At 44.6% G+C, this 128,294-nt stretch overlaps 2 protein-coding genes across 5 annotated transcripts; one reads left to right on the top strand and one right to left on the bottom strand.

Annotated features, from left to right (window-relative positions):
• Nucleotides 1–21,407: 21,407 nt before the first annotated feature.
• Nucleotides 21,408–27,070, bottom strand: LOC146074786 (uncharacterized). The gene is made up of 7 exons (XM_083183278.1): nt 26,430–27,070; nt 26,082–26,246; nt 25,338–26,001; nt 24,701–24,955; nt 24,464–24,586; nt 23,687–24,370; nt 21,408–22,177 (listed from the first exon to the last, which is right to left on the bottom strand). Exons 1-6 carry the CDS (start codon nt 26,583–26,585, stop codon nt 23,688–23,690), a joined length of 2,046 nt encoding a protein of 681 aa, XP_083039404.1. The 5' UTR covers nt 26,586–27,070; the 3' UTR covers nt 21,408–22,177; nt 23,687.
• Nucleotides 27,071–38,624: 11,554 nt separating this feature from the next.
• Nucleotides 38,625–104,162, top strand: CCDC136 (coiled-coil domain containing 136). Of its 4 annotated transcripts, none has more exons than XM_083183274.1 (10): nt 38,625–39,026; nt 45,786–45,875; nt 69,483–69,674; nt 70,195–70,269; nt 72,975–73,289; nt 78,448–78,559; nt 83,571–83,820; nt 84,167–84,301; nt 89,906–90,014; nt 98,078–104,162. In XM_083183274.1, the coding sequence occupies exons 1-9, from the start codon at nt 38,978–38,980 to the stop codon at nt 90,002–90,004; spliced, it is 1,317 nt and encodes a 438-aa protein (XP_083039400.1). In that variant the 5' UTR covers nt 38,625–38,977; the 3' UTR covers nt 90,005–90,014; nt 98,078–104,162. The 4 variants fall into 4 exon arrangements, with proteins under 4 accessions (XP_083039400.1, XP_083039399.1, XP_083039402.1 ...); XM_083183273.1 differs by having other exon boundaries at nt 45,786–45,881; XM_083183276.1 differs by having other exon boundaries at nt 38,626–39,026; nt 45,786–45,881; nt 89,952–90,014.
• Nucleotides 104,163–128,294: the final 24,132 nt, after the last annotated feature.

Below are 128,294 nucleotides of genomic sequence, written 5' to 3'. Positions count from 1 at the left end.
ACTGTATATATGTGGGACAGGAACTATGAACACATACTGTACTTTACTTCTTGCTTTGACTCCTCTGCTGCACTAGCCTGCTGTGCATGGGATCCGGACAACGGGTCCATAGCAAAAAGGTCGACATTCAAAAGGGTCGACACATACATTAGGTCGACAGTGTCTAGGTCAACAGTGAAATGGTCAACATGGGGTTTTTCACTGTTTTTTGAGCCGACATGTGCCAACAGGCGGTATTTCATGCCCTACCATCCACTAGGATGTGGTGGGAATAGTGTGCCAAGCGTCGCAAGGCACCGTGCCCGAAGCATTGCGAGCGATGCAACGGGATGCGGTGCACTTCAAACTGTGTCCATGTTGACTGTGTCGACATTCGGGTAAAAAAAAGAGTGAAAAGCGTCATGTCAACCTTTTGACTGTCGACCTAGATACCGTCGACATAATGCCTGTGTCAGCCGTTTTGAATGTTGGGCTTTTTGCAAGTCAACCTTTTTGCATGTCGACTTTTTGCATGTCGACCTAATGTTTGTCGACCTTTTTGCTGTAGACCCCTTGTCCCAGTTCCCTGTGCATGCCCCGACTTCTGTCCATGCATTTGCAGGCAGGTAGTGCCAATAGGGATCCACTTGCCCAAAAAATCTACCGATGATATTCCATAGGATGCAGGGGCCATTTATTAAGCTATTGTTTTCAGGTATTCCCCATATGTTTTGTGCTCAGATCCAAGGGCGTAACTACCATAGGTGCAGGGGGTGCAGCTGCTATGGGGTCCAGAGCTGAGAGGAGTCCACTTTACCTGTCAAAGTATCATGTGCTGTATACAGCATTAGGTGATAAATAGGTGCCCTTACAAACTTTTGCTATGGGGCCCACATGTATTTAGTTACGCCACTGCCCATATCGCTTTGCAAAGGCAATCTTTGATAAATGGGCCCCACAATCTGAAGATGGCATTAGCTACCAGTGCCAAACTCAGCATTATAGATTATAGGGCCGTATTCAATCCCTTGCGAAATCCATTTTTTCTCTAAAAAATTTCGTTTTTTCGCGACGAAAAGACTTCGTGTATTCAATGTTGTGATTTTTCACGCATGCGAAAGTTTTAAGTTTCGCTTGCGTTTCGCTTATTTCGCTTGGTCAAACCCTTACATTTCGTGGTTTTTTTTATAGATTTTTTCGCTTTTTCGCACAAATGTATTCAATCGTGAGATGACGAAATTGTTATCTGCACATGTTTGATCCGTTTCTCCATTTTCATTTCGACGCCCAATGGGTCACGAATACAAATTTTTATTGAGTGATGCCTCCTTTTAACCTCCGGAACCTAAACATTCTTGTTGGAGAAATGTTTGCCTCTTTAGTTGCTGTTTTCCTAAGAAGGGGCATATATAAATTGTTATTAATACACTTGATTTCCCATCATGCATTGGTAAAGCACATGTTATTTTTTCCCAAGATGCTGTTCACCCCTCACAGTGCCTCACTCCTACGTTTGGGACTTCAGGGAGTAGCAGCTTATTGCAGTCAGCTGTATTTGGAAGCGTTTTTTTAGGGCAATTTGCGTTTTTGGAGAAGAAATAATTATTTTTCAATCACTGCCTACAATAATGGAGTATTTTGCTGACTTGATTGTGATGTTCATGGTCCTATCGACATACATGCTGCGATGCAAACGTCGTCGCCTGGCACGTGGATATCAGCATCATGGTCAGGGGCGTGGATATCAGCATCGTGGTCAGCATCTGTCTACATTTGGTGAGTCAGTGCGTGTTTCAATTCCACGTCCACGCCAGTATCGTACTAGGCGTGTACTGGACGGTCTCTCTGAGGCGGAAGTGATAGGTACCTTTCGCTTATCGTCTCAGGATATCTATTCGCTGTATGATCTGTTGGAAGCTGACCTGGAACCTCGGGTACGGTCAAATCATGCAGTCAGTGGTTTCCAGAAACTACTGGCTGCATTGCAATTTTTTGCGTCAGGCACCTTCCAGCCTACTTTGTCCCAGACATGCGGTTTTTCTCAGCCAACAATGTCACGCTGTTTGTCCCAGGTCATAAAAGCTTTCCGTAAATTAACGACCCAGGTTATAAAATTCCCAGACACTGACAGCGAATGGAATGAGATCAAATTTGGTTTCTTTCAAAAATGGAAATTCCCCAATGTGTTGGGCGCGATAGACTGCACCCATGTGCGACTCACACCTCCGAGGGAATCGGAAGAATGTTATCGGAATCGAAAACACTTCCATTCCCTCAATGTACAGATGGTGTGTGATTCCACAATGAGATTATTGGACATTTGTGTGGGTTTCCCTGGGTCGACCCACGACTCCTTCGTTTTAAGCCAGTCATCTCTATTCCTGGACTTTGAGGAAGGTCGAATGCCAGATGGCTGGCTGTTGGGTATGTAAGTTTTCATTATTTTTTTTAAGTTGCTACTGTAATTAAAAAAGTCTAATACCTTTTCAATTATCCCTTTTAGGTGATGCGGGTTATCCGAATAAACCTTGGCTGTTGACCCCATTACCTGATCCTGTAGGTGATGCCGAAAGAAGATACCAGGAGGTTCACATTGCATCGAGGGGTGTAATTGAAAGGACCTTCGGTGTACTTAAGAGCCGGTTCAGGTGTTTAGATATCTCCGGCGGGACCCTCTTATATTCACCGGGAAAAGTTTGCGGCATTATTAATGCCTGTTGCATTCTGCATAATATCTGTGTCGCAAGACGTTTGCCGGTGAATATTCATGCTGGTGTTAGCCAGGATGGGGATCTTTCTTCGGTATTATCTGTGGGTATGGACGAAGGAGCAGAGACCAGAAGGCATCTTATTGACACCTTCTTCTCATGTGAGTATATACAAATCATCTGTACACAAACACACACACATATATATCTATATATCTATATATATATATAGAATTTTCGATTGGTCCGGCACTCCCTTAGCTGCAGAATATACCTTGCTGATGGTGCCTTCAGTAAGCCTGTAACACAGGCTGGATACATAGAGATTTACACAGCGGCACTCAAAAGTCTTGTAAAGGTGTAATAAAAATCCTTTATTTGCGCCCAACGGCGTTTCGGGGATCTCTCCCCCGTCTTCAGGGGCTTAGTGGCTTAAAAACAGTGTTCACATACACAATATATATAGCAGGAACAATGAACATACATTTAAAAACGATTGATCTCACCTGTCCGGCGCCGCCGCCCTCTCCGGAAGTCTCCCACGTGGGTATCTCCGTCAATGGTATTGGACGGCGGCGCCGGGCTGTGACATCATCACACAACAAGGACTGGTTGCCAAGCAACTCACTGCAGCCGGCTGTTGATAAGGAAAACAATATAACGGACTCAGCGCATAGATTATCAAATTAATATGAGCCTTGCTGTGATAAGCATTAAAAATACATGTAATAAAAACATAGGTTAAAAACTTTGTAATGCTGTCATATAGTGAATCCCCATATTGCAGTATAACACACAATAAAGTACCACCATTTAACTCTGTAAGTCTGCGTGGTCTGAAGAATGAAATTATGTATATCTAACTGCACATGGAGCACTACTGGACAGCATAAGAACATGACAAGAAATGCATAACAATAGATTCCTACAAGAAGCATTGTAAGCCCAGGGCTTCATTTAACCCTCTGGGTGCCAGGGTGTTTAATGTAAAAATCCATCTGCTTTCCCTCTGTAACAGGATTTTATCCCTGTTACCCCCTCTCACAGTCAAAGGGACATGGTCAATAATTATGGCTCTAACACTGGGCACTGAATGTTTGTTCTGTGCCCAGTGTCTGGCCACAGGTTGATCACTATGCCCGCTGGCTAGTGCCTGTTTGATCGCACTACGGTGTTGTGCCATGCGTTCACGAAATTGCCTCTGTGTCTTGCCCACATAGGACAAGCCACACGGACATGTCAAAATATAAATAATGTAGGTGGTAGTACAGGTCACCGAATGTAAGATTTTGATCTTTTTGCCAGTTTGGGGGTGATTAAATGTTTTACTGGGAATTAAAGTATTGCAGGTAGTACACCCTAAGCATCTATGGCAACCTATTTTCTGGGTTAAAAAATGAGTATGCTGTTTCTTTAATAGTGGGGTTATGTCCAATTTCACCACTTGATCCCTTATATTTCTACCCCTGGTATAACTGGGTAAGAGTCTATTGTTTTGCAATAAGGGTAGGTCTTGATCCTGACTAATCATCGGCCACCATCGTTTAGCTTTCTTGATGGTAGATACCGTGTCAGTGGTGAACTTATTGACCCATGGAATTACTTTACCCATATTTTTGCTGGGTCTGGTTTCCATGGTTTTATGTCGAGGTATGTCCAGTACCTTCCTTTTTAAGTGACCCAATTCTATCCTGTCATACCCTCTCTCTACAAATTTATCCACCATCTGCTCTAACGCTATCTCAGTCTGAGCTGGATCAGATGTTATGCGTCGGACTCTAAGCAGCTGAGAATATGGGAGTCCTTTTTTGAGAGAGGGGGGATGGAAACTATTAGATTTTAAAATAGTATTCCTATCTGTGGGTTTCACAAAAATGGACGTGGATATAATACCGTTAGTTTTGTCGATATTTATATCCAAAAAGTGAATGTTGTTATCACTAACATCATAGGTCAATTTAATTACACTATCTGTGCGATTATGGGCATCCAATAAAGAACATAACTCCTCTTTAGCACCTTCCCAGAAAATAATGAGGTCATCGATAAATCGGAGGTATAAGCAAACCTCTGGTATTAGGGTACCTCCGATATAGAACATTTCTTGCTCCACTGCATACATGAATGCGTTGGCGTACGATGGGGCCACCGAGGACCCCATCGCACACCCCGCTATCTGCAAGTAATACTTGCCATTGTAGGTAAAGTAGTTATGCATCAAAACCATCATTAGCAGCTCTAAAAACAAATGTATCGAGGGTCCCACATAATGAGCATTGTTGGTAATAAGTCGTCGGACTGCCTCCACACCTGCCCCATGGGGGATGCAGGTGTAGAGGCTAGTCACGTCGGCTGTGCACATGAGAGTCTGTGTCGACACTTGGCCCAACTCATCAAGTGCATGTAGGACTGCTGTTGTGTCCTTAATATAAGAAGGGATTTTCTGTATGCATGGATTAAGGATAGCGTCCAAGTAGACAGCTACTGGTTGATATAGGGAGCCTACTGCCGACACTATAGGTCTACCCGGAGGTCTAGTAAGTGTCTTATGGACCTTGGGGACCGTATAAAACAATGGGACACGTGGATGTTCCACCTTCAAAGCTGAGCATAACTCACTTGTAATGTGTCCTGCTTGTCTGGCAGTGTCCAATGTCGCTTCCAATTCCTTCCTATAGATGTTGGTGGGATCCTTAGAGAGTAGACGGTAGGTAGTTGGGTCAGCAAGCTGTCTAGTGCATTCCTGGTGATAGTCCGCAATGTCCTGCACTACTACTGACCCTCCTTTGTCTGCCCCTCGAATTACTATATCAGTCCTTTCAGACAGAGCTTTAAGCGCCAGTTGTTCGCTTTTATCCAAATTGGAATGTACCATACTGTGGTGAGATGTTGACGGTGATGTAGAAGAATCATCAAGGATCTTGATATATGACTTAATCGTGTGGTTGAAGCTTTGGGGATCAAATCTCGATCTTGGCAGTATTTTCTTTAGTTGTGGAGGTATGTCCGTTTCTGTCTGTGTCGACATCTGTGTCGACTTGCCGAAGTGTTCCTTTAATTTCAGCGTTCTATTCAGCTTGAACACTTCAACCTTATGTTGAAACGGATCTGCCCTGGTGGTAGGAACAAACGACAAGCCGTGTGACAACACTTTCGTTTCCAATGATGACAGTTGTTTTGTTGAAAGGTTAAATACCAGGTCAGATTTATCTAATTTTGATATCTTCTGCCTTTCCTGCCTCCGCCATTGTTGCGCCCGCCGCGTCCTCTTGTTATTGTGGGGACTTGCGTTGTGCGGGCGCCAACCCCTAAAGGGGGAATACCTTGTCTTGACGTGGTGGTTTGGCTATCAGACTCGCTGTAGGAGGTACTTGAGTCCTCTCTTGGCTGTCTACGAAATCTCTGACGCTGGTTTCTTGCAGGATAACGGCGTTCCTGGCGTGGTTGACTATTATTCAGCCAGGCATATACTTTCCTTTGCTCGTAATCCTGCTGTACCTTCCTTAATTTTTCTTTTTTGTAATCAATCAATTCACGTTTATATTGGGTCATTTGAGACTCCAATTTCTGTATCCATTGGTTGCTAGTGTCGTCAAACAGTGTCTGTTTGTGTGCCACTTCAAAGGTAGTCAATTGTTCCTTGATGTTATTGAGTTCGCGTGTTGATTCTTCAATAACCAATAGTAGTAGATCCATCGAGCACTTATTAAGTATCGCTACCCACCGTCGGCAGAAGTTGACATTATATCTGCCGATGGTGGGCATATTGTGGACCCGGAATCCACGCGGTATCTGATTGTTGCGGTAATAATCGGATAAGCTGATACCATGATATTGGAAATCACATTCCTTCTGTTTTAATTTTAACCACTGTTTATATAGTTGGTCACTTGTGGGTGGAACAGCATCATCCTCCAATCTTTGTTGTACCAATATGGTGCGTGCATCAACATCAGAGAAATTTAAGCGTTCACTGGCATCTGATTGGATAAGTTCCAATATATGGTCTGCATCAAGGTTAGAAGTCATGTCCCCACTGATCGCAGTAGTGCGCCGGTTGCGCTGTCTCTTTAAATGCGCACAATAGTAGCGCTGGGGTTGCAGATTATAGCAGTAAAACAAAGGTAAATGAACTGTTTAATACCCCAATGTTGAGGGTTCAAATGTCCATTGCCACTTATGCTGGAAACAATTGCAGAGTGGGTGCCTTGACTGTCCTCTCCTTGGTGCCTCCAATGCACCTGGGCAGGAAATACAATTTTCGATTGGTCCGGCACTCCCTTAGCTGCAGAATATACCTTGCTGATGGTGCCTTCAGTAAGCCTGTAACACAGGCTGGATACATAGAGATTTACACAGCGGCACTCAAAAGTCTTGTAAAGGTGTAATAAAAATCCTTTATTTGCGCCCAACGGCGTTTCGGGGATCTCTCCCCCGTCTTCAGGGGCTTAGTGGCTTAAAAACAGTGTTCACATACACAATATATATAGCAGGAACAATGAACATACATTTAAAAACGATTGATCTCACCTGTCCGGCGCCGCCGCCCTCTCCGGAAGTCTCCCACGTGGGTATCTCCGTCAATGGTATTGGACGGCGGCGCCGGGCTGTGACATCATCACACAACAAGGACTGGTTGCCAAGCAACTCACTGCAGCCGGCTGTTGATAAGGAAAACAATATAACGGACTCAGCGCATATATTATCAAATTAATATGAGCCTTGCTGTGATAAGCATTAAAAATACATGTAATAAAAACATAGGTTAAAAACTTTGTAATGCTGTCATATAGTGAATCCCCATATTGCAGTATAACACACAATAAAGTACCACCATTTAACTCTGTAAGTCTGCGTGGTCTGAAGAATGAAATTATGTATATCTAACTGCACATGGAGCACTACTGGACAGCATAAGAACATGACAAGAAATGCATAACAATAGATTCCTACAAGAAGCATTGTAAGCCCAGGGCTTCATTTAACCCTCTGGGTGCCAGGGTGTTTAATGTAAAAATCCATCTGCTTTCCCTCTGTAACAGGATTTTATCCCTGTTACCCCCTCTCACAGTCAAAGGGACATGGTCAATAATTATGGCTCTAACACTGGGCACTGAATGTTTGTTCTGTGCCCAGTGTCTGGCCACAGGTTGATCACTATGCCCGCTGGCTAGTGCCTGTTTGATCGCACTACGGTGTTGCAAAACAATAGACTCTTACCCAGTTATACCAGGGGTAGAAATATAAGGGATCAAGTGGTGAAATTGGACATAACCCCACTATTAAAGAAACAGCATACTCATTTTTTAACCCAGAAAATAGGTTGCCATAGATGCTTAGGGTGTACTACCTGCAATACTTTAATTCCCAGTAAAACATTTAATCACCCCCAAACTGGCAAAAAGATCAAAATCTTACATTCGGTGACCTGTACTACCACCTACATTATTTATATTTTGACATGTCCGTGTGGCTTGTCCTATGTGGGCAAGACACAGAGGCAATTTCGTGAACGCATGGCACAACACCGTAGTGCGATCAAACAGGCACTAGCCAGCGGGCATAGTGATCAACCTGTGGCCAGACACTGGGCACAGAACAAACATTCAGTGCCCAGTGTTAGAGCCATAATTATTGACCATGTCCCTTTGACTGTGAGAGGGGGTAACAGGGATAAAATCCTGTTACAGAGGGAAAGCAGATGGATTTTTACATTAAACACCCTGGCACCCAGAGGGTTAAATGAAGCCCTGGGCTTACAATGCTTCTTGTAGGAATCTATTGTTATGCATTTCTTGTCATGTTCTTATGCTGTCCAGTAGTGCTCCATGTGCAGTTAGATATACATAATTTCATTCTTCAGACCACGCAGACTTACAGAGTTAAATGGTGGTACTTTATTGTGTGTTATACTGCAATATGGGGATTCACTATATGACAGCATTACAAAGTTTTTAACCTATGTTTTTATTACATGTATTTTTAATGCTTATCACAGCAAGGCTCATATTAATTTGATAATATATGCGCTGAGTCCGTTATATTGTTTTCCTTATCAACAGCCGGCTGCAGTGAGTTGCTTGGCAACCAGTCCTTGTTGTGTGATGATGTCACAGCCCGGCGCCGCCGTCCAATACCATTGACGGAGATACCCACGTGGGAGACTTCCGGAGAGGGCGGCGGCGCCGGACAGGTGAGATCAATCGTTTTTAAATGTATGTTCATTGTTCCTGCTATATATATTGTGTATGTGAACACTGTTTTTAAGCCACTAAGCCCCTGAAGACGGGGGAGAGATCCCCGAAACGCCGTTGGGCGCAAATAAAGGATTTTTATTACACCTTTACAAGACTTTTGAGTGCCGCTGTGTAAATCTCTATGTATCCAGCCTGTGTTACAGGCTTACTGAAGGCACCATCAGCAAGGTATATTCTGCAGCTAAGGGAGTGCCGGACCAATCGAAAATTGTATTTCCTGCCCAGGTGCATTGGAGGCACCAAGGAGAGGACAGTCAAGGCACCCACTCTGCAATTGTTTCCAGCATAAGTGGCAATGGACATTTGAACCCTCAACATTGGGGTATTAAACAGTTCATTTACCTTTGTTTTACTGCTATAATCTGCAACCCCAGCGCTACTATTGTGCGCATTTAAAGAGACAGCGCAACCGGCGCACTACTGCGATCAGTGGGGACATGACTTCTAACCTTGATGCAGACCATATATTGGAACTTATCCAATCAGATGCCAGTGAACGCTTAAATTTCTCTGATGTTGATGCACGCACCATATTGGTACAACAAAGATTGGAGGATGATGCTGTTCCACCCACAAGTGACCAACTATATAAACAGTGGTTAAAATTAAAACAGAAGGAATGTGATTTCCAATATCATGGTATCAGCTTATCCGATTATTACCGCAACAATCAGATACCGCGTGGATTCCGGGTCCACAATATGCCCACCATCGGCAGATATAATGTCAACTTCTGCCGACGGTGGGTAGCGATACTTAATAAGTGCTCGATGGATCTACTACTATTGGTTATTGAAGAATCAACACGCAAACTCAATAACATCAAGGAACAATTGACTACCTTTGAAGTGGCACACAAACAGACACTGTTTGACGACACTAGCAACCAATGGATACAGAAATTGGAGTCTCAAATGACCCAATATAAACGTGAATTGATTGATTACAAAAAAGAAAAATTAAGGAAGGTACAGCAGGATTACGAGCAAAGGAAAGTATATGCCTGGCTGAATAATAGTCAACCACGCCAGGAACGCCGTTATCCTGCAAGAAACCAGCGTCAGAGATTTCGTAGACAGCCAAGAGAGGACTCAAGTACCTCCTACAGCGAGTCTGATAGCCAAACCACCACGTCAAGACAAGGTATTCCCCCTTTAGGGGTTGGCGCCCGCACAACGCAAGTCCCCACAATAACAAGAGGACGCGGCGGGCGCAACAATGGCGGAGGCAGGAAAGGCAGAAGATATCAAAATTAGATAAATCTGACCTGGTATTTAACCTTTCAACAAAACAACTGTCATCATTGGAAACGAAAGTGTTGTCACACGGCTTGTCGTTTGTTCCTACCACCAGGGCAGATCCGTTTCAACATAAGGTTGAAGTGTTCAAGCTGAATAGAACGCTGAAATTAAAGGAACACTTCGGCAAGTCGACACAGATGTCGACACAGACAGAAACGGACATACCTCCACAACTAAAGAAAATACTGCCAAGATCGAGATTTGATCCCCAAAGCTTCAACCACACGATTAAGTCATATATCAAGATCCTTGATGATTCTTCTACATCACCGTCAACATCTCACCACAGTATGGTACATTCCAATTTGGATAAAAGCGAACAACTGGCGCTTAAAGCTCTGTCTGAAAGGACTGATATAGTAATTCGAGGGGCAGACAAAGGAGGGTCAGTAGTAGTGCAGGACATTGCGGACTATCACCAGGAATGCACTAGACAGCTTGCTGACCCAACTACCTACCGTCTACTCTCTAAGGATCCCACCAACATCTATAGGAAGGAATTGGAAGCGACATTGGACACTGCCAGACAAGCAGGACACATTACAAGTGAGTTATGCTCAGCTTTGAAGGTGGAACATCCACGTGTCCCATTGTTTTATACGGTCCCCAAGGTCCATAAGACACTTACTAGACCTCCGGGTAGACCTATAGTGTCGGCAGTAGGCTCCCTATATCAACCAGTAGCTGTCTACTTGGACGCTATCCTTAATCCATGCATACAGAAAATCCCTTCTTATATTAAGGACACAACAGCAGTCCTACATGCACTTGATGAGTTGGGCCAAGTGTCGACACAGACTCTCATGTGCACAGCCGACGTGACTAGCCTCTACACCTGCATCCCCCATGGGGCAGGTGTGGAGGCAGTCCGACGACTTATTACCAACAATGCTCATTATGTGGGACCCTCGATACATTTGTTTTTAGAGCTGCTAATGATGGTTTTGATGCATAACTACTTTACCTACAATGGCAAGTATTACTTGCAGATAGCGGGGTGTGCGATGGGGTCCTCGGTGGCCCCATCGTACGCCAACGCATTCATGTATGCAGTGGAGCAAGAAATGTTCTATATCGGAGGTACCCTAATACCAGAGGTTCGCTTATACCTCCGATTTATCGATGACCTCATTATTTTCTGGGAAGGTGCTAAAGAGGAGTTATGTTCTTTATTGGATGCCCATAATCGCACAGATAGTGTAATTAAATTGACCTATGATGTTAGTGATAACAACATTCACTTTTTGGATATAAATATCGACAAAACTAACGGTATTATATCCACGTCCATTTTTGTGAAACCCACAGATAGGAATACTATTTTAAAATCTAATAGTTTCCATCCCCCCTCTCTCAAAAAAGGACTCCCATATTCTCAGCTGCTTAGAGTCCGACGCATAACATCTGATCCAGCTCAGACTGAGATAGCGTTAGAGCAGATGGTGGATAAATTTGTAGAGAGAGGGTATGACAGGATAGAATTGGGTCACTTAAAAAGGAAGGTACTGGACATACCTCGACATAAAACCATGGAAACCAGACCCAGCAAAAATATGGGTAAAGTAATTCCATGGGTCAATAAGTTCACCACTGACACGGTATCTACCATCAAGAAAGCTAAACGATGGTGGCCGATGATTAGTCAGGATCAAGACCTACCCTTATTGCAAAACAATAGACTCTTACCCAGTTATACCAGGGGTAGAAATATAAGGGATCAAGTGGTGAAATTGGACATAACCCCACTATTAAAGAAACAGCATACTCATTTTTTAACCCAGAAAATAGGTTGCCATAGATGCTTAGGGTGTACTACCTGCAATACTTTAATTCCCAGTAAAACATTTAATCACCCCCAAACTGGCAAAAAGATCAAAATCTTACATTCGGTGACCTGTACTACCACCTACATTATTTATATTTTGACATGTCCGTGTGGCTTGTCCTATGTGGGCAAGACACAGAGGCAATTTCGTGAACGCATGGCACAACACCGTAGTGCGATCAAACAGGCACTAGCCAGCGGGCATAGTGATCAACCTGTGGCCAGACACTGGGCACAGAACAAACATTCAGTGCCCAGTGTTAGAGCCATAATTATTGACCATGTCCCTTTGACTGTGAGAGGGGGTAACAGGGATAAAATCCTGTTACAGAGGGAAAGCAGATGGATTTTTACATTAAACACCCTGGCACCCAGAGGGTTAAATGAAGCCCTGGGCTTACAATGCTTCTTGTAGGAATCTATTGTTATGCATTTCTTGTCATGTTCTTATGCTGTCCAGTAGTGCTCCATGTGCAGTTAGATATACATAATTTCATTCTTCAGACCACGCAGACTTACAGAGTTAAATGGTGGTACTTTATTGTGTGTTATACTGCAATATGGGGATTCACTATATGACAGCATTACAAAGTTTTTAACCTATGTTTTTATTACATGTATTTTTAATGCTTATCACAGCAAGGCTCATATTAATTTGATAATATATGCGCTGAGTCCGTTATATTGTTTTCCTTATCAACAGCCGGCTGCAGTGAGTTGCTTGGCAACCAGTCCTTGTTGTGTGATGATGTCACAGCCCGGCGCCGCCGTCCAATACCATTGACGGAGATACCCACGTGGGAGACTTCCGGAGAGGGCGGCGGCGCCGGACAGGTGAGATCAATCGTTTTTAAATGTATGTTCATTGTTCCTGCTATATATATTGTGTATGTGAACACTGTTTTTAAGCCACTAAGCCCCTGAAGACGGGGGAGAGATCCCCGAAACGCCGTTGGGCGCAAATAAAGGATTTTTATTACACCTTTACAAGACTTTTGAGTGCCGCTGTGTAAATCTCTATATATATATATAGATATATATATATATAAATATATCATTTATCTACATAAATGTTATTTACCTTTTATTTTACAGAGTTTGTTCTTGATGGAGTTCATTACAGTTCATTGAGTTTGTTTGCCCAGTTGCTGTTATTACTGTTTCGTGTTTGGAAGTTTTATTTAAAAGTCCTCTAAAGTGATAATAAATTTCAAAAGATTGTTCATTATGCAGGTGAGATGTGATCTATTTACATTTTTGTTGATTGAAAATTCATATGTCCTGTTTTACATTTTCACATACTTTCCATACAGGTTGTTGGTGGTTATCCCTTTCTATTGTCTGCTTTTAAGGATGTTTCTGTGGAAGCCTGGTTACCTTGGATGAGTGATCTCATCTCCGTCTAATCTGGTGAGTTAGCCATATTCCAAAACTGTGTAGGGGATTCCGGTGTCAAGACTCCTACCCATCCAAACAGTCAATAACCTGTGCCCCCCGTCTGTTTTCCCTTGCAGGATGTGCTGTGTGGCTGCCGGACCTGCTCAGTTATGACCCTTCTGCCTGCTCACCTTTACGGATGGATCTGTTGACGGTGGGATTATCTGCTCCTCTGCTGATGAAATTGGTGAGTATGCTAATCTGAACCACTGCCCCCCTGTAAAGTGTGTGCGCTCTGTGCGCATGGGAATCCGGTGTCAAGACTCCTACCCATCCAAACAGTCAATAACCTGTGCCCCCCGTCTGTTTTCCCTTGCAGGATGTGCTGTGTGGCTGCCGGACCTGCTCAGTTATGACCCTTCTGCCTGCTCACCTTTACGGATGGATCTGTTGACGGTGGGATTATCTGCTCCTCTGCTGATGAAATTGGTGAGTATGCTAATCTGAACCACTGCCCCCCTGTAAAGTGTGTGCGCTCTGTGCGCATGGGAATCCGGTGTCAAGACTCCTACCCATCCAAACAGTCAATAACCTGTGCCCCCCGTCTGTTTTCCCTTGCAGGATGTGCTGTGTGGCTGCCGGACCTGCTCAGTTATGACCCTTCTGCCTGCTCACCTTTACGGATGGATCTGTTGACGGTGGGATTATCTGCTCCTCTGCTGATGAAATTGGTGAGTATGCTAATCTGAACCACTGCCCCCCTGTAAAGTGTGTGCGCTCTGTGCGCATGGGAATCCGGTGTCAAGACTCCTACCCATCCAAACAGTCAATAACCTGTGCCCCCCGTCTGTTTTCCCTTGCAGGATGTGCTGTGTGGCTGCCGGACCTGCTCAGTTATGACCCTTCTGCCTGCTCACCTTTACGGATGGATCTGTTGACGGTGGGATTATCTGCTCCTCTGCTGATGAAATTGGTGAGTATGCTAATCTGAACCACTGCCCCCCTGTAAAGTGTGTGCGCTCTGTGCGCATGGGAATCCGGTGTCAAGACTCCTACCCATCCAAACAGTCAATAACCTGTGCCCCCCGTCTGTTTTCCCTTGCAGGATGTGCTGTGTGGCTGCCGGACCTGCTCAGTTATGACCCTTCTGCCTGCTCACCTTTACGGATGGATCTGTTGACGGTGGGATTATCTGCTCCTCTGCTGATGAAATTGGTGAGTATGATAATCTGAACCACTGCCCCCCTGTAAAGTGTGTGCGCTCTGTGCGCATGGGAATCCGGTGTCAAGACTCCTACCCATCCAAACAGTCAATAACCTGTGCCCCCCGTCTGTTTTCCCTTGCAGGATGTGCTGTGTGGCTGCCGGACCTGCTCAGTTATGACCCTTCTGCCTGCTCACCTTTACGGATGGATCTGTTGACGGTGGGATTATCTGCTCCTCTGCTGATGAAATTGGTGAGTATGCTAATCTGAACCACTGCCCCCCTGTAAAGTGTGTGCGCTCTGTGCGCATGGGAATCCGGTGTCAAGACTCCTACCCATCCAAACAGTCAATAACCTGTGCCCCCCGTCTGTTTTCCCTTGCAGGATGTGCTGTGTGGCTGCCGGACCTGCTCAGTTATGACCCTTCTGCCTGCTCACCTTTACGGATGGATCTGTTGACGGTGGGATTATCTGCTCCTCTGCTGATGAAATTGGTGAGTATGATAATCTGAACCACTGCCCCCCTGTAAAGTGTGTGCGCTCTGTGCGCATGGGAATCCGGTGTCAAGACTCCTACCCATCCAAACAGTCAATAACCTGTGCCCCCCGTCTGTTTTCCCTTGCAGGATGTGCTGTGTGGCTGCCGGACCTGCTCAGTTATGACCCTTCTGCCTGCTCACCTTTACGGATGGATCTGTTGACGGTGGGATTATCTGCTCCTCTGCTGATGAAATTGGTGAGTATGCTAATCTGAACCACTGCCCCCCTGTAAAGTGTGTGCGCTCTGTGCGCATGGGAATCCGGTGTCAAGACTCCTACCCATCCAAACAGTCAATAACCTGTGCCCCCCGTCTGTTTTCCCTTGCAGGATGTGCTGTGTGGCTGCCGGACCTGCTCAGTTATGACCCTTCTGCCTGCTCACCTTTACGGATGGATCTGTTGACGGTGGGATTATCTGCTCCTCTGCTGATGAAATTGGTGAGTATGATAATCTGAACCACTGCCCCCCTGTAAAGTGTGTGCGCTTCCGTTCTTAAAAAATGTCAGGAAACAGAGGTTAATATTCTTCCTTACCATATAACTTGATTTACGGATGACATTTTGGCAAAACGTGATTCATTTATCTATATTTTATTCTTGAAATTAAACTTTGTCCAAAGGGGTGGCCTGGAAAATCTTCTGAAAATGTAGGCTGCTGTTATTTAAATTAGATTTGTAACCTCTAGTTCCAGGCAAGGTAATCTGGAAATGTCCACAAACCCACACTCCCATAGATATTACCTTTCTCTGTTGTTAGCACATGCCCAATTAAAGTATGGGTCTCTGATATGTAGCTATGTAGGTAGCAGGGGCTGGCTGGCAACTTTTAGCCTAGGGGGCAAGTCCAGAGCACTGGCCCATAATCTGCCAATTTTACGGCAGCCGGAATGCTTTTGCGCGCAGAAGGCGCGCAGGAAAATTAGGGGCGTGGCCTATCACAAGGGGACGTGGCCTGTACCATGATTGTATTGTCTACCTGCAGATTGCACATTTTAGCGAACCTTGTAATACCCATTACACATAAAGCCACATGCCGTAATGCCAATTACACATTATGCTGAACACCATGATGCCAGTTACACATTACACCCAAAACTGCGATGCTAATTACTCAATACACCGCACACTGTGATGCTAATTACACATTATGCCGCACACCTTGATGCCCATTACACCCCATACTGTGATGGCAATTACCCAATGCTCTCCACACCGTAATGCCCATTACGCCCCATACCATGATGCCCATTACACCGCACAATGTGACAGATATGCCCCCACAGTGCCAGATATTCCGCCACAGTGCCAAATACACATATGCCCCCACAGTGCCAGATATGCCCCCACAGTGCCAGATATGCCCCCACAGTGCCAGATATGCCCCCACAGTGCCAGATATGCCGCCACAGAGTGCCTGCCAGATATGCCGCCACAGAGTGCCTGCCAGATATGCCGCCACAGAGTGCCTGCCAGATATGCCCCCACAGAGTGCCTGCCAGATATGCCGCCACAGAGTGCCTGCCAGATATGCCGCCACAGAGTGCCTGCCAGATATGCCCCCACAGAGTGCCTGCCAGATATGCCGCCACAGAGTGCCTGCCAGATATGCCCCCACAGAGTGCCAGAGAGATATGCCCCCACAGAGTGCCAGACAGATATGCCCCCACAGAGTGCCAGACAGATATGCCCCCACAGAGTGCCAGACAGATATAGAATCAGAATAGAATAGAATCAACTTTATTGGCCATGTGTGCTTGCGCACACTAGGAATTTTTTGTGGATTACAGTGCAGCATCAAGCAGGGATGAAAAGGGGGGGAGGGAGACATTACATATATTACATAAAGACATTACAAGCATTTAATTTCTAGCTACGACTATGGTGGTCAGGTCACCAAGTAGGGACACGTTGTTTGGCTGTTGATATTGGGATTGCATTCGCTTTGGTTGGATTGTTCAGGTGATGGACGGCTAACGGAAAGAAGCTTCTTGCTGATCTGGACGTTTTGACGGGGATGGACCTGAACCGTCTTCTGGATGGTAGGATGTCGAACAGCTTGTGACCGGGATGCAGCTTGTCGTTTGCAATCTTCTCAGCACGTTTCCTTACCCTGGATGAGAACAGATCCCTTATCGGGGGGAGGTCGGTCCCTATGATCCTTTCCGCAGTCTTCACTACCCTCTGCAGTTTTTGTTTGTCGTTCTCGCTTGCGCCACCGTACCAGATTGTGATCGAGGAACATAAGACAGACTCCACGATGGCGGTGTAAAATACGCACAGCAGCTCCTTTGGGATGTTGAATTTCCTGAGTTGCCTCAGGAAGAACAGGCGCTGTTGGGCCTTTTTGATGTTTGTGGTTATGTTTAATCCCCATCTTAGGTCGCTGGACATGGTTGTCCCTAGGAATTTGAAGGAATCAACCCGCGACACCACTGCGTTGGCTATTGTTAGCGGGGCTAGTGCATTTGTTTTTTTCCTGTAGTCGACCACCATCTCAACTGTTTTGGTGGGGTTTAGATTGAGGTTGTTGCTGCTGCACCACTGTGTCAGCTTCTCCACTGCATGCCTGTACGCGGTCTCGTCACTATCCTTGATTAGGCCGATGATAGTGGTGTCATCTGCGAATTTGATGATTTTCACTGACTGCTCAGCTGAGGTGCAGTCATTCGTGTAGAGAGAGAAGAGCAGAGGGGAGAGGACGCATCCTTGGGGGGCTCCAGTACTGATTGTTCGTGTGCTGGACGAGAAGGCGCCGGCTTTGACCACCTGTTCCCTTGCTGTTAGAAAGTCCACTATCCATGAGCATGTTGATCCTGGGACTCCTAAGGAGAGGAGTTTTGGCTGCAGGATGCTGGGAACGATAGTATTAAATGCTGAGCTGAAGTCCACGAATAGGACTCTTGCATAGGTGCCTTGGTGGTCGAGGTGTTGTAAAATATGGTGCAGCCCGAGGTTGACCGCATCCTCTACACTTCTGTTCGCCCGGTAGGCAAACTGCATGGGGTCAAGGTGAGAGTTTGTCACTTCTTTCAGGTGCTTCAGTACTAGTCTTTCAAATGCTTTCATGGCCACTGAGGTTAGTGCAATTGGCCTGAAGTCATTTAGGTCCTTCGTGGGTGTTTTCTTAGGGACCGGGATGATGATAGAGCGTTTGAAGCAGGCAGGAACCTTGCACAAGTCCAGGGAGGAGTTGAATATCGTTGTGAAGATGGGGGCGAGCTGAGCTGCACAGGTCCTAAGGCTGGATGGCGACACACCATCCGGTCCTGCAGCCTTCTTAGGTTTTATTCTTTTGAGTACTGCTTCTACCTCGCCTTGGTCCAAGTGGAGGGCCTGGGTGTGGTGGTCTTTGGGATGGAGTGGGGGAGGTACGGCCTGCTCAAATCTGCAGTAGAACTTGTTCAGGTCTTCTGCAAGTTCATGGCTGGTTTCAGACTGTGTTTGGGCTTTCTTGTAATTTGTTATGTTTTGCATGCCCTTCCATACTGCCGCAGGGTCCTTTGCTGTGAGGTTGTGTGTCAGCTTGTTTGTATATTCCCTTTTTGCAAGTTTGATACCCCGAGTCAAGGAGTTCCTGGCTTCTTTGTACTGTGTCCTGTCCCCGCTGCTGTATGCCACCTCCTTGGCTCGGCGGAGTTTCCTGAGCTGGCTACCGAACCATGGCTTGTTGTTGTTAAAGGATCGGATTTGCTTGGTTGGTACACATAAGTCCTCGCAGAAGCTGATGTAGGATGTCACTGCATCCGCTAGTTCATCTATGTCAGAGGCAGAGGCTTTGAACACCATCCAGTCAGTGCAGTCGAAGCAGGCCTGAAGCTTTGTTTTTGCCTCGATTGACCAGTTTTTGACAGACTTGGTAACAGGCTTAGCAGCCTTTAGCTTCTGGATATATGTCGGAAGAAGGTGGACTATGCAGTGGTCGGAGAGACCCAGTGCTGCATGGGGTATGGATCGGTATGCAGACTTTATGGTGGTGTAGCAGTGGTCTAGCGTTCGCCCCTCTCTTGTGTGGCATGTGACCTGCTGGGTGTATTTTGGGAGCTCCTGGCTCAGGTTAGCACAGTTGAAGTCACCAAGCACAATGAGCAGCGAGTCTGGGTGTCTAAGTTCGGTGTCCGTTATCAGAGTGGCCAGCTGAAGTTGGGCTTCTGTTGGTCTTGGTTGTGGGGGGATGTATACTCCTACTAGGATAATAGAGGCAATTTCCCGAGGGGAGTAGAAAGGTTTGCATTTGATGGTAAGAGTCTCTAGTTGGGGGCTGCATGACTTGCCCAGGGACTTTATGTCTGTGCACCACCTGTCGTTAATGTACAGACAGATGCCCCCTCCTTTGGATTTGCCCGAGAGCTCTTTGTCGCGGTCGGCCCTGAAGAGGCTGAAGCCTGACAGAGTCACTGAAGATTCAGCAATATGGTCTTCCAGCCAGGTTTCTGTGAAGCATAGGATGGAGGATCTTGCAGTGGCCGACCTTGCATCTTGTATTAGCAGAGACAGCTCATCCATCTTGTTCGCAAGAGACCTCGTGTTTGATAGCATGATTGCTGGGAGGGCAGATCTATGGCCTCTGCGTTTCCACCTGACAGCGACTCCGGCCCGGCAGCCCCTATTGCGGTTACTGCACCATTCGACCATGCCAGACTTCCCTGCTGGCAACAACTTTGCTGCATCCTTTCTGCACAGGGCAGCAAGCGCAGTGTGGACTGTGAGGGCTGCCAATCTGCCCACCTCCCGCTCCGTCAGGCCCATACGGGTGGTCTGCTCCAGGGGTGAGCTCCATTTCAGAAGGGCTTCTCTGCTGTGCTTCGTCACCACACTTGGCGGGGTCACCACACTCGAGGGGGTGGTGAATGAGGACAAGGACAGGGGGAGACAAGGGGAGACATATAGTTTGGTTGAGCTGCACAGCTCCAAGGCAGCCTTCTGCGGCGCCATATTTGTGGTATCCAGTATGTTGAAAACACTTTTGCTCAAGTCTATGTAGCTCCAGGTTATTGCTATATTAGGTTGTTTCTTTCTTGTACAAAGATGTATTTTGGACAGGTATTCATTAAATAAACTACAAGTAACTTTCCTTTTCAGTTGCTGATTTAGTGATTTAGTCACACAAGTTATTTGGGAACAAAGCAGGCTTCTGGAGAGGTGTTACAAGACAATCCCAATAAAGGTGTGAAATCCCAGCGTGAGGCTTTTGAAGTGTATGTTCTTTGTAGAGATAACCAGTCTCTTGGGAATAAACTGGGCCCTGTGTGATTGTGAAATCCAGGGGCTGGGGGTATTTTATTTCAGATTCTTTTTAAGGGAAAGGATCAGAGTTCGTTTCTGAACAGAGAAACATATGTAACTGGACGGAAAGCATAGGTAACTGATGTCAATGGGGGATCTTGATAGAGATAGTTTAGTTTTTCCAGTACCTTGTTCTGTGATGTTCCCTGAAGATGTAAAGCCAGTCCTTGTAGAAGGGGCAGGGGTTTAAATCCAATCCAGTGTGCATCTCAGTGCAGGAGTGCAATCCGTTTGTTCTGAAGAGACATCCATGTAGTGAAGTACAAGTTAAAGGTAAGTCCCTGGATATTTTTGATGCTTTTTAAGTCTGCTGTATAGAATTTAAGCTGTTTTGTAGAGATGTTCAGGAGCATGTAAAGTGTGAGGCAGCCATCTTGGGCGCTGGTAGGTTGGGCGCTGGTGCACAGAGTGCCAGACAGATATGCCCCCACAGAGTGCCAGACAGATATGCCCCCACAGAGTGCCAGACAGATATGCCCCCACAGAGTGCCAGACAGATATGCCCCCACAGAGTGCCAGACAGATATGCCCCCACAGAGTGCCAGACAGATATGCCCCCACAGAGTGCCAGACAGATATGCCCCCACAGAGTGCCAGACAGATATGCCCCCGGGAGGGGGGGGGAGCGCTTACCCACCCACTGGCTGCGGGCCACGCTGGATCAGCTCCTCCAGCCCTCCTGCGCTGGCCGCGGCTTCCAGGACACGGCCGCGGCTACAGGAAAATGGCCGCCGGCCTCCTGCACTGAGGACATCCTCAGTGCAGGAGGCCGGCGGCATTTTCCTGTAGCCGCGGCCGTGTTCAGGAAGCCGCGGCCAGCGCAGGAGGGCTGAAGGAGCTGATCCAGGGCGGCCCGCAGCCAGTGGGTGGGTAAGCGGCCCGGGGGGCATATGGCACTCTGCCCCCCGGCCCAGCCCGCCCCTGGTAGGTAGTACAATATTTACAAATACACATCTGCAGACATGTGATCTTGTGGCAACCTTTGCATTTTATTATGCACTGGTTAAAGCATTGCGCATGCTGGGGGCATAATCAAGGATAACCTAGTTACACTGCACACTAATTTTCCTGTGCCACCTAAACATCTGTATTATTATTTATCCATCTTATCTGCTCCAAGTATATTCTGTCATTCACCAACACTCATTGCAAATGTAGCAATCGTTCTTTTCGCACATCTGAACAAAACCAAACCATATTTCCTGAAATTTTTTTTATTAAAAAAAAAAACTTGTACGCTGGTGGCTGTAAAGATATTTCCAATAGTGCAATTTGGTCATCCTGAGTAACTGATGATGCTGAACAAGCTTTTTTTTATTCTGTCACTCTAAAATGAGGTATCACCTATAAGCGATATCACATGCACATTACTATTGTAGCCAGACATTAAACTTTTCAAGCGTACTCATATTTCTGCTTGTTGACAGAAAATTTAACATTATTACGATTATTTTTTATAAATGCTGTTATTTCGTAAAAAATTCTAACATTTGCGAACTTCTTCTGTCTTTAAAGGGTGTTGTCTTCAGAATATTGAAATGAACCTCAACATTGTACTGCAGTTCAAAGCGGACCATCGAACCCAAATTTTGAAAAAATCAAAGAGATTTTAAAACAAATTTTGTTCCAGAAAAAATAAAATTAAAACTGGTTAAACTTTGAAAGAAATTCTTGTTTTCTTCACAATTCCTCAAATGGACATCTGAAATGATATTGATAAAGCGTTAAACAAATTGCTGTTGTGTGGGTAAAAAGTGAGTACAAGCAGATACAGCTGAAAAGGCCATTAACACATCCCAACATGGCAGTACCTTGTACTTGTTCTCACCTACATTCCATTATGGGATGTGGGTGAGAACTCGCACAAAGGGCACTGCCGTGATGGAATGGGAAGTGTGGGTACAAGCAGATACAGCTGAAAAGGCCATTAACACATCCCAACATGGCAGTACCTTGTACTTGTTCTCACCTACATTCCATTATGGGATGTGGGTGAGAACTCGCACAAAGGGCACTGCCGTGATGGAATGGGAAGTGTGGGTACAAGCAGATACAGCTGAAAAGGCCATTAACACATCCCAACATGGCAGTACCCTGTACTTCTTCTCACCTACATTCCATTATGGGATGTGGGTGAGAACTCGCAAAAAAGGGCACTGCCGTGATGGAATGGGAAGTGTGGGTACAAGCAGATACAGCTGAAAAGGCCATTAACACATCCCAACATGGCAGTACCTTGTACTTGTTCTCACCTACATTCCATTATGGGATGTGGGTGAGAACTCGCACAAAGGGCACTGCCGTGATGGAATGGGAAGTGTGGGTACAAGCAGATACAGCTGAAAAGGCCATTAACACATCCCAACATGGCAGTACCCTGTACTTCTTCTCACCTACATTCCATTATGGGATGTGGGTGAGAACTCGCACAAAGGGCACTGCCGTGATGGAATGGGAAGTGTGGGTACAAGCAGATACAGCTGAAAAGGCCATTAACACATCCCAACATGGCAGTACCTTGTACTTGTTCTCACCTACATTCCATTATGGGATGTGGGTGAGAACTCGCACAAAGGGCACTGCCGTGATGGAATGGGAAGTGTGGGTACAAGCAGATACAGCTGAAAAGGCCATTAACACATCCCAACATGGCAGTACCCTGTACTTCTTCTCACCTACATTCCATTATGGGATGTGGGTGAGAACTCGCACAAAGGGCACTGCCGTGATGGAATGGGAAGTGTGGGTACAAGCAGATACAGCTGAAAAGGCCATTAACACATCCCAACATGGCAGTACCTTGTACTTCTTCTCACCTACATTCCATTATGGGATGTGGGTGAGAACTCGCACAAAGGGCACTGCCGTGATGGAATGGGAAGTGTGGGTACAAGCAGATACAGCTGAAAAGGCCATTAACACATCCCAACATGGCAGTACCCTGTACTTCTTCTCACCTACATTCCATTATGGGATGTGGGTGAGAACTCGCACAAAGGGCACTGCCGTGATGGAATGGGAAGTGTGGGTACAAGCAGATACAGCTGAAAAGGCCATTAACACATCCCAACATGGCAGTACCTTGTACTTCTTCTCACCTACATTCCATTATGGGATGTGGGTGAGAACTCGCACAAAGGGCACTGCCGTGATGGAATGGGAAGTGCTCAAAAGGATATTTTTATAAAAATTAGATGGACAAAAATGTTACCCTATTCTGGTGGTGTAATACACTCCTCTTCATTTTCAGCGATCTTTGAAGCCAGCTTCTCAGTCGTGGAAGGTGATTGTATTGGTTGCCCAGATACTGTTGCTGTTGGAGGATAACGGCCCGGTGGCAACATTCCTGGAAACCCCGTATACATTTGTGAATATGAATAGGTTGCTGAACCTGCTGTAAGGGCAGTGGTCTTTCGTTCTAACTGTTGATGACTTGTTTGAGCATGGTGTGAATCCGATCTACGTTGAGCTTTATTGGCCATGTTCTCAACAATCAATTTTAAAGATGTGGCAATCAAAACAGAACTTGATGCTGTCTGACGTTGGCATTCTGCCATCACATTCAAATATGTTGCAGAATGTTGATTTGCCTCTGAAATTAGCATTAGACTACTTGCTTGACATGATGTGTTTTCTACTAATTTGTTAAGCGCAGTCGCCATGATTATCATAATATCCTGAGATGCTTTGTTGTCTTTTTGACGGTTAACTTCATTCTCTTGCACTGTGGTAATTAATTCTGTTAATGAAGTTTCCAGGCTACCCATACTTTGCTGTAAAAGAGTGTGGAATGATTTGTGTCGATCCTGCATTTGATCAGAGAGAGCAAGGATGTGCTGATATTCTGCATCTGGAATCTCTTTGCTAGTTGTTACTTGCACCCTTGGCTGTCTTGCTGTGAATACAGTTAAACAAATTACAGTTATATGCTTTAATAAGTAATTTAAGAGTTTTTTAGATGAATGTTATTTATCAAAACACTAATTACCAATTGGTGTAGAAGCTGCTTGATGCTCATCATTCTCTTCATTGGAATTATTTCCGATCAAATCTGGACTAAAACATGGATCAATACAGGAGGACATTCCTGCAATGTTCATTGGATTGTCATCTATAAATAAAATTATAAATTGAGTTGTTTCAATATATATATATATATATATATATATATATATATATATATGTACACCATGGACATTCAACTGTGGAAAAATAAATATTGTACCTTCAGTCGGTGTTGGTGCATTTTCTACTGAATCAACACTGTTTCCTCGTGATTTAGTTTGATGCAAATCTCTTGATGATGTTTGTTTTTCAGGTAAACTTGCTTCAAAACCCTGGAAAGTAGTCTCCGCTGAACTTAAAAAACAACTTGGTATGCTTAGCATTTCTTGGGTTCTACTGGGTGTAAAGGCGTTCTTTTGAAGTGCTGTTACAGCTGTTTCATTACAAATGCTTTGACCAATAACTGGACGATCATCTGCAAATATAATTTAAAAAATCATTATCATTTAGAAGAAATACTTATGAAATTATTATGTAACAATATAAGGTCAATAAGCACTGATTTTTTTTGCTAGTAGTTCAAAACACCACCCATCAACAAAGTATAGTGTGTCGACAGCGTTGCATAGCCGAGCACTTTGTAACGCCATCATAAATGCTGTTCATCTGCGAAAATAACCTGCAGACGAATAGCTTTCCAGGTGACATTGACGCAGTATAGCGTGTGGCAGCACACAATGGGCAGCCATACATACTTGAGAATTTGGCTTAAACCTCAGTTTCGATCAAGTTTCATCTCAGACCAGAGTGTTTGGGTCATACCTGAAACTTGAAGTGTAAAATAAAATTGTATTTACCTATTTGCCTTCTTTTATTGTTTCTGTCTTTCATTACAGATCCTCTTTTCCTTCTGGAAGGCTCCTCTTCGTGCACAAAATCTCCCTGACGTCTGGAGTCAATTCTGCCTGCTACGCCTGTAACCATGATTGGGTTTAATCTTTTTTTTATAACTTCCTCCCATGAAAGCCAATTCACTTTCAGTTCCGGCCCTCCACCGGTCCCCATTTCGTGCCTTCGTTGAATTCCTAATTTTTTTTTAGTTTGACGACGGCAGTCGTTATATCTCTTCATGCAATGCTTTGCATCCCTGCGTATTCCAGAAATCGATGTTACTTTCTCAGCAATTGTGTTCCATATTTTTCTTTTTTGTCTAGGAGCAGTAGTTTGTGCCCTTGGCCCGAATAGCATGTCGTAGTAACGATCAACTAAATCAACTAAGGCAAAGCTTTCTGACTCATTGAAACGGATTCCTCTCTGCATCTTCTTGCAGTTTTCTTCTGCAGATCCATCTCCGGGAGAATTATGTGATCCACCTGCATCTGAATTTCCATCATTATCACGATTGCCTGTATGCCTTTGAGCTTGTGGTTCTGTACAACGTATTTCATGTTGGTGACCATCTTCTTGACGCCTGTGTCGAACAGTTGTATCATGCCTACGAGAATGGGTTTCTTCATTTTGCTAATAAAAAAGATACAAAGCCAAAATATTAGCATCATTCTTTTGAAATAAAAACAAGAAGTATACAGTATTTAACTTACTTTGGTTTGAGAATTTGCAGAAGTATTTTCCTTTCGGCGAGATGATGATATTTTTGATCGCCACAATCTAAATTCTTCACTGTCCTCCCAAGCATTATCAAATCTTCCTAGCGATTCCTCAGATGTCGAATTTTCATAAAGATTAGGGCTTCTCATTCTTGAAGTCTGCGTAAATAATGTACACATGCAGCCATTGAAACAATAAATATAAAATCAATGTAAAATAACAGGTAAAGTCGGACAACAATTGTGACATGCCTATAAGAAAATGAAAATTAATTAAATACATTTAATGGACAGTGCATGCGAATGCAATAGTGGGGTGGTACAAATTGAGGAGAACATTACCTTTCTTTTGGACTTCCTTAATTTGTTGCATTCTTTTGTGCTTGGACCGGGCACATTGTTTTCCTCTGTGTCTTGCCCTGACTCATTGGATAACCTCCGGGAATCATCCGAATGTGCTTCCTGCTCATTGAAATGTCTTTGAGAGTTCCTCAACATTTCTATGAATGAAAGTGAAATATGTTCAATCTCAACTTATCACACTAATGTTTGTTGGGAAAAAAACAGGGACAATGCCAATATTGACCACACAAGGTACCCCTAAGACATCATTCAGCAGCCCTGCAGCCCCCAAACAAACCTTACTACAAGTGTACAGTAGGTTAAGAGCCACACCCTGATGTGTGGTGGATAAAAAACAGGGACAATGACAATATTGACCCCACATGGTACCCCAAAGACATCATTCAGCAGCCCTGCAGCCCCCGAACAAACCTTACTACAAGTGTACAGTAGGTTAAGAGCCACACCCTGATGTGTGGTGGATAAAAAACAGGGACAATGCCAATATTGACCCCACAAGGTACCCCAAAGACATCATTCAGCAGCCCTGCAGCCCCCAAACAAACCTTACTACAAGTGTACAGTAGGTTAAGAGCCACACCCTGATGTGTGGTGGATAAAAAACAGGGACAATGACAATATTGACCCCACATGGTACCCCAAAGACATCATTCAGCACCCCTGCAGCCCCCAAACAAACCTTACTACAAGTGTACAGTAGGTTAAGAGCCACACCCTGATGTGTGGTGGATAAAAAACAGGGACAATGACAATATTGACCCCACATGGTACCCCAAAGACATCATTCAGCAGCCCTGCAGCCCCCAAACAAACCTTACTACAAGTGTACAGTAGGTTAAGAGCCACACCCTGATGTGTGGTGGATAAAAAACAGGGACAATGACAATATTCACCCCACATGGTACCCCAAAGACATCATTCAGCAGCCCTGCAGCCCCCAAACAAACCTTACTACAAGTGTACAGTAGGTTAAGAGCCACACCCTGATGTGTGGTGGATAAAAAACAGGGACAATGACAATATTCACCCCACATGGTACCCCAAAGACATCATTCAGCAGCCCTGCAGCCCCCAAACAAACCTTACTACAAGTGCACAGTAGGTTAAGAGCCACACCCTGATGTGTGGTGGATAAAAAACAGGGACAATGACAATATTCACCCCACATGGTACCCCAAAGACATCATTCAGCAGCCCTGCAGCCCCCAAACAAACCTTACTACAAGTGTACAGTAGGTTAAGAGCCACACCCTGATGTGTGGTGGATAAAAAACAGGGACAATGACAATATTCACCCCACATGGTACCCCAAAGACATCATTCAGCAGCCCTGCAGCCCCCAAACAAACCTTACTACAAGTGCACAGTAGGTTAAGAGCCACACCCTGATGTGTGGTGGATAAAAAACAGGGACAATGACAATATTGACCCCACATGGTACCCCAAAGACATCATTCAGCAGCCCTGCAGCCCCCAAAAAAACCTTACTACAAGTGTACAGTAGGTTAAGAGCAACACCCTGATGTGTGGTGGATAAAAAACAGGGACAATGACAATATTCACCCCACATGGTACCCCAAAGACATCATTCAGCAGCCCTGCAGCCCCCAAACAAACCTTACTAGCAGTGTACAGTAGGCTAAGAGCCACACCCTGATCTTTGGCGCAAAAAAAAGGACACCCCAAACCTGCACAATAAAACAGCAAACCGCAATTTCACAAAAAACATACATTCTAAAATTGCATTTTAGAATTGTCAAATCTATCAAACCGGCCACCCCAAAACTGGAATTCATCCCTGCACACTTGTCATGATAAAAAACATTTGCAAACAAAATAAAACAATTACATTACACTCAGTTTTAAAAAAAAGGTTAACCTCAAGACCGCGAGTGATTCCAGTGCTCTGCCTTCGTTTGGATATGCTTTTCCAGCACACAGTCCACGATACAAATCAGCGCTCCGCAGTGTTCCAAAATGGAGGGTAAACTACGCAGTACACTACGCAGTACTCTTCCTTATATAGTAAACGGGCGAGGCTGGGTAGCGAAAACGAAACGCCCAGTTTTCACTTCATTGGTTAGTTTACGCATTTAGGCGTTCCACGAAAACGAAACTTTGAATACACGAAAAATCGAAATTAGTAATCGCGTCACTGTACCGAAAGAAGAGAAAGGTGCGAAAAATCGTAAACATAACCATTTTCGCACAACATTGAATACGGCCCTATGCATCTAAATGGGTGCAGAGCCTGCTTTTGTGAATGACACTGGGGAATCAACTGTACACACATACAGTATTTATTTATTTACAGTTCCTTATATAGCGCAGCACATTCCGTTGCACTTTACAATTGTAGCTTGTGATTAAAAAAACTGGGTAACAACAGACAGATTTGGAGGTAAGAGGGCCCTGCTGCAAGCTTACAATCTATAGGAAGGAAACACAACATTAGGGCTTTATTTACTAAGATGGGAGTTATATTGAAGATGGGATGTTGCTATGGGCAACCAATCAGATTATATCTATTATCTCCTAGAAGGTGCTAAATAAATAAATAGATTCTGATTTGTTGCTATGAGTAATCTTAATATAGCTCTCATCTTAGTAAATAAATGCCTTAATACTCATGTGTACCCAACAAAAATGGGTATTGATATATAGGCCCCTTAGGGACCCAGTTACCATGGAATATTTGCACTTAATATTAAGGGGCCAATTCACCTTAGGATTGCATATTCAATGCTATCTGGGCAGGATCTATCTCCCAGGACTGCATTGCAATATGCAATCCTATCAGTGGGATGTATGTCCCTGCAATTTGCTTCACCAGGTTTTGGCGGTCTGCGCATTTGCTGTTAACTCTGAGTGCATTGTGTAGCCCATAGTATTCATTGGGCTACCGCCATCTCAGAATGGTGGTAGCCCCTGGACCTGAAGCGATGCTGCCTGATACATTGGGATATTGATACATTGGGCAGCATTGCATCCTCCATAGAAACCTATAGGGGATGCGGCTGCCGTGGCAATGTAGGGATCGTAGCAGGTATCGGAGATTCCTGCTGCGGTTCCTCCGTGATACAAGCGATACAAGCATTTTGTGGCTAACCCCCAAAAACTTTTTTTCTGGTAATTAACCACAAATATTCAATAGTAAATGGGCTCCTTATTCTTTATAATAAAAAAAAGGTACTTGTTTCCTAGCACGGCCCCCACGATTTTGATCTTACTGCATCTTATACATCTCATCGCATTGCATACAATATAGTGGCTTGTGATGCATGCAATGCAATGCGATTTTTAATTGCACAAGCACCCAGATGGGTGCTTACAATGTTAAATGCACCCCCATTGTCATCACCACCCCCACTATCAATGCCAACCCGAAGCGTGTCGAGCATAGCGACCCCGCGAGGGGCAGCGGTATGCGTCCTCCGACCTTTTCATACCCCCACTATCCACGTCGGCGTGGAGTTGATTTTAGATAGTGTGGCGAGCGCAGCGAGCCACCGAGCCCGAAGTGCAGCGAGCCCCGCAAAGGGACGCGGATGATTTAGCATGTATTCCGCATCCGCTCGCCATGCTTCGGGCTCGGAGGCTCGCTGCGCTTGCCACACTATCTAAAATCAACTCCACTCCGACGTGGATAGTGGGGGTATGAAAAGGTCAGAGGACGCGTACCGCCGCCCCTCGCAGGCTCGCTGCGCTCGCCACTCTTTGGGTTGGCGTTGATAGTGGGGGTGCATTTAACATTGTAAGCACCCATCAGGGTTGTACAATTAAAAATCGCATCGCATGCCATTTGCTGGCATGCGATGCTGTGTGATATTTAATTGTACGATCCGGGTCATTTACCCGATTATCGCATCACATTGCATCGCATACCATCGCATACCTTATGTAATGGTATGCGATGGGCATGGTGCTAGGAAACAAGTACCAAAAAAACACGATTCTTTCATTGTAATTTGTATATTTGCTGAATTATTTTTCCTTCTATCAACTCACGTTTTACTTTTCCTCACAGGGCCTAATTCAAACCTGATCGCAGGACAAATATGTTCTCAAAATGAGCAAAACCAAGTGCACTGCTGGTGAGGTAAATGACATCAATGGCCCTGACCTCCCCTTGGTCATTGTAGCACCAAGTAAGTTTTGGCTTACTCGTCAGCTGTGAAAAGGGGGAAAACCATTAGATGGTGAGTAATAGCAAATGGTTTTCCCCCTGTGTGCACAGCTGAGAATGTATTCTCAGCCGTGCACGCAGGGGTGGGGGAGGGGGACTCTGGCGGGGCGGCGTTTACCTGATCTCTGGGTAATCATAATAATCTGAACAGTAATAGGCAGCTCCCTGGCTGAAATGCAAGCTGTTGTCACATATTGGTGGTGACCGTGTTGTGAAACTCTTTCCCAGGACCTACCTGTTAAGGCATCTAATTACCCTAATCCCACCCTGATATGGGTACTTGTTTCCTAGCACGGTGCCCACTACGGCATTTGCGTAGTGGGCTATTCTGCGTAGTGAAATCACATCGCATGCCATTATTGTATAACATGCGGTGCGATGCGATTTTGCTATGTACTGTATTCACTGCTCTCTGTCAGTGAATACATTACAAAAATCAGGTCCGATCAGATATCGGATCCGATTTTACATCTACCGTATATACTCAAGTATAAGTCGACCTGAATATAAGCCGAGGCACCTAATTTTACAACAAAAAACTGGGAAAACGTATTGACGCAAATGGGACCCTCACTCGAGTATAAGCCAAGGGTGGCTTTTTCAGCATAAAAAATGTTCTGAAAAAGTAGGCTTATACTCGAGTATATATGGTAATAATGGCATTTAATGTACTATACAATTAAATGACATATAATGTCATTTATTTACGCACCCACCTCCCCCACTATCCACGTCATCCTGAAGTGTGGTGAGCGGCGGCAGAACGCGTCCGCCCGACCATTTCATACCCCCACTATCCACGTCGGCATGGAGTTGATTTTATATAGTGTGGCAAGCGATGCGAGCCACCGAGCCCGAAGCATGGCGAGTGGACACGTAATACATGTAACATAATACGTGTCCCCTCGCAGGGCTCACTGCGCTCGCCACACTATATAAAATCAACTCCACGCTGACGTGCATAGTGGGGGTATGAAAAGGTCGGCAGACCTTTTCATACCCCCACTATCGGGATGACATGGATAGTGGGTGGGGGGTGGTATATTTAATTGTATAGTACATTAAATGCCATTATAACAGGTAAAATCGGATCAGATATCGGATGCGATCGCATCCGATTTTATATCGGACCCGATTTTTGTAATTTATTCACTGACAGAGAGCAGGGAATAAATTACATAGGAAAATCGCATCTCATCTCATCGCATCGCATGCCATACAATAATGGCATGCAATGCGATTTCACTACGTTTGCGTACGTAGTAAAATCGGGCGCCGTGCTAGGAAACAAGTACCCTGATATGCATTCCCCCATCTGTGTTTTTGTTCCTGCTGCTCCCCCAGTGGTGGAACTTGTAAGTGTATAGCCCAGGCACAAAAATATTAAGAGAGAGAGGGGCACTTACAGGGGGCTTTAAACTAAAACTTATCTTATGAAAAATACATGTTGGCACAGAAGAGGTTCAGGAACCCAGTTCCTGATGATGTCATATTTAATTAGAGGTTCAGGAACTGAGTTCCTGGTTGCTCCTGCTGAAAAGTAGCACTGTTTTTATTTGACTTTGACATTCTTGTTCTTTGTGGGTTTATTGCTAAATGCCACAACTGTAAAATTATGGACACCAATAGAGATTAGAAAAATATCATGTTTTAAAATGTCTTCAAACTATATTTAGGTTTTCCACTGCTAAGCATAGGACTTTTCAAAGAGATGGTGGCAAAGAAAAGCATCTGCTTACATAAAAGAGAAGCTGGCTCTGGTTTGATTCTAAGGCCCTTGAAAACCACTAGTGTAAATCTTTTATTAGAAAATAATTTACAACCCAGTCACAGCCTAGTCTGAGTTTACTATTGTAAAGAGAAGAAAGTGGTCCATGTGTCTGCCCTGCAGGAAGCAAACATCTGATAGGACAGACTGACGAATCCAAGAGGCCAGGAGTGTTTTAAGTTTACCCTGGGATATAAAAAAGCAGAAAAGAAACAGAAAAGAAAGAAATAAAATCAATCAACTGGAGCACACATATGACCTTGTTGTAAAAAATAAAGCAGATTATACTGTTGGTATTACAACATTACATTACAATGCATTATATCACCCTGCCCAGTGCAATTCAAGGTACATGGCAACCACTCGCTCTTCTAAAGACTTTACAGCATAATGGGCTTATATTTATAGGTGCCTGCATTGTCTTCTTTATTCTGATTTATTTTGTCTTGTCCATCGCAGCCGTGGCTCCTCTCTTGGTGCTCCTCACTGATAACATCAGGTGTGTCCTACATTTGACATGTGTTCGAAATGTCACGTCTGTCATTTAGTGCAACCATTGGAGGAGGAAGACAGGGGGAGGAGGAATGCTGGTTAACAATGGCCAGCGCTAAAGGTGCCCATACAAGGTGCGTTTTGTGGGTGCGATGCGATGCTCGCTCCTGCATACATCCTATTGCACAGTTAAAAAAGTATGTGCCGCACATATTTTTTTAACTAGCTTCGGATCGCATCGCATGCATGGCGTTCAAAACGCATTATCACTCACTCAGAAGCAGAGGGAAACTGCAGGGATGCAGGAATGAAGCAGCCTGGAACACAGCAGTAGAGCTGGGAGAAGGCAGGTCCCTGCATGCAGGAACTATCATCGGCAGGGCTGGACTGGATTAAGTCCCTTAAAAGGGATCAGGTAACCAATGCGCAAAAGGAAATCCAGGCAAGCCCCCTGGTCTCGATGAGAGCAGCTGCATTACCCGGCGTCCCCTTGTTGTCCCAGCAACCGCCAGGCGGAAGTGGTCTCCAGCGTCGCTGGGCGGAAGTTCCTCAGCGTCCCTGGTTGCCAAGTGACCGACGCCAGGGACGTGAGCGGAGGAGAACAGAGGCGCCGCTAGTTAGCATGGCTAATACCATGCTTGTCAAAGACAGGATCATTTTTATTTTATTTTGCATGGCCTTTTTGTAAGCATAATATCATAATACATGCATATTAAAATAAAAAGTAAAACAACAATTTAAGTGGTATGTGCTTATATGAAAGGTACTTTTAATAGTACACTTGCCAGCCTAACCGTTATTGGACTTGTTCACTTCTTAAGCCCCTTACACACTAAATGATGTGCCACGGATGATATAATTAACAATATTGACCGCAGGTCCGATATTGTGCACACACACACACACACCAGGTCAGGAAGAGGAACTAGACAAGAGCCTATTGCAGGACATCAATAAAATGGCATTAAAACCAATAACAGAATTATTCAACCAGTCACTAGCTACTGGAGTAATCCAAGAGGACTGGAAAACAGCGAATGTAGTCCCACTGCACAAAAGTGGAAGCAAGGATAAGGTAAGCAACTATTGACCAGTGAGCCTTACATCAGTAGTAGGGAAATTGATGGAAACACTCTTAAAACAAAGAGTTGTAGAATATCTCAAAACCAGCAATTTACAGGATCCAAAACAGCATGGGTTTACTGGGGGAAGATCATGTCAAACAAATCTTATTGACTTTTTTGACTGGGTGACTAAAGTAATAGATCAAGGTGGGGCTGTATATGTAGCTTATCTAGACTTTAGTAAAGCTTTTGACACTGTCCCACATCGCAGACTGTTAAATAAACTTGAAAGCTTGGGATTGGATTCTAAGATAGTTGAATGGATAAGAGCGTGGTTGCAGAACAGAAAACAGAGAATTGTAGTAAACGGAGTACAGTCAAAGGAGGGATAGGTTACAAGTGGAGTACCCCAGGGATCTGTACTTGGACCGGTGCTTTTTAATATCTTTATTGGTGATATTGCAAATGGAATTGAGGGTAAAATGTGCCTTTTTGCAGATGACACAAAGGTATGCAACAGGGTAGACACACCAGGAGGGGTAAAACAAATGATTGAGGATCTAGGTAGATTAGAGAAATGGTCAAGAGAATGGCAACTACAGTTTAATGCCAAAAAATGCAAAATCATGCACTTGGGTCTCAGAAATCAAAAGACTCAATATAGTATAAATGGCACTATAATGGAAACTACTGAGGAAGAGAGGGATCTAGGTGTCACTATTTCAGGGGACTTAAAAGCAGGTAGGCAATGTAACAAAGCAATGAAGAAGGCAAGTCAGATGCTTGGTTGCATAGGGAGAGGTATCAGCAGTAGAAAGAAAGAAGTAATAATGCCACTGTATAGGTCATTGGTACGACCTCACCTAGAGTATTGTGTTCAGTTCTGGAGGCCATATCTCCAGAAGGATATAAATACATTAGAGAGTGTACAAAGAAGAGCAACTAAAATGGTGCATGGCCTACATCACAAAACGTACCAGGAAAGACTAAAAGATCTTAATATGTATACTTTAGAGCAGAGAAGGGAAAGGGGGGACATGATAGAAACTTTCAAATATATCAAGGGTTTTAACAAGGTACAGGTGGGAGACATTCTTCACAGGAAGAGGAGCAACAGAACACGAGGACATGCACTGAAACTAGAGGGAGGAAGATTCAGGGGAAATATTGAGGAAGAATTACTTCACAGAAAGAGTAGTAGATAAGTGGAATAGCCTACCATCAGAGGTGGTAGATGCAAATACAGTAGTACAATTTAAACATGCTTGGGATAAGCATATTGATATCCTTACAAAAAAATAAGGATCAAATATGGTTTGAGGTAACATGTTTAAAAAAAGGGGCAGACTAGATGGGCCAAGTGGTTCTTATCTGCCGTCAAATTCTATGTTTCTATGTTTCACACTGTGTGTGATATCAGTAAATTATATCGTTCAGTGATGTCACCGGGACCCGCTGAACATGCAGGTCATTTGGCTAGATAGCCAAATTGACCTGCATGTTCTGTAGACATCAATTATCAGTAATGACATGCGGGAGTGCACATTGTTAGCGATATTGAGTGTACACACTAGATGATATTGTGAACGTTATCTCTCAGGAAGCCCTTTCTGACCCATATCTTTCAATATATCCTCTAGTGCTGGGATAGCCAACTCCAGTCCTCGAGAGCTACCAACAGTTAATATTTTCCAGATCTCCTCACAGAATCACAAGTGAAGTAATTATCTCCACCTGTGGATCTTTGAAAATGTTTCAGCTAGTAATGAGTGCACCTGTGCAGCAGCTAGGTTATCTGGAAAATGTGAACTGTTGGTAGCTCTCGAGGACCGTAGTTGGCTACCACTGCTCTAGTGTGTATGGGGTCAGACTGTTTTCAAATGTATGTGATATCTCTGTTTAGTTACCTCTTCATATTACATTGTTTGTCTACTGTTTATAGACGTACAAGATTGGGCTAGTATATTTTTGGGGGGAACTTTAAATTAAAAAAATATATATAATTACTTAATTTGTTGACTTCAGCTGAAATAAGAATAGTATGGGTTGATTTATTAAGCTTGGTGAAATGATAAAGCAATAATGGGATCAAGTCAGCCCCAGTAACTTGACAGTTAGGTGCTGATTGGCTGTAGTATTATCTCCTTCTCCTTTATCACTTCACCAGTGTTAATAAATCTGTGCCAATGGGCCTTATTCTAGTTCACTCTTTCTGACAAAATTCTTCTTAGATGGACAAAACCATGTGCACTGCAGGGGGGCAGATGTAAAATGTGAGAATTAGATTTGGGTGAGTTATTTTGTTTCTGTGCAGGGTAAACACTGACTGCTTTATTTGTACACTGCAATATAGATCTCACTTTGAAGTAAAACCCCACCAAATCTAATTCTCTCTGCACAAGTTACATCTGCCCCACCTGCAGTGCACATGGTTTTGTCCATCTAAGAAGGATTTTGTCAGAAAGAGTGAACTAGAATAAGGCCCTAAGTTTGATAAACTGCCTGCAGAGAGGGCTGCTCGCAAAATTGATGAGCAAATTTCGTAGAATATCTTCTCTTTATTGCTTTTGATATCCATGAAGTATAGCGTTCATAACTAACTAACAAGCTGCTTAATACATGAGTATTTCTGATTACTGCAGAGCATGACTTTTTATTTAACTCTTTGGTACTTGTTTCCTAGCATGGCGCCCATTGCATTGTATACCATAAGACTAAATATGGTATGCGATGCGATGCGACGGCATACAATGCGATGGTATACGATTTTTTATTGTACAACCACCCAGATGGGTCCTTACAATGTTAAATGCCCCCCACTATCAAGTGTGGGGAGCGCAGCAAGCCCGCGATGGGTGGTGGTACGCGTCCTCCGACCTTTTCATACCCCCACTATCCACGTCGGCGTGGAGTTGATTTTATACAGTGTGGCAAACGCAGCGAGCCACTGAGCCCGAAGCGTGGCAAGCGGACGCGTAATACATGTAAAGTAATACGCGTCCCCTCGTGGGGCTCGCTGGGCTCGCCAAGCTTCGGGCCCATTAGGGTGCTTATACAATAAAAAATCGTATCGCATCGCATGCATCGTATGCGGCTATATGGCATGCGATGCGAAGCGATGGCATAAGATGCCATAAGATGAAAAAATTGGGCGCCGTGCTATGAAACAAGTACCAACTCTTTAGTTTTAGGCGCCTATTTATAATTTAATATTTGTGTCTAAATCTACGGTTAGCCCCAAATATTATGTATAACCTGAATGTATCAGGAGGGAGGACTGCAGCAGGAATATCTGCTGCAATCCCTCCTGCACCGCCGCTGGCCGCACCGCCCATAGTTTAGTATGGGGGTTGTATAGCAGCATCGCTTTGGGTCCATTGATTGCATTGTTAATGTGATCCTTAATAAATGGGCCCCTTCTGTCCACTGCTGTTTATAGAGTTCTGCACCCAAATCACTTCTGTTGGAATATATGTTATTTCACGTTTATTAAAGCTTTATTTTGTGTGTGTAATTTTTTTGTGGGCAAAATTCTACACACAAATGAATATGCCCCATTAAAGGAAATGTATCAAATATTGAAGAAAGATAAAGTGGAGAGAGATAAAGTACCACCCAATCAGCTTCTTTTAGCCCAGTTGTGCTAGAAAAATTACAATATTACCCCTTTCAGACCGCAAATGCCGGGCCGCACCAGAGATCAGGACATGGGTTATTGCCAGGTCACTGGCGTCAGACAGAGGTAGGGCGGAGCAGCGGTGCATCATCGGGGGAGGAGGCAGTGCTTTGAGCTGACACTGTCTCCATAGTGTGAACAGGACCTGGATCGCTCGACCTGGGTTACCTGTTCACACTGCATAATAACCAGGGTCACAGCCCTGTTCAACCCTAGTTGTGACTCAACCGGGGAATGTGGCTGTGGCACTTTCACACTGCAAATCAACACAGGTTAACATGGCAATAACACGGGTTGGTTTGGCAACCTGAAAGGGGTTTAATAAGCTGGGTTGCTGACGTCAGAAAGGGGGCAGGAGAGGAGGCAGCGCTTGGAGCTGATGCTGCTCCTCCCTATAGTGCAGTGGTTCCCAACCCTGGTCCTGAAGTACCCCCAACAGTGCATGTTTTGCAGGACTCCACATAGAATCACAAGTGCTATAATTTTAGCTGCACCAGTGGATCTTTTCAAATGTGCCTGAATAATGAGTGCACCTGCCGGGAGACCTGGAAAACGTGCACTGTTGGGGGTACTTGAGGACCAGGGTTGGGAACCACTGCTATAGTGTGTACGGGACCCAGGATTAACCCTTCTTTTCACCTGGGTCGAAATGCCAGGTTGCTGGACCCAGGTAATTTTAAAAGGCACTTTCACAACGCAAGTCAACCCAGATCGACCGGGTAGGACTCAGGGTTTATTTGTGCAATGTGAGCAAGGTATTAGCAACTGATTGGCTAGTGCTATATACCTGTCCAAGATTTGATAAATTATCTATAGGCAAATTGCAGTGAGGAAGAATTACAGTTTAGCATTGCCACACAATACAAAAATGTTAATGAGGGTAAAGCAGCCAGTGTCCCACTCCCGACTCCCAGGAGGGACCACTGCAACATCCCAGCAGCAATAGCAGCACCTCCACGCCACCCCCCCCCCCCCCCCCCCCCTGCTTCCTAACTCCTCCCGCTGCCTGTTCTGTATTTTCATCCAATCTCTCCTCTTGTTACCATGCCTGCTGCCTGTATCTTCTTAATACCTAGCTCTCCCCATTCTCATCCCTCCGGTCTGCGTATGTTTGTTCCACCATCATAATTCATACATTGTCTGTGTAAGCTCCATTCCCAGATAATCTGCCTGTCTGCTCCCCACTGTCACCCATCCTTCTATCCATCTGATATATCTGTGCGCTCATACAGACATATATCACTGTTACCCCATCTCCCCCATCCTCCTGGCATTACAGCGTCCCCCATTCCCCCCTCTCCCAGGCTCCGTGCCCGGCTGCTGTGTCCCGGCGGCTGCAGGATGGAGGATGTGGATGGTCAGAGCACAGGCAGAGCCCAGCAGATGACAGGTCCGTGCTGATGATAATATGGCTGCTTCTAATCCTTCTGCTCCTGTCCTTCTGCCATTATTAGCGCTAGCACTTGCTTCTGTGTCACTGCCCTCCATCCCCCTGCCCCGTATGTAAAGCATCCCGCTGCTGCTGCTGCTGCTCACCTGGGGGCTCCCCGGTGCTGATGCTGCCAGCCGCAGGATGTCTGCTGCATAATAATGGAGGCATTGGGATAATAGAGAAAATCCTGTGTGTGTTCTTTTTTTAAATTTATTTTTATTTTTTATTACTAGCCAGCTTTCTTCTTAAACAATCATTTAACTAATGCGAGTAGCCACTTTCTTCTATACTACTTGGGATTAATGATGGCGAACAGTGTCCTTCAGGTAAAGTGGGTCACATAGGGTTCTAGAGCGAGCCTCTGTCAGTATTATACCGTACACCAATCCACTTGGCCTGATTTTAGTAGGCTGTGTTTTCATGTATTACATTTAAATGATTACAATTGTAGGATTGCAGTCAGCCCTATAGACACCATGCAGTGCCAGCCACGTTGGACAATAGCTTCTCTTATATTGTCAGAAGAATTGTGTAGGAACAGCATTATTGGATACAATACATTTCACTGGGATCGTTTTTCTTTATTTGTCTGATATACATTTGTCTGATAGACAAATGAGTCCTGTTGTCAATAAGGACTTGTTTTGATTTTTAAAACTGTTGTGATTATATTAATGGAGAATACAAAAGGATGGACTGACTTTTATATGTTTCTATTGTATACGATAGTTTTGTAAAAAAAATTCTAATTTCGCATTTTGTTGTCTAAAATCTTTTTATCAGTGCTTTTTTCTGAGGTTGTACTCCGTACCGGCAGAAATTTTAGATTTTTGTAGCATTACAATATAAATGCATTGATGTAAGTGCCCTACTGAGGTAGATTTGTTAAGCCTGGTGAAGTGATAAAGTGGAAGGTGATAACGCAGCAGCCAGTCAGCTCCTGTCTGTCATTTTTCAAACCCAGCATGTAACTTGACAGTTACTAGCTAATTGGCTGGTGTGTTATCACCTTCCACTTTCTCAGTTCACCAGGCTTAATAGTCTGTCCCAGAGCATCTCTCTTTAGACAACTGTCAGAAATTAATTCAGACTTAAATGAAATGCAGCTTCCTTTTTTTTACCTACACATGGAACATGGAAGTCTTTTTTACATACACGTCTTTTTTACATACACATGGAAGTCTTTTTTTGCAATACAGTATGTGTCATTTGTTACTTGTAAGTTGGACTTCACTAGCAACTTTGTATAACAACGGGGCCTTGGAGAGGGCTTGTAGACACAGCAAAAGTACATTAAGGCCCATTAGAAGCTAATTCCGGCAAAAGCATGTGTTAGTAATGACTACAGCTGTGCTCCAGCTAGGTGATTTGGAAAACGTGGGCCGTGGGTAGATCTTGAGGACCGGTTTGGCCAGTCCTGGTTTACAGTTTATACAGTAGTCATTTATTGAAAATAATGTGTTTCTTACTCTGATGGGAATTCAATTAGGTGCCAAGAAGATTCTCAAGACAAATCTTCCCAATACTGTCTTACATTAGGGCAGTGTGGATTGCATCCAAAATGTAAGGCAAATCTGGCATTAGACTGGCTGAGCAAAGGGGGCTTATAAGGCGGCTGCTGCCGACATTGAATGCCACAACAATGGCTGATTTGTCCCCTCTGTGGGAAAGGGACGGCTGCTCATATATTTGTGTTGACTTAATAAAATATGTACTTCTATGGCAGGCATTCCCAACCACGGTCCTCAAGGCACACCAACAGTGCAGGTTTTAGTGATATCCAGGCTTGAGCACAGGTGACTTAATTAGTACCTGAGTGATTCTGATTAAACCATCTGTGCTGAAGCCTGGATATCACTAAAACCGGCACTGTTGGTGTGCCTTGAGGACCGTGGTTGGGAAAGCCTGTTCTATGGTGTCAATCCAAATCATACTTGCCTACCTGACCCTCTACATGCGGGAGAAAATGCTCTGTTCCTGGGCTTCCCTGGTAATGTATGATTGCCAGCACCTGTGGTGAAACACCTTTACCTAGCTCCCCACAGGTGATGTCAATCATACATTACCAGGGAAGTCCAGAAACAGAGCATTTTATCCCACATGGAGAGGGTCAGGTAGGCAAGTGGGTGTGGTACATGGGTCCGACAGTCGGGATCCCGACTGGCTGGATCCAGACAGCATGGTGAGCGCAACAAAGCCCCTTGCTGGCACGGTGGCTCGCTACGCGAGCCACCTATTCTATTCTCCCTCTATGGGGGTCGTGGACCCCCACGAGGGAAAATAGCCGACGGCCGTCGGGAACCCGGCTGTCGGTGTTTTGACAGTCAGGATCCCGACGTCGGGTGAATGCCTGTCAGGATCCCGACTGTCGGGACCCCGTCCGGCACCAAGGCAAGTATGATCCAAATGTTTGTGAGCTTCTCACACTGGTGAGACCTTGCTAAAGCAGCCGCACTTTGCAGCAGTCCAAACTCATGCAAAAGGCTTTGAGCAACAAGGTGCTTGTTTGGACAGAAATCAGGCCATGAATTTTAAATGCCATTGCCGGCATTGAAATGCTATGGCAACAGCTATTCACACCCTTTGCATATAAATGTATTGCATACCTCCAAACTCCAGGAGGGACACATTGCTCTGCTCCTGGTTTTTCCTCATAATGTATGATTACCATCACCTGTGTTAAACAGGTAAATTGCTAAGAAAGGTGCTTCAACACAGGTGATGGCAATTATAAATTAAGCGGGAATTACAGGAGCAGAGCAATGTGTCCCTCCTGGAGAGGGTCATGTTGGGAGGTATGGCATTGACCCCCATATTGCAACTTATTACATTAGCATTCTACATGCTTTACACTATGCTGACACATATAGGTATATTCAATTACTCTGTAATGGACAAAACCATGTGCACTGCAGGTGAGGCTGATGTAACATGTGCAGAGAGAGTTAGATTTGGGTGGGGTTTGTACTTCAAACTGATATCTATAGTGCAGTGTAAAAATAAAGCAGCCGGTATTTGCCCTGCACAGAAACAATAAAACACCCAAATCTAACTCTCTTTGTACATGTTACATGAGACCCACCTGCAGTGCATATCGTTTTGTCCATTAGAGAGTGATTGTGCCTTTGCGAGTGAACCAGAATAATCCCCTAAATGGAGAATTTTATGAAAATTTTCATTGAAAATCCTGATTCAGGGGATTATGACTCAAACAGTAGAGGAACAACTGCACTTGCAAAGGTAGTAGTCATAATTAGGCTCATATGGCCCTGAACTAGCGTCCCAGCCACATAGGTGTCTTCTGGGACATGGTATGGATTTCGAGCCCCCGCTTGATTCAGGGCACTGTAGTCAGTGCACTGTAGTCAGCTTCCATTCTGAATGTGGTATGCACAGTTAGGAAACATTTCCAGATATATGTAGGCTTTATGTTGCATCTAGCATTGCTGAAAGCTTGACTGAGGGATAACTCAATTTGTGAACAGAAAGAATATGATTAAGAATTCTACACAGTGCACAAGGCTGGCACAAACATTAAGTGAACCCACAGCAGGTTGTTGCTTTAGGCGTTTAATGGTTAGAGAGCTCCTACAACAATGAATGATTGACATAATGTTAAATTGCATAATAAACCATACAGGTTTTTTTTAATGGCCCTGCAATGCCTCCACACAAAGCTGTTATATTTGCAAACAAAGTGAAAATTACACTCAAACCATGATGATGGTTTTCACTGCAGATTCCAGTGACTTAACATGTATCCCATGAATCATGTGCTTTATTTGTGGAAAGTGAAACATGAAGAAGTCGCATGTGGCCAGGCCTTGTCTATATAGCAGATAACCAAGCTCCTGGATTTATTCAATAGCCAAACAACCCTCCAGTTTCCTGTAATTGTGGGCAGGTGCATTGTTGTGATGAGAAAGGTATGATGGGTGTATTTCTTTGACACTCCAGCTGTTTTTGAACTACATATCCCAGCATGCCCTGCTACAGTTTTACTATTTGGCCATGCTAAAACTGATGCAGGGCATGCTGGGATATGTAGTTCAACAACAGCAGGAGTGTCAAGGGTAGCCATCACTGAACTAGACCATGGTGACCCTAGCATCCACCTCAACTATGTACGGCATGGTAGCAGCATTGTCATTGGTGATGGCAGACACAGGTTAGCTGCAGTGCTCCTATCTCCTTCTCTAACTAGGCCACAACAGTGGCAAACACAGGATTTTTAGAGGGGGGTTTCCAAATGTAATCCAATATCTCCCACTCTGCATCACATTGGAGTAAGTACGCGAGTCTGGGGGAGCACTAACAGACCCAAAAATTGGTCTTTTTATACACTGGATACAGTATGGAATACAGTATTAATATGTAACAGTACAGATGGTCTATAGCAGTGGTAGCCAACCACGGTCCTCAAGAGCTACCAACAGTTCACATTTTCCAGACAACCTAGCTGCTGCACAGGTGCACTCATTACTAGCTGAAAAATTTTCAAAGATCCACAGGTGGAGCTAATTACTTCACGTGTGATTCTGTGAGGAGATCTGGAAAACATTAACTGTTGGTAGCTCTCGAGGACTGGAGTTGGCTACCCCAGGTCTATAGTAAAGGCTCTTTCAAACATTTATATAAGATGAGTGGTCGAGCAAAGGTTAAACATAATAAATAATAATAAATAAATACACAAACATAATAGAACCAGTACTGCACTTTCTAAGCTCACAATCTTTCACTTCATGGTAAGGCTCCTGTCTCATCCTCCTGGCAGCTGCTCTCTGGTCCACTGCAATGTTTGAGGGCTCAGATCCACACATACAGTAGATGTGGTAGAAGATGCTGGTACACTGGGCATGTGCAACAGCTCTGCTCTGTCCCTTTCACTGCATGTTGTGGGGGCAGCTCTATTGACCATATTATATATCAGTGCTATTGTATCAATCTATATCATTATACAGGTTGCATGGCTGACTGACTTCAGCCTCCATTTGACCCAGGGCCGGTGCAAGTAATTGCTGCGCCCCAGGCGGAGGGTGAAGTGGGGGGGGGGGCACCCCATTGCTCACCCCGCTGCTCAACCCGCTGCTCACCCCGCCTCTCTCCCGCTGTGGGGGGAGGGGTGATGCGGTGGCCAGGTCGCTCTATGGGGGGTGGGGAGTCGAGCAGCGCAACGGATGTGTCCCCTTGCGCTTCCTATCCAGATGTGGGGAGAAGCTTTTGCTGATAGCGTTAGAATACAGCCCAATTTCAACGTCCCAGTTACTTTTCAGTCGGATCCCCGCAGTTCAGCACTTCCTGAGCCCCTGCTGTCAATCACCAACCGGGAGAGTTCCTGCATGCTGGGGATTTCTGATCAGTGCCACCGTTCACCCACTGTATGGTAGGGGGTGGGGTGCGGGCGCTGCTGCAACTCACCTCACCTGTCTCCAGGATAGTGGGGGTACACCTGCTCCATCCCAAGTGCCGCCCTCCAGTGGCCGGCGCCCTAGGCAAATGCTTAAAGCTGCCTAGTGGTGGCGCCGGCCCTGATTTGACCTGGTTTTAAGTAGTAACACAGCAACATTACCTTGGTTATGCATTACACATAATAAATCTGCTTGTTTCAGTCCTTACTGCTTGCCTTTACAATCTGTACGACCATGATGAGACATTGGATCTGAGTTTGCACAGGGGAGCTATGGTTTGGGACTGCGCATGCGCATACACATGTGCAGGCTCTGTTTGGGAGCAGGCGTGATAAATTGATCAGTTGCCAGTCCGTTCACTCGGAGCAGTGTGGATGGGGGGCTTGGGGTGGTGGCAAGGGGTAGCGCCCATGGGTACGCCCGACGTTTCATGGGCGACCCCATGCCATGACATGGGTGCAGGGGGGTTGACAGCTGATGTTAGCGGATGTCAGCTGCCCGCCCTCTTCCCGTACAGGGGCGCCACAGATCTAAGACACCAGAGAGGTGTTTTAGATCTGCGAGCGCTTGCAAAATCATTTGATGGTTAATGACCATCGAATGATATTGCCCCTGCACGCAAGGCTGCAAATGGATGGGTGCACCCCTGTTCCTGTTCGGGGCAGACGCATGACATCAGCACCCACCCCGACATCACGTGGATATGTGCAGCCACCGAGTGATTCCTGGGTCATGCAGCGGCTGCGAGCGGCGGGTACAGTAGGAGAAATCATTCGAAGGTAAGCAAATATCAAATGATTTCTCCATTGTGCGGCCGCATGCGAACAGATGTGTACGCGTATTCATTCGTTCTCTTCCCTGTACAGGGGGTGGGCATAAGAGAACCAACGTAAGAATACATAGGGAGAATAAAGGCAGCATTGGTTTTCATCATTGTGTAAGAGTGTATACAGTATGACACTAGTGTTTGTATCAATTCTCTCCCTATGTATCCTTATATCTCATAATGGAGCACATTACAAAGATTTCTGTTTAGAAGAGTCCCCAGATTTTGGATCTGTTATATATGGGAACCACTCATGGCACACCTTCACTTTTGGAGTGATCCGCAACCAGTGGTGGGTTTATGAGTGAATCCTAAACATTTTACGCTAGGAGGTGCTTTTCTCACTTTTTCACACACACACACATATATATTTATATTTGGTTGTGAAAAGAACATGATTTCCTATTTATATGTCACTGTGTCTAACTCTCATGTCTGTTAACAAGGTCACTTTATAATGTCTACATCTTCTGTTTAAAATAGGATCCAGCCCTGTATCTGGAAGCGCTGTCCGCTGGCTTCCTCAACCCCTTACCAGAAGAAACCATGCCTACCCTCGAGATCTGATGAATGGTGAGCGTAAGTAAAAACAATTGCGTTTCTCCAAACCTTATGATGTTGAATTTAACAATAGGACAGTTTTGGAATTGATCTTTGCTAAGAAAAGACACACAAGACATGTACCGCCTACACATAAGAAATCTTTGTGAAAATGCAAACAAATTTTACTAAACATAAAATGCTATAATGTAGAATGGTATGTTAGATCCCATCAGAGTGTGCAGCGGAGGTCCAGGGACATCCGTATTCTGGGGTCTTCTTCCGGTGCTCGTGTTCAGCGGGCTGGGGATTCGGCGCTGTTTCCTCCCACTGGCACTCCTGGTCCAGTGGTCTCCCCTCCCAGAGGGTACCGTGGCTGATCCCGGAATATGGGCCCTGCCATCTTGCCGGAGTCACATGACTCCTTTTAGCCAATTTGGGCCTTTCTATTGAGAACTTGCATTTCCCCTGCATGAGCCAATCCACGGGCAGGGGAGGGTATTTAGGGATGGATCCAAGAAGGTTCTGGTGCTTGTGCAACTTTGTTCACAGTCTTGCTGTGACCTCGGTTCCTAGCTCCTCATTGTGAACTTCAGGCATTCTGTCCACTGGTTTGCTGTGGGTCCTCCAGTGCCATTTCTCCCAGTGGCGTAACTATAAATTTTGCTCCCCCCTGCCATACAATTTTGCGGCGCCCCCCTCCCATGTAAAAAATACAGTGCACTCCGAAAGAGAGACATGCCATCTCACAAGGACCATACACAATAGTAATCCCATTTCAAATTACACCACACAGTGGCACAACAGAACCATTGGCGTAACAACCATTTGGTACCCTGTGCCAGAAAGGAAATTGGTGAGTGCCCCACCACCACACTTAAAATAAGAGAGTGCGCGCCGAAGGCAAAATGTAGGAGCGGTGCTTCATGGGGAAGGGGCGTGGCCATATAAAAATACTAATAACATTGTAATGCCCATTATGTATTATGCCACACAGCGTAATGCTCCTTACACAATATAGCGCACACCATAATGCCCCTATAATATTACAACACATCTGTACAAACAATAGAATGAGATGGAGCGCCCAATAGTGCATTAAAATTGTATTTTAATAGACATAAATACATCCATCCTGGATACAAATAGTGGGGACTCGTACCAAGATATAAAACACTGTGGACTGGTTACCAGTACCACACGGCATATGAGTAAATACCACGGCAATACAGCTGGGCATCCGTCTGATCCAAGGTCCCCCCGGACATCCACACGCTGGCTTGCAGTGCAGCGATCCGGGAGATCAAAGCCAAAGTTTCAGCCAGGTGTCAGATGTTTTTATGTCTATTAAAATACACTTTTAATGCACTATTGGGCGCCCCTTCTCATTCTATTGTTTGTACAGATTTTTCACTCAGTGGATCCTGGAGTTGTTGCTTGTAGAGAAGGGAGCTGCGGCCATTACTGAACGGTCATAGTGCTCATTAACCCTTGTTGGTCTGAACAGGAGGCTCAGGACTACTGGTCAAGTTAAAATAAGTGACTTTACAGCACCTATACTCGCTTGTTTAAATATATATATATATATATATATATATATATATACGCGCATAAAGTTACCGACCGTAGCAGCGCAACTTATACTGTACATAACGACCACACCAGTTGCCAACAGTAGTAGTATCACAACTTATACATAATGCTCACACCAGTTGCTGACACTAGTAGCGCTGCCTTTACATATGTCCACACCAGTTGCCGACACTAGTAGCGCTGCCTGTACATATGTCCACACCAGTTGCCGACACTAGTAGCGCTGCCTGTACATATGTCCACACCAGTTGCCGACACTAGTAGCGCTGCCTGTACATATGTCCACACCAGTTGCCGACACTAGTAGCACTGATTATACATATGCCCACACTAGTTGCCGACACTAGTAGCGCTGCCTGTACATATGTCCACACCAGTTGCCGACACTAGTAGCGCTGATTATACATATGCCCACAGCAGTTGCCGACACTAGTAGCGCTGCCTGTACATATGTCCACACCAGTTGCCGACACTAGTAGCGCTGCCTGTACATATGTCCACACCAGTTGCCGACACTAGTAGCACTGATTATACATATGCCCACACCAGTTGCCGACACTAGTAGCGCTGCCTGTACATATGTCCACACCAGTTGCCGACACTAGTAGCGCTGATTATACATATGCCCACACCAGTTGCCGACACTATTAGCGCTGCCTGTACATTTGTCCACACCAGTTGCCGATACTAGTAGCGCTGATTATACATATGCCCACACCAGTTGCCGACACTAGTAGCAATGCCTGTACATATGTCCACACCAGTTGCCGACACTAGTAGCGCTGATTATACATATGCCCACAGCAGTTGCCGACACTAGTAGTGCTGCCTGTACATTTGTCCACACCAGTTGCCGACACTAGTAGTGCTGCCTGTTCACAATGTACAAAGATGGAGTGCCTCTTAGCCAGCGCTGGGACTCGCCAGAACACCCCCGCTAGCGAGCCGGCGCTCCGTCTGACTGGGATGCGCGTTGCGCGTCCCTTTTTCCTAGAGGCAGGGGACTTGAGCCCGTGAAGCGGAGACAGGCAGGTTTAGGGGGGGGGGGGGGGGGGAGTGGAAAGGTGGGATCAGGCGGCATGGGGACACATGCGCATCTGGAGCGCGCACATTCCCTTCTGGCGGCTGACAAATCTACCGCCAGCCCCTGTAAGAATGACAGGCACTCCATCTGTATATATATATATATATATATATATATATATATATATATATATATATATATATATATAAAGAAGACAAAAGAAACCCAAAAGTCCGCGCCCAATTCTAAAGATAGCAGCAACTCTGAGAGTCCCCTGTTAGCTGAGACCCAGAACAGATAGAAATACAAAACAGGAACAGAGTGCGCTAGAAGGTGAAAGTACACAACTTTTTTTACACAATCAAAAATTTAATAAAAGCCAACAACACGGCTCATAAAAAATACAGTGATAATATAATCATATACATGAATCAATTTGACAGCATCTGTGATAATTCAGTATAACGACAGGCCCAACGCGTTTCGTCAACCACGTGACTTCATCAGGGGCATTAGACGACTTGATTTATCAAAGCTGCAGTTGCTCTTCTTGCAGTGTCTCAAATTGACTGAGTATAAACAAATTAAGTGGGTAATGATATTACACCAACTGACAGAGCTCTTGTCAGTTTTCACTGGTACAAATCTCAAAAAATCCCACTCTATTACAGATGTCAGCAATACAATTCATCCAAGAATCCAATAAACCTGGGTAACTGGACGCTTGTCACACTGTATCCAAACAGCCAAGTCTTGGCTGTTTGGATACAGTGTGACAAGCGTCCAGTTACCCAGGTTTATTGGATTCTTGGATGAATTGTATTGCTGACATCTGTAATAGAGTGGGATTTTTTGAGATTTGTACCAGTGAAAACTGACAAGAGCTCTGTCAGTTGGTGTAATATCATTACCCACTTAATTTGTTTATACTCAGTCAATTTGAGACACTGCAAGAAGAGCAACTGCAGCTTTGATAAATCAAGTCGTCTAATGCCCCTGATGAAGTCACGTGGTTGACGAAACGCGTTGGGCCTGTCGTTATACTGAATTATCACAGATGCTGTCAAATTGATTCATGTATATGATTATATTATCACTGTATTTTTTATGAGCCGTGTTGTTGGCTTTTATTAAATTTTTGATTGTGTAAAAAAAGTTGTGTACTTTCACCTTCTAGCGCACTCTGTTCCTGTTTTGTATATATATATATATATATATATATATATATATATATATATACACATACAGATGGAGTGCCCGTCATTCTTGCAGGGGCTGGCAGGGTAGATTCGGCAGCCGCCAGCCCCCGAAAGGGAACATGCTCCATGCTGCCTGATCCCACCTATACAGTATTTATATATTTATTTTAAATAGTACTGGTGTAAAATAAAAAAAAAACACACCTCTGTTATTAACTCATTTGTGACTGGGACACTTTCTCTCTCCTGCTGGCTTCCCAGCTCCTCTGGCCAGGCTCTCCAGGCTCCAGCGTGTGATTGCATAGCAGCTGAAGCTGAGGAAGGGACCAGCAGACACTGCTGCTTCCCCTGCCTCAGTCTGACTGACACTAGAAGCCCGCCCACCCGCATCCCATTGGATGTTTCTCCTGACCTCCCTCCCTCCCATTGGGCAACCCACCCGCCCGTCAAATAAATATATATTTTTTTCAGTGACAGATTCACTGTCATGGCCGCGCCCGTGCCGACTCGCCTGTGATCAGCGAGCGCACGGGCAGCGGCAGGCGGCGGTGGGCGGGCGGCAGCGGCACAACACGCAGCCGCATACTGTGTTTGTGCCGGACACTCACTTGTCCGGCACCCGCCCCCGTTCCCACTGAGTGTAGTGTGACAGACTCTCTGTCTGTCACACTCACTTGTCCAGCACCCGGCGCCCACGCAGCCCCCGCTCCCCCAAGCAGTGGCGGGGGCTGCCTTACGCTATCTCCGCCTCTGATTTCTCCTTTCCTGTCTCCAGTCCAGTTATCTGGTCAATCTTCCAGTCCCAGTGCTCCATTATTGATCGTGGAAGGGAATTCCATAGGGTGGGGGGCAGCCCGATAAAAGTTCTGTAATAGTGAATGGGAGCTAGTAATCCGTATAGAATATAGACGCAGATCTTCTACAGAGCAGAGGTTGAGTTGGTAGATATTTAGAGATAAGTAAAGAAATATACTTTGCAGTAGTATGGTTAATAGCTTTAAATGTGAGTAGAAGTATTTTATATTAAATACAGTAAATTACGGCAACCAATGGAGGGACTGGCAGAGCGAATCAGCAGATGGTAAACATCTTGCTAGGAAGATCAGCCTAGCTGCATCATTCAAAATGGATTGCAGTGGCAAGATTCTGTCCTTGAGAAAACCAGTAAGGAGACTATTGCAATAATCAATGCGGGATATAATGAGTTCTTGGATTAGAGATTAACAGTGTTTTGTGTAAAACAGAGTCGTATTTTGGATATGTTTTTCAAGATACATGGATAGAGGGGGTAGGAGTGAGTTGCGCTGCTGTATATAGATAATTGTACACTAGGTGACCGTATAAAGATGAATGCAGGACACACTGTAGCTTTTTTATATATATAAATTTTATATCTAGAAAAAACACATAAATTTACAACAAACAAATACAGTAATAAAATATAGCATATAAATATAATAAAGGTTGGGATCCCAAAACAGCTATATTAGCTTGGATAACTTCACAGCAGGATATAATTATGAGCTCAGTGAATGAAAAAATGACTTGAAGCTGGCGGTATTCTGCAGGTATTTGTTGCAGCAACAGAATATATATATAAGAAAAATCTTATATGTAAGTCCGGTTTATTCAGGACTAGCCAGTCAGGTATATAAAAGATTTTGATGCAGTTGTTAGGCAGTCGTATATATTTTATGCTCACCAGATTAATAGTAGGTAGGCGCCCAATGCTGGCAGTCTCGATTGATAGGGATGGAAAGGACTGCTCTCCTCGGCAGCACGCCGGTAAGGTGACCTCGCAATGTGGGGTGCAGACACCGTTCAATCTGAGGTGGCACGGAATAGTATGGAGGGTAATGCGCCGTCCTGTCGTCAACCCTGGTAGCTTCTGTGCAGTGTGGTAGGACTGTACACGGCTGATGGCCGGCGGCTCAGGGTAGAGGTGAGCCGCACTTCAGCTGGAAAGGCACAGTCGACGGTAAGCCCAGAGGAGGAAGGTAGCGGGATGCACGCTCTCAGTGAAGCCGGAGATACGAAGCTTGAATCAGCTTGAGGCGGCTAAGTGCCGTTTGATGTATGCACAAGATTTGTGCTGCTGGCTGGGGAGCACGCGAGGCGGCTATTTGCCGGTGATGTTGTGCGGCTAGCGCTGCCTCCGTGGAGTTCTGCTGTTGTGTGGCTGTTTGGATCACCTACACAGGTACAAAATGATAGCTTGTCAACGCGTTTCGTCCCCTGTTGTATGCTGGGAACTTTTTCAAGATACATGTAACATGATTTGGAGACAGATTGAATGTGGGGAACAAAGGACAGTTCAGACATTCAAGCTCAACCCAAGGTAGTTTTCAGAAAAGTCCCTGACCTTAAACAAAAACTGACGAAAAATCATATCAAACCATCAAACTCCTTCCAGAGCACCCTGACCAACAGCTTAGGTTTTTTTCACTGTGGTAGATGCGCAGGGTGCAAATGTATGTCAGACATGAGCACTAAGGCCAACACCACCTGGCATTCAACCACTGTGAATAAAACATTTAAATACAAGGAAAAATCTGACATGCAACTCAACTGGAGTAATATATCTTATAAAATGCCCCTGCAACATAGAGTACATAGGCAGAACAACTAGATCTCTGGGCACCAGAATGTACGAACATGTTAGAAACATAAAAAGGGGATATGAACAACACAGTGTGTCCTCACACTTCAAAGACAGACACAACTGTGACCCCAAAGGACTGAAATTTACAGCTATTGAGGCCCCCAAAATAAATTGGAGGGGAGGGGACTGGATAAAAGAGAGATGTTCTGGATCTACCAACTCAATACTCTCAAACCCAATGGCTTAAACATAGACTTCAACCTAGGTGCAATATCCAAATAAATGCCACTCCAAATTAAAAAAAAAAAAAAAAAAATACCCCACATGACATATGGTGACCAGCATTTGAGATGATTGGCTCCTCCCGGTACATACACAAGCAAGGGTAAAAACAGTAAACATGATTATACTCAAGTGAACAAAAACACCCATAATTTCCCCACCAGCCCCCATGTTCACTTTCAAGCAGTACTCCCATTTCCAGCCCATTCCGTCATCAACACACACATAAGGTCGACACACACCATGTCGACCACTTCCTGAACTTGCGATTCCATGTAGAGCCACTAGACTGCCACACATCATGCAGCATCTGACTCTCAGCGTACTAACATGGGCACAAGGTCTACATAATATATGTCGACCTTTTCCATAAGCCAGCACTCCTGAAAGCACTTAATGAATCTGATTGTATACAGATTACTGGTGCATCCACACACCTGATGCTCTGCAGTCATATGCACCAATGAACTCCGCTCATCAGCACTTCTCATCATATGCACCAATGAACTCTGCTCATCAGCACTTGTCATCAGATGGACAGCAACAACACCCAATGGACGCCTGCCTCCAAGGGGCGTATCCCACGAACAAACCCTCATAAAAACACTTCAGCAAAGCAGCTTACTTATCCTTGAAAAAGACCCCAGCGGGGTTGAAACGCGTTGGTCAGCACCTCATACACAGCCATCTACAACAAGCCTCCTCCCCTCTGGGAGTGCAGCCCGAGTAACTCCAGAGATCAGGAACACCCAGCGAACGCAAGCCAGCGGGACCCGGAAGTGCTTCTATCTCTGTTGAAGCGACGCGGTTACTCGCTGGTGATCTGCATGGCTGTGCAGACACCAGCAGGATACAGTCCACTCAGCCGCGAAGCGGCGAGGGACGGAAGGATTGAGGACATCAGCGGTATCAGGTAAGTGTCAGGTGCACCGCTTGGCCAGCAGAGAGGACGCTCTTTAACCTGAGCGACACCTGGACACTTATCATGACCCTATGATAAGATTGTGACCTACCATCTACAGCCAAACGATTTCTCTGTGCACTAATATCTCCACAGCATCCATCTCCACCCAGCACACAGAGTGTGTTCACCGCAGGAGGTGAAACGGAGTGTGCTTGTGTGACTTTTACTTTTTCCTGTAAGACTCTGGACTCTGGCTCTTGCAGCCACCACCAGCCCCCCACACCCCTCCTATTGTGGGGGTAGGGTAGATTGTAAAGTTGTCAACAGTTATGGAGATATCAGGATGGTAACTGCTTTTGGCAGGTGGGAATATAATTAATTCCGTTTTGTAAATGTTGAGTTTGAGGTGTCGAGAAGACATCCAAGATGAGATGGCAGAAAGGCATTAAGAGACTCGACCCAAAATTGCTGGTGACAACTCTGGGGTTGATAGATTTGAGTATCGATTTGAGCATACAGTAGTCTGCATAAAAGTGATACTGAAATCCGAAAGAGCTGATTAGTTTGCCAAGAGATAAGGTATAGATTGAGAAATGTAGAGGACCTAAAACTGAGCCTTTTGGAACTCCGACTGACAGAGGTAGTGCAGAGGAGGTGGAATCAGATTATCGAACACTGAAAGAGCGATTAGATAGTTAAGATGACAACCAGGATAGGGCTGTATCATTGAGACCTAGGGAGTGTTTGCATGAGAAGAGTGTGATTAACAGATTCAAAAGCAGCAGAAAGATCTAGAAGAATGAGTAGTGAGTAATGGCCTTTAGACTTAGCAGTGACCAAATCATTGACCTCTTTAGTCAGTGCTGTCTCTGTGGAGTGTTGGGAACAAAAGCCTGACTGAAGTGGGTCCAATAGGTTGTGAGAGTTAAGAAAGTGTGTGAAGCGAGAGTAGACAAGTCTTGAGTAGCTTGGAGAGGCATGGGAGCTGAGAGATAGGACGGTAGATAGAGAGAGAGTTAAGGGCAGAATTGTGTTTTTTTCAGAATAGGAGTAATCACTGCATGTTTGAATAGAGAAGGAAAAATACCAGTAGCAAGAGAGAGGTTGCTGATTTTAGTTAAGGTTGGGATAAGCATAGGAGATAGAGGTTTAATGACTTGTGCTGGTATAGGATCAAGATGAGAGGTAGTGGAATAGGATAAGAAGAGTGTGGATACTTCCTTTTCATTTGTGGGCTCAAATGAGGAGAAAATGCCAGAGGGTTTACAGGTAGGTGGGGAATTTAGTAGGTTAGTGGCTGCGGAGGAGCATACAATATCATCTCAGATTTTATCAATCTTGTCCTTAAAGTAGGAGGTAAGTTCTTGTGCACTGATGGTAGCTGGTGGGGGAGGGGGGGGAGGGGTACAGAAGAAAACTTAAATTTGTTGAAAAGTCGCTTAGGGTTGGTGGCATGAGAAGATATGAGAGATTGGAAGTATAAGCAAAAAGGAGAAAAGGAAATGTCTTTCTGTGTGGTGCACCTCACAGAAAGAGGTGCACCACACAGAAAGACATTTCCTTTTCTCCTTTTTGCTTGAACCTCGATCCATGTCCAGTGGTAGCACACCCTCTTCCTAAATATAAAGGAATAATTCTACTTCCATGAGGGTCCTGTCTTAAATACATTTGTAAATAAACCTGTGCGACTGACCGTCCTTTCCCCCTGTCCCCCCCCAAAAAAGAGATTGGAAGTATGTTTGTTTGGCAGTGCCCAAAGCATTGTGGTAGGAGTGGTAGATAGTCTTATATGTGAGGAATCTAAGCCTGCGTAGGGTGTGTTGGGAAGCTGGAGCCACTTTGTCATGGCTGTTTCAAGAGTCTGGTACAGGTGAGAAACAGCAGAGTCAGGAGAGGTAAATGTAAAAATAGGCGAGAGTTGTTGTTGCAGAGAGGTGAAAAGTTGTGGAAAGTTAATAGAGTTAGTATTTTTGCAGGTTAGAGGCAGCTTGCTTGACTTCAGTGTCAGTGAGCTTGGGGTAATGGAGGAGAGTGAGAGGGTAATGAAATTGTGATCAGAGAGAAGGAAGGGTGTTTTTGTAAAATCAGAGACTGAGCATAGACTGGTGAACAGTGGCGTAGCTACAGGGGTCGCAGCGGTCCCACCTGCGACCGGGCCCCTGAGCCAGGGGGGGCCAGCCCCCGCCACTGTCCGGCCTGGTTACTCAGAGGTCATACCTCCGCTCCGAGTCCTCATCTCAGCTCTCACTAGGCTGCCGGCAGCACTGCAATAGCTGCCGGTGCGCCTATGTTTCCGGCCACCAGCCCGTCAGCTACGGCTGCCCCTGCCTTCCCCTGCACACAGAGACAGACGCTAGAAGTCATAATTCACCTCTAGCGTCTGACAGGAAGCGCAGCTCTGCACTTCCTGGTAACGCGGCTGCAGAGCTGTGCTCCCTGTCAGAGACGCTGGAAGTGAAAAATTACTCTAGCGTCTGTCTCTCTCTGCGCAGGGTAAGGCAGGGGCAGCAACAGCAGCGTACGGGCGGGTGGCTGGGGTGGGCACATACGTATTAACCCCTTGGCAACGAGCTAGAACCCCTGGCAACGGGAATAAACCCCCCTTGGCAACGAGCATTAACCCCTGATAAAAAAAATTTAACCACTTGGCAACATCCAATAACCCCTGGCAACACATATTAACCCCTTGGCAACGAGCAAGAACCCATGGCAACGGACATTAACCCCCCTTGGCAATGATGTATTAAAATATAAACAGACCGAGATTTTAATTTTGTTGTATGTAGGGGGGCCCCAAGGTGACCTTTCGCACCAGGGCCCATGAACCCTTAGCTACGCCCCTGCTGGTGAATACAAGATTGAGGCAGTGGCCTTTCTCAAGAGTAGAGGAGTCAGACCACTGGGGGAGGCTGAGAGAGGAGGTTAGAGAGAGGAGTTTGGAAGCATGCAGAGATGGTGGACTATCAATAAAAATATTGAAGTCACCCAGGATGATGGTGGAGATGTAAGAGGATAAGAAATGGGGGAGCCAGGCAGAGAAATCTTCCAGAAATTGAGGTTTGGGAAGCCCAAGTGGATGATAGATAGCAGCAATACGCAGAGAGAAAAGAGAAAAAATTCTAATAGAGTGAAATTCAAATGATGTGAATGTGAGTAAAGGAACTGGTGGTAGAACTTAGTATGTGAAGGTTTGGGACAGTAATATACCTACCCCACCTCCTTTACAGTTACCAGGCCTGAAGGTGTGAGTGTAAACCACCATGTGACTGCAGGCGAGACTGTGTCTGATTGTTTAAGCCAGGTTTCTGTAATAGCCAGCAGGTTGCAGTTCTCAGGGCTCAGGTCTCTGGTATTGTATGTATGGACTTCGTCGGCCTGGGAGCCGGAGAGACATGTCAACGGCCTGAGAGCCGGAGATGCTGGTCGAAGGCCTGGTAGCTGGAGGGATGTTGACGGCCTAGGAGCTGTAGACAGACAGTGGAGACTTTAGAGTCGACACCTGTGTCGACTAGGAAGTCGATGATGGTAATGGTTTTAGGAGCCAATAGCAATCTCTGCTGAGGGATGCTGGAATGCTCTGGGAGCTGTAGGTGTTAATCAGCTTTGGAAGGTAACCTGGCAGGTGGATGGTAACCAGGGAGTTTTAGATAATGAGAGCAGCAGCATGCTGGAGGGGATACGCTGGAGAGATGCAGGTGGAATGATGTTGGTTAGTTGCAGGAGGAATGGCACTGGTGAGATGCAAAGGGGAATGGTGCTGAAGAGATACTGCAGGGGATGCACTGGGGAGATCCAGGTGGAATGATGCTGGTTAGATGCAGGAGGATGGCACAGAGGGGATGGTGCTGTTGAGCAGCAGGGGGATTTGGCTTGTGAGAAGAAGAGGGGAGGGTGTTGGCGAGCCGCAGAAAGATTGGTGCTCAATGGAAAGAAGCATGGGGGGAAATACGTTCATCTTTAATTCAGCAGCCTGTGGTCTGCGTAATATTAATTGTACATAGAAACATTGTAATTGTTATACACAGTGCTATTTTTGTAGGAAAATAGGTTCAGGAACTGTGGGCGGGGCAGAAAGTGGGCGGTGATATGGGAGGAGCTACAAAAGGGGCGGGGCATTACATAAAAAAAAAGAAAAACATATAATTCCTCCCAACAGTGGCAGTAACATAACAATCCCCAGCAGCAAAGTGGAGAATATGCGCGCGCCTTAGGCGTGCAAGGGTGTAACCTCACTGCAAGGGGTACAGCATTGCAGGAAAAGACTACTTTATACCGCAGTTTTGCAACCTGCACGCCGAGAATTGGCCCATTATACATATGCCCCACCCACTCCGTAACCCTTTTTATACATATACCACACACAGAGATGCCCATTATACATATGCCACACACCGTGATGCCCACTATACATATGCCCCACTCCGTGATGCTCATTATACATATGCCACACACCGTGATGCCCATTATACATATGCCACACACAGAGATGCACATTATACCTTTGCCACACACCGTGATGCCTATTATACATATGCCACACACAGTGATGCAAATTATACATATGCCACACACAGAGATGCCCATTATACATATGCCACACACAGTGATGCAAATTATACATATGCCACACACAGAGATGCCCATTATACCTTTGCCACACACAAAGATGCCCATTATACATATGCCACACAGAGATGCTCGTTATACATATGCCACATACAGAGATGCCCATTAAACATATGCCACACAGAGAGATGCCCGTTATACATATGGCCCACACAGATATATATATATATTTGGGGAAGCTAGACTTCCGCTAGCTAGAGGGCGCATGGAAACCTGGCACTATTTATACACTGCATGTTGCACTCTCCCTCCTCCTAATGTAATGTAGGCAGAGGGTAATGTCCAGGCAAGACAGAGTGACAGGAGAGAGAGGAAAATGGTGAGATAGTGCTACAATGGAGAGGTAGATGGTGATGCAGTGGGTGATGGAGAGAGATAGAGAGACAAAGGTGGCTACAGGGAGAGACATAGGGAGCTGGGGAAGGTGGAGAGAGGGATGGGAGTGAGAGGTACGGGAGACGGGGACAGTGAGAGGGGAGATGAGTGAGGCACAGAGAGCGAGGGGAGAGAGGAGGTGAGTGGAATAGAGAGAGGGGGGTGAGAATGGGCAGAGAGGGGACAGGGAGGGTGTGAGTGAGAGACAAAGGAGGGAGTGAGTAAGTGAGCATAAAAATAGGGGGGAGAGAGCGAAGACAGAGAGAATGTAGAGAATGAGAGGATGCATGAGAGGGGAGAGTAAGTGAGAGGGGATAAGAGAGGGGGCAAGAGAACGAGGGGGTAGGTGGAGGGGGTAGAGGAGGAGAGAAAGAGAGGGGAGAGAGGGATTGGGTGAAAGGGGAAAGTGAGTGATGGGAGGATAGGGGGAGGGGAGAGTGAGAGATGGGCAGAATGAGAAAATGAAGAGAGGGAGAGTGTGTGAGGGGGAGAGAGAGGGGGAGGAGGGTGAGAGTAAGTGACAGAGGGAAAGAGAGTGGGGGAAGGGAGAGTGGGTTGAGAGGAAAGGGAGATAAGGAGTAAGAGAGATGGGAGGAGAGAGGGAGGGGCCGCAGGGCCGGTGCAAGGTATCTGCCTACTCTCCCCCCCCCCCCCCATATTCCCACATACACACACCAATACTCCAGGAGACTGGGGTTAAAGGAGGAAAGGAGGTGGTAGAGCAGGAGATGGGGTTGTAGAGGAGGAGACAGGGGTTAGAGGAGGAGAGGGTGTGGTAAAAGGGGAGAGGAAGTGGTAGAGGAGGAGAGGGGGTTGTATAGGAGGAGAGGGGGTAGAGAAGGAGAGAGGGGTTTAGGGGTGGAAACAGGGGTTAGAGGAGATGGGGGTGGTAGAGGGGGAGATGGGAGGTAGATGAAGAGAAGGAGTAGTAATGCACACCGTAATGCCCCTTACACGTTACCTCGCACACCGTGATGCCCCTTACACGTTACCTCGCACACCGTGATGCCCCTTACACGTTACCTCGCACACCGTGATGCCCCTTACACGTTACATCACACACCGTGATGCCCCTTACACGTTACATCACAGACTGATGCCCCTTACACGTTACATCACAGACTGATGCCCCTTACACGTTACATCACAGACTGATGCCCCTTACACGTTACATCACAGACTGATGCCCCTTACACGTTACATCACAGACTGATGCCCCTTACACGTTACATCACAGACTGATGCCCCTTACACGTTACATCACAGACTGATGCCCCTTACATGTTACATCACAGACTGATGCCCCTTACATGTTACATCACAGACTGATGCCCCTTACACGTTACATCACAGACTGATGCCCCTTACACGTTACATCACAGACGGATGCCCCTTACACGTTACATCACAGACTGATGCCCCCTACACGTCACATCACAGACTGATGCCCCTTACACGTTACATCACAGACTGATGCCCCTTACATGTTACATCACAGACTGATGCCCCTTACATGTTACATCACAGACTGATGCCCCTTACATGTTACATCACACACACTAAGCTCATCATTTTCAGGCACCAAAAGCAACTGCGGGGCAGGGGGAGAGGAGCACTGCTGCAGGACCGTGGAGGCCTGGAGGTGGGAGACAGCACCTGAGCGAGGAACCCTTCATCAGCAGATGGACATAAGTATTTTTTTTGTACTGAAGGCTGCACAAGCTCAGCAGCGAGTCAATCTCACCCGCTCCCCGTGCTGCGCTGCCTCCTGCTGTGGTGACTGCACTGCAGAATAAGAACTACAAGTACACAGCAGCAGGCAGCGCAGCACGGGGAGCGGGTGAGATTGACTCGCTGCTGCTAGGAGCACCGCACCGTGACCACACTCACCAATTCATCTCTGCCGCTTCTCCCGCGGCTGCTCCGGAGGTCATGGCCGCTCCCCCTCTTCTTGCTGGACTGCCCGCCTGCCGCTGCGTAGTGTGTAGCTGCTGTGGACAGCGCTACCCACAGAGTCGCGCAGGACAGCTGCGACTGCCAGACGCACGCCGCCCGTCACAGCCAGGCACACTCACTGGCTATTCAGTCGCTCTTTCCCCTCGCGCGCGATGAGCCCCCCACCGCCACCCGAGTACTGAGCAGGTTCCGGAACGCCGTTCCTGATGACGTCATTTTTTATTTAAACTTCAGGAACGGCGTTCCGGACCGTTCCTGCTGAAAAATAGCACTGGTTATACAACAGTTCCGGGAATAGTAACTGCAGAAATACTGCAGGAATCAATTCAATCCTGGACTTACATAAAAATGTTCCTGCCTTGGGTTGCAATTTTGTGAATTTGGCCAAAAATCAGTGCCAATGCCATTGTCAGCACTGAAAAGCTACTTGCAGCCTTCAACTAGCCACTGGTACTTACTAATTATACATGATATTGTCAACACAAATACTGTAAATATTTGGAATTTTTCAGATAGAAATGTTGCTATGAGTGAAGCTACAAAATTGTACACAAATAGGGCCTGATTTTGGTTTATTCATAAATTCAAATTCTCTTTCTTATGGACAAAACCATGCTGCACTGCAGGTGTGGCAGATGTAACATGTGCAAAGAGAGTAAGATATATCGGTGGGGTTTGTACTTCAAACTGATATCTATATTGCTGTGTTAAAATAAAACAGCCAGTATTTACTCTACACAGAATCAAAATAACAACAGCAAAAAATGAGATGTTCCCTCCACCGGTGCCTTTTCGAAATCACAGTACGTCCCTAGATATACAGGAACGGTCCTCTTCTCCGAATCTTAACAGACATATATAGGTATCTATAACCATACGTTCCTCCTGCCAATATAGCATCTCCTCTTCTCCCAAGTAGACTGCAAATTCCTCTGACTCCACAGATCGTTTTGCTCGATCCAGATGAATAACCAAAAAAAGTTGGAAAAAAGGGCATATGGTGCAATACCACTTTTATTCACATATAAACAAGCATGTACATGGTAACACAGAAAAATAAATGGCTGATTACTTAACCCCTTCACGACATTTGACGTATATATACGTCATGGCCGGGAAGTACTTCCCGACCGTTGACGTATATATACGTCATGGCTTAAAACTGTCACTGCGTCTAGAGACGCAGTGACAGAGGGACGATGTCTGCTGTCCCTGACAGCAGACATGTCCGTGCATGCCCAGGGGGGGCGGCGATGCCGCCCCCCCGTCGGCGATCGCTGTGATTGGCTGTTCATTGTGAACAGCCATTCACAGCGTTTTCTGTGTCACCGGCGAATAACGTTCGCCGGTGACACGGGATCGGAGGTGATTGGTGCTGTAAAGTACAGCACCAATCACCGCGGGGTGTAAGGGTGACACTGGTGTCACCCCACCTCACCCCTCCCGCCCCCAAAGGCCGTGATTGGTTCGTCGGACCGACGGACCAATCACAGCCATGGAGGGGGGTTTAAACTAACGGTGACTGCACTGCAGACGCCATTCCGGTCTGGAATAGCGTGCAGTGCGGTCACCGTGCCCAGCTGCCGCCTATACTGACCAGAACCCATCCAAAATACTTACCTGATCATTGATATTGCTTATGCTTGTGACATCTTGTGACATCCTGTGACATCTTGTGCTGTTGCGATTTATTAGATAGAGAGAGAGTTAGAGAGAGAGAGATAGAGAGAGATAGAGAGAGATAGAGAGGCCTAGTGCTATATTTTGTGCTGCTGCAGTGTGATAGAGCTATAGATAGAGAGATAGAGAGAGATAGAGAGAGATAGAGAGAGCGAGATAGAGAGAGAGATAGTGACAGATTGTGCTATATATTTTTTATATAACTGAAAGAGATAGAGAGAGATAGAGAGAGATAGAGAGGCCTAGTGCTATATTTTGTGCTGCTGCAGTGTGATAGAGCTATAGATAGATAGAGAGAGATAGAGAGAGATAGAGAGAGAGAGATAGAGAGATAGTGACAGATTGTGCTATATATTTTTTTTATAACTGACTGCTGCCCCCCCTTTTGTGCTGATCAGTATAAATTAACTGATCAGCAACTTTTTGGGGGCGCAGGTTTTTTTTTATATATAGATATACCTGTCAGTGCTGCTGCTGCAGTGTCATAGAGTGATAGATAGTGAGAGATAGAGAGATAGAGAGAGATAGTGACAGAGAGTGATAGAGAGTGCTAAATTTTGTGTCTGCTGCCCCCGCCTTTTGTGCTGATCACTATATCTGAGGTGATCAGCAACTTTTTTGGGGGTACAGAGGTTTTTTTTTTTTTTATATATACCTGTCAGTTGCACTGTCAGTTGCACCAAAGGTTGTGCACCTGCTGCACCTCACTGGTAATCAGTGTCGCATCACTGATCACCTTTTTTTTTTTTTGTGGGTGCTGTGGGGTCTTTTTTTAATTTTTTTTTACACACACTGTGATTTTGTGTGTGTCCTGTGGCCACTGTGCGCTGATCAGTGACGTACATCACTGATCAGCTTTTTCGGCACAGGGTTGATCTATTTTATTTTTTTTTTGATCAAATTCCTGTTGCCTTTGAGCGCTGTTCAGTGACGGACGTTACTGACCAACATCTGTGCTCAATTTTTGGCGCAGGACCTTTTTTTTTTTAACCCCTTCCATTTTTTTTTTTTAACCCCTTCCATTTTTTTTTAACCCCTTCCATTTTTTTTTTTAACCCCTTCCATTTTTTTTTTTTTTTTTGAACCCTTCAATTTTTTTATTTTTTTATTTTTTTTTTCTGCACTACATACATACACACTACATACCCCCCGGGTTGAAATAAAGTTTGTACCCCCCCTACACTATACACGTGTTGAAACATTTCACTACCAGTAACACAAAAATATAAATGGCATCCCAAATGTCATCCCAAATGTCGTCCCAGTCATCCAGGAGAATGTATTCGGTGGAGGAGGCATATGCCATGCTTGCCTCTGACTCTGACACAGCCAGTGAGGCAAGCGGGGAATTTGAAGGATTTGTCTTAAGCTCCTCTTCCTCCTCTGATGATGAGGGACCCCCTCAAAGACGCCCCCGTAGAGCAGCTGAGACCCCCCCCCCAATAATTGATCTCGTATGGACCCCACCACCAGACAATTTTGAGCCCCAGGTTCCTGAGTTTTTGGCCATCCCAGGAATCCAATTTGATTCAACAGGTCTCAGAGAAATTGACATTTTTAAATTATTTTTCTCTGATGATTTTATAAATTTAATGGTGGACCAAACTAATTTATATGCCCAGCAGTTTATTGCTCAAAACCCCACGTCATCATTTGCTAGGTGGACCCCTGTAGATGCAGTAGAGATGATGACGTTTTGGGGTCTGGTGTTACATATGGGCATAGTAAAAAAGCCACAAATTAGGCAATATTGGAGTACAGATGTTCTGTACAGCACCCCATTTCACCGTATGGCCATGCCCCGGGCTCGTTTTGAGGCAATCCATAAATTTATACATTACACCGATAATGCACAGTGCCCACCCAGAGATGATCCCACCTTTGACAGGCTATTCAAAGTCAGGCCGGTCATTGATCATTTCAGTGCCAAATTTGCAGAGCTATACATCCCTGATAAATGTATTAGTATCGACGAGTCCCTTATACATTTTAAAGGAAGGGTTAAATTCCGCCAGTACCTTCCCAGTAAGAGGGCAAGGTATGGGATAAAAATGTATAAGCTGTGTGAAAGCACCACAGGGTACACCCACAAGTTTAGGGTATATGAAGGGAAGGATTCAAGAATTGAACCACCAGAATGCCCCCCCCTCCCTCGTAAGTGTTAGTGGAAAAATTGTCTGGGATTTAATGCACCCCTTCCTGGATAAGGGTTATCACCTCTATGTGGATAACTTTTACACCAGCATCCCCCTGTTTAAGGCCCTTGGTTCAAGAGGTACAGCAGCTTGCGGTACTGTGCGCAAGAACCAAAGAGGCCTCCCCAAAACGCACATTGCCCAAGTAATGAGAAGGGGTGAAAGCAGGGGAATATGCACCGAAAATATGTTGTTGGTCAAATATAAGGACAAGAGGGATGTCCTTATACTGACAACAATTCATGGAGACAGTACCACCTCCATCCCTGTACGAGGTACCAGTACCCACACCTCAAAACCAAATTGTATCCTAGATTACAATAAGTACATGGGTGGAGTGGATCTTTCAGATCAGGTACTGAAGCCGTACAGTGCCCTGCGGAAAACAAATATCTGGTACAAGAAGCTGGCCGTGTATATCATCCAGATGGCACTGTATAACGCTTACGTGCTATTCCGTTCTACCGGCCAGAGGGGGACATTTATGCACTTTCAAGAGGAAGTCATAAAGAGCCTAACATTTGGGAATCAGCAGGCAGAGGGCCCCAGTACTTCTAGTACTGGCCCCCGTATTGTACCAGGGCAGCATTTTCCCAACGAAATCCCCTCCACTGCAAGAAAGGGCAGGACACAAAAAAGGTGCAAAGTTTGCTATAAAAAGGGAATAAGAAAGGAAACTATTTTCCACTGTGAAACTTGCCCCGACAAACCGGCCTATGTATAAAGGAGTGTCTCAAAATATACCACACATCTATGGATTATTAGGTTCATCATTTCACCGTGCTTCGGGGGTCTTGCTAATGCCACATAGCACCCACCATTCATTCCACCAGAATCTGAGCTGCAAAAACCAAAAATCACTCCTTCCCTTCTGAGTCCTGCCATGCACCCAACTGGTATTTTTTGGTCACATGTGAGGCATTGCCGTACTCTGGAGAAATGGGGGCACATATTTTGGGGTGCTTTGTCTCCTTCATTCCTTGTGAAAATGAAAAATTTTGAGCCAGAAGTACATTTTTGTGTAAAAAAATGTATTTTTTTCATTTTCACTGCCCAGTTGTACCAAAATTGATGAAACCCCTGGGGGTTTGAAATGTACACTATACCCCTAGATGAATTCCCTGAGGGGTGTAGTTTGCAAAATGGGGTCACTTGTGGGGGGGTTCCACTGTATTGGTAATGCAACATAGCACCCACCATTCATTCCACCAAAATCTGTGCTGCAAAATCCAAAAATCACTCCTTCCCTTCTGAGTCCTGCCATGCACCCAACTGGTATTTTTTGGTCACACGTGAGGCATTGCCGTACTCGGGAGAAATGGGGGCACATATTTTGGGGTGCTTTGTCTCCTTCATTCCTTGTGAAAATGAAAAATTTTGAGCCAGAACTGCATGTTTGTGTAAAAAAATGTAATTTTCCATTTTCACATCCCAGTTGTACCAAAATTGGTGAAACCCCTGGGGGTTTGAAATGTACACTATACCCCTAGATGAATTCCCTGAGGGGTGTACTTTGTAAAATGGGGTGACTTGTGGGGGGGTTCCACTGTATTGGTGCTTTGGGAGTCTTGCTAATGCAACATAGCACCCACCATTCATTCCACCAAAATCTTTGCTGCAAAATCCAAAAATCACTCCTTCCCTTCTGAGTCCTGCCATGCACCCAACTGGTATTTTTTGGTCACATGTGAGGCATTGCCATACTCGGGAGAAATTGGGGCACAGATTTTGGGGTGCTTTGTCTCCTTCATTCCTTGTGAAAATGAAAAATTTTGAGCCAGAACTGCATGTTTGTGTAAAAAAATGTAATTTTCCATTTTCACATCCCAGTTGTACCAAAATTGGTGAAACCCCTGGGGGTTTGAAATGTACACTATACCCCTAGATGAATTCCCTGAGGGGTGTACTTTGCAAAATGGGGTGACTTGTGGGGGGGTTCCACTGTATTGGTGCTTTGGGAGTCTTGCTAATGCAACATAGCACCCACCATTCATTCCACCAAAATCTTTGCTGCAAAATCCAAAAATCACTCCTTCCCTTCTGAGTCCTGCCATGCACCCAACTGGTATTTTTTGGTCACATGTGAGGCATTGCCGTACTCGGGAGAAATTGGGGCACAGATTTTGGGGTGCTTTGTCTCCTTCATTCCTTGTGAAAATGAAAAATTTTGAGCCAGAACTGCATGTTTGTGTAAAAAAATGTAATTTTCCATTTTCACATCCCAGTTGTACCAAAATTGGTGAAACCCCTGGGGGTTTGAAATGTACACTATACCCCTAGATGAATTCCCTGAGGGGTGTACTTTGCAAAATGGGGTGACTTGTGGGGGGGTTCCACTGTATTGGTGCTTTGGGAGTCTTGCTAATGCAACATAGCACCCACCATTCATTCCACCAAAATCTTTGCTGCAAAATCCAAAAATCACTCCTTCCCTTCTAAGTCCTGCCATGCACCCAACTGGTATTTTTTGGTCACATGTGAGGCATTGCCGTACTCGGGAGAAATTGGGGCACAGATTTTGGGGTGCTTTGTCTCCTTCATTCCTTGTGAAAATGAAAAATTTTGAGCCAGAACTGCATGTTTGTGTAAAAAAATTTAATTTTCCATTTTCACATCCCAGTTGTACCAAAATTGGTGAAACCCCTGGGGGTTTGAAATGTACACTATACCCCTAGATGAATTCCCTGAGGGGTGTACTTTGCAAAATGGGGTGACTTGTGGGGGGGTTCCACTGTATTGGTGCTTTGGGAGTCTTGCTAATGCAACATAGCACCCACCATTCATTCCACCAAAATCTTTGCTGCAAAATCCAAAAATCACTCCTTCCCTTCTGAGTCCTGCCATGCACCCAACTGGTATTTTTTGGTCACATGTGAGGCATTGCCGTACTCGGGAGAAATTGGGGCACAGATTTTGGGGTGCTTTGTCTCCTTCATTCCTTGTGAAAATGAAAAATTTTGAGCCAGAACTGCATGTTTGTGTAAAAAAATGTAATTTTCCATTTTCACATCCCAGTTGTACCAAAATTGGTGAAACCCCTGGGGGTTTGAAATGTACACTATACCCCTAGATGAATTCCCTGAGGGGTGTACTTTGCAAAATGGGGTGACTTGTGGGGGGGTTCCACTGTATTGGTGCTTTGGGAGTCTTGCTAATGCAACATAGCACCCACCATTCATTCCACCAAAATCTTTGCTGCAAAATCCAAAAATCACTCCTTCCCTTCTAAGTCCTGCCATGCACCCAACTGGTATTTTTTGGTCACATGTGAGGCATTGCCGTACTCGGGAGAAATTGGGGCACAGATTTTGGGGTGCTTTGTCTCCTTCATTCCTTGTGAAAATGAAAAATTTTGAGCCAGAACTGCATGTTTGTGTAAAAAAATGTAATTTTCCATTTTCACATCCCAGTTGTACCAAAATTGGTGAAACCCCTGGGGGTTTGAAATGTACACTATACCCCTAGATGAATTCCCTGAGGGGTGTAGATTGCAAAATGGGGTGACTTGTGGGGGAGGTTCCTAACTTTTAGCACTTATGGTGCCTAGAAACCTACATGGTGCCTAAAAAAAAATCTCATAAAAAGGAGGCTCCAAAATCAAGTAGGTGCTCCTTCTATTATGAAGCCTGTGGTTTGGTCAACGTGCACACTAGGGCCACATATAGGATATTTTTGAAAACAAAAGAATTGGGGGAATCAATTTTTAGTCACATTTCTCTAGTAAAATCTACTGTATTCGTTAGAAAAATGTATTAAAATTGAAACTCTGCAAAAAAAAAGAAATTTTGAAATTTCACCTACACTTTGTTTTAATTCCTGTGAAACACCTAAAGGGTTAACAAACTTCCAAAATGCTGTTTTGAATACTGTGAGGGGTGCAGTTTTTGAAATGGCATCATTTATGGGGGTGTCTCACATACAAGTCCCTCAAAGTCACATCAGAACTGAACTGGTCCCTAAAAAAATCAGTGTTTGAAATTTTCATGAAAATTTGAGAATTTGCTATTCATATTGTAAGCCTCCTAGTGTCCAAAAAAATTAAAAGGAAGTTGAAATAATGATGGAAACATAAAGTAGACATATGGTCTATGTTAGTTATTAACTATTTTGAGTGGTATGATTATTTGTCTCACAAGCAGAAAATTTAACATTTTGCAAATTGCTAAATTTTCCATTTTTTCACGATATTTTGGTATTTTTTACAAAAAAACACAGACTGTATCGACGAAAATTTACCACTAACTTGAAGTACAATGTGTCACGAGAAAACAATCTCAAAATCACTGGGATAAGTAAAAGCAAAAAAAAGTTATCCCCACTTAAGTGAGACATGTCAGATTTGAAAAAAAGGGCTCTGTCATGAAGGCACAAACTGGCTCTGTCATGAAGGGGTTAATTGGGTGGAGCATCTGAAATAAATCAGTTCTCATAAGCGCTTGGAAACAATGTATGATGGCCCAGAATCCGTCATTCATTGTAGGCTGAAGGTAGTAAAAAGTCCAAGTCCAGATCAGGGTTACATAAAAACACCAAATCCTCCAAACGCGTTTTCGATCATCACTATGATCTTTCTCAAGGAGAATAACCTTGGTGCTCAATTCAGGGATTAAATACCCCCACTGTCCAATCAAAGAAAGCCAAAACATAAAATTACATAACAAACAACCAATCACATTATATGTATACTCCCCATGTGATTGGTTGTTTGTTATGTCATTTTATGTAGACAGACAGTGGTAGACAGTGGTAGACAGATCTCTCTTTCTTTGTTGTGTTTAGAAACAAAATAACACCCAAATCTAACTCTCTCTGCACATGTTACATCAGTGTACGGCACTGTGAATATGTTATGGGGCCATATAAAAAATAAAAATATAAAAAAAAACGGTTATTATAAAAAAAAAGGATTAATAATAGTAATAATAATAATAATAATAATACATAGACATTTATTTAAACCTGACATTTTAATTGCCTTAATTTATTTATTTTAACTCAATGTTTATTAATTAAAGATGTTTTACAATTTTCCTTACAATATGAAACATAACATGAAATGAAGATTTACTATGTAATAATAATATTTAAAATGTACTCTCAATCTAACACAATCATAAGATATTACTGAACACATACTGTAAATTTAAATGAGAAGGTTTTTACTTCCAGGATATTTATGGATTCACTTTCTATATTGCTCACAGATTCAGAAGATGAAGAGCCACCTGATCTGGAGTCAGAGTCTGGAGATGTTCCAAGTGGTTCAGAAAGTGGCCCAGGCAGCATGATCTTAGAGAGTCAGGATTTAAGGACACAGATCATACAACTGCTGACAGAGCTAGAGGAGACTCGGGAATTGGCACTGAAACATGAAGACAGCTTTCTGGAGATGCAGGGTAAATAACAAGCCGGAAGTCACAAATCAGGGAATTGCACATAATTACAGTAAAGTATAATCACATCATAGTTCATTATATAGGTCAGTTTTCAGTTCAAAATGTAGTTAAATGGGAGTGGGACAATCACGTGCTACTATAGAAAGTCTTTTGCATTACTAATCAATATCCTATTCCATGTAATAAATACATACTGTGGCCTGTAAACTGCAGTGACTACCTTTCTTTTTTCCTAAAGTCACAAAAATGCTAGCTAATAAGAAAAATTAATGTGGCCATTTTGTTGAAGTTTATATATATTAAAACATATGCAGATTTAAAAGATGGAGAGCCACCTGATACGAAGCTAGAGTTTTGGGGATTTCCCTAATGGTTCAGAAGGTGGCCTAGGTAAAATGATCTTAAAGATTCAGGATCCAGTTTATGCTGTTGGGGACTTAATTAGGGAAATTATAACCAATTATATCATTATTTGAAAATGTTTCAGATTGATACTTGACTTTTGATGTTTGCATTACAGGTATTCTGGAGGAAGAAAGATTGGCCAGTGCCCAGCAAGCAGAAATCTTTACCAAGCAAATTCAGCGGCTACAAGGTGTGCAACAAAGTGACAAAGAGGTTTTCACAATGGATATTGCGTTTATGCATAATAAATGTTATCGCAGCTGTATTAAATGGAATACATACTGATTGCCAGTTAATGGTTGGGGTGCTGGCGGTTGTAAAACTGGCAGCGGCATCTTGGTGCTGAGAATTCCAACAGGGGTGTAGTAAGTATACTTACCTGCTTCCTGTCCCCCCTAACCCTCCCTACCTGTTGCCTAACCCTAACCCTCCTCTCTCAGAGCCTAACCCTAACCCTCCCTACCTGATGCCTAACCCTAACCCTCCTCTCTCAGAGCCTATCCCCAACCCTCCCTACCTGATGCCTAACCCTAACCCTCCTCTCTCAGAGCCTAACCCTAACCCTCCCTACCTGATGCCTAACCCTAACCCTCCTCTCTCAGAGCCTAACCCTCCCTACCTGATGCCTAACCCTAACCCTCCCTTCTTAGTGCCTATCCCTAACCCTCCTCTCCCAGAGCCATACCCTCCCCCACCTCTAATGCTGGGTACACACCAGGACGACTAGGGCCCGATCCGCACAATCTAGATCCAATTCCGATCAATTGGATGTAGATTGTGTGCTGATTGGGCCCTTTTCTGACCTGGTGTGGACCAATACCGATCCGATGCGCGGTCCCGCGGGTCGGTCGGTCGTTATTAAGATCCTACCTGCTGCAGGTAGGATCTCAATGACGACCATACAGCCGAGTGCGGGTCGCCATCGGATCGGACCCGCTCACGGTGCACATCGTGAGCGGGTCGTGCCCCCCCGCGTCATCGTGAGCGGGTCGGACGAGACACTGACGACCCGCTCATGATGTGCATCGTGAGCGGGTCGTCCTGGTGTGTACCCCGCATTAGTGCTCAAACCTAACCCTCCCCCGCAGCCTAACCCTAACCTGTCCTGGCATACTTACGATTAATATTCCAGCACCAGTGTTCTGGCTGCAAGTCGTGATTCTAGCACTGGGATTTCAACTTCCGCCAACCTGACTGCTGGTATGCTAACCACATTTCACATTAAATAATTGTACAGTGGAATACAGATGAATTTAAGATAAATAAAGTCAATCTTTGTAAGCCCATTTTTGGTACATTTCAGTTATAAAGCCACATTTGTAACTCACAAGTGCCACGTTTTAATTAACACACATGCTATTCCACTGAAAAAGGTTTAAATAAAACCCTTAAGCAGGCATTCCCAACCTTGGTCCTCAATGCGCACACTGGCAGAATTAATTAAATGGCTGATATAATTCTGTTCCATTGGCCAGTGTGTACCAACAATATGTGTTTGAACCATGTTGTTCACAGACATATCATATTGGCTGTGCAACACAATCATGTTGTGTGTATGGGTGATCTGCCGACCACCCATACACCAACTGCCAGTGATGGTTGACAGCTCAACTTGGACGGACACATATATGTATGGATTGTTCCTGATCCATCAAATCATATATTTGCAGATCAATTGATATAGATATATATATCTACAACAAAATAGAAGAAAAGGGCGCTCAATAGTGCAGTATCATCTGGTTTATTAAATGAGTTGAAAAAGCTTCAATGTACGTCATGTGTACCAAGTTTTCCCTCAGTGGTGGACTGGAAAAACCACCTGGCATTACATATAATCCACACTGGCAATCAGCAATCGATATGAGCAGAAAAGGACCCGCTCTGTGAACACACGGTTCCCTGGCTACACACTGGCTGTGTGCAGTCACAGCTTCAATAGGCGGCACAGATCTCGGTGTCAGTTCTCCACTGTCCTCCAATGTTGCATCAGTCAGGCCATGCCCCTACGTGTTTTGTCAGTGACTTTGTCAGTGGGGTGGCCTGACTGACACTAGCAACTCCTTATATTATATTCATATTTCTAGCGTCAGTCAGGCCACCTCACTGATGAAGTCTCTGACGAAACGCGTAGGGACGTTGGCGGACAGACACCGAGTTCTGTGCCGCATGTTGAAGCTGTGACTGTGGGGTGGAAGGGGTTAGGCTGGGGGGCTAGAGGGTTAGGTTTTGGTGACAGGGTGGGAATGTATGGTTAGGCACTGGTGGGGATAGATAGGGTTAGACTGTGTGTGGGAGAGGGGGCTAGGCTGTCTGGATTCCCTCTTTTCAATTGTATTCTGACCTCCGGCATTACCACTACCGGTCATCCATATGCATTATTGATAGAGGCAGGGCTACAACTAGAGAGATGCTAGGGGGTCACATGCCCCAGGTGCTGGAATTGATACCCATACGTGTATGCAAGGGGTGGGAGATGAAGCGGAGCTAAATTACTATGTTGCCCTGGGTGCTGAAGGTCCTAGATTCATCCCTGGTAGGGGTTTTCACCAAACTTTAATCCAGTCCTGCCCATGATCCCGCCTCTGTCACAGGGTTTGTACAGTAATCAGTAGGAGGATCAATCACAAGCTGCAATAAGAGATTTTTATCCTTTCACTCCACACTCCTGCATACAGCAGTTCCCTGGGATCTGGTTAGTTGAGGATGTACAGTAAGTTAGTGCTTTTAAAATTTCACATGTACCTTAAATATCAGTAACAAAAAAACCCAACTAGATTATAGGCATTACATGAAAAGGATACCGTATGTAAGTGCCCATATTCATAGAACAATTAAACATACATAGCTAATTCTTCAGTGTCTGCATCACATTTTGTTTTCCTCCCTTTGAAGCTCAGCTGCGCTCTGTGCAGGAAGAAGTGGACAGTCTAGAGCAGGAGAAGGAGTGTGAGCTGCTGGAGGTGTCTCAGGAGTTACGCTGTGCTCAGGAGGAAATCCTGGCTCTGCGGCAGTCAGCAGAGGAGGCAGCAGCTGAGAGGGAAAGTGACATTGCTTCTTTGCAGGAAGAGCTGTGCCGGCTACGAGCTGAGCTGCATGAGCTGCAGGAGACAAGACAGGAATATGAGATGGAAATCACCAGTCTGAGAGCAGAAATCAGCATGAAGAGCTGTAGCGGGCATGCAGGTCAGGAACCAGCAACACTACATGGTGAGTGCACTCCCCTGGCATCATGCACACTCACTGCATGGTCTATGCCTAGTATATTGTACATGCTTTTTAGATTTTTGTGCAGCGTCCTTGACATTTTTGCCTTTGTCTTATATTTTTTGGTTTACCTCCTTCAAAACTTCCTCCTAATGTACCTGATTCTCTCATGTGGACTTTTACATATAGGCACTAAACTACAGTGGCAAACGCAGGATTTTCAGAAGGGGGTTTCCAGAGGGGCGGAGCAAAGCACGGAGATGGACACTTAGGTGACCCAGTATATGCTGGGTCAGTTAAAGTATTATAGATAGACCAAATGTATATAAATAATAATATACACACACACACATTTATATATATATATATATATATATATATATATATATATATATATATATATACATACATACATAACAGCAGTGTAGACCCCTGGGCATAGCAATGTATTGGGGCCCCTACCGATCCTCCAGCAGTAGGGGTGGGGGAAGCTTTGATGTCACGCGGGTGGTAGGGGGTATTATATCAACCGCTCAGCATGTAGGGCCTGGATCAGTAATTTACACTAATTGCCCCTTTACTGCACAGATGGTGGGAGATGGGGTGGGAGAAAGGGGCATTGGGCTGAATGAAGGGGCCCTAATACATTACTTCCAGGGTGGTAGAGGATGTTTAATACGCAGAGGAGGGGTGTATAGTGGAGTGGGCTTATTATCCATAATTTTCTGGTGGGAGGACAGCTTGCTTGACTGCAGATATCTCCAGTTCCCAGAAATAGATTTCTTAGATTTTAATGGAATTAAAAACTAGAGAATCCCACCTACCAAATGGTGTTAGGGACTAGGGGATCAGAGTTCAGGAGGCAAAACAATCTGCCAACAAGTATATAAAACTACATACCAGGTGTGTGGAGCTGGAGCAGTAACCAGCTGCTGGAAGGCTGATATCTCTGGTTGTGGGAACAGTAGAGACAAGCTTCTAGTGTCCATCAAAGGGGAAGAGTCTCAGCTTTTGGAATATACCCTCAGAAAAACTCTAAGTCAGACGGAACCTGAAATATCTGACTGGGAAGAGCAATTAATAGGCTTGGATGGGGACCACTGCTTTGAAGTCAGATATCTCCGGTTCTCAAGGGCCGATTTTTAAAATTCTTGTACCCATGGAAAGAGGAGACCCTCAGCTTTCAGCCTAGGGCCCTTAGACTCCTGGGGGGGTTTCTGGGTACTCAACCCCCCCCCCCCTGCGTGCGCTACTGAACTAGATGCACTCAACATGTGGAACTACACATTCCCGCATGTCCTGCCACAGCCCAGTTGCAGTGCATGCTGGGATTTCAACAATGTCAACATATATGTATATGTTAACATTATGGGGTCAATTATCTAAGATGAGCGTTCTACTGAATATGGGATGTTGCCTATAGCAACCAATCAGAAGGTGCTAAATAAATAAGAAGTAGAATCTGATTGGTTGCTATAGGCAACATCCCATCTTCAAAATAACTCCCATCTTAGTGGCAGGGCATGCTGGAATGTGTAGAACTTCCATCTTAGATAATTTACCCTTATGACTGCATCCAATTTATATATAGATGTTATGTAGCTGCATCCTCCACATATTCTGTATATAAATACAGGGGCTCTGACAGGTCAGGAGTACCCAGTAAAATGGAGGGGGCGGGGCCACCAGAAAGGGACAGGGCCACATCCTGTGAAAAAATTAAAATTAGAGGGAGAGAGAGACAGACTGCTGCTGCAGCTGTCTCTCTCTCCAGCTGAGCACATGGCACTGAGCAGTGTGTGCTGAGCTGGGGAGAGAGGCTGTGCTGCGGTGTCCTCTCTCTCCCCCTGCCCGGATTTCTGCAATGGGGATGGGGGCTGCCCTTCCAGCAGGCCAGAGTAAAAAGTAACCCCCCCCCCCCCCCCCCTCCACGCCACTGTATAAATATACGAATGGGCATACAACAGAATGTAATGAAGTGGGGTGTTACATTACTTTAAAACAATGTGCTTTAACTTTTTTAGTTAAAATTGCACATTTCCTATTTACAATACAAGTTTTTCCATAAACCCTTTTTACAAATATAGTACCCCGAACCCTAGTTAAGCCTTCTCATGTTGGGTCCTAACATAGATATGAATAGATATTATCTTGTTTATTTACTGTATTGGGGAGGATGGAGTGCTGAGCCAACAGCAGCGCTCCATCATAGAAGCTCTGGAGCCAGCAGCAGCTGGCATAGATGGACAGTTCTGCTGTGAGCACGCTTGGACAACTCATAGGCCATCCAGCTGATCCACAATACTAATGTTGCATACATATGGTGAGATTCTGGCTATAAGGAGTATTCACATCTGGTCGTACGGCTGTAAATTAAATTTGCTGGCTGGGCAATTACTGATCGACTGCGTATGCGTACGGCCATCCTGCAATAAAATCCTGCTACTTTTTTTTTATCACTGGCCATACGCAAGTTGATTGACATGAAGCCAGAATTTGGGGGTGGCTAACAGCCATTTTCTGGGAGGGTCAGGAAGAACGCAGGCATGTCTAGGAGTTTATTTAAAGCAGTGTTGGCCAAACCTGTCCTCAAGATCTACCAACAGTTCATGTTTTTCAGGCAACCTGTGGATATATACTAGGAATGAATGCAGCATGTTTGAAAATGTGACAGTTAGTAATGACTACAGCTGTGCACCAGCTAGGTGATTTGGAAAACGTGGACCGTTGGTAGATCTTGAGGACCGGTTTGGCCACCCCTGATTTTAAGGGAAGTCATGTGATGTCAGCTCCAGTCTGGATCAGCCTGTTTCTATTGCAGTCATCAAGTAGACTGACTATGCACAGACTACACACAGGAAAAAGATTTTGGCTATGTAAGATTTTGACTATAACAGAACACTAGCCTGCCCATACACACTGGGCAGGTTCTTGAGCTGTTTTGAGCTAATTTCAGCTCAAAATCCCCCATTGTGCATGCCCCGGTGGTGAGTGCTGATGCACGCTCCCGCGTGCTTATCAGCCGAGTGAATGCCCAGTGTGTATGAGGCTTTAGGGGTATATTTGCTAAAGCTTTTAGCAACCAAATCAGATTCTGTCTATCATTTTGTTAATTTTTATAAGCTTTAATAAATTTACCCTTAATTTTAGTGTACACATAGTGCAATTCTGACTTTCTTTTTGATTTTGACTTTATAGTCAAAATCGAACAGAAATCGAACAGTTTTCAGCCGCATTCGATCCCGATGCATGCTCCCGTTTAATGGAAATCAAATGAAAAAAATAGACTGTGGATGCAGGACTACATAGTACAGATCTGTACTATATTGTCAAAATTGAATGCATTTTGTTTGCCCCTGTGATTCAAATCGGGATCGAATCATGAGGCAATCGCACCAGGCCTTATTCATATTCCTTCGGCCTCCATGCATTCGCACGGAGGACCGATGTTGGGCGTCTGTGCATGCGCAGGCGCGTTTCTGCGCATGTGCAGACGTAGGGTGCGTGCACCCACAGCGAGCTTTCGGTTCGCCGGGTGCATGCACCCTACACGGGTGGGCGGAGAAGGGCGCAAGGCAGTCTCATTACAATATGGGAACGCCCAGCGTTTCATGGACGTTCCCATGAGAATGCTTGGCGTTCTCATGGTAATGAGGCCGTGACGCAAGTGCAGGGGCCAGGCAACTGACATCACTGGATGTCAGCTGCCCACCCATTTCCTTCCCAGCATGCACGCATATGCAAGTGACTTGAAAGTCATTTTTATATGCGTGTACCTTCCACATCTTTCGATGGTCAGCAACCATAGAAAGTTGTGGGTGTTCTCCACAGCATGGAAATGGATGTTTATGCTAAACATCCATTCGCAGCCTGTGCGGGGGAACCTGCGCTGCGAGGGGGAGGGACTGGCCAGACAATCGTTGGGTTGGGTTTGGTGGACCCCCCCATGTGTACCCACCTTTAGAGTGCTAAAGAGTGTAATCTGCAGCTGTCGAAAACTAGTATTACACAGTTTATTTGTAATTAAAAATAATTGACATTTGCCACACAAATGGTCTTTATATAAAGTAACAACTTCCCTGCAGAGGTACAGTATACACTTATACTTATACCCCTTTCACACTGCAACTCTTAAACGGTATATTGCAGTATTTTTTTGCCTTATAAAATGGGTAGAGCTGCAGTGTGAAAGCTCCACGGTATTTCTTAAACGGTTAAAAAGTAGGGTCCTAGCCGTTTCAGAGATGGTTTTTATGCAGTGTGAACGGCTCTATTTCTATGGCTTGAAACGTGTCCTTGGGGGTTAAATGGGTTGAATGTGTGAATGGTACTTACATGCTATTTAAAACGGTTTTCACCTGAAATGTGAAAGGGGTTTAGTGGCTCAGACCCGTTTTAAATACTGTTTCGAAATACCGGGTCTTAAACGTTTAGGCAATGTGAAAGCAGCATAAGTTAAAGTGAAGGGCTTTGCTATATCTTAATAATCGTGGCCACCTCCCGCGATTAGGCCAAGCCCCCAAAATGTATAGATGGGGTGAAAAAACACTCTAAAGTCGATGGTGGGGGGGGGGGTTATTGACGCCCCTCAGCAGCAGCAGCGCACACCTACCTAGCAGGCTCAGCATGAGTTCTCACATGCTGTAGAGGTGTGTGCGCTGCTGCCCGGAGGGATGGTGGGGGAATAGGGGGGGGGGGTCAGACCAGGGCCCCTGCAGGGCCCCTCCAGCAAGCCCGGGCCCGGGTAATTAGTACCCACTTCCCCACCCCTCTCGGCAGCCCTGCCTACACTTGCTTAGAGGTAATGGGAGGCTACAGAATTCCAGAGAATGGTGGTGGCAATGATGGTATGGGTCGATGATGAGGGCAGATAGTCATTACTTTGATATATGTACATCTGCAGTTCTTCCACACTCATCCTAGTGTAAGGTTTAGTTTACTGCAGTTTAGAGACACAAGTGTAAACAAATCGCTTTCCCTTATTTCCATTCCGTAATTTATTATATTTTGGAAGGCTGAACTTCAGACCCACTGCGTAACCATCTGTCACTCTAAGCCAGTTACATTTACTATACGTATTATGTAACTGTACTGTAATGCAGCTGATCTGTTTGTCTGTTATGATTCTTATGCATCACAGCATATTTCTGTTACTGTACAGGAGAGCTGCAGTTCCTGCGGGACCAGTGCCAGCACCTCCAGATGGAACGCAGCATTCTGCAGGAAAGTAACAGTCAGCTGAAGAGTCATCTCCTGATGCTGGGAGGAGACAGGTGCAGCATCGTATTTGTCTCTATATTTATATCAAATGCAATGAGTCTTTATGCTTTTGTACAGTAATTATAATTATGTAATAACCACATATGATTGGAATATATCATCTCATGGAAATGACAACTTGACTGCAGTAAATTGTTTCTGTGTCTTTCCACATGATGATTAACACAATTAAGATTATTTACAAATGTGTGACTATTTGTATGCTGATACATATGCCGGGGCACATAGCTTTACAGAGCAAGACGTATGAATTTGAAAATAGGTATGTGTTGCCATTGATTAGGAGAATGCGTCAGCTGCAGGGCTGGATAATGCTTGGTGGGGTCCCAGGCCAACAAATTGTGGTTGCCCCAATCAATACATTTCACAATTTGATATGTTGACAATGATATTAGAACGTATAATGTATAAATATTGTTAGCCACGGCAGGTGGAATCATGCCCGCTTGGTCATGTTGCTTGACGTACAGCGAGGCCCTCGCATCGTTCACACCAGCAGCTGCGTCTCCTGGTCTGGTTGCTCAGCAACCAGGAATGCCAGGGGACGGCGCGGTCATTTGACTTCTTCCGTTCTGGCAGTTGCCAGGCAACTAGGTACGCTGGGTTCTACTTCCTGTCGCCGGGCTAGCGCACTCAGCCGCAGACGGTTAATCAGGGCCGGGGGACTGAGCTGGTTACTTCCCTGGTTATTGGCCACCTAGGCATTTTTAATGGAGTCAGTCCAGCACAACCCTGCCGGTGATAGCTGAATGATGATGGAGAATCATTTAGGTATCCATGAGTTATCTGTTCTGGAGACCTGGTTATTGCTATGATTGATGGTACTGGTGACATGGTTGTACTCCCCCAGCAGTCCTTTAGCTTCCTGTGAAAAAAAAACTTCACCTTTAGCAACCGCCTTATCAGGAGAATCAAGTCCTCAGATGCCCTCAGGTCTTCACACGTACAATACAAAGCTGCTAAGACAAGGAAGAAACTGGACTGGGTAGTGGAACACACTCTACTCCAGATGATAACTCGTTAACCTCTATGACTACGGATGGTAGTACTATAAGTGCAACAATGCACAGGATGAAATGATAATAAAACCTAATTTTGGCGGAGCACAGAGAAAACATATGCAGCTCCTACTGGATGTAACAATTCATAGGGTGTAAATGCCAACAATAAACCTCACATGCAACAATGCACAGGGATGAAATATAGAAGGAAATAAAACTGGAATATGGAAATAAATCCCAATTTAGCTTTATGCAGGACTGGCAAACCCCTAGGACAAGAGAGCGACAGCTCAGACAAGGAAACCTTTTGGAATTCCTAAGAGGATACAGGACCAGATGCAGGAAATGGATCAAACAGGCATGGAGAACCTATAACCGACGTCTGAGGAAAGGACTGCAGGGAATAAATACGCCAGCCCTTCCCATGACCGTCTGGGCCGGTAATACAAAATAATTAGGACAGGTGTGCTAATTTTCTCAGCCACCGCCTAGATAAAGTGACATCCAGGGCAGCAGCATAATCCCGCACACTCGGCAACTGCCCGTACGCCCGTAGAGACAAAACGGTGACCTGGGCAGCCGCATTATGGCCCCTAACAGTTATCCTTGTTCCTTTTTTGGTATCTCTAATTGGAAGATTGTGTGCTCTTTGGCTTAGGCCTACTCCATTCTTGAGTGATACGACTTTGAGTTCTACATAATGTGCTGCTGATTGGCGCCATTCAATTTTCTGGCACCATAAGGGTTTTTTGCCCCTTAGTGTCATAATTCTGTACTTTCTGTGTGGTGTTATATTGTGCTTTTTTCATGTGGTGTGATATTGTGTCAAATTCTAGTGCGTGCGACTAGGTCGCCTGTGAGTTGCGATGAGGTTGGTGGTGCAATTGGATCTCTTTCTTCCTTGTTTACGGCAGTGTTGCCATTTGTTTTTTTCTAAAGCTTGCTTTTGTTAGGCATCCTTAGTCAGCTTCTCCTTTTCTCTTTCTCCGAAAGGTTTCTGGCACTTTGTCCCAAGTAAGACCTGGTGGCACCAGAGTTGAGGCGGACTTAATTCGCCCATCCAGGCTTGGCTATTAGAAGTGAAGTCCTAGCTTTGCAGGTGCCAGTTATTACTGGGGGGATTCAACCGAGGCAGTGTACGGTCTACTGTGACCTTTCTAAACAGTGTATACAGCTTGGGGTTCACACTGGATTTACAACAAATATTTGCAGCACCACAAATGTGTCAAATACACTTTAGTACCCCCAATTCACATCATTATGCCAAATAAAAACCCTACTTCACTTATTCCATAATGTTCCTCATTGCTCACTGGAGAAAGGAGAGGGGGGGGGGGGGGGTTTAACCTCCCCAAGTGTGTGGTGGCCCCTGGAAGATGGAACCATTATGTCTCTCATCATTCTGATGTGTTTTGATCTTATAATATCTGTATCAAACAACAATAACACAACAATAAAAATAATGAAATAATGTAACACTTTTACAATTATTTAGGTAAGATATATATGACAAATAATATTTTAGGCTGTGCAGGTGGAATAGCAACAATGTAAGAATAGAACAGTAGCACAAGGAGACCAGTGACATAATTTTCTATATACAACTTTGCTATACAACTATTCACTAAATAGCAGATATTGCTTATGAAACTCCTATTATGTTTTACTGGAGAGGATAGAGAAAGAATATTGCATGATAGGATTGTTTGAGCTTTGTATTTGTCAAACATATCCTGAGAGCTTACATGGAACTGCCAATTTTTTGCTGTTTACATGAACATTCAAAAAGTTCACATATTTCCGACCAGTTATATTGCTTGCACATGTGATTAAGTAAATTGAAACTGTTTGTAATTTATAGAGGAACACAATTTGTATGATAGGATGTTTCTCCAAACAATGAATTAAAACACTGGAGCTGGGAGGATCCAATGGTTTACAGAGGTTTTTTGGGGGGCAACAACAAGCAAATATGTTCTTTGGCTTGTCTAATTGTCCATTTTTAGGTTGTATAGGTAATATTTGAAATACAGATCTGACAGAAGAATAGGCTGTTATTCAGTAGATTTTTCCTTATCTGATTGTGGAACTGACCGTACCTCAAAATATAGTTTTAATTTGAACATTTTGGGAGTATTTATCAAAGCTTGGCAATAGATACAATTGCGTGAGATAAAGCACTAACTAATCAGCTTCCAATTTACTCATTAGAGGCTGTGTTCAAAAAATGACAGGAGCTGATTGATTGTGACTTAAGCTCTCAAACGCTCAAACATTGTTTCAATTTATTGTATCTGCCAAAAATAAAATATAGTTCTAATTATATTTAATCATCTTCTCTTCATAATAGAGGATTGCATTTATAAGCCCTTGATTTAATTACAATACCAGACAGTCCCTTCATTTTTCTTTTGGAATCTCATAGTACAGGTTGAGTATCCCTTATCCAAAATGCTCAGGACCAGAAGAATTTTGGATAATTTATTATTCCATTTTTCAGAATATTTTTATATTTCAATGATGTATCTTGAGGTCTCTTGTATTTATGCTGTACAAACACATGAAATACACACAAATATATTTTTGTGCATAAAACAAGGTTTCAAAACATGAAACAAAGTATGTGTAATATCTCAGGCTTTGACTTTGAATGCCAAGCAATAATTTTCTTGCACATATTTAGTGCCAGTTACATATCATGTCCTCAGTAGTGCTGTTACAGATGTTCCCAGTAGTGGCAGTTACATATCATGTCCTCAGTAGTGCTGTTACAGATGTCCCCAGTAGTGCCAGTTACATATCATGTCCTCAGTAGTGTTGTTACAGAGGTTCCTAGTAGTGCCAGTTACATATCATGTCCTCAGTAGTGCTGTTACAGATGCCCCAGTAGTGCCAGTTACATATCATGTCCTCAGTAGTGCTGTTACATATGTTCCCAGTAGTGCCAGTTACATATCATGTCCTCAGTAGTGCTGTTACAGATGTTCCCAGTAGTGCCAGTTACATATCATGTAGTGCTGTTACAGATGTTTCCAGTAGTGCCAGTTACATATCATGTCCTCAGTAGTGCTGTTACAGATGTTCCCAGTAGTGCCAGTTACATATCATGTCCTCAGGAGTGTTGTTACAGAGGTTCCCAGTAGTGCCAGTTACATATCATGTCCTCAGTAGTGCTGTTACAGATGTTCCCAGTAGTGCCAGTTACATATCATGTCCTCAGTAGTGCTGTTACAGATGTTCCCAGTAGTGCCAGTTACATATCATGTCCTCAGGAGTGTTGTTACAGAGGTTCCCAGTAGTGCCAGTTACATATCATGTCCTCAGTAGTGCTGTTACAGATGTTCCCAGTAGTGCTTTTGTCAAACACATTTTTTTTTTCCAATTTCTGGAATGTATGGTTTTCAGAATAATTTGGATAAGGGATACTCAACCTGTACACTGTTTCTCTAATATTTGAAAGCATAATGAAAACAGCACTGTTAATTGCTACCTTTTTGTCATTATAAAATAGCTTCTGATTGAAAAGTGATATGAGCAAATGAGAAAGCTGTAAGTTCAGGGCATGCTGCTTTTTATCAGTCCATTCAGTCACACCCATAATGGTGGAGCTTAAGGAAAACTGCTTGGTGAAACTATAATGCTGTGCTTTAATTTTACATAGTGACTGCAAACTTTCTCTTTGTGAAGTAAATTAAGTGACTCTACAATGTAAGCTTAGCCCAAGTACAGACACATGTTTTATAGAAATAAACTTTAGAACATTACCATTATGTAGGAGAGGAATGCACAGGATAATTGGCAACTGGCGGAAGGCAGGCATTACGCAATGCCTGCCGTGCAGTAGTTGTTGTTTTTGAGGTCACAGTAAAAACAGAAATCACATTATTAATTCCTTTTTCTCACATCTATATATTAAAATGACAATCATTAAATATTGCTGATTATTTTCTGCAGGAACATGTGAGAAAAGCCTTGTAATATGATTATGCACTTTTTCTTGTAGAGAAGCGGACATAGATAATGAGGATGGAGTGTCTGAGGCACATCCAGAGCAAGCAGAAGAGAATGAAAGTCTGACGGAGAATACAATTCCAGAGTATGATCCTGAAAATGCCATTGTAATAAGCGGAGTTATAGAGAGAGAAACCACGGCAGAACCTGAAACACAGAAGAGGAACCGTGAGGAGGATAGGCAAAAACTGCACCTACAGCTGCAGAGTGCAGAAGAGAAAGTCCAGAGAGCACAGAGTGAGGTGAGCAGTGTTATTCCCCAGCATTCCATATGCTAGATTAAGCATTGTAGGGGCAGAACAGAAGATGGGTTAAAGGTATTTTTTTTAAGCTTTCAGCTATCACGAATCAGTGGCAGAACTTTTGAGTGGTGGGCCTAGGTGCAATAGTATAATTTGGGCCCCACACCAGTGTTTGACAGGGGTACAAGCTGCTGGTCTGGGCAGCAGTGGGCCCCTTCGCCCTCAGGGGCCCCCTGTGCAATGCACCTGCTGCACCGATGGTAGTTCCGCCTCTATCATGAATGGTCACTCCAACTGCACTATGTAGAATGTACAATTCTTCTAAATGTGTTCTCCACCTTTGCAGTGTGCTGGGCTACTCTCTGAGATTGAGGAGCTGCAGCAACGCCATCAGATCAGTCATGAGGAGCAAGAGAAGTTGCAGGAGGAGCTGAGGCTTTGCAGGGAGGAGATTCACAGGCTGAAGGAAAGTGGCTTGCAGGTAACGCCCGTGTTGCTTTTTTGCTGCCTCTCAATGTATAGCACACTGCAATTTACCTTGCCAAAAGCTGCAGGGCACTCTGCAGAAGAACAAGCATATTCACAATTCCTTTCGTTTTTTTTTCCCAATACTGCAAAATTGCACTATTTTTTAGTTACGGGTGTAAACATTTACCATTCGTATCTGACATTTTGCATTCATATTCACTTGTGTTTCACATAAATCAGAGGTGGATTAGACCTCATTGGGCAAGAGATTGGTTTGGGACCCTCCTCAAACGATCCATAGCACTATATTTTTGTTGCTGATTTCAGCCGGCATCGATAGTGCACCTTGGCACATGCACAGTCTACCGATAAATGCTCAGCTGCATGAACATCGGCATTGCATTCTAGGTGTTTTGGAAGTGGGTTTAATACGTGTGACACATATAGAGTAACCTGATTGCATATAGTGGATGAAACCATTTTGTGTGTCCAAATATTTTTTATCCTATCAAAGAACATCAAAGGAACTTTGGAAGTGTATGCAGGTCCATGTGATGTCATGACATCATGGAATAGTCACACAGTGCTCATCTGGGAACTTTTTGTATTGCCAGGATATCTTTTTGGGCCCCTTGGCACCTGCTGGGCGCCAAGGTTGCCGGGTAGAAAATCCGCCTCTGACATAAATATTTTATGCTAAACTACAATGTGGATGCAAAGTGACACTGTAGTGCTATTAACTTTTTTTATTACTGACAGATTTTAACGCATATTGTGCTCAAAGTCTCCATCTTAACTCCTTGGTTCTAAAAAGTAACACAAATTACAGAAAATCACTGCAGTAAAGGTATAGGAATGTGGATAAAACTGCACAAAAACTTATGCAAATAGAAATTCCTGTATGTAACACTTCAATTAGAATGCTCAAGACTTGAGAATCGATAGTGGCCAAAAGGATTAGGGAATATCAGCTGCAATAGTGAGAAAATAAACCTCATGCACAAGCTTAATTCATGACCCTTAAAACTCAATTCCTGTCCCTTTTCCAAAATTAGTTCATCACACACCATCTATCTGGTGTATTCAATGCCGCGGCCAGCGAGGGGGTTAAACAGCGAGGATTGCAGAAAACCAGCGATCCTCGCTGTTTAACCCCCGCGCCGGCTGCTCGCTCTATTCAACTTTCCTGGGAAATCCTCGCCGTCGCAGTTCGGCGAGAATTCCCCAAAACAGCGAGACCCGCGGCTAATGCAGGAAACTCGCTGTATTTAGTTGTGAGTCTCACTGGTTCAGGAGCCGCATATGCCAATTTCCCCTCGCTCAAAAAATGGAGCGAGGGGGAATTGGCGTATGAGGGGGGGGTGCGTTGAATACTGTCAGGGTGAGTGGCGACAGCGATGCTATGGAGACGGACCATCATAAAATGTCCGCCCCCATATAGCAGACAGTTCTCTGAAACTGCCTGCTGTATGGGGGCGGACATTTTGTGATGGTCCATTTTTCATAGCATCAGAATGAAGCAAGGAGGGGAGCCAGGACCACTGCTGTGAATACAGGTAAATCTGCAGGGGAGGTGGGGGGGGCGCTGCTTTATGATCGGCGAGGGGGGTGCTTAAATAATAGTTACGCCACTGCATACAGTGTCACACATGCGGGATCATGGCTGCAGTCGAGGGCTCCATGTCACCTGCATACCCAGTATCATACACAGCCTCTCACAAAAACAGTGTCACACACACATCCTACTTTGATTGCGTAAGCAACAAAATGGCACTGCATACTTCCACGAAGGGGACGTGTGTAACTTGGCTTACCCAAGGGCATGTTCAGCAGGTGTTGTGCACTAGTTTCAAGCCAATATAATTATGCATGCATCATAAATTTGTTAGATCACCAGACCACAGAGTTCACTTAAAGTCTCACCCATGTCATCTGTAATTTATTAACTAATTTTAGCTGCTTCAGTTATTATTATTATTATATTTTAAAGTATAATATATCTATAGATCCTTAATTTATTGGAATGTATCTCTCTCTCTATCTTTCTCTCTCTCTCGCTTATTTTATTTAGCTCAAGGTGTTAGGTTTTTGTATGTAGTGTATGAGGTTGTCATTTAGATTCCCAGGTATGACATGCTGAACAAATTGCGTTCTAAAATACAGAGGGATTTATTTGACACAGCTCAAATCTACTGTTCACACAGGAGCCAATCAGCAAAGAGTGCCTGCTCCACACACAATACATCAGTAGAACATTCATTGCCCTCTCAGGACCTACCTCCCTTGACGGATGGCTGAGTGCCCTATAAAGGGTATAAAATTGTGTCTAAAGGCAGATGAGTCCTTTAAGTCCCTACACGACCTGGGCAGCTGTTTGTGTTGCCTTGTCTGTTATTCACCACTGCATAGGGGTCAATTAAATAATGAGCAATTTTTTCGGCAAATTTGCACTGCGATTCTCATTTTCAAAGCAAATTCTTATTTTTGTTTGTTTTTTGAGGTCTATAAAAAAACCTCAATAATGGTTTAAATGATGTGGACACGGGGCCAGATTCTCTAAGCTTCAAAAGTGATAAAATGGAGAGTGATAAACACCCAGCCAATCAGCTCCTACCTGCCATGTCACAGACTGTGTTTGAAAAATGTCAGACAGAAGGCTGGCTGTTTATCACTCTCTATTTTATCACTTTTGAAGCTTAGAGAATCTGGCCCCCTGTGAGGTAAAATTGGTTTTTAATTTGAAATGGATAATTGAAATTGCTGCTACATGGTATTTTTGAAAACATTGGAAAAAAAACAGATTAAACTTGAATTTACCCAAGAATACTGTAAAGACTTTAATCTGCTGAAAAACATTTGCTTCCTGTAATTTTTCCACCATTAATAAAATTTTTGAAAAATCAGCTATTTGTATGGGAACACCGATGACTTACACATACTGTAGTGCACATATCACACAGGTGATACTGATCACTATGTACAGAAATAACTCATTGGCAAATGTATTCAAACTTGCTGACACCCTCACCTGTATGGGTCAGAAGATGAGAGGTGTGTGGGCATGGTGAGGACAAGTGGTCACTACACTTTTGTTTTTGTCACCGACCACCACTATACAAGGCCGCATACCTGGTCTTGTAAAGTGTGGGACAGGGCTATGGTGACACAATTCAGGGCAAATCACATTATAAGTAGAAAAAAAGGGGAAAAGAACCACAGGCACAGCCAAAGCTGCTGTACAGGGAGTGTGTAATTCTCCCAATTATATGGAAAACAAGAGAATGGGTGGGTGTACAGAGCTAGGTTTATCTGAAGAAAGTATACACTACCACATGTAAATGTAAATATAACATTTATTAATACAAAAATAATTATTATTATTGAATGAGAGCTCTCATAAAAACATATACAATAAAATTATATGTTAAAACCAATTGATTGGACGGAGGCTCTCTGATGAGAAAAGGCTCCACAATATATTGCACCAGCACGTTATATTGCACCAGCACGTTATATTTGCTCAGCTTCCAGCACTTCTCCGCTGCACTTTATTGCTCTGTTGCACCATACCAGGACTGCACTAAATCCTGCACTTTATTTCCGGACCAGTTTACTTTTGTCTCCAGGACGTTCATCTTTCAGCAGCCATCAGCAATACCATGCCGGGTATACATATACCATAAGGACTGCCTACAACTTACCTACCTTGACACCTGGACCCACTGGGCACTTATCCGGATCAGGACATATTTCTTGCAGCTATACCACCAAGGAGACCTTCCATTATCTCCCAGTCTCCCCCTGGTAAATATAACGTGCTGGTGCAATATATTGTGGAGCCTTTTCTCATCAGAGAGCCTCTGTCCATTGGTTTTAACATATAATTTTATTGTATATGTTTTTATGAGAGCTCTCATTCAATAATAATAATTATTTTTGTATTAATAAATGTTATATTTACATTTACATGTGGTAGTGTATACTTTCTTCAGATAAACCTAGCTCTGTACACCCACCCATTCTCAAATCACATTATAAAGCCACCAACCCAGTGCACTTAACTGAGATTTGGTGATTCTCAACAAATACTTGTATAGCCCTGTAGTATATCACTATATATGCAGATTGCATTATCTTCCATGGTGAAACTCCGGAGTGAGCTTTTATAAATCTGACAGCTTCACATCCCCAATAGAATCCTATGGCTGTGGTAGCTGCTTTGCAAATGGAAGGACTGCAGCATATTATGATATCTTCAGCAGTCTCTTACATTCACCGGATCCTTAATATTTACAGGTATCCCCCAAAATTGGCTGTTTTGGCAAGATACAGTATGTCATATATGCTCAATGATAAATATACCCCTTTGTCTTATAAAAATGGCTACCCAATGTTCTGACGGTAAGCTGCAATTGTAATGTATGATGTGAATGAAGCAGTCCAAGAAAGAAAACTCAACATCTTACTTATTTGAACCAGTAATCAAAGAGGTAATAATATACCAAAATACACCCAAACCTATGTGGAGGATAATTAACAGGCACATGATGCATTTAGTTAAAAACAATGCTGATGATAAAGATGATATAGTTGTTAAATCTGTAATAAAGATATAAATAAGTTTCTATTTTTTTATGTAGTAAACTCATACACCACATACCATACTTCATCGCTGTAGTAGCAGCATACCATCTTCTTACATGACAAACCTGAGGAATAACTGGGTATGCATTTATTTACTTTCAGTAGTCACCCAATATCCAATTTGAATAAACTGGCCTCAAGTTCTCGAACTGAGCAGTCTAATCTATTGGCACCGGTGTAACCAATGTATCTTTCTCTCTCTCTCTCCCCCTTCTCTCTTTTCCAAACTGCATCCTATGTCATTTCTTGTATTATTTTGGGTTCTTTTCCACTATTTATAAATTCTGCAAACTCTATTCTTCTGTGTCTGACCATCCATTATTTTACTCATTGCATTATGCTCATGCTCTGAATTATATATTCTTTGTCTTCTTCTACAATATTCTCTTTCACAATGTTTTTGTGTGGTGATGCGCCTGTGTGTACCATTGGGACACATTGTCTATTTATCTATATATCTACTCATGGGATATAATTACCTTTTTTTCCCTGTGTCTGTCACATATTCAAATGTCCCACAACTGGCAACTTTCTTATTACCTGCTTCTTATTCCTAACCCCCTTTACACCACTCCTGTTTTTCATTCTACGTTCACACACTGTTATCAATGTTTAATTATTTATATTTTAATACAACAATCTGTTTTTCCCTCCTCACCTCCATGTGCCAATTTCCTTTGACTCCACAATTCCATTTGCCATGCCATATGTCTTTATATGTGCCATCTTCTGTAACTATCTTTTACCTTTCTGTCTCATTATATTTGCTTTCACTGCGTTCCTAAATGTCAACACCAAAATCCAAATGCCCCATTCTCTTTTGACTTGATTTTACTTCCCTGCTATCACTTTATTCCGATTCAATACGATTTCACTGCTTTCTGTCTCCACCCTCTTTCTGTGACTATTTTCCTCACCATTCCTCCTTACTTTCTTTCCTGCTTGTTTGTCTCCCTCTTCTTCCCTCTCTCAGGCCCCCTGTGGATCTGACCCTCCTGTTCTCTCCCTTCCCCTCCTAGGATATATTGTTATAATGGGGATGCTCTGGTGCTGGTGGGCTGAGACGTCCTAGTGCACATCAGGTACTGTTCTCCTTATGACTGCTCGTGCTCTGCATGCTTTGCATGGCTAGCACTATATCTGTGGCTTCTGCTGCCATGCCTGCATGCCTGATGCCACATCTGTCCCCGCAATCATCTTGTATTGTTTCCTTTTTGCTTTGACCCTTAACCTTCACACCTCCTTGTTTTTATAATACAATATATTTTAAAATATGCTTTCAAATCCAAAGTATATGAAATGTTAGCAAATGACCATATTGCATCCTATCTGTCTCATTGTCTGTATTTTGTTGCTTATAAATGTTTAACTCTAGGTTCTTTGTGGTGGATACTTAAATGGGACCAGTGATAGATTTACAAAAGGTATATGGTTTGTGGCCACTGCGGGAACCTAGAGGTGAAAGGGGTCCACAGCACTGGATCCCCTCCCGTCATGTTCCTGAGATCACCAATTCAAAGTGGAGGACTCTCCTGGCTGCAAATACCAATTCAGGCCCCTCCCTGCTCTACCTATTTTCAGAGCAGAAACTAGAGCAGCGGTTCTCAAACTGTGGGTCCTGACCCCAAAGTGGGTCCCGACCTTCTCAGCATGGGGCCGCGACTCCATGTTACTAACCATCAGGCTAATGACTTTTATAATTAAGGAGTCTGAATATCTTTTGTATTGTATGTTGTTTTGGACTCCCCCCATCACTCTGTGCCTCCACAATGCTGCCATGTATGTGCTGTCTGCTGACTACACATGTGATGTGATGACCTTCTGCAGTAACTTGCTGGGGTCCTGTAACTATTTGTATTGTCTGATGGGGTCCCAGAGCAAGATAGTTTGAGGACCCCTGAACTAGAGCAACATCTCTGGGCCCTTCCTCATCTTTAGGGTTCAGCGATGAACAGTTCTATCCTTATTAAACCGTAAATGGGACGCTCCATTCCTAGCTTAATAAAAATGACAAGTTAACTCTAAAAATGGTCGTACTAAATCCAGATAAGGATAATAACCTATCAATCTTGCAGTCTGGTGGGCAGAGACTGGATTCCGCCTTCTGGAGCAAATGATAGAAATAGAAAACCTTGAGCTTGTGTATGTTGTTTGTACATTAAAGGGGTATTATTGCATCTCATTTTATATTCTTGACAAAAGCTAGTGATTTATTGCTACTGAACTTTCATGGGATTTAAATAACATTCCATTCTTTGATTCAGCCTTATAGAGGATCTGTAAAATCTGATGTACAAAACTGGGCTGTAATGGCTGTTCTCATGTGTACAGTGTGGTTGTAGCAAAGCGATCTATGGACATAAGTGAGATATGCCTGCTTGTATGTGTATATTCTGCACCTCGTATAGAGTAGGTGCTTCTGTAGATCATACTGATAATGATAACTAGTAGCAAGCTTAGCATGCACATATTGGTGGCCACATCTGCTTATGGGTGGATATATTGTATACATTTTTTCCATGTAAGGCTTCTACGCAGTGGCGTAACTATACATTTTGCTCCCCCCAGCCAAAAAGTTTGAGGTGCCCCTGAGGCTCCCAGCCACGGACACACCCCACCCCCCCAGGCTCCTCTCCAACGTGTTTCCCAGTGTGTGATGTGATGGTGTCACACGCATAATGGAGAAGCTGAAGCAGGAGAGACGAAGAGAGACCAGTAGAGACTGCTGCTTCCCTTGGCTTTGACGTATATCACAGGCCGCCCTAGCATGCCTGTCTGCCCGCCCCTTCTGTACAGAGTAGCCAATAGCCGGCTCTGTGTACAGTTAATTGAATCAGTGGGCGGATTTGTCATCTCTGCCTGACTCGCCTACGGTGCTCAGTCAGTGGGCAGCGGCAGGCAGCAGCATGTCTGTGCATTGAGGGGGTGCCGGCGCCCACACAGACCCCGCAGCTGCTTGCTCCCCCACGCTGCCTTACAGTAGTTACGCCACTGCTTCTATGGTGCAACACATTCCCTATTTCCTTCCCACTCTGCATCAACCTCACACACTTCAGCAAAAAGCAGACACAAGGTGGGATACACAAGGTAGGATATTTACTAAAAGTACATTTTGGTTGATGTTATTGGGCTTACAGGGCTAAATCACAAATCTACTGACAGATTCATTTTTGTATTACATTTTAAATGTTAGTAAATGTGTGTTCTAGCAGTGGAAGCCCAAAATCGATTTTAGATTGACCAACATTGATAATAAATAAATAAAAGTAAATAAAAATTGATCAGCAACGACCATTGAAAGAGGCATTAAAGGAACTGACATATTGCAGAATCAGTAGGTTCCACAAAAATATGCCCATGTCTACTTCTCAGAGAAGTCTTCTGCCATAGGAAAGATGCCTAGAGAAACCGAGGATTCCTGAGTCACATCAAAGGAAAGGTTTGTAAAAGTACAATACTATTGAAGCATTATGATAATGTCACACTGTATAACATTTATTAATTTGATCGCTGTGTTCATCTAAATTGGGTCCAATAAATTGTGGAAGTCAGGAAACGTGTCGAAAAATGCAGAGCATAGCCAGAACTGTGTAGGCCCCATAGCACCTTTTTGGTGGGCCCCTGTCCAATTAATTCTAGAGAGACACCTCTTTGCAGTTATTGTTAATTGTATGGCATATAATAATGCCCAAATTTATTTTCTGAGCCATAGTAGTGCCCTTGATCACACATTGGGGTGTATTTAATGCGGCCACCGAGGTATTTAAACGGCGGAGATCGCTGAAAACAAGCTGTGCACATGGTGGCGCAGTAGAAATCCTTCGACCATGAAATGCTCCTGGACTTCCCTCTTACTGTATGATTGCCATCACCTGTGTTGAACTAGTTAATTGAAGAGAAGGGTCTTTCACCACAGGTGGCTAGGGCAGTGGCAGGGGAGCTCCAGTGTACGATCGCCGGAGCGGAGGTGAGGAGGGGGTTGGGTGGGAGGGGAAATGGCCTACATTCTGTGGTGGGTTTTGCTGGGGCAGGACGAACCGCTCAAGGGGTTAATTAAAGTAACCAAGCTAACCAATCAGTATCTAACATTATATAAGCAGCTTATGTTACCATACCATGCATTTTATTGTTGTACACATCTTGCAGTTTACCTGCTCCCAATCAATACACCCATGTACAAGCTGTATACTGGATGCAAAGGATATTCTAGTAAATTGATGTATTCACTCTCCTGCAGTGGCGGGGTTCCAGGACACTGCTGGGTGTCAACTGCTGAGTGGTGTCACCAAAATGCAGACTCTTCCTCAGTGACAAGAGTTAGGTTCTGCATTGTAACATTATTTTTAGCACTTGGCTCCTGCCAGAGTGTAGGAGCCAGCACTCCATACAGACAGTCTCAGGGAGCAGGTGTACCAGAGGCAGGGGCGGGCTGGGCTGGGGGGCAGAGTGCCATGTGCCCCCCAGGCCGCTCTGGCTGGACTGCCGCGGCTGCCTTACCTATGCTTACACTGCCGGCGGCCATGTTTCTGTAGTCTTTTAAACATGTCTGCTGGCTGCGGCTACAGGAACATGGCTGCCGGCCTCCACAGCTACGTGGAGGAGGGCCGGGGCCGGCCGCCTTTTCCCTCTGATCACCCAGCAGTGGCAGACGCTGGGTGTGGACGTCATGACGATGACGCCTCCCACCCACGCGTCTGCACTGCAGAGAAAGGAAGCAGGCACTCTGCAGGCAGCAGGCTGGAGAATCGGGGGACTGACCAGCAAGAAATATAGAAAATCTGTGAGTAAGTGAGAATCAAACTCACACATAAAAAAAAATCTATTCTGATGTTTCCTGAGGTATCCCCCTGTATAATAATAATAATAATAATAATAATAATAATAATAATAATAATGCCATGACACCAAAGGCTGCTCCCCCTGTATAATAATTTGTGTCATGGCATTACTATTATTATATTATACAGGGGGAGCTGCCTGTGGTGTCATGGCATTACTTTTATATTATACAGGTGGAGCAGCCTGTGGTGTCATGGCATTTTTATTATACAGGGGGAGCAGCCTCTGGTGTCATGGCATTATGCCATGACACCAGAGGCTGCTCCCCCTGTATAATAATAATGCCATGACACCACAGGCTGCTCCCCCTGTATAATAATTTGTGTCATGGCATTACTATTATTATATTATACAGGGGGAGCAGCCTGTGGTTTCGTGGCATTACTTTTATAATATACAGGTGGAGCAGCCTGTGGTGTCATGGCATTATTATTATACAGAGGGTGCAGCCTGTGGTGTCATGGCATTACTTTTATATTATACAGGGGGAGCAGCCTGTGGTGTCGTCATGGCATTATGCCATGACACCACATGGCATTACTATTATTATATTACACAGGGGGAGCAGCTTGTGGTGTCCTGTCTTTTACACAATGGAGCAGCCTGTGGTGTCCTGTGTTTTTACGCAAAAGTGCACCCTGTGGTGCCGTGTTCTTTGTGCAGGAGAACAGCCTGTGGTGTCCTGTTCTTTATTTATGCAGGAGAGCAGCGGTGTCCTGTTCTTTATTTATGCAGGAGAGCAGCCTGTGGTGTCCTGTTCTTTATATATGCAAGAGAGCAGCCTGTGGTGTCCTGTTATTTATTTATGCAAGAGAGCAGCCTGTGGTGTCCAGATCGTTATTTATGCAGGAGAGCAGCCAGTGGTGTCCTCTTCTATTTTTATGCAGGTGAGCAGCCTGTGGCAGGGGCGGAGTGGGACTCCGGGAAGCCAGGCAAATTTTCAGTGTGCTGTGTTCCGCATCTCTCTCAGTGGCCATGCTCCTACTAAGCCGGGCTGATACATACAAAACCTCGGCTGCCACAATAGGAGCATCTGCGCTTGTGCAAAATCTCAGTAATCCTGGAGCCACATGACAATAATGTGCTAGGCCAGGGGGTAGTGTCACTAGTTCCCCTGCATCATAAATTAGGCTGGCTGCAGGAGACTGTCTGTGTGGCAGCTGCAATCACTCTCGCTGCCATAGGTGAGCAGCTCTGCTTCCTTCAGCTACTCAGCTGTTTAAGGAGGTGGAGCTGACTAGCTATGACAGTAAGAGCATCCGGAAGCATCCTCAGCCAGCTGTAAGCATGGCAGGAGGGGTGGAGTGGTGTGTGCAAAAGCCCTCCGCCGGCTACTGTGAGTTTGTGTGTGCCAGTGCCTGGCTTCCCCTGATCCTTGTGCGGGTAGCAGCCTGCGGTGTCCTGATATTATACAGGGCAGCAGTCTGTGGTGTCCTGTTATTATACAGGGGGAGCAGCCTGTGGTGTCCTGTTTTTATACAGGGGGAGAAGCCTGTGGTGTCGTTATACTTTTAACGAAAAACCTCCATTTTAATGATGCGCTGTTACTTATGAACCAGTGCTCTGGACTTGCCCCCCGGGCTAAAAGTTGCCAGCCAGCCCCTGACCAAAGGTACCAAGAAGTAATTAAGCACTACTGTATTCTCCTGTTTTGGCTTGAGCAATCTCTAAAAGCAGCCCACGTCTATGAGATCCCCACATTGATGAAAATGGGGGGCAGGCCACAAGGCTACATCTGTTTCCCATAAAGCCATGCCCCTTCTGGTGAAGCCATGCCCCATTTAATTGACATGCGCCATCTTCCACTGGCACTGGATGTCATCTAAGCTAGTGACCCCCCTCCCCTACTCTCCTGTCTATGTATGCAGTCCCATCATCATGCCCTCACTGAACATTGTTTGGAGTATGTGAGAATTGCATTTCAGCTATTCATCTACAGTCACATCTGTAGATGCACCTGAAACGTGTATGAATCCGCTTCGCTCCTGTTTCCTCATGTATGTGTGTACATGTACTGTACATGTATCTGTGTCACATACTGTTATGAATGGCCAGATATTCTCTATAAAGCACTGTGTAGTATGTGTGTGTGACATAAATGGCTGGTAATAGATAAAGTATACAATCCCAATCATATGATATTTGCTGAATATAGTGCCAGCTATAGGACCAATTTTAAAAATCCAAGAGTATATCAATGGTTGGTGATCATGTCTGTTAACTTACAAAATAACACAACATGGACCTTGCAGGCAATAGGTATAGAAAATAAGGGTCTTTCCAAGGACATAAATGACCAACGACAGATCCCAAGCACCTGGCAATGGTGCTAGTACTTGTAGTGCTCTATCATTTTCAAATTAAGCAGTGCGTACTACAGTATGTGACCTGAAGTTTGGTCAGACCATAAAATCCACCCCATGGGTAACATTCTATGGGATGCGATTATCGTTTTTTTGCGGTAATTAGACCACAAAATGGCGATCTCGCATTTTCCCATTAAATCGTTTATTAATGGGATGCGCTCAGGGACTGAAATCGCATATTATGTGCGTTAAGGTATGCTGAATAAAAATGCGAGATAAATTCGCATTTTTATCGCATCCAGATGTTTTCGTATAGAAAACTATACAAGTCGCTTATTTAATGCAATGCGCATTTGCACATCGCATTATTTAGGTGACTAATTATCGCACTTATTTCAGACCAGGGTCTGTTAGGCGAATTAGCCAGAACCCTGCACAGATCGCAATATTCTGTGCAGGGTTCTGCTGTAAAAAAGAAAACAAAGGGTAAAAAAAAAAAAATAACGAGCGCGGGGTCCCCCGCCCGAGTATAACCAGCCCTGGGCTCACTGAGCCGGTGCTGGTGACATAAAATCAGGGTCCCCGACAAATAGGGGTCCCCTTGATTTTATGAAACCAGCACCAGACTCAAGGTCCGGCGCTGGTTCCCAAAATACGGGGGACAAAGTGACTAGGGGTCCCCCGTATTTTAAGAACCAGCACCGGACACAACCAGCCAGCAGGGTAATGCCACAGCCGGGGGAAACTTATTATATAAGCTCCCGCGGCCAAAGCATTAACCCCCTGGCTGGTCAGCATGGGCAGGGGTCCTGGGGAAGTGGGGACCCCCCCGAAGAAGGGGTCACCCCCCTCAAGGACTTACCAGCCCATGCTGATAGTCCGGGGCTGTCCCCGATGCCCCTGGGCGGTGGGCATCGGGCTGATGACTTGTGTAAAAAAAAGAATTAAAACTATTGTTTTATACTGGCGAACTATCAGTCCCAGCAAGCCTACCCCGCATGCTGGGACTTGGGGAACCACAAGTCCCAGCATGCGGGGCATTAAAGGGCCCGCTGGCACTTGTAGTTCTGCAGTGCAAAAAATAGTTCACAAAATCACACTGACACACTGTAAAATAAAACTTTAATACACACAAAACACACACACATTGAAACTTACCTACCTTGAGCCCGTAGGTCGGTCCCTGGATCCTGGGTCCGTCCTCCGGGGCTCCAGGGCAGAAGAGTCCGGTTCCGGGGCCTTGGTCCTGGTTCCGGGGCTGGTCCTGGGGTTCCGGGGCTCCTGGGCTGCAGAATCCGGGGTCCGGGATCCGAGGTAGTCCCCAGGGGTATCTAAGGAAGCAAATCCAACTTACCTGGTCCCCGGCGGCGACCTCGGACTCCTCACCGGTGACTGCGCTGCTCCTATCTGGTACCCGGCTTGCAGGACTTTGACCGGCGCTGAGATGTTTCCTCCTCGGCGTCTCTGGCAGAATGATTTCGAGAAAGTCGGCTCCTGATTGGCCAGAAATCATTCTGAATACAGACGCCGAGGAAGTAACATCTCTGCGCATTTTGACTGAAAAATGCGATTTCTAAAAGTGCGATTTGCGGCGATGTGGTGCGCAAATAAAACATGCGCATTTAGCGCATAGCATAGAATCTCACCCCATATGTCCAACTGCCAAAATGTCTTGTATGGCAGAAACATGGGAACCCTAACCAGAAGTGGCATTGTCTGTTTATGTGCCTCTTTTTCATAAAGTCCTTTCTGTGGATGCCAGTTGTATTTGTTTTGTTATACACCCCCACCCCACCCGCATTGTTACAATGCTATGTATAGTACCTGCTTGTATCAATATCCCATACTCTGCCTATTATGGCAAAAATGGCTTATTTTTGGATAGTTATGATGTTGGAATGCTGTAGTATCTGCCATCACCACTCCATTTTTTTTGTTCTCTAAGCATTGTCCATTGTATCGACCTCTAGATCTTATGAGCCATTCTTTTCTCTTCCCAGGCTTCTCTGTGGAATCCTCTCGTCCTCCTGGCTATAGCTACTGCTGTTGTACTACTGTGTCCAAGTCTAAGGAGAGGCTCCAATTGATCCGGACCGTTGCAACAACACTGCACAGCACTTCTACACAAATGAATACAGTGCGCCATAGCTTTGCAATGATATTTGTAACTTATCAAACAATACAACTCACACTACATGTACTTACTATAAAACTAAATGCAGCACAGTATTTCTACTTAACCTAAGGCATATATTTTATATATAATGCTTTTTCAGTCTACGCCACGTGACACAACCCAATGTAGAAAGCCATGTTGCACAGTGTCCATAGAATTAATCACAGAACACTATACCTCAAACATTTTACAAATGGTTTAAATAATATGCACACTACATTCATGCAGTGTATGGAATTGTCCTGCATCATACACTACTACACAGTACTTGTACAATGTGTCTCTTTAGAAGTGTGATCATTCTCTTTACACAGATAAAATCCCTCCTATCCCTCTATATCTATCTAGTTTCTGAGGTGCACCTCCAATGTGTGTCCTAGGTGCTGTTTCCTCATTGTTTCTAAGGATTCACACATTTTACCACATTGCTTATTCCCGAGTGCAACACAATTAACTGCAATGTTGAGATGCAAGGTCACAATGTGTGACTCAGTAGTCCAACATACGGGGATGCAGATCAAATGTGCAATGCACCGCTCTTACCAGCATTTTTATATTGCTCTGAAAGCTCTTTGCCCACATCACAATGATTGAACTGACTCCCTGATTGGGGTGCTGTAGGGATAAAGAACTGGGGTACTGCTTACATGGGGACCATGCTTACCAAAGAGGCAAAGTTATGCTCCCACCATAGCCTGCCCCTGCCCTCGTCAGCACCATACCGCCACCAAGGGGCCAGACAATTACAATGTGGTGAGGACATGCCTACTTTATACCAGGAGCCAGCATTCCTCTTGATGGCCATGTGTTCACATTCGTATACACTCATGAGCCCACTGAGAACAGTACTAAGCTTTTATTTGACTATTTTTGTAATTTACTTTATTGAGATATTCTCTAATACATCATTTCTAGTTGTAGAGCTACCATTTTTTGAGCTATATGGTGCTAAGCTTTATCCATCTATGGCCTGTGGATCTAGACTATTACTGTATTTTAAGCAAAGTCACTTCTATAAAAACAATACAGTATTTTACTCACCTGCTTTAATTCCTTATTCTTCCTTCTTTTATCTTTCAAGATCGGTGCATATTCATTATACACTTAAATATTTGTCAAAATTCATGGATAGCTTACAGTATATAGCATAGAAGCCATTTGATAAATAGCGGCCATGCATGAACCACATTCAGAAATAACTGTTCAGCATCCAGCATTCCAAGAGCTGGTAAAGCATTATTGTCACATGCCGCCGCGGCTGGACACGGCGGCCACAGTACTCACACGTCCATGTCCGCCAACGGCTGGCATGCGTCCAGCAGGATCCTGGGGGTCATAGGTGGTGGGGCTTGTCGGCAGTGTCTGTTCACTGCTCTGGAGGGCCGTGGCTGCAGCAAGCCGGAGGTTCTGTCTGACGGCGCTGGGAGGCCGGCGCCGCCATTTTGGAAATGGGCAAAGCAGGGTTTGTCCAGGTCCTGGAGTTTTCCCTGCCTCCTGCTCATAGGGCCAATGGAAGCAATTCCCTTGCTATAAGGGGGATGTGTCTAGGCTGCTCTGAGTCAGTGCAAAGATATCTTCCTACTGAGCACTTCCTGTATCTCTCCTTACCTGTATGGAGCCTAAGAACCAGCCTGACTCCTTCCTCCTTGCTGGCTCCTGAATTTCACTTAGGCCTCTCCTGCAGTGTTCACTGCCAGCCCGTCAGCTGCCATCAATCCCTGGGCCTCGTGGGACTTCTCAGTAACCCTCTGGTTCTCTACCTCCTCCATCTCCACCTAGAATTCCTCACTCTCTACGTAACTCACTCACTGTGAGTTACGTCTTCAACTACTACCTTCCTTCAAGTCCTGTTTGAACCTGCAGAGTACTGCCTATTTGTTTATTTTTGCAAAGACTTACCATTTAAATTTTTCTTCTAGTGAGTGCTATCGTTTTAGTTCCTTATCTCCTTGTCAACTAAGTATTTGACCTCAGCTTTGTTTCTGAGTAATTTTTATTAAACCTGCCCATTTTAAACCCGCGGCTTCTTGTCCGTCCTCTGTCCCTGAACATCACATGATCCCATCAATATCTTCATCTGTGACAATTATGCATTTTGCTGTGGAATCAGATAATGACCTTTTCAGCCACATAATGCAATTCCGCTGCTATTTCCTCATCTCTGCCTAATACCCATCTTCATATCAAATGTAATATGATTCTTATGTAATAATTCCCATAACAGTCACCTTATGATGATAGCAAGGCTGTACACTGTTATATCATTACACTACAGTTCACTCAGTTATTAGTAATCTAAAGCCATAAATGCTGCTTTCATTGATGTACAGTATGTCTCTTATGACAGAAATGAAATCCTGGACAATGGCAAATGCAGGACACAATCTCCCACTCTGGGGAATATTGGGGCAAGTGTGGGAGTCTGTAGACACTGTCTATTAATGTAAACATTGGTCTTCTATTACTCTGGATATTATATGGAATACAGTAATAATATTTAACACAATAGATGGTCTATACCAGGCTTTCCCAACCACGGTCATCAAGGCTCACCAACAGTGCAGATTTTAGTGATATCCAGGCTTCAGCACAGATGGTTTAATCAGAATCACTCAGGTACTAATTAAGTCACCTGTGCTCAAGCCTGGATATCTACACAACCTGCACTGTTGGTGTGCCTTGAGGACCGTGGTTGGGAAAGCCTGGTCAATAGTATGGGCTGTATAAATAAGATGGTAGTCAGGAAAAGGTTAAACATACAAAAATAAATGCACAAAAAACATAATAGAAACAGTAGGAGGCAGATCTGCACGTTCTAAGACCACAGTCTCCCCCCTCATGGTACGGTTTCTGTCTCTTCTTCCTAGCTGCTCTCTGCTCCAGTCCACTTATTGAGTGCTTAGATTCTCACACACAGCAAAACATGGTAGATGACACTAATACTACTGGGCATGTGCAGCATCTCTGCCCTGTCACTTCACATGATGTGGCAGCACTCTAGTAATCATATTATATACCATTGCTATTATTTTCATAATTCGAGACACTTGCCAAGATGAGGGGCGTTTCCGGGCAACCAGAAACCCCCCCTGCATTTGCCTATGCCGGAAAAATATTCTAGGCAAATGAAGTATGACTGCCATTATGATTACTTTAAATGTCAGGCTATATCTCATGCGTCATTTAACCTGGACACTTTCAGGTGTATTTGCCACGGCATTTTCACATTTAAAAGTATTAGAACCAGTAACAAAGAAACAGTAGACAGGTTAAAAAACAATAAAGATATTTAAAAAAAAAAACAAAAAAAAAACATAGGCTATAATAATGGTATATACTATACAACAAATACTATAGAAAATAAACATTAACACGTCAAGCAATTTGACATTATAATCAATTCCTCATATTCTAAAAATGAGATAAATTGAATGCCGAAAGTGATAACAATGACATGGTTTTTTATTTCCTTTTGTTTCCATTACTGATAAATATATACATTTGATAATTTATAGCTAAAACCACCGTGGGTGTTTGACTTTATAGAATAATGCAGGAAATCCACTTTCTGCCGTTTCAGAACATAACGTTTACATAAAGCACATGTATGTCACTGCAACATTAGTCCTGCTCTGCTTTGCTGAGATTCTTAATGTACTGTATACAGTAATATGCACATGCCACTGCTTCTGTTCTGTCATTCACTCTACATACAAGGTTTACAATGCATTGATAGCAGCATGTTGATCAGTTATATTGAATTAAGCCAGATAGTATTCGGTAGTAAAAAAAACTATTTACTTGTAGAGATGGCAGTAGAAAATGTATTGCGTAATATAACCTGTGATTGTTATATCAATCTACAGTTAGTTAATTTATTTATGGTTTTTAAAAAAAATATATATATATATGTTATAAATGTATTGTGTTATATGTTTTAGCAAAAACATAGGAATAGCCAAACTTCCTCAGCTGATGACATAATGGGTGAAATTTAATAGGATGAGAGATTCAGAAAGTGAGAGATTTGGTAAGAAATCTCCAGTTTTTTTTAAAAGTGGCAATCATTTACACTGCAAAATCAAACTGGTTGCCGGTTGGCAGGTCGACAAAAGCATTACCCTTTGCATATTTCCAGTAGATTGACAGACTGTGCCATACTACATTCTCTTTTCATAAAATAAGCATGCATTTTAAACGTACTGTATAAACTGTGTTTATACACTATACAGTATCCAGGGGTGGTGGCAATAGAAACCAAAGGGACGATTCCCGGTGAGCTGACCCACCTGGGGTCAGGAGAAGGTACAGGGTAACAGACTGGTGGTGTGGGTGTGTTAAGGGGTAGAAGCTTACTGGTGTTGGTGTGTATGGTGATAAAGGGTGGCAGGCAGGCAAAGTGGGCGTGCAAGGGAGACATTTTTCAAGGGTCACTTTAAATTCCCAGTCTACCCATGACCCCAAGGAAGGGCATTCTACAGGAAAAGATAAAAGCACGACTGCAACTGTGTCTAACTCAAAATCAGGCCCTGTGATGGATCCCATCCCTTCAACAGTCCCCGCCTCTGTGAGGGCTGTTTCCAGATATTTCCCAGGCTGATTTTCCATCCCAATCTGTCCCTGACAGTATCCTTACATCCTAACCTTTCTTCAGTTATTTATGCACTAAACTGAGACATGTTGTTGATTATAATTTGCAGTCTACCTTCATGGTGAGAAATAAAGATAGAGGAGCACAAACATCAGTCGTAGGAATCTATAATCGTCACACAATGTAATACCTAAGAGTAGTCTAGTTACTATCTGCTTACAGTTGTGCTTCAGCCATATTCTTGATTAGTACAAACTGTAAATACTGTAGACTGTGGTGCCCCCAACCCTTCCTGCATTGCATACTTGGATGTTTGCTCGCTTACCCTGGCGCATGTCGCTAAGCCGTGGTTTGTGTTTCCACATAAAGCTGAGTTATTGGAAGAAAATATAAAAATGATGCTTCATGATGCTTCACCTTGCAGACTTCCATGATTTTAAAGAAAAAGTTGCTTATTTATTAAATATTTAACTGGAATTATTGGTGCTATTTTAGAGGTCCAACTCTGAAAATGTTGTCCTTTGAGGAAAAACAGTGTGATCAGTCCTAAGGTCTAACATGAGCACTTTTTTATGTGACAGTGAAGAGCTGGGCCGTTTTCGTAAGCTTTCAATAAAAACAAAAAATAAAAAAAAATTACATTTGCATTCTGTATTGCTGCCTTTTGGAAAGGTACAATGTTTCATATATTTATGAAAGAGTATTAAATGTTTTAAAGATTTTAAGGTCTCCAGTAATTCTACTTTCTGCAAAGCTGGATTCACTGATTGTTTGAGATTTGTAGACATTTTTGACAGATGACGAAGTTTAAAAAAAATATGGATTATACTTATGTGATGACACGTACAGTATTTCATGAAAAAGGCTAAATGTGACAAATAGGATGCAACTGTTACCTCTCTACTCAATAGCCAGACTCTGGAGGTTATACTGGTTGACTCGCAAGGCTGCAAATATTGTACAGGCGCAAGGTAACTACTTAGTTGTGTACAGTTTTGCGTTAAACATATCTTTAGGTACATTCCTTAGGATACATATCTTGTGCTTTTATAGTGTCTTTCTTCAAATCCTGGCTAGACATGGTTACATTACAAATATCTTAATTGTGTTTATAGAAAAGAAAAACACATTTCACATATCTTCTGCAATATGGAGTCTGGCTCTTGGGTTGGAGTGACAGGTTAGGCCTTCTCTGACATTTTCTGCTAATAACTTAATACTAGTGTAAAACACAATTCTGCTTCATCAATGGCTTTTTTAATGACAGTGTTAGGAAATGTTTGTATTCTAACATGTCAATAAAATCATATTTATTTCATGTGTGACTATCTCAAATACTTCTCTGTTACAACTCACAAGTTATTTCTCTGCAAGGAAATCTTATGATCTTTTCCAGGTGTGGAAGGAAAGGTCTACAGTGTCTAGGTGGAATACTGAAAGTCTGACATGGTGCCTCACTGCGCTTGGCCCAACTCTACCGTTCCCAATAGGAGTTTACAGTATATATATGCTAAAGTATGAAAAAGCCCTCAAAAACAGAAACTAATTTCAACATTTTCATGTGTCAACCTTTTTTTAGTCAATGTTTTGCTTGTGTTGACCTTTTTTGTTAAAGTCGACCTTTTGCATGTTGACATTTGATCAACCAAATACCGGTAACTCAGGGTGGAGGTGGAAGATCAGAGTGCACAGGGTTGGAAGGGTACTCAAGGGTCACAGGCGGTGGGAGGGGGGCAACCATAAGGGCACAGGGATGGGGGATGCTCAGGGTTAGGTGATGCTCAGGTGGACACAGAGTAATAGTGTATGCTCATGGGGCACGAAGTGAGGGGGGCACTCAGGGTGCACAGGTTTAGGGGGGCACAGGATGAGGGAGGGGAGTTCTGGTGTCACAGGAAGGGTAAGATGTTCAAGGTGGCATATGTTTGGGGGAAACTCGGGCACAAAGGGTAAGGGGGAAGTTTAGGAGGGCACAGAGTAAGGGGTATGCTCATGGGGAACAGGACGGGGGAGGGGTTCTTAGATTGGTGGAGAGAGACCCCTCTATTCCATGAATGTTGGGAGCCTTCTAAAGCAGAGCAACTCCCTAGGTACAGTAGGTGGGACTGGATGCTTCAGGGAGGTGGTCTGGCTGGTGACAGAGACAGGCCATCTCCTGATACCCAGCATTGTACATTTCATTAATACTTTAGATGCACATGTTCTGATCATTATGAGAAATAAACATTTTCTTTGAGTCGTAGCAATACTTTTTTGAAAAAAGCATTTCAGGGAGATTGTCTGTGACAGCAACACCTATGAACACTGCAGTCAGTGTCACGTCAGATGTGTACTGATCAGGGCCGGTGCTAGGGTGTCCGGCTCCCTCCTGCAAACCATACATTTTGCGCCCTCTCACATTGCCATTGCAACAAGCTGCAGCCCGATTGTGGGAGCGTATGCAACATGCGATCCTATGGAGGATCTTGGGTGCATGTACATGTATACATACACCATCTCAGTGCTGTGTCCGCAAAATGTTGCAGGCACTAAAGGTGCCCATACACGCTGCGAGAATCGCATACGTTATGGGCTAGATCGCATCGCATCACATGGCATGCATGCAATGTGTGTGCGATGCGATCCGAAAACATTGCAGCGTGTATGCCCACCTTTAGGCACATAACCCAGCCCATTATTTAATAAGTGTCTAAATTAATATAAAAAAATCCACTATTATTAAAAAATTTGTTATAAACATGTATAATAAAAGACTCACTGTTATTTTGCTGTTTAACTCTTGTGCAGTCCCTCCTCTATCTGCCTAGGTAGGACGCTGAGGATGCCATTACACCCCTCTCGTGACTGAGGGGGAAAGGAGGGGAGAGAAGGAGGAGATGGAAGAAGAGGGGAGGAGATAGAGGGGGATAGAGTGTTGAGGACTGGCAGTGGCACTGGCACAGCACACTGAGAAGAGGGAAGGAAGGGGAGGCGGCGCTGCTGCCTGTTCATCATTTGATTGACAGCTGACAGGCGCACGGAGCAATGGGTAGGGGGCGGATCCGAACATTACATGTCATCCAGGCATTCACAAACAGCGCTACATGCCTCAGCACAAGTGTCCGTGAGGAAGAGGGGGCAAGTCGTAGGAGGAGGACAGTGTGTGCACGGTGCAGGGAGCTGCTCAGCCTCTCCATACTGCCGCCCGCTGGCTCTGCGGGCGGCTTGCAGGAGGCAGTGACAGTGAGGACTGAGGCAGCTTTAGTAGAGCAGGGAGGGAGACAGTGCCTTTTCAGCATGGTGCCTCCCTGCTTTGCAGGAGCTGCTCAGTGGGTAGCACCGGCCCTGGTACTGATCTGCCTTAGCATTGTTGCACTGTTGCTCAATAAGATCTACTTCTTGACAAAAAGACAATGATACATTTCAGGGCTTGCTCATATATTGTGTATTAACCACAAGTTGTTTTATTTGTGGTCAGTTTATTAGTCAAAAATGCATGTAGCCGTAGTGAACATGAGGCAGATGTATTACGCCTGGAAAAGTGATAAAGTGGTGATAAAGTGGAAGGTGATAATGCACCAGCCAATTGGCTCCTAAATGTCATTTTTCCAACACAGCTGGTTGTTCCAATATCACCTTCCACTTTTCACTTTACTAGTCTTAATACATCTGCTCAATTGTGCCTTATAACCAATGCCTTGAAAGGGCCCTGATGATCCTATTTGACTGTACAGAACAGCTATATAACGGGAATAAGGTGCAATCAGGGAGATTTGTAGACCCTAGATAACGGGGGTAAGGGAGAGGGAATTGAGGGTCCGCACACACTTTTCTCTTGTGCAATATATCCCTTGTATATTATTGGGGAGTAATTGGTTGCTAATATGTTTTAGAATTATTCTAGCAGTGATTTTTAGAGGGAATATGCTGCATATTAGCAGTCTCAATTTTATTTTATTAATCAGATTGTGGTTTTAATTCCACTTGTTCTGTCCAGTATATTATTACTATCCAATATATATTTCACAATCCTGCCTATATTGGCGCAGTTAGGATAGTATTAAAGATAGTGGTATATTCTTTATCTTATTTCAGCAGTTTCTAGGTACTGGCTAGCTTCAGATAATGACTAACTTTCCTTTCAAGGACTTGTATCTATTTTCAATTAGATCACAGCATCATTATATCATTATTTATACATTTCATATGATTTTGCAACAAAAGTAGCCAGCTTTGTTGCAAAATCATATGAAATGTATAAATAATGATATAATGATGCTGTGATCTAATTGAAAATAGATACAAGTCCTTGAAAGGAAAGTTAGTCATTATCTGAAGCTAGCCAGTACCTAGAAACTGCTGAAATAAGATAAAGAATATACCACTATCTTTAATACTATCCTAACCGCGCCAATATAGGCAGGATTGTGAAATATATATTGGATAGTAATAATATACTGGACAGAACAAGTGGAATTAAAACCACAATCTGAATAATAAAATACAATTGAGACTGCTAATATGCAGCATCTTCCCTCTAAAAATCACTGCTAGAATAATTCTAAAACATATTAGCAATTGTGACAGCTCAGTGAGAGAGAGCTGAATTGCTATACACACATATACTGAGATAGTAGAGTTTTAAGATATCGGAGAACAAGTATATTAATATAAAGATGTGGAATAAATAAATAAATATTATCAGCAAAAAAGACAGCTCAGTGAGAGGGAGCTAAAATTGCGATATATATGTACAGCAGAGATCCAGGATACCTGGAAGCAGGTACACTTACATGCATTATTTAAAAATAACCACCAGATGGCAATAATCATTTAAAGAAGTACTCAGAGGGAACCAGAGAACCATTTTGAGAATAACTGTCTGGCATAATTATCCCGAGTACCTGATACACAATAAAAAGTGACTTAGATCTGATATAAATAATAAGAGGTATATCAAAACCCTCCACAAAAGTGTTAAAATTGGGAAAAACGCCCAGGAAAACGGGCTTGCAGCAGCATTTGTGGCTCTGTGAGAGAGAGCTAAAACCCCAATAAAATCTATCTTTGTAAGAAAGAACAACGCAGAAGAGCGACTAACAAAGATATACCCAGATATCTTACTTTTGTGTATCCAAATAAAAATAATGCATGTAATCCTGAGACAAACACCTACCAGATATGAGTAACGACCTAAAAATCTGACATATTTACACGTAGGAGACAACTCACCATAGGTTGAAACTAAAAACCCCAGATAAAGGGATACAATATAAAAATCACCCTAATTGGTGACGGAAGGAACTTTGAACTAATATATTTCCTTCTCATAAGGACTTGAATAAAATCACAGTATCAGTAGCAGCCAGCTTAAGGGAAATTCATTTTTAATCCCTATAAACACCAACCCTTTTTTTTTCTGTGCATTTGCACAAACACAATATATGTTGTATGTATGTATGTAAAAGTCTTAACCCCTTATAAATTTTACAAGTCATAGAAGGAGATCACCTTGTGAGATTCTATTTGTTAAAAAATCTGCACAGGATTGCTCTCTCTTCTTTTTAGTATAAAATACCAATAAAAGTATAAATTTTAATACTTCAGGATAATTTTCTCTCTTGCAAAATATCCTTTTCTTTTGGTGTGCATCCACAGTGCAACTCTTCTCTCTCTCCAAAACTACAGATTTGTAGACCCCCAGGGAGTCAGGAAGATTGCTATTATTTCATGGAGTCTCACTGACACTCAGGAAGAGTTGTCTAGTATAGCCATAGCCTGTGGATTGGGATTGCAATGAAAATGCATGTTGCTGGAGCATAGCTGTTCAAAGAGACCTGGTTAAAAACTATGTAGGGTGCAATTTATGCTACAGACTCTAGATGGTGCAACTGTGTCAGTATTTTACCTTGCATGTAACCTTGCATTAGAAACAATGTAATTATATAGTACTGTGGACCTGATAGAGTGGTGGTTGTAGTTTTGTGAGAAATCTCATAACTACAGCTGTCCTCTCTAATATGGGGGGTTGTTGCTCGGCACAGGGCAAGACCACCCCACATTCTGATACGATTGTAAATTTCTGCAATTGAAGCGCTAATATTAGAACATTTTGCTAATCCGCATCACTAATATGACAAAGCTTCGCTAAACAGGTTAAAGCAGACGTTATGTCTTAGGTAGGAGCAGCTGGGTGTGATGTGACGCAGCTGCCGCGGCCTGCCAGAGGCACAATTCAGGCTGCAATCAACACCTTGCAGACCTGCATGGGGAATGTAGCATACGTTCATGAGCCAAAACAGAGATAAAAATAGAAATAAATTCTAATTGCAATTTGATGGACAGGAAGTCGACGTTTGGGTCTAACGATGGTCACCAGTCATTTCCTGGGAGTGTTAGAAAAAAAGCAAGCTTTCCCAGGAGTTTTAAGGGAGGGTGTGTGATGTCAGCACTGGCCTGTCTCTCGTAGACTTGTGGACATATGGATGTGCGATAGGATATTGGATATATATATATTTTTTCGCAATTCTCTCGCAGATTTATACCAGGAGGGTTTTCACTCTGTCTGGGTGGCAGCTAACCACTAGCAGACATCTGCAAATTTTGCATATCAGTGATCAGGCCCAGAGTGAAAAACCTGGGCATGCCCAAAACATATGAAAGGAATTACCAACCTGACCACAGTTACATCAGCATTGGTTGGAAAGGGAGGGCCCCTATCAAGGGTCAGGTATCATCTACTGTATGTAAAAGCAGGAAATGCCCATTCGTAGAAGGAAATATCAGTGTGTTGCTAACAATGGGTGGGAGCACTGTGGAAATAGAAGAACCAAAGCCAAAACTGAAGATGTGTATGCAGGAAATAAATCCTTAATCTGAGCTTGAGCAAAGGGAATTAGCACACAGCAGAAGTTACTTGCACAAGGAGACCAATAGTTTATAATAATCTAATCTGGAGACAAAATGATGTCATGTATTACAGGTGACTATTGCAGCTGTCAAACAGAACCTGCGACCACAGTAGATCATTTAATGGGAAAAGAACCCACAGTTTGGGGTTATCCTGAATGAACCAATCCAAAATTTTAAATTTACAGACACATAATTTGGTACAATTCTGACTCTGGAAAAGCTGGCGATACCCCATAGAAGCCTATGTGCTTCTTAATGCAACCCAGCGCTGCCCCAAAATGGACCCCCTGCCTTCTTCCCCTCACCTGTGTCTGGGCAGCACAGTGCTGTGCTGTCTGGACCAGTGACCTCCTCCTCTCTGCACTGTACATCCCCTTCCATGTGCAGGGAGGAGGAGGAGGCAGAGCCCACCCTGCAGCAGCAGCAGAAGCTGAGTAAGGGAGGAAGGGGGAGCCGCTGTGGACCTGATGTCCCTCCACCAGCTGCTTCGCAACAGGCAGCTCTTATCGCAAGAGCTGCCCATTGCTATACTAATGGCATATGTTATAGCATATGCGATTAGTATCATTGCGGTAGCCAGCAGAGGGGGGCGGTAACTGGCTGCGGAAGATAGAGCATCCCGCCCAAAGTCCTTCTTAGTAACCAACGTTTCTTATATTTCCATACATATTTGGTTAAGACAGCATAACATAAATTAAAAAAGGATTTAGGCAGTAATATTGGTATGTTTCTAAGTAACTTAGGCAAGTAAAGAAATAACTTAAAGCAAAATGCAGCTATTTTTCCCTTAACCACAAAACTTCCTGCAACATCCAATCAGCTGTAAGAAGGGAGAATTTACCTAATAAAGGAAGATACTTACAGGACACTAATTCAGTTGCCTTTGGTGTAACTGTGTCCCTAGGTTATTGGGGCTTTCATCTTCCTAAGCACAGGGATGGGAGCTAGGAAGTAACAGCAGTCAACCTGTAGTATTAATGATCAAGAGGGCCTCAGTTTCAAATGTATTTAATTTAAAGTAAGGCACTCGTCATAGTCTTCTAAAAGACTGCATGCAGGAAGACTAGAGAGGATACAGAGTTAATAAAAGTAAGAATCATATCATCTGCAAATAAAAAAAAATTGTTAACCATGCCATATAGCTTGGGGCCTTAAATAGCCACTGTGGTCCCAATCCTTAAAGCTAGGGACTCTTTTGCCAGCACAAAAATCAAGGGAGATAGCGGAAAGCCTTGATGGGTATCATTACTTATGGAAGAGACAATGGGGGCCATTCACAAAATAAAGCATTGAGACAGAAGTAAATAATTACAGAACATAAAATACCTTAAATAGCAGTCACATAGGAGTCTTGCCTTTTCAGCATCCAAGAGATCATCCAAAGAGAGCTGCAGAAATGGACCATCAGAAATACCAAAGGCTTTCACCACATCAATAACACATCTAATATTGTATGGGATGGTAATTAGTGATCCCAAGAAGGGTTCCTCTCAGATTTGGGGAGTGTCACAATCTGTGCTTCCAACATCTTCTGTGGGAAGAAACCTTGTTCTGAGGCCTCATTAAACTGCTGGACTAAGAGCTATTATAAAATGTATTAATGTAGCAATCAGGGTAAGGGGCTTTATCTAATGTCAGAGAATTTATAGCCACAGTAACCTTTTCTTTTTACCAAGGACAACCAAGAAACTGAACATATTCCCTATACAACACATGAAGGTGCAGAGCATTTAAGAACTTATCATTGTCCTCAGAAATAAGGTGGGGGACTCTTTGATTTGCAAAATTTCTCCTGTTTCAGCAACAATATTTTATCACCCTGGACATTACATTTGTTTCAGTTTTTAAGTTTTGTGGACCTCTTTTAAAGCATGCACAATCCAGTCCTTCCTTACTTTAAGAAATTCCTGATAAAATGTACCATCTTAGAGGGGAACAATAACAGCTAGCCTTCATATAAGCCATTGCGGTCTCCAGATCTGCTTGACACAATTGGTTAGGGTTCTTGTGATTGTGATTCTAAATCCCAGAACCCTGTATTATGGCTTTAAAAGAACACCAAACATGTAAAGTTGAGGTATTTGACCGATTATTTGTCCCGTAATACATTTGGATATGTACCTAAATTTTAAAGCAGGAAATTCCAAACTCGATATTAAATAGTCATTGAGGCACCAAGGCCTAGGTGGGGCCCCCGTGAGTGACTACATTCCTTTGCAAACTAAGAGGCCAATTCAGACCTGTTTGGTATAGATCCGAATTCGGTCCCTATCTCTGGGTGGGGTGTGCGGACACACATAGTTTCTCATGCACCAGTGGCGGAACTCCCGGAGGCAGTGGAGTCATCTGCCGCCGGGCGCCAGGCTTAAAGGGGGCAGTGGCTCCATTGCCTCCGATGTTCCGACCTGATTACATTAGGGAGAAGACCAGAACATACACCAGATTCCAGAACAGTTCTTATAGGTCTTCAGCACCACTGCGCACAAGGCTACGGGGGAGGGGGGGCCCGCGCTGTGTTGCATAACATAGCCGCTGCCGCCTGTTGCACTTACCTTATTCAGCGACATGCACAGCGCGGCCCCCCTCCTCCGTAGCCTTGTGCGCAGTGGTGCGGACATGCGGCCCCCTCCCCGTAACCTTGTGTGGTGCGGGTGGGCGATCCCCCCTGCTCCCCGTACCCTTGTGTGCAGTGTAGTGGTGCGTGTGTGCTGGCGGCCCCGCCCCCTCCCCTGTACCATTGCGTGTATGCGGCCGCGGCAACGTCACCATTCCACCCTGTCACTTAGCTGGGGCGGAAGTCTGCCTGCCAACAATGTCACTGTGGAACAGTGATGAAGAGCTGGGAGTCCACGCGCAAACTAAGAGCCGGGATCTGAGTGGGAGGCGCTGCAGCGGCAGACGGTGAGGGTGAGTCTTTGAAATCCTCTCTCTCCCTAACATTCTTTCTTTCTCTGATATATCTCTATCTCTCTCTCTCTCGGGGGGGGGGGGGGGGGGGCGCTAACTTTTATCTTGCCTCCGGGCTGCATGGACTAACTTACGCCACTGTCATATGCATAAACCGCCAGAGTGAACGCCTTTGGCGAGTTTTTCACTCGCCCGGCATTCGCAAAATGAGTGACAGGCAGTGGGTGGTCGCTGGGGCCCGCCCAATATTTCATGGGCATGCCCACAAAAATGGTGTGTGCACCCATGGAAATGCTGGGGGGGGGGAGCACTGATAACAGAGGTGTGGGGTGTGGTGCCCCTGGATTGGTTGGGCTGAATGGCTCTGAAGTGGCACACCATTACATTCTATTAACACATGACTTACTAATTTCTTCATTAACACTATTACTTTAATATTTTAGTTACATTTAATTGTCTTCGTTTCACTTACTGTGCATAGCTTCTAACACTTATATTTTTTAACACTATAGGTTTTTTCACTGGGGTGCTGCTCTGGGCTTTCTGTCATATGCTGATTTTTGGTGGTGCTGCACTCTGCACCAAGATATAGTGCTAGGGACCCCCAATACACAGAGAAGGCTTGGGGCTTATTCATACATTTGCGCAAATATAAGTAACTGAGATCTCTGAATTCTGTTACCATATAGGATTTATATCTTGTTACTGAAATAGTAAAGAAAGAAGTGGATAGGAGGTCTGACATTTATTGCACCTCCTTGCACCATTTCTGCAGATAGGGAAGCAGTACAAGTAATTATGATAATGAGGATATATTAGAAATTGAGGATGCTTGTGTGGAAGTGGAACATGATAAAAGGTGATATGTGTCTATTACTACTATCTGACACTGAGGATGCTGATGTCAGTTTCTGTAAATCACCAGTAGCTGGAGTTCTTGCCCGTGATAAAAAGAAAGCCATTGTGATGCTTGGGAATAAGACCAAAGAAGCCTCCTCTTTGGTGTGGAATTATTTATATGCAAGTCCTGACGTTTTTGAAAGCATCTTCTATATTTGTGAGGCCAAAGTTATACTTAGGGACATTAGCCATCTAGGCATCTCCTTCATGGTAATTCATTTGCAGAGAGGTTGTGAAATTTACTTTGCAAGGTTGTAATGTCGTTTAACACCCTCTTTATCAACCAAAAAATTACTTCCTTCCCCAAAAATATTTTTGTGAGCGCTTAATGGTGGATAAGTAATTACTTCAGCCACAAAGTGTCAGTACAAGGGCCGCCGACAGGGGGGTGCTGTGGGTACAGCTTCTTCAATGCAGGACACCGGCGGCCAATTAAAATGCTGCACCGGCTTTTGAGCCAATCAGAGCTTGTGTACCTTTAGCCAATCAGAGCGGCTGCCAGTACACAAGCTCTGATTGGCTCTCCAGCCAGTGCTGCATTTTAATTGAAGAAGCCTGTGCTTTGAGAAATGCAGCCGGAGTTGGGTGGTAAATGAAGGGAGATGGGGGAGATGAGGGGGTGGGGGTGGAGATAGGGAGGGGGAGAGGCCCAGACTAGAAATCAGTCCCAGGCCCCAAAATTCCTAGTGGCAGCCCTGGTCAGTACCTATTGCTGAAGTACTTGGTTTGTTAAACTGTGCATGTCCTTTGCAATATCAAAAAAAGGGTGAGTGAGAGAGTTCAAGGATAATTGCATCTTGCACCACTTTTCTTTTCTCTCACTGCTGTGTGGCAAAGTTTCATGAATGTGCTATATACTACTGTGTGTTTGTGCTACTGCTCTGTTGCTTAGCAACCAGTCACCTCACTTCAGCCTATGGCCTAAACTAGATGAAAACAATACTGTGAGCTGTGATGTGGTCAAAAGTGAGTGGAGATGACTGAAAATTAATGTTATTGAGTTTAATAGTACAATAGGAACAAAAAGATTTTATTTTATTTTAGATTTTTTTATCAATGTTTGAAAAAATAAAACAAAACCATATTGACACATTCTAAAAAAACACAATTCTGATCCAAACTGTCTCTCTAACTACCATCCTATCTCTCAGCTCCCATGCCTCTCCAAGCTACTTGAGAGACTTGCCTACATTTGCCTCACACACTTTCTTAACTCATACAACCTATTAGACCCACTTCAGTCAGGCTTTTGCTCTCAACACTCCACTGAGACAGCACTGACTAGAGTAGTCAATGATCTGGCCAATGCTAAATCTAAAAGCAATTCTTCTATATCTCTCAGCTGCCTTTGACACTCTCTTCTCATACAAACTGTCATGTCCTGAGTAGCACCACCTGTAGAATATCGTAAGGTGGGTGCCTTGACGTATGGGGGTTGCATCCACGACAGAATAGAAGAAACAATGAGGATAAAATATAATGGATTTAATAAAGATATTGCAAACAGTGATAATGATGGTATAAACGGTATATGGCAGATATGCAAATATAAAGTCAATTGTCCAGTAGATTATTGTAAAAGATGATGAAGCTTGGTACTTGAAGAATATTGCAATATAATTTGAAGAGTGGAAATGAATATAAACTGGAGTTGAATACTTAAGGGTTGCAGAAGGAATTGATGATTGGATGATTTGAAGAACGAATGAATATTGTATTGCAGATTGGAAGATTGGATGATTGATTGAAGATTAGAAGATTGGAGGATTGGTTGAAGATTGGAAGATTGGATGACTGGTTGGAGATTGGAAGATTGGTTGAAGATTGGATGGTTGGTTGGAGATTGGAAGATTGGATGGTTGGTTGGAGATTGGAAGATTGAATGGTTGGTTGGAGATTGGAAAATTGAATGGTTGGTTGAAGATTGGAAGATTGGATGGTTGGTTGAAGATTGGAAGATTGGATGGTTGGTTGAAGAATAATAAATTAAGAAGAGTTGTCCTTTGCTGTATGAGGTCGTGGCTGCTGCCAGAGGTAACCGTGGAAGTAACCGTCGGTAGAGTAGCAAGGTGAGACCCCTTAGAGGACCTGATCTTGCATGGTCCACATTGGCGGTAAGCAGAGTCCGGTGGTACGTGAAGCAGTGAACGGCCAGCAGGATCTCTTCAGGGAAAAGCTCAGGACCATAGCGAGTAACTACAGAGCCAGGTAGGAGCAGATAAGCTCAAGATCGTAGCGAGTAACTACAGAGCCAGGTAGGAGCAATGATGCTGCGGAGTGGACATCATTGTACTGACTGCCAGACTAGCCTGAGCAGTCAGTACTTACCAGGTGAGCTGTGCCGGGATTGGTCAGGCAATCAGACAGGGAGGCGGAGCCGTGCAGGAGAGGCTGGGGAAACCAACGAGATGGCGCCCGCCACAGAGGGCCCTGATTGTACGCAGCTGCGCAAGCACCGGCCTTTACTCAGATGCTGACCAGGCACAAACACACATGGCGGCATGCTACTCATATCCTGCATGAAACTGGAGCACAATACACCAGTGTCATCACGCGGTGACAGTGCGGCCACATGTGCCCCAGTGGAGCCAGAGACATAAGCAGAGGTGAGCACCATGGTTCCAGTGCACCTAGAGGGTCCAGGGCTGAGCACAGCACAGGGGTCTTGGGCAAACGCCATGGTGGATGTGACACAAACACTACAATCCCTAGGTCTCCAGAACACAGCCCTTTCTTGGTTCTCTTCCTACCTATCTAATTGCTCTTTCACTGTTCGGTTCTCTGATTCTACCTCCTCCTCACTACCTCTGTCCGTTGGAGTACCCCAAGGTTCAGTCTTAGGTCCTCTGCTTTTCTCCATCTATACCTCCTCACTTGGGAAACTAAAAAACTCTTTTGGATTTCAGTATCACCTGTATGCTGATGATACTCAAATCTATCTATCCTCCCCGGAATTGTCACTATCAGTATTGTTCCGTGTCTCTGAATGTCTTTCTGCCATTTCATCTTGGATGTCTTCTCGCCACCTCAAACTCAACATTTCCAAAACAGAATTAATTATATTCCCACCAGCCAAGAGTAGTTACCAACCTGATATCTCTATCACTGTTGAGAACACAACATTTAATCCTACTCCACAAGCTCCCTGCCTAGGGGCCATCCTCGACTCTGAACTGTCCTTCATTCCTCACATTCAATCTGTCTCTAAATCGTGTTACGTGCATCTAAAAAACCTATCCAAAATTCATCCGTACCTTCAGGGCCGGCGCCACCACTAGGCAAGGTTAGGCATTTGCCTAGGGCGCCGGCCACTGGAGGGCGGTAGTGAGCTGGCCTGGCCAGCAGCAGCAGGAGGAAGCTGCTACGCAGCGTCGTCGACGCTACCGCAGAGGAGAGAGCCGGAGGAGGAACAAGAAGGCAGCGGCTGGACAGGACTCCACACAGGCTGAGGGCACAGCGGAGCTTGTTGTAAGTATAACTACCCCCGTCCCCCCCGCCCGTGCACATGGCTGCCGCAGGCCTGCCGCCGCCAGCGCTGACAGACAGTAGTCAGTCAGTCGCTGACGCTGTCGCCCGGACGGTCATCAGGCCGCGGCGCCAGCAGCCAGCGGGAAACTGCGGCGGCGGGCGGCGGCAGCTCCTGCCCCTGCCCCCGCTGGCAACTTAGCCGCAGCTCCTGTCCACCCCACCCGGTGCCGCTCAGCAGGCCTGCAAATCTCCGGCGGGTGGAGGAGCCGCCGCCCGCCCCCTCCTACCCACCCAGTTACTCAGTCACAGTCTGATCTGCCACCCACTGCCAGTCATCTGGATGGTGGTGTGGTGGCAGTCAATCATTATTTTACAAGGTGCGCAGCGCTTCATATATCTATGAGGGGGGGGGGGAGGGGGGTCATCTATAGGATGGTGCGTGGCAGTAATTTTTTTTTTAACAAGGTGTCGCTTCCTCCCTCTATAGGGGGGGGGGGTCATCTCCTATTATAGGAGATGACCCCCCCCCATAGAGGGAGGAAGCGACACCTTGTAAAAAAAAAAATTACTGTCACCATCCTATAGGAGTCCTATAGGATGGTGGCACTCAGTAATTTTTTTTACAAGGTGATGTGATGTAAAAAGGTGGCAAACAACAAATGAATGGCTACACCTTAACCCCACAAACCTCCACCCTGCACTTGGAGCACATTTCATTGCATGGATGTGATCCATATTATCACCTAGCTAACTGGTGCTGCACTAATCCCAGCCTCACCAGAAGCCTGGTCTCCCTATCCACTGTACATTACAGAGCTGGCACCAGCAATCCCTCATGCTGCATTTGCCTACCCTGCTGCTGCTGCAGCAAACCTTTAGAATTGTGTTTGTTTGGTTACGGGGAGCTGCAGGGCGGTGAGGAGCAGTGGGGGCGGGCGGCGGCAGCTCTCAAATGAGTGGCCATCGGGGGTGCTGGTGAAGAAGCATGCCGGTAGTAAAATAGTGGGGAGGGCTATCACTGTATGCAGCGGGCGGGTAGCGGTGATCAGTGTCCGCAGCACCGCGGCGGGCAGCAGCGGCATTTACAAGTTTAAAAAAAAAAAAAGTCAAATGACTCTCTGGCTCTTGATTGGCTGAGATAGAGCGCTCTCTATTGGCTGCGGAAGGAGGCCGCTGAGAGTGCTCTATCTCAGCCAATCAATAGCCAGGCAATCATTTGACACTTTATTTTAAAGTTGTAATTGACGCTGCTGCCCACCCGCTGCGGACACTGATCACCGCTGCCCGCCTGCTGCACACAGTGATAGCACGCTGATGATCCCTGCCGCGGCTGCACTGCTTCACAGGTACTTGGGGTGCCCCCTTCACTCTCAGAGAGCTCTCAGCCAATTACTGACTGTCCATACGTTTCCTCAGCCGAGCCATCACCTTCCCCACCGCAGCCTAATGTTAACTTCATCTTGCCACATATTTTTTGCTTCTACTGTGCGGCGTAATGTGATTTTTGTCTCCTACTGTGTGCCATAATGTGATTTTTGGGCCCTACTGTGCGACTTAATGTGATTTTTGTCTCCTACTGTGAGCCATAATGTGATTTTTGGCCCCTACTGTGTGATGTAATGTGATTTTTGGCCCCTACTGTGTGATGTAATGTGATGTTTGGCCCCTACTGTGCGGCTTAATGTGATGTTTGGTTCATACTGTGTGGCTTAATGTGATATTTAGCCCCTACTTTGCGTCGTAATGTGATTTTTGTCTCCTGTGGGACTTAATGTGATTTTTAGCTCCTACTCTCCGGACACAGACAGCCTGTTCGGTAACATGTGCATGTGCAGCACCAACACTGCGCATTCAGGGACTGGCTATATAATGCAGTGGCACGCAGTCACTCAGCCAGTGCTGCTTTCGGGTGGCATGGATGAGTGATGCAGCTGCTTTCCTCCTCACATGCTGCTCAACTCCATGCTGAAGTTGAGCTGTGACAAGTCTATTTACCTGCAGTGTGACATGTAGTGTAAGGGGCATTACAATATGCAACGTATAGTGTGGAGTAATGTCTAAGAGGCATTATGGGGGTGGGGGCGCCTGTAACTAATTTGGCTAATTCGTGTATGTATAATAATGTATTAAGAAGCATAGAGTAACCTTGAAAGGCTGAAACTGCCAAAACGCATTGGTTCAAACACCAAATAACACACACACTTTAACCCGGCTTCCTACTAACAGCACAAGAAGCAAGACCCCGCTGGAGAAAAAAGAGTCTTGGTCAGACGTTACAGCTGGAAGCAGAGTGACCGGCAAAATCAGCGTAGACCCGCTCTACAGTACCCGGCAAGTGAGAGACGCTGCAAAGAGTGGTCAGCACAGGAAGGCGAGCTCCAGACCGGACGTCAGACCGCAGTGAGGGACTACAAAACGTGAGTGTTAACCAGACAGCCTACAAACACTATATATTTTTTTATATATATAGGGGGGGGGGGGGGGCGGTATCCTGTAGGTTTGCCTAGGGCGCCTAGATGCCTTGCACCGGCCCTGCGTACCTTACACAAGACACTGCAAAAACTGTCATCCATTATATCACGCATTGATTACTGCAATAGCCTCCGTACCGGTCTTCCTAAAAGACTCTCACCACTACAATCTATTTTGAATGCAGCTGCGAGGCTGATCTTCCTGGCTAGACGTTCATTGTTTGCTGAACCGCACTGTCAGTCCCTCCATTCCTTGCCTGTATATTAACGCATTCAATATAAAATGCTTCTACTGACTACACCGACTTAAATCTCTTTGCTTATTGCAAAATATATCCCCACCGACCTCTCCGCTCTGCACAAGATCTGCGTCTCTCATCCACACTCATTACTCGCTCCCACTTGCAGGATTTATGTCGGGCAGCACCCACCTTATGGCACACTAAGCACACTAAGACTCACCTCTCGCCTCCAACATTTCAAGTGTTTCCTGAAAACTCACCTCTTCAGACTAGCTTTTCATATTCAGGACCCCACACAACCTGGAGTAGCATTTTTATCTAATTGCATCCCATCAGGTCCGTCTAGTAAACTGATGGGACTGCCATGCTATGGAATTCTATCCCTCCTATTATCCCTATAGATTGTAAACTTGCGAGCAGGGCCCTCCTACCTCTATGTCGGTTTGTTTCTACCCAGTTTGTTTAATCACTGTTGTTTCCAATTGTAAAGCGCATCGGAATAGGCTGCGCTATATAAGTAACTGTAAATAAATAAATAAAAAACATAACCAGTCACAGCATTTTGCAAAACCAGAAACGGACAATGAATTAAAACCAAAACTAGCAAAAATGATCCAGTGCACATCTCCACTGGAAATATATCACGCTGAACCCCCTCTGTCACGACCTTTTATATGCCAGTTCATGTCATTTTATATTGCAGCCTCAGAGCCAGATTAAAATTCTAAAGCCATTCTAGGAACTCTCTATATGTTCAGAACATGCTCAGATGTAGAACTGGAATGTCATTTTATATGTCTCAGTCAGAAACCTCCTCATCCCCAAGCATCTCCACCGTCCATTCATCTGCAGCACGCCATACACGTCACCTCAATTCTCACCAGCAGCTGCAAGGCTTACCCAGAGGAAGCTGCCACTGGGTGAATTAGAGGCAGATCTACTGTATAAAGGGTAATGATGCTGACACTGCACCCTTTGCGGTAGTGTTCCTGAATTCTCCCCATCCATTTTTTGAAATAAAAAAAGCAGAGTTTCTCATTTTCTTCTTTCTTTGAGAATGCAGATGGGGCTCTGGATTCTACCATTTTACATCTTGACCAAACAGTACAGAGATCACCACTGTTTGATTTACCATGGGATCAACTCCCAGACATTAATTTTGGCTTCAGCAGTTTGTTAATTGCACAGATACAAAGATGAACATGTGTATGAGTTGATTTTTTATAGATTATATAAATCCAACTAAAATGTACATTTCAAAAGGGATTATTTTTGTTAGAGTAGTCATGGTCACCATGTTCATTTACTGATAGCACATTAATGTCATTGCTGCATTATCAAAAATGACAATGCAATTGCAGTGGTGTCAGACACTCTTTATTTGGAAGCAGTGACATACTCTAACCACTCTCATACAGCATGTTCTCCCTGTAGAGTGACAGAATAGTGAAGAATCTGCAGCTACATATCAAGATTAATGTCACGCCAGTCTCAAAGACTCTCGTGAAGGGTCTGAACTCTGTCCTGGACAGAATGTAATGTGTTTGCTGGCAGAGTAATACAGACAACTGAGCATGGAAAACAGAACAGTCTGTCATATATTTCAATAAAAGTGTTTGTTTTCATTTTTTGAATGATATTGTTATGACCAGAAGCCATTGATGATAACTCACTGTGATATCTTGCAAGATGATTAAAATAATGGTGCATTATTTTCACTTTATTATAGACAATCCTATGTTATGTATAATGTATCAGAGTGATCACTGGTGGGACTATAAAGTGACTGTATCATAACTCCCAACATGACCCTCTCCAGGAGGGACACAATGCTCTGTTTCTGGGCTTTCCTCTTAATGTATGATTGCCATCACATGTGGTGAAATGCCTTTCGTGTCCATTAACCTGTTTAAAACAGGTGATGGCAATCATTAATTAAGTCTGTCCCTCCTGGAGAGGGTCATGTTGGGAGGTATGATGTATGAGTATGATGAAAAATCAGCTTGCTATCAGCAAACGAGAGAAAATGTAATGTGATATAAAATATAGACAAGGCCTTTCTAGACAATTTAGCTCCCAGGGCAAAGAAATAAAAATGCCCCCCCTCCCCCCCCCCCCCCCCCCCAAATACATAACATGGCACAGAAGAAAGGGGGCGTGGTTTATTTTAAAATGGGTGTGGCTTAATATAAGGGCGTGGTCTAGCAGGAAAACAATTACCTTACATCTCACTTTTGCAACCTGCATGTCCAGACATTGGTTACCGCAGGAATTGTCATTGTCCTCCCGCACTTAAGTTGGCCGGCTGAAGGCCACACAGTGACATAAAAATATAAAGGCCCACACAGTGACCTAGTACGCCTCACAGATCAAGGCCAAACAATGACAGGCTACTTAAATCATTATACACTATTTATCCGTGATGCTAATTACACATGACGCCGCACACTGTGATGACAATTACACATTATGTTGCACACCATGATGACAATTACACATTATGTCGCACACCATGATGCCATTAGACCCCACACTGTGATGCCCGTTACACCCCACACTGTGATGGCAATTACACAATACTCCCCTCACCGTAATGATGCCGTTTACTAATATTCCCCCACAGTGCCAGATATGCCCCCACAGTGCCATACATATATACCTCCACAGTGGCAGATATGCCCCCACAGTGCCACACATATATGCCCCCACACAGGGCCGGATTATAATGGAGGCACAAGGGGTCAGTGCCCCTGGGCCCCCCTCTAGCTAGGGGCCCCCTGTGGTTGTCATGTATTTTTGACCAAAAAAATGTGTAAGTTGTTTTTTTTCTTTTTTAGCTAAATGTTTTGTGCATGGGTGGGGTAGTGCTGCAGCTTCACCTATCTGCCAATGTGACAATGATTTATGGTGCTGAGCATCGGGAGCCAAGGCACACTGATTGCACAAGTGTGCAGTGCATTTCTGGGAGTTGACTAAGTCCCATGACACTTTGCACCAGAGGACAGAGGCTGAGAAGTTTGTGCTGAGCTCTGATTGGTGGAGCTCATTACATGCTTCTCAGGTCCATGGAGAACAGCAGCAGCAGCTTAGTCATAGGAGGGTTTTTAATCAGAGGCAGCACTAGGAGACCTCCAGAGTAAGGGGCAGAGGGACAAACACAGGCTTTTCATGTGGTGTGTGTATATATATATATATATGGTGTCTATTATTATTCCGAGTGCCGCCAACCCCCTGTCTATATATATATATATATATATATATATATATATATATATATATATATATATATATATATATATATATATATATCCCCTGCAGGTAACCATTGACCAAGTTTATTCTGCCTTTACTCTATGTTTTGACAGTATAATATTCGCCCATGCAGTGTGCGGCCAGTAATGACAAGTGCAAGGGGGCCCCCCGCTCTAAAGTACCCCGGGCCCCCCAAAGGCTTAATCTGCCACTGCCCCCACAGTGACAGCTATGCCCCCACAGTGCCACACATATGCCCCCACAGTGGCACAGATACGCCCCCACAGTGCCACACATACGCCCCCACAGTGCCACACATATGCCCCCACAGTGCCACAGATATGCCCCCACAGTGCCACAGATATGCCCCCACAGTGGCACAGATACGCCCCCACAGTGACACAGATACGCCTCTACAGTGCAACACATATGCCCCCACAGTGCCACATATGCCCGCACAGTGCCACACATATGCCCCCACAGTGCCACACATATGCTCCCAAAGTGCCACACATATGCCCCAAAGTGCCACACATATGCCACCAAAGTGCCAGAAGCAGCACAACTCACTGTCTGGGTCTCCATCGTTGCTGCTGCTTTCCTGGGGAGGGGAGCGGAGTGCATCGCGCGCCTCTCCTTCACTGTGTGTACCTGAGCCGTCAGCCATTCATAGCTCGCAGGCTGGCTCCTGATTGGCTGCCGGCCCGCGAGCTCTGATTGGCTGACAGCCCAGTGAGCGAGGGGAAGGAGAGACGCGTGATGCGCTCCTCTACCCTCCCCTGGGAAATTAATCAGCTGTGGCGCCGCGGACGGGGAGAGGGGGAGGAAGGGAGGCGGCAGCGCTGGGGGAAGCTGCTGGGCACCCCGGCTTCTTAACAGAGGCGGACAAGCCGTGCGGCGCCCCGGGCGGCTGCACGGCTTGTCCGCCTCTAGAAACGGCCCTGAATATAGAGAATGTATTTTACTCATACTTGCCTATTTTTGACAAAGCATTTCAGGGTGATTGTGAAAGTAACACCTACAGTATGAGTGCGGTAGATGTGTACTGATCTTTCTGAGCATTTTTGTTCAATAAAATCTACTTGTTGAAGAAAAGTAAATCATACATTTCAGGGCTTGCTCATGTATTATGTATTACTCGCATTTGGGTGGTGTTTCAGGTTGGTTTGAAAAAGCAAACTTCTTCTTTAATGTACAAAACCATGTGCACTGCAGGTGGGGCTGATGTAACTCTCACTGCACATGTTACATCTGCCCAACTTGCAGTGCAAATGGTTTTGCCCATTAGAGAGAGATTATAATTTTGAGATCCAACCTGAATTAGGCCCTTGGTTCCATATGTGGCCACTAGCCATTATTTGAAAATAAATGTAGCCATAGGGATCATAGTAGTAGATGTATTAAGCCGAGCAAAGTGCTAAAGTGGAGATAACGCGCCAGTCAATCAGCACTTAACTGTCATTTTTCAAACACAACTAATGTGCTATCACCTTCCACTTAATCATAATTTTATCACCACTTAACCAGGCTTAATACATGTGTCCCACTGTGCCTTATAACCAATGCAGGGAAATGGCATTGATGATCCCATTTGACTGTTCATAACAGCTATATAGTAGGGATCAGGTGCCATCAAGGAGATCTGTAGACTCCTCAGAGAGTCAGGAGGATTCATACTATTCCAGAGCATCTCCCTGACAACTAGAAAGAGTTAACAAGTATGATTTTAGTATTATACAGTATGTGGGATAATGCATGTCCTACTGTAAATTATATGGATACTAGTTACCAGCCTGTCAAAATGCGTGAACAACATAACAGTAATGTTAGCACTAGCAGCTGTGTGCAAAACTTGAATTGCTCTGTTGATCCCAATCTAATGTATTCAAGTATGACGGCAGATAAGAACCACTTGGCTCTTGTAGTCTGCCCCATTTTTATTCTTTAGGTATAATCTCAACACTGTTTGATCCTTATTTCTTGGTCCCATGCCACACTCCCTCATGCCATAGGCCTCCAAAAGGTCAGAGCAAGCAAAAAGGTCAACATGAAAAAGGTCAGACTAAGCTTTTTTGTGCACATCTTGAAACCCTAGTCTGCTTTTAACTCTTTACCTAATTCAGTGTAACTACCTTGGTCTTGTTGCTGTGCTCAGCAGGGCCGTTTCTAGAGGCGGACAAGCCGTGCAGCAGCCCGGGGCGCCGCACGGCTTGTCCGTCTCTAATAAACAGCCGGGGCGCCCGGCAGCTCCCCCCAGCACTGCCTCCCTTGCTCTCCCTCCCAGCTCGCCTCTCACGGTCACCGCCGGTGTCCGCCGCCGGCGCCGCTGATTAATTTCCCAGGGGAGGGGAGGGGAGCGCATCGTGCGTCTCCTTCCCCTCTCTCACTATGTCACTGGGCTGTCAGCCAATCAGGAGACAGCCCGCGATGTATGAATGGCTGACAGCTCAGTGAAGGGGAAGGAGAGAGATGTGATGCGCTCCCCTCCCCTCCCCAATGAAGATGAAGAAGAGGCAGCAGCACAGGCGATGGAAGCAGGGGGAGACGCAAACAGTGAGTCACTGTATGCTGCTTCCGGCACTGTGGGGCATATTTGGCACTGTGGGGGCATATATCTGTGGCACTGTGGGGGGGCATATATCTGTGGCACTGTGGGGGGGCATATTGGGCACTGTGGGGGCATATATCTGTGGCACTGTGGGGGCATATTTGGCACTGTGGGGGCATATTTGGCACTGTGGGGGCATATATCTGTGGCAAAGTGGGGGCATATATCTGTGGCACTGTGGGGGCATATATCTGTGGCACTGTGGGGGCATATATCTGTGGCACTGTGGGGGCATATATCTGTGGCACTGTGGGGCATAGCTGTCACTGTGGGGGAATATATGTGTGGCGCTGTGGGGGCATATGTGTGGCCTTTAGGGGAATAGCTGTCACTGTGGGGGCATATGTGTGGCGCTGTGGGGGGCATATCCAGCACTGTGGGGGCATATATGTGTGGCACTGTGGGGGCATATATGTGTGGCACTGTGGGGGCATATTTGGCACTGTGGGGGCATACCTGTGGGGAATATTTGGCACTGTGGGGGCATATGTGTGGCACTGTGGGGGCATAGCTGTCACTGTGGGGGCATATATGTGTGGCACTGTGGGGGCATATCTGGCACTGTGGGGGCATATTAGTAAACGGCATCAGTTGTGCGGCAGCGGCTCGTGGGGCATAATGTGTAATGGGCATTACGGTGTGGGGAGTATTGCGTAATTGCCATCCCAGTGTGGGGTGTAATGGGCATCACAGTGTGGGGTCTAATGGGCATCATGGTGTGCGACATAATGTGTAATTGTCATCACGGTGTGCAACAAAAATGTGTAATTTTTATCACGGTGTGCGGCGTAATATGTAATTGGCCTCATAGTGTGCGGCATAAGGTGTACTTGTCATCACGGTGTGCGACGTAATGTGTAATTGTCAATACGGTGTGCAGCGTCGTGTGTAATTGGCATCATGGATAAATAGTGTATAATGATTTAAGTAGCCTGTCATTGTTTGACCTTGATCTGTGAGGCGTACTAGGTGTGATGTAAGGTAATTGTTTTCCTGCCAGGCCAAGCCCTTATATTAAGCCACACCCCCTTTTGAATTAAGCCACACCCACTATTTCGGCGCGCGCCTTCGGCGCGCGCAATTTCGTCTATTCCATGTTATGTATTTGGGGGGGCGCATTTTTTTTTCCTGCCCTGGGAGCTAAATTGTCTAGAAACGGCCCTGGTGCTCAGTATTGCCAAGGTGTATGACCTGTGTCCACAACCTAACATTTGTAGCAGAGGTTTGGCTGTTCCTCACTCAGCCTCAAGCCTCCTGCACAGCTGTTTCAGTTTATGACTGTATTTCAGTCTACATATGAAAATTATGATCATCATCTTTTTCATATGATTGGTTAATTATACACCTGCCTATAATCCTACCAAAGTCATCATTTTGTGCAAGTGTACCTAGAATAATTGATGCTGCTTTAGATGCAAAGGTCACACAGCTTTGCACCACCTCCCATCAATGAGCCCCTACTATTGCGTTTCCCCAGTGGGCCCTTTATGCTCTAGTCCAGGGGTAGCCAACTCCAGTCCTCGAGAGCTACCAACAGTTAACGTTTTCCAGCTCACCTTGCAGGTACACAGGTGCACTCGATACTGACTAATACATTTTAAAAGATCCACTGGTGGAGCTAATAACTTAACTTGTGATTCTGTGAGGAGACCTGGAAAACATTAGCTGTTGGTAGCTCTCGAGGATTAAAATTGGCTAACCCAGCTCTAGTCTGACACTTCGCCATGTGTGCCCTGGAACTCACAGTTCTGACAACCAAAAAAGGAATTAATGGGTAATGCTCTGACCTATAGACCACCAGAAAATAATTTAATGTAATTGCATACCTCCCAATATGACCCTCTCCAGGAGGGACACAATGCTCTGTTCCTGGACTTCCCTCTTAATGTATGATTGCCATCACCTGTGGTGAAACACCTTTCTTATTAGATAACCTATTCAAAACAGGTGACAGCAATCATAAAGTAAGAGGACAGTCCAGGAGTAGAGTAGTTTGTCCCTCCTGGCATGGGTCATGTTGTGAGGTATGTAATTGTGAACCTAATTAATGTACACTCACTTTCCAGGTTTATGGGATTAGCTCTAGTACTGTGAGTAGGATGCTAGTTGTGTGGACTATTACCATACTCTCCAACATGACCCATTGCATTCGGTACACAATGTTCTGCTCCTGGACTTCCCTGGTAATGTATGATTGCCAGCACCTGTGTTGAAACACCCTTCTTATCAATTACCTAGTTTCCCACAGGTGCTGGCAATCATACATTACCAGCAGTGGCGTAACAATAGCACCGCAGCCCCCGCGGTCGCGGGGAGGCGCAGTGTAAGTGCGGGCGCCGGGGGGCTGCGGTGCTATTGTAATAGCGGTGCGGTGCGGGTGGGACCTGGGATACCTGTCAGCGCTGCAGTGGTCCCGGCTCCCGTCCTGGCTTCATTCTGATTATATGAAGCATGGACCATCATAAAATCTCCGCCCCCATATAGCAGACAGTTCTCTGAAACTGTCTGCTGTATGGGGGCAGACATTTTGTGATGGTCCGTTCTTCATATCAGAATGAAGCCAGGACGGGAGCCGGGACCACTGCAGCGCTGACAGGCATCCCAGCTCCCACCCGCGCCGATGACAACCGCACTCCGACCCGCATCGCAGCCAGACTCCTGAGTAAGTATACATGTAGTATGTATGTATATGTGGCGGGTGGCGGGCGCAT

Source organism: Crinia signifera, chromosome 4, assembly GCF_055691185.1.
Source record: "Crinia signifera chromosome 4, ASM5569118v1, whole genome shotgun sequence".
Lineage (NCBI taxonomy): Eukaryota > Metazoa > Chordata > Amphibia > Anura > Myobatrachidae > Crinia > Crinia signifera.
This window is presented reverse-complemented; position numbering and strand designations above follow the sequence as displayed.

Excerpts from the sequence above, each read along its gene's own strand:
- CCDC136 (XM_083183273.1), top strand. The coding sequence starts at position 38,978 with ATGGAGGATGTGGATGGTCAGAGCACAGGCAGAGCCCAGCAGATGACA. Across the intron at positions 45,882-69,482 it reads AGATCTGATGAATGGTGAGC|ATTCAGAAGATGAAGAGCCA; the intron begins GTAAGTAAAAAC and ends TATTGCTCACAG. Across the intron at positions 83,821-84,166 it reads TCCAGAGAGCACAGAGTGAG|TGTGCTGGGCTACTCTCTGA; the intron begins GTGAGCAGTGTT and ends CCACCTTTGCAG.
- LOC146074786 (XM_083183278.1), bottom strand. The coding sequence starts at position 26,585 with ATGTTGAGGAACTCTCAAAGACATTTCAATGAGCAGGAAGCACATTCG. Across the intron at positions 26,247-26,429 it reads TAAGGAAGTCCAAAAGAAAG|ACTTCAAGAATGAGAAGCCC; the intron begins GTAATGTTCTCC and ends TTATTTACGCAG. Across the intron at positions 24,371-24,463 it reads AGCAGCTTCTACACCAATTG|CAAGACAGCCAAGGGTGCAA; the intron begins GTAATTAGTGTT and ends CTGTATTCACAG.